General features: G+C 28.8%; 14 protein-coding genes and 3 pseudogenes across 16 annotated transcripts; 5 read left to right on the forward strand and 12 right to left on the reverse strand.

The window, feature by feature from the left end:
* The first annotated feature begins 11,761 nt into the window (after positions 1 to 11,761).
* Positions 11,762 to 13,709, forward strand: LOC124929702 (annotated as a pseudogene).
* A 335-nt stretch (positions 13,710 to 14,044) lies between these two features.
* LOC124932415 (chorismate mutase 1, chloroplastic-like) lies at positions 14,045 to 15,920 on the reverse strand. Of its 2 annotated transcripts, none has more exons than XM_047473040.1 (5): positions 15,753 to 15,920; positions 14,784 to 14,975; positions 14,571 to 14,680; positions 14,394 to 14,490; positions 14,045 to 14,308 (listed from the first exon to the last, which is right to left on the reverse strand). In XM_047473040.1, exons 2-5 carry the CDS (start codon positions 14,938 to 14,940, stop codon positions 14,265 to 14,267), a joined length of 408 nt encoding a protein of 135 aa, XP_047328996.1. In that variant the 5' UTR covers positions 14,941 to 14,975; positions 15,753 to 15,920; the 3' UTR covers positions 14,045 to 14,264. The 2 variants fall into 2 exon arrangements, with proteins under 2 accessions (XP_047328996.1, XP_047328995.1); XM_047473039.1 differs by lacking the exon at positions 15,753 to 15,920 and adding an exon at positions 15,082 to 15,181.
* Positions 15,921 to 17,984: 2,064 nt separating this feature from the next.
* Positions 17,985 to 19,474, reverse strand: LOC124932696 (annotated as a pseudogene).
* A 2,232-nt stretch (positions 19,475 to 21,706) lies between these two features.
* Positions 21,707 to 27,033, reverse strand: LOC124931535 (cytochrome P450 CYP72A219-like). The gene is made up of 5 exons (XM_047472021.1): positions 26,787 to 27,033; positions 23,089 to 23,306; positions 22,636 to 22,874; positions 22,197 to 22,569; positions 21,707 to 22,135 (listed from the first exon to the last, which is right to left on the reverse strand). Exons 1-5 carry the CDS (start codon positions 27,025 to 27,027, stop codon positions 21,707 to 21,709), a joined length of 1,500 nt encoding a protein of 499 aa, XP_047327977.1. The 5' UTR covers positions 27,028 to 27,033.
* Positions 27,034 to 34,682: 7,649 nt separating this feature from the next.
* Positions 34,683 to 43,706, reverse strand: LOC124931100 (cytochrome P450 CYP72A219-like). Its single transcript, XM_047471490.1, has 4 exons — positions 43,644 to 43,706; positions 35,682 to 35,920; positions 35,212 to 35,608; positions 34,683 to 35,133 (listed from the first exon to the last, which is right to left on the reverse strand). Exons 1-4 carry the CDS (start codon positions 43,656 to 43,658, stop codon positions 34,705 to 34,707), a joined length of 1,080 nt encoding a protein of 359 aa, XP_047327446.1. The 5' UTR covers positions 43,659 to 43,706; the 3' UTR covers positions 34,683 to 34,704.
* Positions 43,707 to 44,715: 1,009 nt separating this feature from the next.
* On the reverse strand, positions 44,716 to 47,789 carry LOC124929703 (phenolic glucoside malonyltransferase 2-like). The gene is made up of 4 exons (XM_047470100.1): positions 47,690 to 47,789; positions 47,262 to 47,464; positions 46,702 to 47,220; positions 44,716 to 44,862 (listed from the first exon to the last, which is right to left on the reverse strand). Exons 1-4 carry the CDS (start codon positions 47,787 to 47,789, stop codon positions 44,716 to 44,718), a joined length of 969 nt encoding a protein of 322 aa, XP_047326056.1.
* Positions 47,790 to 49,232: 1,443 nt separating this feature from the next.
* Positions 49,233 to 69,870, reverse strand: LOC124932874 (cytochrome P450 CYP72A219-like). The gene is made up of 6 exons (XM_047473585.1): positions 69,585 to 69,870; positions 69,176 to 69,393; positions 68,858 to 69,096; positions 68,370 to 68,748; positions 67,837 to 68,288; positions 49,233 to 49,269 (listed from the first exon to the last, which is right to left on the reverse strand). Exons 1-5 carry the CDS (start codon positions 69,859 to 69,861, stop codon positions 67,860 to 67,862), a joined length of 1,542 nt encoding a protein of 513 aa, XP_047329541.1. The 5' UTR covers positions 69,862 to 69,870; the 3' UTR covers positions 49,233 to 49,269; positions 67,837 to 67,859.
* Positions 54,394 to 56,885, reverse strand: LOC124929704 (cytochrome P450 CYP72A219-like). Its single transcript, XM_047470101.1, has 5 exons — positions 56,618 to 56,885; positions 55,706 to 55,923; positions 55,397 to 55,635; positions 54,909 to 55,317; positions 54,394 to 54,822 (listed from the first exon to the last, which is right to left on the reverse strand). Exons 1-5 carry the CDS (start codon positions 56,883 to 56,885, stop codon positions 54,394 to 54,396), a joined length of 1,563 nt encoding a protein of 520 aa, XP_047326057.1.
* LOC124929705 lies at positions 62,659 to 65,095 on the reverse strand (annotated as a pseudogene).
* Positions 69,871 to 92,120: 22,250 nt separating the features above from the next.
* LOC124932873 (cytochrome P450 CYP72A219-like) lies at positions 92,121 to 94,228 on the reverse strand. Its single transcript, XM_047473584.1, has 5 exons — positions 93,924 to 94,228; positions 93,494 to 93,711; positions 93,177 to 93,415; positions 92,692 to 93,079; positions 92,121 to 92,609 (listed from the first exon to the last, which is right to left on the reverse strand). The coding sequence occupies exons 1-5, from the start codon at positions 94,198 to 94,200 to the stop codon at positions 92,181 to 92,183; spliced, it is 1,551 nt and encodes a 516-aa protein (XP_047329540.1). The 5' UTR covers positions 94,201 to 94,228; the 3' UTR covers positions 92,121 to 92,180.
* A 5,070-nt stretch (positions 94,229 to 99,298) lies between these two features.
* LOC124931603 (cytochrome P450 CYP72A219-like) lies at positions 99,299 to 101,177 on the reverse strand. The gene is made up of 4 exons (XM_047472114.1): positions 100,889 to 101,177; positions 100,330 to 100,792; positions 99,873 to 100,254; positions 99,299 to 99,800 (listed from the first exon to the last, which is right to left on the reverse strand). Exons 1-4 carry the CDS (start codon positions 101,160 to 101,162, stop codon positions 99,372 to 99,374), a joined length of 1,548 nt encoding a protein of 515 aa, XP_047328070.1. The 5' UTR covers positions 101,163 to 101,177; the 3' UTR covers positions 99,299 to 99,371.
* A 2,506-nt stretch (positions 101,178 to 103,683) lies between these two features.
* On the reverse strand, positions 103,684 to 104,575 carry LOC124932088. Of its 2 annotated transcripts, none has more exons than XM_047472693.1 (2): positions 104,282 to 104,575; positions 103,684 to 104,153 (listed from the first exon to the last, which is right to left on the reverse strand). In XM_047472693.1, exons 1-2 carry the CDS (start codon positions 104,369 to 104,371, stop codon positions 103,884 to 103,886), a joined length of 360 nt encoding a protein of 119 aa, XP_047328649.1. In that variant the 5' UTR covers positions 104,372 to 104,575; the 3' UTR covers positions 103,684 to 103,883. The 2 variants fall into 2 exon arrangements, with proteins under 2 accessions (XP_047328649.1, XP_047328650.1); XM_047472694.1 differs by having other exon boundaries at positions 103,684 to 104,163.
* A 2,972-nt stretch (positions 104,576 to 107,547) lies between these two features.
* On the forward strand, positions 107,548 to 110,432 carry LOC124931493. Its single transcript, XM_047471971.1, has 2 exons — positions 107,548 to 107,790; positions 110,042 to 110,432. Exons 1-2 carry the CDS (start codon positions 107,641 to 107,643, stop codon positions 110,117 to 110,119), a joined length of 228 nt encoding a protein of 75 aa, XP_047327927.1. The 5' UTR covers positions 107,548 to 107,640; the 3' UTR covers positions 110,120 to 110,432.
* A 3,477-nt stretch (positions 110,433 to 113,909) lies between these two features.
* LOC124932436 (GDT1-like protein 3) lies at positions 113,910 to 117,847 on the forward strand. The gene is made up of 9 exons (XM_047473063.1): positions 113,910 to 114,264; positions 114,340 to 114,411; positions 114,535 to 114,675; positions 114,815 to 114,913; positions 115,076 to 115,148; positions 115,702 to 115,790; positions 116,286 to 116,369; positions 116,685 to 116,744; positions 117,447 to 117,847. The coding sequence occupies exons 1-9, from the start codon at positions 114,184 to 114,186 to the stop codon at positions 117,633 to 117,635; spliced, it is 888 nt and encodes a 295-aa protein (XP_047329019.1). The 5' UTR covers positions 113,910 to 114,183; the 3' UTR covers positions 117,636 to 117,847.
* A 384-nt stretch (positions 117,848 to 118,231) lies between these two features.
* On the forward strand, positions 118,232 to 119,727 carry LOC124932151 (tyrosine-protein phosphatase DSP5-like). Its single transcript, XM_047472760.1, has 5 exons — positions 118,232 to 118,547; positions 118,623 to 118,716; positions 118,801 to 118,852; positions 119,020 to 119,063; positions 119,154 to 119,727. Exons 1-5 carry the CDS (start codon positions 118,399 to 118,401, stop codon positions 119,415 to 119,417), a joined length of 603 nt encoding a protein of 200 aa, XP_047328716.1. The 5' UTR covers positions 118,232 to 118,398; the 3' UTR covers positions 119,418 to 119,727.
* Positions 119,728 to 119,982: 255 nt separating this feature from the next.
* Positions 119,983 to 123,467, reverse strand: LOC124930830 (isopentenyl-diphosphate Delta-isomerase I-like). Its single transcript, XM_047471189.1, has 6 exons — positions 123,223 to 123,467; positions 122,228 to 122,283; positions 121,919 to 122,010; positions 120,773 to 120,875; positions 120,555 to 120,692; positions 119,983 to 120,460 (listed from the first exon to the last, which is right to left on the reverse strand). Exons 1-6 carry the CDS (start codon positions 123,450 to 123,452, stop codon positions 120,207 to 120,209), a joined length of 873 nt encoding a protein of 290 aa, XP_047327145.1. The 5' UTR covers positions 123,453 to 123,467; the 3' UTR covers positions 119,983 to 120,206.
* A 13,171-nt stretch (positions 123,468 to 136,638) lies between these two features.
* LOC124929463 (eIF5-mimic protein 1) lies at positions 136,639 to 142,355 on the forward strand. Its single transcript, XM_047469827.1, has 8 exons — positions 136,639 to 136,727; positions 137,160 to 137,183; positions 138,037 to 138,142; positions 138,221 to 138,289; positions 139,194 to 139,687; positions 139,832 to 140,093; positions 140,882 to 141,090; positions 141,962 to 142,355. Exons 1-8 carry the CDS (start codon positions 136,723 to 136,725, stop codon positions 142,026 to 142,028), a joined length of 1,236 nt encoding a protein of 411 aa, XP_047325783.1. The 5' UTR covers positions 136,639 to 136,722; the 3' UTR covers positions 142,029 to 142,355.
* The last annotated feature ends 1,824 nt before the right edge of the window (positions 142,356 to 144,179 follow it).

Below are 144,179 nucleotides of genomic sequence, written 5' to 3' on the forward strand. Positions count from 1 at the left end.
AAACTAATTGTATGGAGTTTAAAAAAATGTTATCTAAAGATTAAAATGCACAGAAAGTTTTGAAGAAATATATAGAATATATGAAAAAATCTAATAGATCAATTTTGAAACGGAATGTGGCCAAAAATTAGAAAAATATATTGTAAGGAAATTACAACAAAGTTTAAGAGAAAATCTAGTTGATAAATTTTAAAACGACTGGCTGAAAATTAGAAAACAGTACAGAAGGTGATAATCTGAAAATTAGCACGGTTCGGCAAGGAGTTTAGGAGAAAATCTAGTCTATAAATTTTAAAATGATACAAGGCCTAAAAATTCGAAAAATGTTCAGCAAGGAGTTAATGAGAAAATCTAATTGATAAATTTAAAAGCAACACTTGGTCAAAAGATTAAAATAAATACGGTAAGGAATTTATGAAAAAATATAATAGACATATTTAAGAAAGAAACGTTACCAAAGATTAAAAGATTTAAGTGTTATGTTTCACACATAATTATTTAGTATTATTAGTAGAACTTTACAGATTTCTGTATGTAATATGATTCGCCTAGTTGGAAAACCACAAAGCTAAATGAGTCTTATTGCCATTGTATCTAGTATTAGTATTATTAGTAGTGGATTTTTCTTTGATGATAATGCTCTTAAATATTTAGTTTTTCATGATATACTATATATATATATAAGAAAATGAATTGATTTAGATTCCGGCTTTGAGCTATAATTGATATGAAAAATGATTTTATAATTTAAATAAATTATAAGAAAATGAAATATTAACAATGAGATATTATATAATAAATTTGTTTTATTAGTATTCATGAAATAGTATTTTTGTGATTGATGATATTAAAAATTTAATATATGTGTGTGTTTAAACATTAAATAATTATATATTTTAATATATTAAATTTAATTAATCAGTTAAAACCATTAATCAATTTATTTTAATGATATAATTAAATTTAATATATTAAAATAATAATATAAATTAATGATGTAAAAATTATTGATAAAATCTTATTTCAAAATAGGTGTCAAGATGGAAAGTTATTAAACTTTAAAGATAATATTATAATAAGTTATAATTATAAACTATAATTCACTAATGATATCATTTTTAATACGCGGGTGGTTAGAAAAAAGTATTATCTATTATATTAGTTAATTATAATATATCAAAATACAATATATATTTTTGAATTTTTAAAATATCTACTAAAATTATTAATCTCATATATATAGATCCATAGAAAAAAGATAAAATCTCTTCAAATAATAATATATAGACCATTAGAAAGTGACTTATACAAATAAGATCTGCAAACATGTTTGATTTCAATATCCAAAATCTCATCTTCTTTCCTTTCTTCAAAATTGCCTGGATTCATGTTCATTAATTAGGCTAGGATATATAAGATCTCGCAACAAATTTACCTAATCCAGATAGCGTTTTCAAGAACAAGATTTATATTTCATAAAGTTGTTCCATAATGTAGATCTAGATAATACACTCTTGATAGGTTCACATTTAGATTGTTTTTGCATTGAAAAAGTTCCATTCTTTCTAGAGCTTCATTTGAATCCATTGAAGCTCACGAAAATTATCATTACTTTTTTTTTTCTCACAAACACTTCAAACTAAGTCGTTTAAATAAAAATGGAACATGTGACCTATAAGGCTATAATATCTTAGATATACTCTTTACACTTAACTCCCTTGGAAAATTAATGTTCATTTTTTTAAAATTTAAGAAAGTAAAAAATGATAATTATACCACTCAAATTAAAGTGTGATTGAGAAAAAGCTAAACCTAATTCATAATACAACATAAATTAAATCTATTCATAGTACTTATACTTTTTGACATGTTTAATGAAGTAATCTACTTTACAATATTATTTTTTGACATGTTTAATGAAGTAATCTACTTTACAATATTATTTCTCAAAACATTTTAACTTAACGCGTTTAAATTAGAATTGAATATGTGATTCATGGTCTCTTAATTAGTATCGACAACTATGACTATCGACACTTAAACTATTTTACCGAATTAAATGTTCAATTTTTTTAAATTTAAAAAAGTAAAATTGTTAACTATATATACCATTCAAATTAAAGCGTAAATGATTCAAACATAAACTCGATTCATATTTATTCCACTAATTGAAGGCTTTTGATATATTTAATAGAAAGTAATTTATTTTATAGCATTCTCTATATTTTTTTCACTGTAATAAAGATGATGTAAAATATATATGATAAAAATAATATTAAGAAGAAGTTTAATAGAAATTTGATTAATATTTTACCGTGTTAAACTAATTTTTTAATATTTTGTTTTAGTAAAGAAAAAGAAAAGTGAATATATAATTTAAATAAAATTAATATTATTTATTAAATTTTCAATTTTTTATTTTTTAAATTAAGAAGATAGTACGATTTTTCACCTCTAGTTACTTTACTTGAACTTAAATTGCTTAAGTAAAAATTAAACTTGTAACGTATGGTTTCTTAATATTGGGTGACAATCCAATTACTCTAGTAATTAAATATTGACTATACAACTCAAATTCAAAATGCTAAACCAATTCATATACACCATAAACTAATTTATCTAACTCATTTAAGCTTTTTATATGTTTAATAAAAGTAATCTATCTTAGAGCATTCTCTCTATTGGGTTCCATTTGATAAAAAAAAATTACTAAAAAAATCTTTAGTATAAGTTTAACAGAAAATTGATCGACTAAATTTTTACTGCATTAAACTTTTTTTCAATATTTTATTTAGTATAGAAAGAGTTAATATATTTAAACTAGTTCATTTATAATTTAAATGAGATTAATCTTTATTAATGTTCAATTTTTTTTATTTTTTTATTTAAAATGTTACGAAGATCTTGAATCACTCATATTTCAATTTAAGAAGTTTAATTATGCTCTTTTATATATAGATTTTTTGCAATTTGAATTATATGTTTAATTTTTCTAAATTAAAAAAAATAGAAAATATATTATATATAACTCAAAGATAAATGATTGGAGTAGTGAAATTTGTGAGAGAATTTAATTAGTAAAAATAAAATAATTTTACTTTCTTCTCTGTTCACATATTTTTTTTTTAACCACATCATTTCCTTGTTCTCAAATTCTCTTACTATCACTCAATCTAACTCAAATTAAAGTGTAGGTAAACCCAGTTTATATACATCGGACCCCATTTACGCTTTTGATATTTTTAATAGATCTAGTAATCTTTGCATCATTGGTTCCATGTGATAAAAAAAAATGGAACTAAATTTATCATTTTAATATTTCGTTTAAAAAAAAGAAAGAAGAGAAAAGGGTCCATTTATAATTTATACGAGATTAATCTTTATTAAATGTTCAACTTTTTTATTTTATTTTTCAAATAACATAACAATTAACTGTTATATGAACTAGTTAACTTGAATTTAAGGTAATTAAGTGAAAATAAAATGTAGTGACCTATGATCCCTTATATATCAATTTTTAGTATTTAAAATCTCTTGTATATTAAATGGTCAATTTTTTTTTTAATTCAAAAAACTGAAAAATATTGACTATAAACTCAAATTAAAGTGTAGAGTGAGCAAAATAGCTAAACTGAATTCATATACTATCTAAATTAAATTTGTTAGACCCTTGTACCTTTTAAATATTTAATAAGTGTTTATTCATGTAATACATTTTCAAGCATATTAATTATGGATTTGACTACTTTAATACCTTCTTTATTTTGATATGTTTAATATGTGATTAACAAATTTAATACATTTGGATATATTTAATACATTTTTATGAATTAACCCATTTTGCCCACATTGAGAGCAAATTAACACATTTTTTATTACACATAAAAATAAATTATAAATAAAATATTGAAATAATTAATAAGTTAGAAGTATAAATTTAAAAAACATTATTTTATTTATAATCACATTATTATAAGTTTATTTTATTTTCACATTTTTGGATTTTATTATAATTTAATTAATGCTATTAATATTTATTTTAATTTAATATGATTAATATTATTTTATAAATTATAAAATAATTTAAGTAGGTTAAAATTAATATTTAAAATTATACAATTTTATTTAAAAAAACTATATTTTAACAAATTTGAAAATGTACAAATTTATTTGAGTAATTCAAATAATTGAACCCGACTCGAAATCAATTCAACCTGAAATACCTTAACATAGTCTAATTTGAATATGGTTGGATTTGAGATCTGAATAAACCCTTATTATGGTAATCCCTATTCAAGAGTGTAAAAAATGATTCATAAAGACTAGATTGACTATAAGTGAAAAGTTGGTTTTCTCATCTTGAATATAAAAAAGTATCCAAATGTCTAATTTGAATCATGGTTGTATTGAGATCCCAATAAACCTTATTTTTATCCCTATTCAAAAGTGTAAAACAAAGGGTTCATAAAGACTAGATTGACTGTAAGTGAATCTATCTTTTATATTTATTTCAAATTACGTCACTTATCTATGTTTTTGTTATGATTATCTTGTCATAAAAAATGGTTCACATCTTTAAAATGTTGGTATATTTTAAATAATTTTTTAATTATGATTTAATCTCTTGAAAAAAACAGTATCACATTTCACAATATCATATTCATTTCAATTAAAGTGCATTCACTAATATTCAAACATCAACATCTCAAATTCAAACCTTATCTTATTATGAGTAAGTAAACATTAATAGCTATTTCTCACATAATTTCTATAATATTTGTGTAATTCTACTTTTAAAAGTAAAATTTATGTAATATTAATGCTATTGAATTCGATAGTCAATAATGAAATATTGGTAGCCCCATTGTTGTACTATATAAATCAACACATTGCATACTACATTTTACATCTATCACTCTCTTGTCCAACTATGTCTAGAAGCTCAGCTAATGTGTCTCAGTCCATGGAAAGAGCAAAGAGTCCAGCACTTAAAACATGTAAGATTTGCAATAAGACGTTTATAAGTGATTTTGAGGCCATTTTGCATTTCCAATCTGCGCATATCATGTCTTTATCGAACGAGCGAGGGAAGAGAACTTGGCCATACACCCATCGTCGTCCTCTGCTGTCACCCGTGTCCACGATTGCTAAGCGAAGTCATTCCCAAAGTCTTCAAACATTTCCTCAATTAGAAGTTGGATTTAAGATGAATGCATATACATTTCCAAAAACATATAATTTCATGAATAACTTGGATCAACCTATAACAAATGTTATCCAGATAAATGACAGTGACGATGAAGAGAAGAATAATTCGTCGAATATGGAAGAACTCGATTTAACTTTGAAGCTATAAGATATATCAAAAACAAAAATAATCATTTGTGTGTTTCCCCTTATATTATATTATAGTGTGAATTGTTTTTCTTATCTTATAAAACAAATTATATTATAATATTGGATGTGTGTGCTTATCAATTTTATGTGTAATTTTCTTTTCTGATCATAAAATACAGTATATTTCTATTAATAAACTAGTTTTATTTCTTGGATGGATCATTATTTACTTTTTAAATAGAAAATTATTTAATTACATCAAACACTTTTACACATCTATACTAGAATTTTTCATAAACTACTTTAGAGAATACCAAATCTATATAGAGAAACAAAGTACAATACCAAATCTATATTAAAAGTGCATCATTCTAAACAAAGTACAATACCAAATCTATTTAGAGAATATAGATTCAAGCACATATCTTTACGTTAAACATTTAGCAATGAAACAGATAGCCTGTTTACAGAATACAGATTCAAACACATGTATTTGCATTAAATGCAATATCAATTAAACAAATTCTAATAGATCAAAATTTTCATTCAAAGCAGAATGGTGATTTCAGAACTATGCTATACATTCATGTTTCTTTCTTCACTTTCTAAGCGTTGATAAGCTAGCCCTCATATAGAATCTGCTTATATTATAACCGATTCGTTCAATAACCTCCACATTCATGTCTTACCAGAAGCTTAATTAATTAGACATTCAACAACCAACAGAAGCAAACCAAAGCAAAAACAGAGAAAAGAAAGCGTCTAATTTGTTCGATCTCTTATATCTAGTCTAGGACTACTTCTTCGTCAGCCTCTTGATCCTCGTGTCGAACAATTTGTCCAACAAATTTAAAAGTCAGATGTTTCCAAAAGGGAAATTATGTGGGACGTTGTGATAAAAGGCGAGAGAAGAGAAAGGGCACCTCTGTTAATTGGTTAATTTACATATTTTAGGTATGGCCATTTGCGCCTGTTTAATTAACTCTTTTGGGGTTTGGGCATCTGCGCCTGAGTCCTGTTTTTCATATTCTTAACTTGCAACACACAAACAATATTAATTAATTAAAAGATAGAAATTCATTTAAAGTTAATTTAATTTATTTGGTTTATTTATAATATTTATTATTATAAAAATGACTCCAAATTTTAATTATAAATAGAGGATAAAATATGGATGTCTACATGCTCATATCCATAACAAAAAAAATATTGGTCAAATAAAATTGCGTTTTGGAGTATAATACAATAATACACACCCCACCAAGGTAGTCCAATGATAAAAGTCGACTTAAGAGACCAAAAGATCACGAATATCCTTGAATGCTATACAAGAAAACCGAAAATTTATTTTGAGAGTTTTAAGAGAACTACTCGTGGTTGTTTTAAGGATGTGAAACTGTGTGTCAATATGTGAAATAGTCAAATAAGTTTCTTCAGAATAACGAGATCTAAGAACTCAAGAATTTTTTTGGGTGTCCTTCCTTAGTTGAAGGCGATAGTTTTCAGCTGATATTCTCGCCTGACCTAATGTCGCTAGGTTTGGGCCTACTAGGAGCCCTTTTGATTTTCTTTTTTTTTTATAACGGTCAATTAGACTCTAAGAATAATTAATTTTCAGAGTCGTTATCGTGTTATTCAGTATCCGGGAAATATATATATATATATATATATAAATAATTAATTAAATTATATTTTATAAGGAAAAAAATCTTTTTAGACTATAATTATTTTAAAGTAATAGTAAAATAAATTATTGATAATTTTGGTAGGTTTTATTTATGAATAATATAAAATGATTAGATTCAAAATGGCCTAGATCGAGGAGGCCCAAACTTAGCAACTTTAGGTCAGGCCGGGGCCAAACCGAGCAGGCCCAAACCTAGCAACCCTAGGTCAGGCCGGATTACCTGTTGAGATCTATCGTCTGCAATGACTCTTATGAGTATAAAAGAAGGCCAAGAGAGACGTAGAAATGACACCAAAAATATAAGTGCTCGAGTTCATAAACTCTCATATTTTTAGGGAGACTTCTTTCACACCTTAGCATACATTCTTGTACTCTTAAAACAAATCCTATCAGCTCTCCTAAAATTCCCGAAATAATTTTCTTGGATATCCTTGGATGTTAAACAAGAAGATTGGAAAATTATTTTGGGAGTTTTAGAAGATCTACTAGTGTTTTTTTTAATGGTGCATGACTGTGTGTCAATATGTGAAATAAGTCTCTTTAGAATAACAAGGTTCTAGGAACTCGAGAATTTTTTTTGGGTGTCCTTTCTTCGTCGCCATTGAAGGCGATAGTTCTCAGCCGATAATCTCGCATGACCTAATGTCGATAGGTTTGGGCCTATTCAGAGTTCTTTTGACTTTCTTTTTTTATAGCGGTCAATTAGACTTTAAGAATAATTAATTAATTTTCGGAGTTGTTGTCGTGTTAATTAGTATCCGGAATATATATATATATATATATATGTATATATATATATATATATATATGTAAAATAAATTATTGTTAATTTTGGTATGATTTATTTATGAATAATATAAAATAAAATGATGATTAGATAAATCTGTTATTTATTTTATTATTATTGGTTAAAAAAACAAAATCCAGATATGAATAATAATTTGATAATCAAGGTAATATATATATATATATATATATATATATATATATATATATATATATATATATATAAAATAAAAGGTCAAATGGGCCTAGACCGAGTAGGCCCAAACTTAGCAAAATCTAGGTCAGGTCGGGACCAGACCGAGAAGCCCCAAACAAAGCAATCCTAGGTCAGACCGGTAATGGATTACCGTTGAAATCTATCATCTTCAATGACTCTTATGAGTATAAAAGAATGCCAAGAGACGAAGAAATGACAGCAAAAAAAATAATTGCTTGAGTTCATAAAACTCTTGTTCTTTTAAAGAGACTTCTTCTGAACCTTAACATACATTCTCATACTCCTAAAACAAATCCTATCAGCTCTCTTAAAATTCTTGAAATAATTTTCTTGGATATCCTTAGATGCTAAACAAGAAGACCGGAAAATTATTTTAGGAGTTTTAGAAGAGCTACTAGTGTTTGTTTTAAGGGTATGAAGACTATTTGTCAATATGTGAAAAAGTCTCTTTAGAATAACGAGGTTCTAGGAACTCGAGAACTTTATTTGGGTATCCTTTCTTCGTCGCCATTGAAGGCAACAGTTCTCGGCCGATAATCTCGTCTGACCTAATGTCAATAGGTTTGAGCCTCTTTTGACTTTCTTTTTTTATAACGGTCAATTAGACTTTAAGAATGTTAATTAGTATCTACACGGGAAATATATATATATTAAAATCTATATATATATATATATATATATATAAATAGCTAATTAAATTATATTATATTTTATAAGAAAAAAAAAAACTTTTTAGACTATAATTATTTTTGAAGTAATAGTAAAATAAATTATTGATAAATTTGGTAGTTTTATTTATGAATAATATAAAATAAAATGATGATTAGATTTTATAAATCTATTATTTATTTTATTATTATTATTAGTTAAAAAAATAAAATTCAAGATATGAATTATAATTTAATAATCAAGGTAATATATATATATATATATATATATATATATATATATATATATATATATATATATATCCATTTTCTATCAATAATTATTAATAGTATAAACAAAAAAGTCAAAAGGGCCTAGACCGTGTAGGCCCAAACTCAATCACACCCTAGGTCAGGCCGAGACCAAACCGAGTAGGCTCAAACTTAGAAACCCTAGGTCAAGCCGGATTACCCGTTGAAATCTATCGTCTTCAATAACTCTTATGAGTATAAAAGAAGGCCAAGAGCGACAAATAAATGACACCAAAAAAATAATTGCTGAGTCTTCTAGGGAGACTTCTTCCACACCTTAGCATATATTCTCATACTCTTAAAAAAATTCTATCCGCTCTCCTAAAATTTTAGAAATAATTTTCTTGAATATCCTTCGATGCTAAACAAGAAGACCCAAAAAATAATTTGGGAGTTTTAGGAGAGCTACTAGTGTTTGTTTTAAGGGTGTGAGACTGTGTCAATATGTGAAAAAGTCTCTTTAGAATAACGAGGTTCTAGGAACTCGAGATTTTTTTTGGGTGTCCTTTCTTCGTTGCCATTGAAAGTGAGAGCCGATAATCTCGCATAACCTAATGTCGATAGGTTTAGGCCTACTTGGAGCTCTTTTGACTTTTTTTATAGTAGTCAATTAGACTTTAGGAATAATTAATTTTCTAGTCGGGTTGTCGTGTTAATTAGTATTCGGGAAATATATATATATATATATATTAAAATCAATATCTATATATAACTAATTAAATTAAATTATATTATATTTTATAATGAAAAAAATCTTTTTAAACTATAATTATTTTGAAGTAATAGTAAAATAAATTATTGGTAATTTTGGTAGGTTTTATTTAAGAATAATATAAAATAAAATGATGATAGATTTTATAAATCTGTTATTTATTTTATTATTAATAGTTAAAAAAATAAAATTCAATATATGAATAATAATTTAATAATGAAGGTAGTAAATATATATATATATATATATTTTTATTAATATTATTTGCAGTATAAAAAAGTCAAAAGGGCCTAGACCGAGCAGGCCTAAACTTAGCAACCCTAAGTCGGGCCTAGGTCAGGCTCAGATCAGATTGAGTAGGCCCAAACTTAGCAACCCTGGGTCAGGCCGGATTACCCTTTGAGATCTATCGTTTTCAATGACTCTTATAAGTATAAAAGAAGGCCAAGAGCGACAAGAAATGACAAAAAAAAATAATTGCTCGAGTTCATAAAACTCTCATTCTGGAGACTTCTTCCACACCTTAGCATACATTCTTATATTTCTAAAATAAATCATATCAGTTCTCTTAAAATTCTCAAAATAATTTTCTTAGATATCCTTGGATGCTAAACAAGAAGATTAAAAAAAATATTTTGAGAGTTTTAAGATAGCTATTAGAGTTTGTTTTAAGGATGAGACTATGTGTCCATATGTAAAAGAAGTCTCTTTTGAATAACAAGGTTCCATGAACTCTAACAAATGTTTAGGTATCCTTTCTTGGAGGCAATTGAAGGCAATAGCTCTTAGCTGATAATCACCTAATGTCTTTAGGTTTGGACATATTCCGAGTCAATAAAAATAAAAATCTGAAATATATATATATATATATATACTTATTTATTTATTATCTTAATTATTAAATTATTATTAAATAATTTAATAATAATAATATAATAAATAATAAATTTATAAAATTTAATTCATTTTATTTTATATTATTCTTAAATAAATCCTAACAAAATAATTTACTATTGCTTTAAAATAATTACAGTCTAAAAAAATAAAATATAATTTAATTAAATATATAAATATATTTTGGCAACTATTATTATAAAAATCACCTCAGAAAATTAATTATTCTTACAGTTTTACGTGAATTTAAAATTATTTATTTAACCATTTGTGCCATATACTCAGATATGCATTTTAAACGATAGACTTGGGATTTATATAAGGTGGGGATAAAACAAATTTAAACTATAATTAAATTAACTTATTTATTTTACAAATATATGTGTAAGAATATATGAATACACAAATTATTTATTTTATAATTAAATATATTTTTTTTTTATCTAAAATAAATGTTTATATATTTTATTTACATTATATAATATATTTTATTTATATTAACACATAAAAGAGTAATAAAGATTTTATATATTTTTTATTTTACCAACATATTTAAAATTTGTTTATAATTTATACATATTAAAATCACATTGTTTATATTTTTATATATATTTGTTTTAAAAAGTAATTTTTTATTATATTTTTTTAGATTACATATATTGTAGTCACCCAAATTAATTTTAATAAATTAAAATGTGTAAATTTTGAAACAATACTCAATTTTATAAAATAGATTCAAAACATCTCTTAATATTATTTTGTTTAAAAATGTGACAAATTAATTAGAAAAACAAAAATGATACTTTAAAATAAGATAACATGCATTTTGTTCATTTAAAAAAAAAATCTTAAATGACTAAAAATTTGATAGTTGGACCCTCGTATAACATAATTCAAAGTTCGAGCTCTATTTGATAAAAAACGACATAAATACGAGTTTCAAATATAATTTTTTATTTTATTTTATTTTTATATGTAACACTTATTTTATTAAATTTATAAGGATAAAATAATTTTTTTATAATTTTGTAAAGTAGTTTGTTTACTTGTTTTTTTTTAAAATAAGTTTTCATTTTCATGAACACTATAAATAAATTATTATAAATATGTATTATCAAATTTATATTATTTTTTTTTTTCAATCTTGATTTGCATAAAATTTCGAAACTATGATTCTGGTTGAACTAGAGAAACCGGATTCCCAGTCTTCATAGAATTTTATATACATAACCGTAACCTATATAAAATATATTTCAATTAATTTAATAAAATGTTCGACCTCTTTGAAATATAAAAATGATAACAAATTTTAATTTGATTATTATTATTTTCTAGAAAATCATATATAATCAATCAATGATTTATAATCTTTATGGCTCAAACTAAATCATCCTGTTTCTTTCGGGAAATTTGATAATATAACCCTAAAAAGAAGCTAATTTTGATATTTAACCTTCGTAATAAACTTTTTGATTTTTAACCCTTTTTTTAAATTTTTTCCAATTTTACCCTTAATAACTTTTTTACATATTTTTTTTTCTTTTTTTTTTCTTCCTTTTCTTTTCCTTCCTTTCCCTCCCATTTCCTTTCTTTCTTCCCGTTTTCCTCTTCCCCTGAAGCCGCGGCGACCGTTGGCTTTCCCCGAGCATCCCGACCATTCTTCCGGTCCCTTTCTTCCTGCCGAGCATCCCGACGATCGCCAAGCCACAGACGGACGATCTCCAAGCACCAGCCGGACGTTCTTTGTTTCTCGTTCTCGTTCGAATCATTCAGAGACCTATACTTGTGTCTGCTACTGGCTGGGCAAATGCAGCAACCATAGATGTCATCTATGATTTACTACACATAAAGGGTCGCAATGACATTCCTGTTGGTCTAGGAGATGTACTTCCAATGAACCAATCTGACTCTATTTTCTCGGCTGTTGGTGATTGCAAGTACACTCAAGCTATCCCTAATGGTAATGGTGGATTCCTCGACTCAGACACCCTTTATGGATTAGCTCGTGATTTACCACGAAGCCCACGAAGGTAAACTGTCCTTGTAAATTGCATTTAAAGATTGTTTGGGTAAAAAAACGACAAAAGCATTTAACCTTTATTATTTTTCTTTTGGTTTCAGGTTTACTTCTGAGAACTCAGTAAAATATGGAGCTCCTCGGGATACTGATCATCCTGAACTTATATAAAAAATCTTGACGGTTCTGGATGTGATGCAGGAGGTCTTTATAAATGGTGGACACATAAGAAGTGGTGATCATAAAAATACAGAAAATGGCAATATCTTTACAATTCCCGCAAACAAATTTGCAGAATTCAACATGTTTCTTGATCCCATGGCTGCGAAAACAGTTTTCGAATCTGATCTTAACATCACACTTATCCCATTGAGTGTCCAGCGTAAGCTCAGTGAATTCCCCGTGATTCTAGAAAGGCTTCGTATCAACAAGAAGACGCCCGAAGCTTTTTTAGCTAAACGATTACTGTCTCGTCTATACAAGCTGCAACAAAAGAAACACAGATATCAACATGTGGTAAGTTGACATCCATTCATTGGTTGGTTACACTAGTTTGTATACAATAAATAATTGGCATTTGTTTATGTTATTCTGCAGGGCATGTTTTAAGGTGAAATATTAGGTGCAGTAGTAATGGCTGGCGACCGTCTCAAATTTATAGAGAAGTCTGTTGTAGTAATGGCAATGGGATTAGAATCTGAAGATGGGCAGACAATTATTACTGATGCTAATATGGGAAAAATGGTTAGAATTTTGGAAAATGTGGATTCAATTGCATGCTATGATCATTTTGTGGCTCGGCTAGCCGACAGACAACAATCGGCAGTTGTTGGAAGTCTTGAGGAACAGAAACAAACATGGAGCAAACCACCCAAGTGAACCTACAATCGGTTAGACAAAGTTGTGAACCTACAATTGGTTAGACAAAGTTTCAGCTTAGCAAATTTGTTGGAATTTTGTATGCTTATTTTAGTTTGTTATTCAGTGGATTATTATATTCTGTCTCATGAAATTAGTTTGTATTAATTATGATACTAAATCTAAGTTTCATTTTTAGCTAATTATTAACAAGTAACTTGAATCTTAAACTTAGTTAACATATATAATTAATAGATGGATCTGGAAATGAATACAAACAGCAGAGCAGTTAGTGTTATCCAGTTCATACTTGTTTCATTAGGCGTCCTCTTCCTTATTACACTTTCATTTTCTTTTCTCAAAAGATCAATAATAATATAAATAAGGAAATCATATTGAAATCTGAAATAAACATACAAATATAATTAATTAATATAAGATTAAGACATCATTCATTGGTCGGCAATAGATAAGACTTTGTTTTGTTCTAAAACAGGGGAGGCCAAACATTAGGGCATTGATTTATAATACATAAGTAGTAAGTAATCTAATAACATATTATTATTATTATTATTATTATTATTATTATTACATGTCAATCAAGTCTTCTTAACAAATACTCAACTTGAACTTCCTTTGTCAATGGCATGATCCAATCTCCATACAAATCCCCAACCAAGTTTGGTTTTATTCTGTAATTCGGATCTGAACCTGAAACCAGTTCATCTCCCTGATTAATCACCACTTCTTGACCATGAGTTTTCGATTTTATCTCCACCATTCTCTTCACTGCTTCTTCAACCATTGGATATGTAAGTAAATCCATCAGCCATTTTCGGTCCTACAACAAAGACAATATCAAAAGTTCATTAATTGACCTCTATTGTAACAACTAACAGGAACTTTATGTAAGTGCTCCCACACACTTAGTTGTGCTTTTATTGCACTTGTATAGTCCTCGGGCGAAGCTCGAAACTTAGCCTCTGCTACAAATTTCCCATAGTGAATTCTCTTCGAAAGGGCCTGGAAGAAGAATTGACACGAATTCGTCAAATTGATCAATGGGGATACCATATCTATATCTATATCTTTATAGACTATACCTGAAGACAAATTGTGTCACATACTGCTGTTGATCCACAATTACCATCATCTCCTTCCTTAACCAATCTGGGAAGAAGGTTTTTAAAGTACATATATATCCCATACTTTCCTGTTAATATTGATCAGGCGACCAATTAGATGAAGAACCTGACAAAGAACCAGCATAAGATCAACTAGATGAATGATGAACACTAAATATTGAACTAGTTTACCTGTGGATACTTTAAAGGTGGATACACGAGCATGAAGCTTCTCAGTTTCTTTGACCATAAACTCAACCAAAGACCCGCTAAACCCATCAACTGGAAAAGCATTAGGATCATTCAATAATCCTAATGGATGAGTCACATTAGAGTTAAGGACAACCATTTGTGAAACATGCGCACTGTAAAGCTTTGAGTTCCCTTAAAGAAAACAAGAATTACAATAAAATTAGCTATAATCTCCACAGTGGCTTCACCAAAAACTGAAGAAGAATCATGTTCAATCCAAATATGGGCTGTTCTCTACCATCGGTTGCATGCAAATGACATATAGAGTAATAAATGACTGAAAAAACAGCTTTGTGCATGATCCTCCGGCCAGGTGAAACCATTTTAGTTTTTAATATTCCTATACTCTTCTAGCTAGATTAGCAAACACAAGAGGATTGTGAGAAATGATAATACACAAGAAGCTATCTTAACTTGTAAGAACTTCACAACAGAAATTCAATTCTTCTATTGGAAAATTCCACGCCCCCGCCCCACGCCCACGCCCACGCCCACGCCCACGCCCCACGCCCCACGCCCACGCCCACGCCCACGCCCACGCCCACGCCCACGCCCACGCCCACGCCCACGCCCACGCCCACGCCCACGCCCACGCCCACGCCCAACGCCCAACGCCCAACGCCCAACGCCCAACGCCCAACGCCCAACGCCCAACGCCCAACGCCCAACGCCCAACGCCCAACGCCCAACGCCCAACGCCCAACCCCAAGCCCCACGCCCCACGCCCCACGCCCCAGCCCCAGCCCCAGCCCAAACCCCACGCCCAAACCCCACGCCCAAACCCTAAACTAACTAAGCATTTCCGAAATGAAGCAATCCCTAAACTAAACTTCAGTAATCTAGGCATATTGCAGTAATCATTAATCCCTAAACTAAACTAAATGATTAGAACGAGAAAGGAGAACTAACCTCAGGTCTCTGAATGATTCGAACGAGAAACGAAGAACGTCCGGCTGGTGCTTGGAGATCGTGCTTGGAGATCGTCCGGCTGTGGCTTGACGATCGTCGGGATGCTCGGCAGGAAGAAAGGACCGGAAGAATGGTCGGGATGCTCGGGGAAAGCCAACGGTCGCCGCGGCTTCAGGGGAAGAGGAAAACGGGAAGAAAGAAAGGAAATGGGGGAAAGGAAGGAAAAGAAAAGGAAAAGAGGAAAAAAAAAAATATGTAAAAAGGTTATTAAGGGTAAAATTGGAAAAAATTTAAAAAAAGGGTTAAAAATCAAAAAGTTTATTATGGAGGTTAAATATCAAAATTAGCTTCTTTTTAGGGTTATATTATCAAATTTCCCTTTAAAAAAAGGCCTTTACAAAAATGTCTGTCCCTCTTTATTTTTTATTACTTTAAAAAACAAAGAATTTAAAATCATATTCCATAATTTTTTTTATATATTTGAGTTAAATTATTAAATATATATTTTTATTTAAATTTTATAATAAAGTAAAATATTTTTATTGATGAATTATTATAAGCAAAGATTCTTTTGGATGATCACGACCCATATTTCACACAGTATCATGAATCATATTTGTGGAAAAGAAAGGATTGGAGAAAAGAATTTGAAAGAAGAAATAAGGGGATTCTAATCTGATTATATGAAATAATAATAAAAAATAATTCTCTTTATCTTTTTTTTTTTATCATTTCTCTACCAATGAGATGATGTCTGCACACAAAAGTGAAGTATTACTTCCTTTTCTCTTTGTAATGTGACGCTTTCTTAATAAATATATGCACTATCTATACTGATAGCATCGAGCTATCCCAATTTTTTTCCTTATCATTTCTTTTTGTGAATTTTGAGAAGACCATTATTAGTCTTCCAAACTTTATCTTCATATTTTTAAAAAATCATTTATATTAAATTTTATTTCATTTTAACGTCATTCAATTACTTAATTGTTTTCTATAAAATTTAAATAAAAAATATGTAATAATTAAACTAATTAAAAACATAAAAACTTATCTTTCTATTAAACATATAAAAAAAATAAAAATAAAATCCCAATTAACCCAAATCAAACAATATCTTTCAACATAAATTTTGGTCGTTCATCCTTAACAACTCACTAATATTCATCATGTCATCACGTGATATTCATCACGTCATCACGTGCGTCAGTCCTACATTGCTTCCCCCATCAAATTATATATATATATATATATATATATATATATATATATAATTTATTTTTCATGATCAAACTCAAATCTCATGGATATATGCTTTTGTATTTTTTTTAAAATAATTTATGGAAATTAAATAATAATAGTGTTTTTTTAACTTACTATTTATTGTTAATTTTATACAAAATTTCAGATTAATTTTAAAATATATTATTTATTCTAAATATATTTGATAGAGAAATGAAAGAAAAAAGAATTTGGATAAGAAAAAGAAAAGAAGAAGAATGATATATAGTGACACAATTTGAAGGCTGAAAAAAATCTCTTTTTTTTTTCTCTCTTTTCCACATCTTTATTTTCTCTATCATTTTCCCAACCTCAATTTATGTACTCTCTATTTTCTATAATAAATTTTATAAACTTACTAAGGTATTCCATTGATAATAATAAACTTAAAAAATAAAAGATTACGAGTAGTTTGATTGGTCAAGGCTGTGATGTTATGCTTGTTCACCTAATTAAAAAAAGTTATACAAAATTTCAGATTACTTTGCACATATGCCGTGCTATCTATTTAACTAGTAGCTAATCGCTATTATTTATCGACGCTTCATGTTATCGTCGGCAACTTATTGGCGGCGCAGTAAAGTGCCAGTAAACACTTATTGCGACAGTAAAATCTATACTTGTTATTCTATTATATTTCAGCCCATATTCTTTATAGCCTCTTATAAGCTGGTCACAACTTAAAATCTAAGCATTTATATGATTATCTCATTAAATTTTAGTAATTTATTAAGCAAATAAAGCTGTTTCATTTTAATTATTTTGTCATACTTTATTTACATCTCATTTCTCATATTGATATTACTCCCCATTTATTTAGTCATTAATAGAATCTTCAGTTCATATCATATAGCTTTTTAATTACATATAAGATACTCTCCCAATAAAGCTAGAAGAAAAGAGGGATAGCGATAAAGATGACATACATATATATATATATATAATGCTGGTCTATAATTGACGCATAATCAAGGGAGCACCGAATTGAGGCTGAGTAGTGGCTACGGGACAAGGAGCATGGGCATAAGTTGGGGAAAGCTCAAATGAGAATCGTTGAAGAATCATGGTCACCACCATCTTAGCCTCTACTAAAGTGAAATTCTGGCCGATACAAACCCTTGGCCCACAACTAAAAGGGAAATAGGAGACGGGACATTTTGTTGCATTCGATATTCCATTTGCAAATCTCTCTGGCTTGAATTCTTTTGCGTCGTCCCCCCACATCTCTTTATCATGGTGAAATAACACTATGGGCAATGATATTGTTGTCCCAGCTTGCAAATGAAGCGATTCTCCTAGTTTCATGTCTTTCGCAGTGATTCTAGTGAGTTCGGCCACAGGTGGATAGAGTCTTAGCACCTCGTTTATTATCATTGTAACCTGAAAAGTGTAGAATTTAACATTTTGACAGCATGACTCCTTCAGCTAAGTGTCTAAATTAAACTTACAATCTTAAGGCGATTAAGTCCATCAAAATTGGGTTTTCCTTCCTTTCCAAATTCATTACAGACTTCTTCTCTAGCTCGATGTTGCCATTCTTGGTGTTGAGCCAAAAGAACCATTGTCCAGAGAAGTAAAGTTGCAGTAGTCTCTTGTCCAGCAAAGTAGAAGAGTTTGCATTCTTGGATGACCTCATTCATTGTCATCCCCATTAACTTCCCATCTTGTTTTTCATTGAAATTGGATTCTAATAATATGGTTAACAAGTCTTGATTGTTTTTTCCCCATTTTTTAAGGCATGCACTCTTTTATTGATTACATTAATGAGTAGATGTTCCAATTGTTTAGCTATCTTCTTCATTCTCATGTTTCTCTTTGTTGGAAGAAACCTAAATCGAGATAGTATTTAGTAACAACAAATTAATATCCATATGTGCTTCAATATATAATATAGTTATTATTAAGTTACCTCCATCCCGGGATGTATAGTTCGTTTAAAAGTGGAATGACGATATTAGCTTGTAGCGTTAGAAGCTGAAATATCTTCCTTCCTTCTTCATAGGAGCTACCAAATGCAGCTCGCGAAATCACATCGGCTGTCAATTTGTATAAATATGGCCAAACATCCACTTCTTTGGACACTTTCAATTCCTTTTCCCATGCACTTATCATCTCAAGGCAACTCACATGAAATGCTGGAACCATAAGCTACACAAAGAAAAACAGAGACAGGCAACATGTAAAGGATTTAGACAGGTGCGTTTATATAAAGGAAATTAATTTGTCACCTTTATTCTCTCCATACGAAAAACCGGGTTGATAATTTTTCTATGCTTGATCCATTGATCGTGTTCATGGTTTGAAAGTCCATCGATCAACAGTTTTATGAAGGGGTTGGTCTTCGGCTTGATATAGTTAAAATTCTTTGACAACACCTCCTTCATTAGATCCGGCTCTGTAATGTGTACTCTTGGTATGTTTCCAAACCACATGAATGTTTTCTTTCCTATATTTTGTTATACAAATTAATTAAACACACAAATATGTATTAGTTGCATCTCCTTTTCTAAGGAAAAGAAAGGAAGAATGAAGGAAGGATCGAAACATATACACACATACCATAAGTGTTGATGATTTTGTGAGTGAAGGGGACGAGACGAGGAACAATGTCGTCTGAGATTGAAATAGGGTTGGTCCGGTTCTGTTTGGTTATGGCGTTGCAATCTTTGAGGTCTCCAAACAAGACCCTATAAGGATTCCCCTTAAAGCCTTGGGTTCTAAGATGGTTCTCCATTCTCTTGGGCTTGAACCAAATCCATTCAAGAATTCTCCATCCCCACCATGTAACCACTGCCACTACCAGAATATAGCTTACTATATTGGTCATGATCAACTCATACATATTTCTGTTTTGTTTTGGTTTAAGATGAGGCCAACTACTTCTTGATGCTTTTATAAAATCACTCAAGGGTAAAATGGGAATTTAAGAGAAAGGTTATTTTACTTTCAATTACACAATTAGAGTTTGACACTTTAGAACAACTTATATAATGAGACCAACCTTACCCACAAAGAATCAAACTAATGTTGAATCTTTTATAGAAATAATTTTATAAGTTTTTTCAAATTTGAACCACCGCTACCGATCTAGTTCCCAAAATTTGTTGAAAATTACTTCGACTCGAGGTTGTCTTTCTCCTAAGAGAATCTCATACCAACATTTAATCTTAAAACTATTTAAACATGTAATGAAATGAAAAACAAAAACAATTGACCAAAAAAAATTATAGTTATTATCCTCTTGTATGTATAGTTTATAATATTTGAAAAATCTTTTTCAATAACTTGAGATTAGAATAAGACATCACAACCTCTATATTATTAATTCAAAATTTTACAAATATATATAACAATAATTAGTTATACTTTTTCTATATTTATGCAAAAAAGTATCAATATCATCTATACAAGCATGCACACAAATATCAAATATCATCCATAATCGAAAACTGGCTTTCACAATACAAAGTTGATGCATGCCCAATGCCTACCACTTTTTCTTATTTTAGGTAGTGTTTTATTAATTTAATTTACTATCTATATCATGCTATTATAGAAAACTGACTTTGAATACAAAATTGATGCATGCCCACTTGACCAGTGCACCATTGATCTTTCTTATTTTGGATGTTTTTTTTCTTATTATATTTTATTGACTATTTATGTCATGCTATTATTTTTATTTAAATAGCAATATTCATATATATTATTTTTTAAGTGAAAATAAAAGTCATATTATAAAATAAAGTATCAATAATTTGTTTGTATAATGAAGAAAGAATATATCAAAGAAAAAATAATTAAAAATCATTTTTGTATGTGCATGCTATGGGTGTTTTTTTAATTTATTATTTGTTTGGATGATATTTTTTTTTTGAGATATATATGACTGATATTGAAATAATTCTTCATTGTTAACACCTAAACATGTTTATTGTTAAATGACGCAATTTAAAGACTAGTTTAACTCCCTAGCTCAAACTCAAGTGACCATTTCCATAAATGTTAGATGATACTATTAAAATTATTTTCAAATGGATTGAAATGTACCTTTTTATTTCTTATGTTATTGTTGAAGTTTCATTAGATTTGATTGTCCATAATTATATATTTGCATTTATAATTTTTTTATGTACTAATGTTAATATTTTGTAAATTAAAAAAATATATAAAGTGTAGTATTTTCCAAATTCTGAAATTTACAAGTGTCGCTAATTAACGTCGCAAAATCTCTTGTCAAATAAACGTCGGAATGTTTTTTTGCTCATTCCAGACACACTTATATCCGCCGCTAAAACATATTTCCGACACATTCTTTAACTTTCATTTTTTGCGCCGGTAAATGTGAAATATTTTGTAGGGACTGTTTCACATCTCCAAAATTGGTCAACAAGGACTTGCCTCCTTCGACACATTTCTTGAATTTAATCATCCATATATCTTTCTAATATATATATGGCCCCGAATCATAATAGAACATTAAAATCACGATAACTGCAGACATTGAAATCACGATAACTGCAGACATTGGATTACATAAAAGTAGCGGTCTTAACAAAATTGGAATGAAAAGGATAATTATAATATCCAGGTTGCTCTATACTTGATGCATAATCAAGTGATCAGGTAAACATTAGGGGAAATTAAATTTAAAAAGGATAACAATAACTGGTCTATAGTCGATGCAGAATGAATGGAGCACCAAACTGAGGCTTAATAGTGACGATGCGATAAGGAGCATGGGCATAAGAAGGAGAAAGCTCAAATGAAAATCGTTGAAGAATCATCGCCACTGCCATCTTAGCCTCTAGTAAAGCAAAATTCTGCCCGATGCAAACCCTCGGACCCCAACCAAAAGGGAAATAGGAGACATGACCTTTTGTTGCATTGGATATTCCTTCTGCAAATCTCTCTGGCTTGAATTCTTTAGCATCTTCCCCCCATATCTCTTTATCATGGTGTAACAATAGAATGGGCAATGATAATGACGTCCCAGCTTGCAAATGAAGTGATTCTCCTAGTTTCATGTCTTCCTCAATGATTCTAGTCATCTCAATAATAGGTGGATACAGCCTTAGAACCTCGTTTAGTATCATTGTTACCTGATCAACATGAAAAGGTAATTAATATACTTATTAGTGTATTATAAATGATTAAACTTACGATCTTAAGGCGGTTGATTCCATCAAAATTGGGATCGCCATCATTTCCAAATACTCGAAGGACTTCTTCTCTAGCTCGGTGTTGCCATTCTTGATGTTGAGCCAAAAGAACCATTGTCCAAAGAAGTAAAACCGCAGTAGTCTCTTGGCCAGCAAAGTAGAAGAGTTTGCATTCTTCGATCACCTCTTTAATGGTCATACCCTTTATCTCCCCTTGTTTGAAATTGGATTCTAATAATATGCTTAACAAGTCTTCATTGTTTGTTTCACCATTTTTCAAGCCTTCAACTCTCTTATTGATCATATTAGTTAGTAGATGTTCTAGTTCTTTCACTATCTTCTTCATTCTCATATTTCTCTTTGTCGGAAGAAACCTACATATATATATATATCGACAATGGTAAAACAAAACTAGTCACTTAAAGTAACAACAAATATACCTCGATCCTGGGATGTATAGCGTGCTTAGAGCTTGAGTGACGAGTCCAGTTTGTAGCGTTAGAAGCTGAAATATCTTCCTTCCTTCTTTATAGGAGCTACCAAATGCAGTTCTTGAAATCACGTCTGCTGACAAATTCTGTAAATATGGCCAAACATCCACCTCTTTCGACTCTTTCAATGCCTTTTCCCATGAATTTATCATCTCAACGCAACTCACGTGGAATGCTGGAAGCATAAGCTAGGGAGATCGAGAAAAGGAGATCACAACTTTAACATATATACATGCTTATTTTTAATTCAAATAGTAAGTTACAAAAGAGAGTTTTGGAGCTGATATTTAACATCTCTAAGGTAAGGTGTTGGCTAATATTTTGTATCCATTGAGCCTATAGTATAGGACATTTATATGTATGAATTTTTTTAAACTAAGGAATAGAGAAGAAATGTGTAACCTTTATCTTCTCCATACGAAAAGCAGGGTTGACGATTTTCCTATGCTTAGCCCATTGATCATGTTCATAGATACCAAGTCCACCGACCAACATTCTTCCAAATGGGTTGCTCTTCGGCTTTAGATAGACGAAATTCTTCGACATCACCTCCTTCACCAGTTTTGGCTCCATAATGTGTACTCTTGGCATATATCCGAACCACATGAATGTTTTCTTTCCTATATTTTGTTGTACAAATGTAACAAACACCCATATAATAATATACTTAAAAATACTAAATTATGTACTATATTTATAATATAATTTCATTTTTTTTTGAAAATTGAGACGTTTTTACATTGCAACCCGACCCAAGGTATATACCGTGGGCTAATATCCATCAATACTACGAAGAAATGAGCACAACAATATCAGGTCATTACAAAATAAAGAAACATAAACTAATCAAAACATGTCATAAGTGCTGAAACGAATATTAATCTTAATATTTTTAGTGGTAAGGTATGTTTTTCAGTTCTTACCCACTCCGTGTTTCTCTTTTCTATTTGGATTTATAATATAAATTATATAATTATATATGAACAACTTATAATAAATAACATTTATAAATGACCCTCAATCAAACTTGTGGAGTAAATTAATTAAATATTGAATGCCTGATAAAACTGAAACTGAAATTTTCATATTGAAAAAATATTAATACGTTTAGTTTTTCTTTTAATAGATAAAAAACAACTTCATTATTAAGAAATACCAATAATTAATTCATAAGATATAGTTTAAATTGGATTTTTTAAACTTAAAATTAAATGTATCTAGTTTAGTTCACACTTTAAATGTTTTAAATGAAAGTGAGTCATAGACAACAATGAAAACAAGGATATATATAAATAACAAAATAAAACTACCTCATACCCATGTTAGAAAATAACATGGAAATAAAAGCAAAAAAAGAAACTAATTAAATTAAATAATTTAAAGTGAATTATTATTTGGTAAATCTTCATAACAATTATAATGATATTTGAAAATTGGTAAGTGAAAAGTGAGTAAATTTTTGACATTTAATATGTAAAATATTATTGAATTAAATAAAATTTTATCATGTGAAAATGGAACAAATTTTGGACATATATATAATATAAAAGGTGTAATCTATGGAGTACGTAAATAAAACTTTATGAACTGAAAAGTGAATTAAAAACAAAAGATAAATTAAGAAGTGTATTAAAAGAAGATTGTTTGACTAAATTTTGAATCATAATACATATATTTTTTAAATGACAATATTTTACCAAATAATTTATTTATTCTAGGAAGAAGTATACTAAAAGGTCACATTGAGTCATAGTTTGCATGCATCCCTTTGTTATTATTTTTTTTAGTTAATTTGAGAATGAGTTGTGAAAGTTGAATTTATTTAGAGTTTGATTATAAAATTCTTTGAGATTTTGATTTATTTAATGATATGACAGTCTATAAATAATAAATAAATAAAATAGGAAAGCAATGAAGGAAGGCATGCAATGAAGCAATGAAGGAAACCATAGGTGTTGATAGTTTTCTGAATCAAGGGGAGGAGACGATGAATATTGATGTTGTCCGAGGGGTTGGTTTGGTTTTGTTTGGTCATGGTCGCGGAATCTTTGAAGTTTCCAAACAATATTCTATAAGGATTCCCTTTTATGCCTTGGCTTTCCAGATCATGCTTCTCCATCCTCCTCGGTTTGAGTCACATCCATTCCAGAGTTCTCCATTCCCACTACCCCGCCACCGCTAGCACCACAGCCATCGCCAATACGTACGTAGCTCCCTTTGTCGGTTAACTCATACATGGTTTTGTGATGGAGAAAGAAAAGAAACAAAGGATGAAGTTCAAAAGAGAAAGAAGGATGAAGAAGTTCTCAAGAGATTTGTAGAAGTTCCTAATTGTAAAATTTCATTTTGCCCACTAAATTTTTATTAAATGATCATTTTGTTTCCTCGCCTTGTTTTAGGATCACTTTTATTCACATACTTGTAAATTAAAGTGGGCTCAAAGACTTAATTACACTATCATCATTTAACTATTAGTTAATTTTGTAATTAACTTATTAAATTATATCAATGCAACTTATGCATCTCTTTGATATCAATTTTTTTCTTTCTAATGTGCATGTCTACAGTTTAAAGAAGTTGGTCAATTATAAGTAATGAAATGAATCAATTTGAACATTTTTAAAAGTTTAAGAAGCAAATGAGTTTTTGATACAAAATGAAGGATCAAAATGAATTTCCATATATTTTAAGGTGCCCTAAATAGTATACATATATATAATATATTTATTTTAATGCTAATTGATTGTCAATAGTTGACCATTATATATTATCTTAGTACCTTTTAAAAAAAAAATGTATTGTCTTATAATTAATAGCTAATATATATATATATATATTATTTTCTTTTGGTCAAACAAGGAGTGAAGATTGTATATTAATTTTCATTAATGATTTCTAGAATTTTCTAATAATTTAAAAAAATAATACAAAATTATTTCATTACTCAAGCAAGGCCTGCCAACAAGTTCTTGGACTAAGACATTCCATTCCTAAAAATTAAGAACTTAATTTTGTTTAGTTATTAATTCAAACCTTCACTAAAAATAAATTTTTTTATTAATTTTTTAAACTAGATTTAAGAAAGAAAAACAAATTCACATTTTTTCAACTGCGTAGACTGGAGCAGTACAAAAATTGAGACCGAATTTGCAAGCAATAAACATAGATTTTTTTTTTAAATTTTATGAAAGTTGAATCGATATCTCACTTCTTATATATTGTGTGATGGAGTAACTATTTATTAAAATTATATATATTTATAAGTATCGGGATTAAAATATTCTACAAACTATATTGTGATAAAAGTGCATTGCTTTTTGTCACAATGTTGTAGACTCAAACTTTTGTGGACTTGACCATTTTAAAGACAAAAAGTTACATGATGAGATTAAAATAAAATTCACTTTTGTTTCAAGCGAGGGCACTCCAGCAATAAATTGTTTTTACAAGTTATTGTTGAAGTTTCATTAGATATGACTGTCCATAATTATACATTTGTATCTTAAAATATAAATATATAGCTAATTTAATGTATTTATAATTATTTTTAGTACTCTTGTTAGTATATATATATATTGTTAATTATTATGTAGATGTTTATATATATATATAGTTTATCTAAAAATTATTGAACCGACCCAAGTATAACAAATAAGGTGACATGAGAAAACTCAAAACCTATCTACACGTAAATCGATAATAAGATAATCTATTTTATAGGGGAGAGTAAATATATATTGAAAAAAAAACATTTGAAAATTTAATCTATCAAGGTGAGAGAGGCGTGATAAGATTAAAAATGAATAGTTTGAACATCGATTATAAAACTTATAAGTTTCTTCGGTGCGCGCCATATGACGTTATATATATATATGAAGACTAATTAGTTGTCAAACACATGTGAGGATGAATACTAATTAATTAAAAAATGAAAATGGTATCATTCTTTGACTATATATAATATTTACCTAGAGTTTGATTATAAAATTATTGAAGCCATTTTAGTTTGAGATTTTGATTTAAGTTTCTAAATAAAATAGGAAAGCAAATGAAGGAAATTAATTAGGCATGCATTGATCTAACAAGAGATATATACAAACCATAGGTGTTGATGGTTTTCTGAATGAAGGGGAGGAGACGAGGAATGATGTCGTCTGAGATAGCGATAGGGTTGGTTTGGTTTTGTTTGGTCATGGCCGCGGAATCTTTGAAGTCTCCAAAAAATATTCTATAAGGATTCCCTTTTATGCCTTGGCTTCTCAGATGTTTCTCCATCCTTTTCGGCTTGAGCCACATCCATTCCAGAGTTCTCCATCCCCACCACCCCGCCACCGCTACCATCACTGTCACCGCCAACGCCAATACAACATAGATCCCTTTGTCGGTTAACTCATACATGATTTTGTGATGGAGAAAGAAACAAGGGATATATAGTTCGAAAGAGAAAGGGGAAGAAGGATGAGGAAGTTCTACAGAGATTTGTAGAAGTTCCTTATTGCTAAACTTCATTTTGCCCACTAAATTTTATATTAAATGATCATTTTGTCTAGTTAACTTGTTGTAAGATCGCTTTGATTCACATACTTGTAAAAATGGCTCAAAAGACTTAATTACACTATGTTAAATTATTAAATTATATCTATGCAATTTATGCAGCTCCTTAATATCAATTTTTTATTTTTTATTTTCTAATGTGCATGTCAAAATTTAAGAAGTTGGTCAATTATAAGTAAGAATGACAATGTGACGGATTGGAAGGGGAATGCAATAATCATTTATGCTCTATTCTACTTTGGGAATTTTTTTTACTACCATTATTGACTCGTTCGATGTTAAGAAATTCTTACGGAACCGTCATATTATATTATTTAAAAAAAAGAAAAATAAATTTTTTGATAAAAAATTTTAAACAAATAATATTATATATTAAAAATTTATATTATTATAAAGATTTTTTTTTATAAAATATGAAGAATAAATAAATATATTAGTGATGTATATATTATTGTGTTTATAGGTGTTCGAGATAAAATCGCGGTAAGATCGGGACATATAACACATATACTATTCCGGTAAACTACCGATCAAATCGAAGAAAAACGGGACAATTTGAATCGATAATTCTCGTCCCAAATTATTATTAATGAAATGAATCAATTAGAGGCTTTTTAAAAGTTTAAGAAGCAAAAAGAGATTTTGATGCATATTGAAGGATCCAAATGAATTTCCATAACATTTAAAGAACATTTAAGGTGCCCTAAATAATATATATAACTAGGAAAATTTTTGTGTGCGTTATGTATACGAATAAAAATATAACTAAAAGAAATTTAATAATAAAAATAATAATATGTATTCAATGTTTAAATTCTTAATAAATCACAAATAAAAATAGAACGCTCTCATTCAACATTTTATTTACTTCAGTAAAACAACTTATCTTCTCACATATCTCATCACATATTTTTTCTGAATGAACCCCTCATTTCGTGACCTTACACATTCACTTTGGTCAATCAAATATTTGATTCATATTTTTTAATATTTATTATTGTGACCTCACACTTTGGTCAATAATATATTTAATTCATATTTTTTTAACCACTTTCAATTGATATACCAGCCTATTATCCCTCGACAAACCACATCCCAAGTACACTTGGTTAAAGAGTTATACTTGTTTTGTTATGTTGCAAGTTCGAAACACACATATAATATTTTAAATTTTATTTTTAATCGTTTTAAGTATATATGGGCGGATCAACCCACAATCCGACCCAAGTATTCATTTACTCTTACATATATATCTAAATTAACCACAGTTCTCGACCCGGCAATCCGGACATTTTAAAAATTACGCATCATTATATATATATATATATATAAATTAGTTAGTTAAAAAGTTGAACTTACATTGTTAAAATGTTCCGGGTTCATCAAATTTTGTGTTGAATTTAAAATATAAAGTGTTATTAGCCTAGTTGGTTAAAATGTTATATACTTGTTGTTTAGGTTGTAAGTTCAAAACACTCGTATAGCATTTTAAATTTTATTTTTAACCGTTTTAAGTATATATGGACGGGTCAACCCACAATCCGACCCAAGTATTCATTTACTCTCACATATATATCCAAATCAACCACAATTCTCAACTCGACAATTTAAACACTTTAAAAATTAAGCATTATTATATAGATTTTTTAATGCTCATGTTAATACTAATTGATTCAAAATAACCATTATGTACATATTTTATATTTTATCTTAGTACCTTCTTAGAAAAAGTATTGTCTTATATAATTATCATTAGCTGTTGTATATTATTTTCATTAAAGATATCTAGAATTTTCTAATAGAATATTTAAAAAACTTATATAAAATCATCTTTTTAAGTGAGGAATTAGTTAGAATAAACCACAAATTAGGAAGATTTAATATTTGGTTTGAATTAAATATCCGAACGAAGTCGAATTCAATTCGAAAAAAATTCAAATTCAAATAAGATTTTTGAGTTAGAGTTTCAAATCGAAAACTAAACTAAAAATCAAATTCATTTTTTAATACTTATTTTAATTATATATTATATAATTTTTTATATATTAATAAAATAATATATTGCAGAATTGAAACAATCGATATGTGAGTCCAATGGGATAGAGTGAAACATCTAAATTATGGTGGCAAAAGAACGATCATGATGTGATGAGCTATGTACGTTTTTTTAATAATTTGAACTTTGATGAATAAAATTTTAAATATAACAATTATGATGTAATAACTTAATGTATTTATTTGGTATTAATGTATTTATTTGGTATGTTTGATTCTTTTAGTTGGTTAGATAAATTAATTGGAAGAAAAAAAATTGAATTCGAATTTTGGTATGTATTTGAAATTCGAATTCAAATTTGACTTAACAATAAAAAGGTAAAAAAAATCGAATTCGGTTTGAATTCAAACCGAAAATAAAATTCGAATCTGTTCAATTTTCAAATTAACTTACAAAAAAAAAGTCGAATTTCATCTCAATTTTCGAATTGAATTTTAAACCAATTCAAATTAAATAAGATTTCGATTTGATTATTGAGTTAGGTTTCAACTCGAAAACCAAACTGAAAATCGAATTCATCTTTTAATATTTATTTTTATTATATATAATTATATATATATAAAAAAAAAATAATCTATTGCAGAATTGAAAAATCGATATTTGAGTCAATTGTTTCAATGGATGTTTATTGAAATATGTTGATGTTGTTTTTTAATTATTTGAATTTTGATATTGGATAAGATTTTAAATATGATAAATATGACATAATAATTTATGTAATTTTTTTATGTTATATTTTTGTAGTTGTTGAAAAATTTGAATTTGGTTAGAATAAATACCGATAATCAAATTCGAATCGATTCAATTTTCGAATTAGCTTAAAAAAAATAAAGCTTCGAATTTTGATTTGAATTCAAATTCAAAATTGACTTGACAATAAAAGTAAAAAAATTGAATTCGGTTTGAATTTAACCGAAAATAAAATTCGAATTGATTCGAATTTCAAATTAACTTTCAAAAATAAAAATTAGAATTTCATCTTGATTTTGAACGAATTTTAAACAAATTCAAATTCAAATAAGGTATTGCATTTAATTTTTGAATTGAGTTTTAACTCGAAAACCAAACTGAAAATCGAATTCATTTTTTATTATTTATTTTTATTACATATAATTATATAATATATAATAAAATAATCTATTACAGAATTGAAAAATCGATATTTGAGTCAACTGTGGTCGATAATATTGAAGTATCAAAATTCTTGTGGCGAAAAAATGTTGATATTGTTCTTTAATGATTTGACTTTGATGGATAAGATTTTAAATACGATAATTATGATGTAATAATTTATGTAATTTGTTTTTTTTATGTTATATTTTTGTAGTCGTTGAAAAAATTGAATTCGAATTCAAATTGATTTGTAATAAAAAAAAATGAATTCGGTTCGAATACAAACCTATAATCAAATTCGAATCGGTTCGATTTTTGAATTAGCTTAAAAATATAAAGATTCGAAGAACCCGAACCAAGGAACTCAAATAATCCGAAAATCGAACCAATCGATGATCACCCTTACTCCACGGTCTTGATTTTTACGTTAATTTAAGACGTTTTAAGAAGAATCGAAGTCATAATCTTTATACTCTTAAAAAATAAATTGGCTAGTTGAACTACCTAGAGGGTATTCTTGTTAATATTTTGTAAATTAAAAAATATATAAATTGTAATATTCTAACAATTCAAAACGTCTCTAGCCCTAAACTAAGTGTGACTACTAACTGTCCTAGACTTTAAGAATCCGGTCAAAATATATATATATATTTGATGCAAAAACCATGTTAAGTAAGCGTCGGAACAAGTATTTCTTCTCGGCGCAATTTGAAACGACGCTAAAACATTTTCCCGACACATTTTCAGCAAGGCTTTATTTTGCACCGGTAAATGTAATATTTGTCACATCTCAGCCAGCAGACAATAAACGAGGATGAACTGCTTCAACTAAGACTTGCCTCCAGATCTTTCATAAAATTCATGAATTCCATCGTTCCTATATTTTTTTAATATATTAAGGCCCCGAATCAATCACTATCTTCCGCTGTCCTTACATGATTCTTATCATTTCTGTAATATAAATGGATCATTTTAAAATAAAAAAAAAACACTATTTCCCACTAAACCATGCCTTGATTTATATATTTAGGGGAAATTAAAAAGAATAATATATAACGGTGTATACTTAACCATGCATAAGCAAGTGCATGTAAGAAGAGGTGGACATATACAAACAAACCATAGGTGTTGATGGTTTTTTGAACGAAGGGGAGGAGACGGGAATGATGTCGTCTAAGATAGAGATAGGGTTGGTTCTACTCTGTTTGATCATGACTAGGGGTGTTCAACTGATCGGTTAACCAGTTAAACAGTTCTGTTAAATCCGCGGTTTATACCTTTTATTTTACAAACCGGTTAACCGACCAATATTGGTATCGGTTTTACCGGTTTTGTTATTCTGGTTTCAGTCGGTTCTGGTCAGTTAACCGGTATATCCGTTAACTGATAATTCAATTTTTAAAATTAATTATAACTGATAATTCAATTTTTAAAATTAATTATTAAATTAATCTTTTTTTCAAAATCTTTGATTACGCGTACTTTTATTCTATTTTCCATTTTTTTAATTTATGTTATAATATATTATATTATTGTAATAATATAATATATTTTAAAAGTTTTTATTTTCAAACTACTATTTATATAAATTATTTTTTTTTAAAAAAATAATTTTTAAAATTTAAAAATAACTAATATATATTATTAAATATTATTTACATTATGTCTAATATTTACCAAAATAACTAATATAAATATATATGATTAAATTATTACAGATTTACTGGTTAAACCGCTAAAAAATAGTTTAATCGATAAACGAACCATTTAACCGGTAAAAAACCGGTTAACTCGAACCTTTAGAATCGGTTAACCAATAAACCGGTAAGATATTGATATTGATATTGATTCAGTTGACTTATCGATTCTGTTTTTTTTCCACATCCCTAATCATGGTATCCTGCATCATCATGGAATCTTTGAGGTCTCCAAATAGGATCCTATAAAAATATCCCTTTTAAGCCTTGTTTTTTCAGATGCTTCTCCGGATACATTCCAGAATTCTTCATCCCCACCATGTCGTCGCCACCGCAGCCACAACCACCAATATGTAGCTCTCTTTCTCAGTCAGATCATACATTATTATTATTTAGTGAGAAAAAAATAAGAAGGGATGAAGAAGTTCTCAATAGATTTATAGGAGATCCAAGATCCTAATTGCAAACTTTATCATGTTAAAAGTTAAAATCCTGATTTTGTCAATATATAATTGAGCATTATTTAATACATTATTCTGAAAAAAAATTGAATATTGTAAAGAGAAAATGTATGTTTATTATTATGATAGATAATACCTATTTATATAATAATTGTAGGAGCAGATTTTTTTTTAAAATCAAGATAAATCACAAATATTCCTAAATAAATCTAATTTATATGGTTTCCATATATATGCAATATATTTTTTAAAGGTTATATTTTTTAAAATAACAATGGGGTGTGTTGGATAACCGTGGAAAATTGAAATTGAAATTGAAATTGGAAATTCAATTCCATTTCCTAAATGTGGTAAAGCATTTAAGATTAAGAATTAGAATTTCAATAGAATTCAAACTTGTGTTTTATAATTCTCAATTCTACCTTTTTAGTTTGAAATTATAATTCTATTTTTTTTTTATATTTTTTAAACAAAAATATAATATTTTTTAAACAAAAATATAATATTTTTTTTCTTTACAACACGATTAACATGTTAAACCGATAACTTTTTTTAATTTAAAAAGTTAAAACATCGAACCGATATTTATTTTAAAAAAATATAGTAATTTAACATTTCGAACTAATATTTGTTTTTTAATTTAGGAGGTTAAATGTCGAAGTGATATTTGTTTTTAATTTAGAAAGTTAAGATGACGAATCGATATTTTGTTTTAATTTAGTAAATTAACATGCCCGACCAATATTTTTTTCTTCATTAAAATCGATTTCTAAACAAAAACTCTTAATACTTGAACTATTCTAATTGGTTGTGTGAAACAAATATTTTGATAATATAGATAATATATTAAATTGGTTTATTATATTTTCTAAACACAAAGAATTGTAATAGAATTATAATTCTATATTTTTTTCAAACATAAAAATTGAACAATTGAACTGTAATTTAATGTCAATTATTTGTGGAATTGAAATTTGAATTATGATATCAACTCCAATTCTACTTATCTAAACATAGTCTTATCAATTCCACTCATTCAATCATACCTTTATGCACATATTTATACACATAGATATGGAGATACTCAAAACTAAAATCAACATTTTAATAATATAGATAATATATATTAAAATTATTTTTATTTTATTTTTATAAATTATAGTTATATAGTTTTTAAACATAAAAATTAAATAGGAATTCAATAGAATTTTTTTTTGAAATTTCAATTTCATTTTCAGTGAGACACTAAAATAAGTTAAAATTACCTATCGAATAAATAAAATATATTTTTGAATTTGTAAATATAAATTCACCTTGTTTATGTAAAATCATATAAATTTGTAAAAATTGAAATAATTTATAATATCGTAAATTTATAATCGTAAAAGTGTTTAATACTTTATCTAGGATATTTTAGAATTGTAAAATTTTAACTGTACGAGGGAGTACAACTTTTTTTAGTTTTTTTCATCTTCACTTATCCATTTTTCTAATAAACAAGATAAAGTAATACAAAAAAAAACGCACTCTAAATCCCAAAACATATATACTTTTCAATGTTACCGTATATTGAAGTAACCATTAAGTTGTGGATAAGAGATGAAGGGAATATGGAAAATTATTAGTGTCAATAACACCTCTCTTTACCTAAGAAAATTATAAAGTAGGTTCATCAAATTATTAGAATCTTCATTTTGGATAATAGGGTAAAAGGGTAATAATGTCAAGTGGGAAAAATGTATTAACCTAAACAAATAGGTGGACTAGGCCTAATGATTTAAACATAAGTGGGCTTTTAATTTTACTTATGAAATTCTTCCTATGTTGTACCACAAATTTAGACCCCGAATTCAACATGTTATGTTCATTTTTTGTATGACTTGTTTTTATCTAAGGGTGAAGATTCAAATTATTAATAATGAGAACATGAGTTATTGAGATTTATCACTTAATTAGGAGTCTCCATTTTCATGTATAATTGAATGTCTTCATTTCCAACAACAATGGGCTATAAAATAACATGAAAATCTTTATCCCATTTAACAATATTTTAAAATTACTGAGTACTAACAATGTTCAAAGAAAACAATATTTTAGTAGGGGGGAATATTACAATAAAGATGCCATATATGTTTGTCTATATTTGATGCATAATTAAGTGAGCACCAAACTGAGGCTGAATAGTGACAATGGGATAAGGAGCATGAGCATAAGTTGGAGAAAGCTCAAATGAGAAGCGTCGAAGAATCATCACCACTGCCATCTTAGCCTCTAGTAAAGCGAAATTCTGCCCGATGCAAACCCTCGGTCCCCAACCAAAAGGGAAATAGCATGCAAGACCTTTTGTTGCTTTGGATATTCCTTCCGCAAATCTATCCGGCTTGAATTCTTTTACATCATCCCCCCATATCTCTTTATCATGGTGAAATAATACTATGGGCAATGATATCGCTGTCCCAGCTTGTAAGTGAATTGATTCTCCTAGTTTCATGTCTTCCTCAATGACTCTAGTGAGTTCAACCACAGGTGGATATAGCCTAAGCACCTCGTTTAGTATCATAGTCACCTGAAAAAGTTATTAACATGCATGTTCACAACACTCTTATAAGTTAAGTGTATAATATAATTATATAATTAAACTTACTATCTTAAGGCGGTTAAGTCCATCAAAATTGGGATTCCCATCCTTTCCAAATACTTGAATGACTTCTTCTCTAGCTCGCTGTTGCCATTCTTGATGTTGAGCCAAAAGAACCATTGTCCAAAGAAGTAAAACCGCGGTGGTCTCTTGGCCAGCAAAGTAGAAGAGTTTGCATTCTTCGACCACCTCTTTAATGGTCATCCCCATCAACTGCCCTTGTTTTCCCTTGCTCTCTTCAACCACCTTGAAATTGGATTCTAGTAATATGCTCAATAAGTCATCATTGTTTGTTTCTCCATTTCTTAAGGCCTCTACTCTCTTATTCACTACATTAGTGAGTAGATATTCCAACTCTTTAGCTATATTCTTCATTCTCAAATTCTTCTTTGTGGGAACAAACCTACATTAATTGATCGAGATTAATGGTAACTCCTATATAATTAGTTAATAATAATAAGATTATATATATATACCTCCATCCCGGAATGTATATTTTGCTTAGAGCTTGAATAACGAGTTCAGCTTGATCCGTGAGAAGTTGAAAAATCTTCCTTCCTTCTTCATACGAGCTACCGAATGCAGTTCTTGAAATAACATCGGCTGACAAATTATGTAAATATGGCCAAACATCAACCTCTTTTGACTCTTTCAATGCATTTTCCCACGATCTTATCATCTCAAGGCAACTCACATGGAATGCTGGAAGCATAAGCTAAATCAGATTGAGAAAAAAGAAAAAGCAACATTAACAAGTTAATTACACACATAAAAGAATATATTCTTTCAATTATTATAAGTCTTATATATGAAATTACCTTTATTCTTTCCATATGAAAAGCGGGGTTGATAATTTTTCTATGCTTGATCCATTGATCACGTTCAAGGATAGCAAGTCCAGCAATTAAAAGTCTTGATAACGGGTTGAACTTCGGCTTGAGATAGTTGAAATTCTTCGACATCACCTCCTTAGCGAGCTCTGGCTTCCTAATGTGTACAAGTGGTATGTATCCGAACCACATGAATGTTTTCTTTCCTATATTTTGTTGGTTGTACAAATTAATAAGCACATATATAAAAATGGTGACTTGAACTTGTTCTATAAAATTTATTAAATGGACAAATTGTAAGATTTTGATATAGATAAGATATTAATACTGTTAGTTTCTTCTTTTAAAATGAAAATAAATCATTTCATAAATAATACACCAAAACTTTTATTAGATTTTAGATTAATTATCCAAAAAATTAATCAAATGGGTTTATTGAAACAATAAACTAACGATGATAACAGTAGCTTTCATGCATTCTTTTGGCATATAGCTAGCAATCTCTAACAGACTGTTTGATGAAAACAATGTTTTCCCTTGAAGTAAAACACATATATTTATTTTGATTGGATCTATATTTTAAAATCTTTTTGTGTTCAATACCAACATGCTTTTTTATATGTTAAAAACCTTTGATGTATTGATGTTTTTTTCTTCTTCTAATTATTCAACTTATACCTCCTCACATGTGGTATAAATTTGTGATTAGTCTCCTAGTTATGATAATCTGCTTATATTTTGTTGTTGTTATTGTTTCGAATGTCTGATAACACCCAAACTATTTATAGATCTTTACCATTTAAACTTTAAATTTAGAGGAGTGATAGGGGAGGAAATTTGAGGGAGAGAATGATGTGTCACTACGTCACTGGTTGAAAAAATGATAAAATGTGAGGATAGAGAGAAATTTTGTTATTTTTTTGGCTAATTAAATTGCGCCACATCATTCCCTCCTTCATTCCCTCTCTCAAATTCCCTCCCCCAATCATTTCTCTTAAACTTATTATAAACTAATGGTTGAATCTTGATATATTGTTAATTCTAAAAGGAAATGAAGAATGAAAGAAGGCATGAATGCATCTAATTAAAAGGAGATGGACATATACATTATACATACCATAGGTGTTGATGGTTTTGTGAATAAAGGGGACTAGACGAGGAATGATGTCGTCTGAGATAGAGATCGGGTTGGTTCGGTTAAGTTTGTTTGTGGCCGAGAAATCTTTGAGGTCTCCAAACAGAACCCTATAAGGATTTCCCTTAAAGCCCTGGGCTCTAAGATGGTTCTCCATTCTCTTGGGCTTGAGCCAAATCCATTCAAGAATTCTCCATCCCCACCATGCAACCACTGCCACTACCAGAATATAGCTTACTATATTGGTTATGATCAACTCATACATCTTTCTATTTTGTTTTGGTTTAAGATGAGGCCAACTACAATTCTTGATGCTTTTATTAAACCACTCAAGGGTAAAATGGGAATTTAAGGGAAATTTTTTATTTTTCAATTAAACAAGATGCTTGGCACTAAAAAACAACCTAATGAAACAATCCTTAATTACCCAGGAAGCATCATGATATTTAAATATTATTTGCTTTAAATGTGATTATGTGACATGTAGGAGTTGAACAAGTAATCCTTAGCTTAAGAAACATATTCTCTAAAAAAACATTCATTTTATAGAATAAGATATATAACTAGTCACCAAATTTTCTATTTTGATTGATAAATTAAATGCTGGAAAGAAAATAAGATTAGTTAATAACCCAAAAAAACTTATGATATGGAATGAGCTGTAATTAATAGAAATTGGTATCCTTAAATTTCTATGTAGTCTTTCAGCTTATTTTATTAATTGATTGAGTCCATGTGGGACATATATATTCTCTTGCTCTTTTCATTTTTCTTGTTTTAGTTTTTATCTTGTACTTCAACTTATTTGATTTAAGATAATATCGATTATTTTCTTAACTTATCACACAAGTATAACCAGATGATTTAGAAGTAGGAACAAATTTATATAAAAAAAACTTTAAAATTGTTTAGCTACAAAATAATTATCATCTAGAGTACATTATTAATATTTTTTATTATTATAACTTATTATTTAATTTAACACCTTAATTTCAAATAATTCAATTATAATAATTTACAAATTAATTATATATTCATAAAAATAAAATATGGTGCTTAAATTTAAAAAAATAATAATATGATAATATATAATTGGTTAATTATACCTGGAAACTATTTTTTAAATCAATGTTTCATCACCAATAAACAATATTAAAATTTTGAATTATTTAAAATATTTTTTTCTGAATTTAATTTGTTTTAGGAATTATATAAAATATTGTCTATTTCGACCATAATTTCAAAATTCTTTATTATCAATAGTTAAATTTAATAATTATTTTTTAAAAATGAAAAATATATTAGCTAGGTATATATTCAATTATTATGCAACAAATTACAATAGGAGGTTAAAATAATGTTATTGTACTAGATTATTTCAAGAATAATTTCAAGTTAAATAATAAATTTTAAATCATTCATCTATCTATTTTATTTTATGTAAAAACAAATAGCTATCTTACATCAATTTATACCAGCACTAACCTTAAAAAAGAAGAAGAGAGAAATCATATTGTTTATAAGACATAACCCATTTAATTCAATTATTGCCTAAATTTGAACTAAGTCTAAACATCTGTCTTATTATTGTGTCTCTTTCATTATATAGTAGGTGAGAAAGCCAAAATCTAATTATTAATATAAAGATTGAATCTTTCAAACAATAAGAAAGATGAAAGAATAAAACTCCAAGATAAGTCATGAGAAGATATGAGATGCTACTTGAATAAGGATAAATTTTGATTTTGTCTTTCTCACCTATTATATTGAAAGAAACACAGAAAAAATATATTTCTTTAGACTTGTTCAAATTTAGGCTATAAATGTCACACTATATGTTATGCCCAATCTCACATTTTTCTGTTAAATAGGGTCAAGGTGCATTACTTGAATGTTCACCCCTTATGTATTCACTTATAAGTTATACTTAGAAATAAACCTGTTATTATTATTAGGGGTTGAGATATAAAAATGCTGTGTCAATTATTTCGTGGGACAATATATAAAAGGAACCATGTAGAAGAGGCTTATAATTTATACTTAAGAATTATTCCTAAAACAACAAGTAAAAGGGAATCATGTAAGGGACCGTCAGAAAATTAGGATAAGTATAATCCTAATTTAATTTCCTCTTTAGTCACTAATTAAACCCACTTGCTTATTATATAATTTAAACACTTGGCAGCTTAATAACATTCCACCCTAACCCATTGCATGATCTCTACTTGCTCCAGCTGCATGCCTTTCACTTAGTATAGCAGCCATTAGCTTACCCTACCCCCATTACTATGATTCATTTGGAAATTCAGTTCTCTCTCTTTATAAGTAATACTTAGGAGTTTTGAAGAAAAGCAAGAGCAAACCCTAGCAAATACCATCTTCTTTATCCAGTTTCAAATTAAGGCAAGCATTTTCTCAAACTCACTCTTAAATCCACACATAGCTATATATGTATCTCAAGTATTTTCTGTATAATTTTCATATATGTTTGAAATACATGTTTTTATAGCATAATATGGTTTTATTGACGAACATGGTTTATAAACAATATGTTTTTCTCAAGTATGACAAGGGTTATCATGTTTTCCAGAAATGATAAGATTTCCATGGTTGTTAAATATACACTTTTATAAAATAGAAACCCTTATGATTTATGCATACATGGGGCATATTATTGATGAATGAGTATTGACGGAAATGAGAGGAGGCTGACTGCCATGAGCTCTAGTCAGCTGATTCCAAATTACTTGCTGATTATTTATGGGACTAGCATGAGCTCTAGTTACTGCTGCCAAATTAAAAGATAGTCCAAACAGGTTAAGGACTTTTAGGGATGGACTCATAATTGTGCCTAGCCAAATATGGCTCAAACGGACTCCTTGCCTTCAAGATCAGCTCTGAATGGTGTAGGATCAAATATGGCTCAAGATGTTACTGTACATGCCCCATGAAATCATATTTTCCAAACATGCCAATGGTGTTTATAAACTGATCATCTCTTTTTAAATGATGAACATTTTATGCATATGTCTTCCTTTTAAAAGCAAAGCATTCCAACAGGTTTTAAAATACTTAATTGCTTGCGGAGTCATTAGACTCACTATGCTTGTGTGGTGTAGGTACTCAGCCCCAGCTTTTATACATTTGAAGGGATGAGGCTTGGAGAGGAGCAAGCTGATGGAGAGAGTGTGGGAGGAGGGACCGATGCTGCTAGATTTACTTGTCTTTTTTATAAACACTTAGCTTATATTTTGGGTCTTCACCTGCTGTTTAATGGTGCATGTATATATAATCATGATAGTTATGATGGAGTATAGGTTATTTTGTTGTAGCTGTATGTAGAAACATGTATATAGTAAGTATCTGTTTGAACATGACAAGTTGTATATGGCTTCTGCTAGGGATTTCAATGTTAAATAGATATATATGTTTGAACCGTGGTTATATTATATCAGTAGGGATGTTTCAATATATCTCATTAACAAGCACACACGAATCTATCTTTTCAGCCTATAAAATAGTTATTGTCTTGCCATCACAAGTCTAGTGTATCGAAATCCAAATTTTACTCTATCCAATATATATTCAGGCAATTGTTAATTTATCTTACCATCATCTAAATGATGAAAACAATTACTAAATTTATCAATCATGTTAGAAAATTGAAATAATAGTGAATTGTGGGAGTGTACCTAAATTTGTAATAAGTCGCGTGTTTTCAGTTAATAATATGAAGATTATGTCTTTCAATTGTTTATTGATAGCCCTTAAGTGTTCATTAAGTGAACACTTTTTTTTTTATAATATTTTTAGTATGATTAAATATATATAATTACTAAATAATATTTGTATCCAAAGTTTGAATTAATTTCAACAAATTTGTAATAATCTCGTTTATATGAACTTATGATTAAAGATATTTCGTTATATTAAGGTCATCAAGGCGCAACGCAACCATTAAGAGACAATATATTAATATAATCACACGAAATAGAAAAAAAATATGAGGGTGGAATGTGGATTAACTTGTAATATAATTTTTAATTTGTCTAATTTTAATTAATTTGTATTTCTCTTTTATAGAGAAATCTGAATAAATTTAAATTTTAAAAACTAAAAAAAAGCAAACATGTTTGAAAAATAAAATAAATACATGTATTAACAAGGTTTGAACCATGGACTACTAAATATATTGAAATAACATTTAATTAACTAAGCTAATTTTTTAAAATTATAATACAATTATACAATTATATTTATTCAATACAATTTAAAATATACAAATGAAATAATAAATTTATTTTATTCCGTCACTACTGATTTTATATATCAAACTAGTATTCATTTTTATTGTTCATTTATTATTATTTATTTTTTCATATTTGAACTTTATAAAATAGTACATCAAGTTGCTAATTGCTTAATACTTAAAACCCAGTGGGTATAAAACACGAAATACAAATCAAGTTGTGACATTATTTGAGTAAAATAATGATTACAAGAAAATTGCAAATACTAAGTCATAAACACAACACGCAAGAAAAATAAAATCAAAACATACCCTAAGAACTAAAAAAATCAATGTTAATATTGACTCATTAATTCTACTAAGATGAACGACATCATGCAAAAATCTAGAATTTACTTGGTGTTTTAAAAAATAAACAATTATCTTTAAGATTGAGTTTGATCATTGTAATTGAAACTAGAAGGAGATAATTAAATTGCATTGTTTTTCAAAGTATAAAATCATTTTATTATTTATGATGAATTAATAAAAAGAACCTCAATAAAAACATTTAAATACATGTTTATAACTTAATCAGTCCTAAGTTTTAAGCATCTAAATATTCAAAATCAATTTAAGTATCTATTTAAGTTTAATATTTGAAATTTATATAAAATAAATTAATCTTTATATAATAATTAGTTTATATATTATTAAATTTAATGTATTTTATAATTTTAAGATTAAACAATTTAAAACCAAATTATTGAAATTTTCGTCGCTAAATACTAAAACCTTTTAAATGGTATAAACGTCGCTAAAATACTAAAACCAGAAAGTATTATTGTCGAGACTTTACTATTCGTCATTAGTCATTGGTTCATAGTCTCTACTTGATTAAAGAAATAAAAACAAAAATAAAATGTTGGACTGCTATATCTCACGCATAATGAGTTGTACACCAAATTGAGGTTGAATGGTGAGGACATAATATGGGGCATGGATATAATTAGGAGAAAGCTCGAACGCAAACCGTTGAAGGATCATAGCTATGGCCATCTTTGCCTCTAGCATGGAGAAATTCTGTCCAACGCAAACTCTCGGCCCGCAACTAAACGGGAAATACGAGACTTGACCTTTTGTAGCCTTCAATATCCCTTCCGCGAATCGCTCAGGCTTGAATTCTTTTGCGTCGTCTCCCCAAATCTCTTTGTCTTGATGGACAAATATTATGGGCAAATTTATAGATGTCCCAGCTTGCAAATGAAGTGATTCTCCTAGTTTCACATCTTCCTTAATGAACCTACTGAGTTCAGCAATTGGAGGGAAAAGCCTTAACACCTCGTACAGTATCATTGTTACCTTAAGAATACATGTGAAGAATCATCAACAAGCGAGCATGTTAGCATGTACAAGGGAGGGAAGAGTTTAAGGTTAAATTTACTTACAATCTTAAGGCGGTTGAGCCCATCAAAATCGGGTTTGTTATCCTTCCCAAATACCTGTAAAACTTCTTCTCTAGCTCGTTGTTGCCATTCTTGATGTTGAGATAATAGATACATTGTCCAAAGAAGTAAAGTCGAGGTGGTTTCCTGACCGGCGAAATAGAAGAGCTTGCATTCTTCTACTACTTCTTTAATAGTCATTCCCATATTAATCTTCTTCCCATGTTTACTAACAGCTTGGTGTTGATTAGCCTCTCTGTTGTTGCATTCTAGTAATATGTTCAACAAATCTTTATTGTTAGCTTCTCCAGCTTCCAAATCCTTCATTCTTCTCTTGATTAGATCAATGAGTAAATCATCTAATTCCTTATATATACTCTTCATTCTCATGTTTCTCTTTGTGGGTAGAAACCTACATTAATTGATCATAACAGAGCATGTTTATAATTTACAAGTTTACTTACCTTAAAAAGAGAAGTTATATATATATACCTCGATCCTGGAATGTATATCGATCTTAGAGCTTGAGTAAGGAGGTCAGCTTGTATTCGGAGAAGTTGAAATATCTTCCTTCCTTGTTCATGGGAGTTCCCGAAAGCTGTTCGAGAAATGGCATCAGCAGACAAGGATTGGAAATATGGCCATATGTCCAACTCTTTTGAGTCCTTCATTGCCTTTTCCCATGCACTTATCATGTCACCACAACTCACTTGAAATGCTGGAATCATAAGCTACAGAGATTTCGATTCGAGTCTTCAAAACTATAACTTTTATCAAAAAAATAAAAATTATTATGTTACCTTTAACTTCTCCATATGAAAAGCAGGGCTGACAATTTTTCTGTGTTTGGCCCATTGATCAAGATCATAGGTACCAACTCCATTAACCAAAAGTTTCGAGAGAGGATTGCTTCGGTCCTTGAGATAGTTGAAATTCTTTGACAACACCTCCTTTATTAGATCTGGTTTCATTATGTATACTCTTGGTGTGTTTGCAAACCATATAAATGTGTTCTTACCTATCATTTTCAAATAATTAAGTTTTGTAAATGGTTCGTGTTTGAAGACTTCAAACTCGAAATTATGACTATAAAACAGAGTTATTGTGCTCTATCCTGAGTTATGGTCTTTTACTCCAAATTTTTATTTGGTCCCAATTGTTATTTAAAGTTAGAATTTGGGTTGTTTTCACTAAATTTGTTCAAACTATCAAATTTTTAGTTATTTAAAGTTTTTTTTCTTTTCTAAACGAACAAAATGTCAGTCACCTTATTTTCACTTATATTTTCATTTTTCTAATTAACTTGTCACATTAAATACAATAATATTTAGTGACATTTTATACGTATTTTTTTAAAATTAAATATTATTTTAGAGATTTACACATTCTATTTTGTCGAACTTGGTATGAGTGACTACAAAATATGTAATGTGATAAAATATTTGAGAAAAATAGAAGAAAGATAGGTTTGATATTTTTTTTTCAAAAAAATCATAACGACGTATTTGTGTTTTCAAATGAATATTTTTTTCGACAAATAAACGTTCAAAATTGTCAAATACAATTTAAATACCTTGAAATGTGTGAGAATAATTTGAAATATCAAAGAAAAAAATTGGTATTATGTTTTTATAAATGTGGTTAATGTAAGAAGAAGGACATTGATTAGTTTGTGAGAAATTTGAGTCAAATATATCACCATTCAAAATTAGAGTCTTATTTTTATCGAAAACATAATACATACCATAGGTTTGGACATTCTGGTGAAGAAATGGAAAGATGCGTTTAAGAATGTCGTCTGAAAAGGTAATGGGAGCGGAACGTGCCTGCTTGATTGCAGCAGAGTAATCTTTGAGATCGCCATACATAATTCTATATGGATTTCCCCTGAATCCTTGACTTGCCAGATGCTTCTCCATCCTCTTGGGTTTCAACCAAATCCATTCTAGAAACTTCCATCCATACCATACCGCCAACGCTACCGCGACCATGTATGAAGCATCCATCTTTCAGAGAGATCTAGATCAGATAGATGTGGTTTTAGACATGTTCACACCATGCATTTATATATATAGACTCAATGGCAAAATGGGAATTAATTTACATGGATATAGATCATCTTAATTTCTTTTTATTTTTAAAATAGTTGACTTTACACTAATTAGGCCTTGTTTGATACTAAATAAATCTTATTTGATGTCAAAGTTTATTATTTAGATAAGATGATCTATATATATTTAGGATTTACTATTTTAAAATAATATTAGCTTATTTTAGTATCTTGATTTAGGATTTAATTACAAAATTTAATGATAAATTGAATAGTGGATTTTTTTTTTAAATCACAAATAAGCTACATCAAACAAGCTCTTAAATAAATTGAATAAATATATGTTAAATAATTGATAAAGATAAATATTATATATTAAATCTTTTGTCAATCAATTAATGGTAGATATATATATATTAAATAAATATAAACTTTATATCTTTAACTTCTACTTTAATATTATTATATATTTTTTTTGTTAGTATTTATATATACATATTATAAATATATAATAAAGTAATAATTATATTATATTTTATAATAATTATTTTTACCGTTTAATTTATATAAAATATAAATTTATTCAATCTATATAAAAAATAAATATACATAAAATATATTAGATAGTTACTTTTTACAAGTATACCAATTTATTAATTTTAAAAAACATATATAATAAATTAATAATTAATATCATAATGTTAACATCTTACATAAAAAAAAATTAATTAATAACATAATGAATGGTTTTAAAAACATATATATTGAAAAATAATATAATGATTTTTGACAATTCAAATGTGTTTGAATAGGTGATCTTGGATAAAGGTTGGGTAGAAGTGTGAAAAATATTGATATTTTAGGTATTTCGAAAATGTTGAATTTTAAGATATATCGAAAAAAGGTAAGATATGGTATCAATACCAAAATTATTGGTACGGTAAAGATATGAGATTTTTAAAATTTTGGTATATCGAGATATACCGAAATACCGAAATAGTATTTATAAATTAAAATAATATATATATAATACTTATAAGGAAATAATTAAATAAATTTGATATTAATTTAATTATAAAAATATAATTTTTGAATAATATCAAAATATAATTATATTAAAATATTATTTAATATATGCAATCTTTACCTTACCTAATTTATTTTTAAAATTTAATATGTTTTTAGGTATAAATGTATAATATCGATATCGTACCGAAATTAAGGTAAGGTAAATGTATAAAACTTTTGTATACCGAAATCAGGGTAAGGTAAAGATATAAATTTTTTATATACCAATTTTTTTAATAAGGTATAAAATATAGATAAAACATTAAGGTATAAAATATGGATAAAACATTAAGATATATTGTACCGACCCAACCTTAATCTTGAGTTAAAAATTATAAAAAGAAACCTACCAAAAACTAGTATCATCTCTAAGTTATAGGGAAAGTATGTTAAGCTGTGAAATTTGATGAAATGGCCCTACTAATAGCCTTAATTCCAAAAAAGGCCCGCGCATGATAATATTTGCAAAATGAGCCTTTATTCCCTACGAAAAGTTTGTAATACCTCTTGCGCGCCTGTTTTACCGCTCAATTATGAGAAATGCCATTCACGCATTTTCATCTAAAAAGTGTGAGTTGATTAACGCGTTTTAGATGAAAATGCGGGAATGATATATTTCTCGCATTTGATATTTCTCGCATTTGGTATTTCTCGCATTTGATATATTTCTCGCATTTGTTGTATTTCTCGCATTTTGTATATTTCTCACAAATGCATATTAGAAATCTCGATCCCACCACCGTTAGAATCTCCTCCGACATCCTGAAAATGAAAGATTCCAAGCTAAAGATCGCCCATGTTAACATGAAATTGCCTATCACCATATCTGGCAGAGAGATAATTTCCAATTTCATAAGTGTTTTATAACTCTCTCCTTCATATTTCAAGTAATGTGCTAAATAAGCTTCGTTCAAATCATTCAAATTCGTATTTATAACATTCCGATCGTAGAACGGGGTCAGATCTGCCGGTAACGTCGTCGTGTCTCCGCCGGATCTGCAAAACCAAGCCCATGATTTCATGAACAATGTCGTGGTTTTGCCGTCGATCACAGCGTGATTTGAGGTGTAACCTATGCCGAAACCGTTGTTCGGAAATAGGGTGATCTGTAGGGACATCACGGCAGCCCATTCGGGAGATACAAACAAGGTGGGAGGAAGGAGAAAATGTTGTCTACTTGGCAGAGGTTCTCCTTGATTGAGATGCGTTGGAAATTGACGACGGTGGTGGCTTCGGCAATGGTGACGGAGACTGCTTCGCTAGGGAAAAAGTGAATAGTTGGGATTTTTTTCATTTTGACCCAAGTAACGTTTCCGGCGAAGTGCGGATATGGGTTTAGGGCGGCAGAGAGAGATTGTTTGAGTCGAGGAAGGACAGTCTGAGAGAAGCAGTGGAGTGAATATGGGTATTGGAAGAAGAAAAGGCGACGACTTGGAGGATTTCTAAGCCATAAGAGATCAAAAAATGTAAGAGGAAGAGAATCTTTATGAATTGAATTTAGATCTCATGGTGGTATCTTACAAATCTCAAATTGGGTACGTTCATCCATTGACGCTTGAACAGAGAAATATAGAAAAAGGGAGGCTTATTAAGATCAAAAATCCCAAATGCGAGAAATACCAAATGCGAGAAATACACCAAATGCGAAAAATACCAAATTCGAGAAATATCAAATGCGAGAAATATATCATTCATGCATTTTCATCTAAAACGCGTTAATCAACTCACGATTTTTAGATGAAAATGCGTAAATGATATTTCTCGTAATTGAGCGGTAAAACAGGTGCGCGAAGGGTATTACAGACTTTTCGCAGGAAAAAAGGCCCATTTTATAAACATTATCAGGCGTGGACCTTTTTTGGAATTAAGATTATTAGTAGGGCCCTTTCATCAAATTTCCCCTTAAGCTCGGATATAAAAATATTAATAATAAAAATAATCAGACTATCTCAGGGGATTATTAGAATAACTCTATATTTTAAATATTTTTTAATGTATTAAATTAGTATAACATTTTACAAACATGAATTTCACTTTTATTTAAAACTCATTTTTCATTGTTTTATAATAAATTAGTTCTTGACGTATAAAAAATTAATTAGTTAAAAAATAATATAAAATAAAAACAAATGATGATATATTGAATTGTATGAACAATTTATAAATTTAAAATTCTTAACCGATAAGATCCAATAATAATGCAATTTGTTTGAGTTTTCTAAATGATGATGTTGAAATAGAGCATGTCGAACGAACAAACAAAATGTGTCGGAATTTTTTTACCAAATATTTTGAGCGACATTTAAATTATTCTTAGCCGATAATTATAACAATGTCAAATGATAATTGATTATTTAAATATATGATTGAAATAGTGAGAAAATAGTACAAATCATGTAAACGAGTCTCCATATGAAATATTAAATTAAATAACTTATTATTAAAAATATGAAAAATAATTTCAAATCCGATAATATTGTCTTCTTTGTTGCTAAGACGGGGGCGGACACGAACTCCAGAAAAAATCACCAAATACTATGAGTGATAATTTCTGATTCGACACGAAAATACAATCCGAATCGAACATGAAAAAAATAGGTTTGCGTCATTTATTTTTTGGATTTGGGTTACTAACAGGTGGACCCGTCTAACCTAATTAATTAATAAACATGTCAAAATTAGGCAACTTAAAATAACTCAAACTAGACACGTCAACCCGTTTACATTTTTATTTTTATTTTGTGTTTTTTCTTTCTTTTTACTCACAAATTTGATGCATTCACTATGTTTCAAGTTGACGCATTTCTCTTTTCTTCTCCAACTTCAAGCCGTCCTCTTAAAAATTAGAATTTTCAAAATTGGCCTGTTGTCTTGTTATTTCTTTCCCTCACTAATTATTAGATCTTGTAGCATTGTTACACACGTAACCATATTTTCGAGACCATTTAATCACTCTCAGTTACCCTCGTCGATAATTATTCATTTCTTACTAGTGTTGTAGCTGTTGGCATCATTGTGCAAAGTAATATTTATTTTTTTCCTTGACATGTAAGTGAATTTGTAATTTAGCTTTATTGTTATTTTATATTGATGTTATTTTAATCTGAATTAGAGATATAATATTTTGCTTAAATTGGGTTAGGATCGAGTTGAAATTGAAGGTCAAGCTCAATTTGATCGGTTTCAGATCAAGTAAAAGAAAATATTTATCAACTAATATTTGATTATTCAGATTCAAACAATCAAAAATTTAAAATATTACAAATTAGTGTGAAAGTTTAAAATGATATATAATTAAAACAAGTTATGTGAAAAAAAGAAGACAAGTTCAGTAACTAATACTCTAGTTAGGGGATTAGGTTTAGGCTTGAGATAGTTGCAATTCTTTGATAAAACCTCCCTTGCAAGCTCTGGCTCCAAAATGCGTACTCCTGGGCTACTTTTGATATGAGATATATAAATCTAGATAGAGTATAACTATAGGAAATTATAATGGTTGTTTGGTGAGTTTAATTATATTTATATTAAATTAAGTATACTTGATACTTTTGAAAAGGTATATTATAATACATATTCTAACCTGGTTCAAGAATGTATAAAATTTAATATTCTTCTTTTATCCTTCCATTTTATAAAATTATTTAAATTTATTTTTTTGTATTATATTTAAAATATAATAACAATAAATTATAACTAAATATTAGTTTATATTTAACTATATTTAATTTTCTAATTTAAATAATAATAATAATTAAAAATTTATACCATTATAATTTCAATATTATTTTATAAAATTATTATTATTAATATTTTATTTTATACAAACAATTAATATTTTTTAAATATACAAATATTTATAATAATACATAATTTTAAATATAATTATTAAATATTAATTAATATATATAAGTTTTATTTATATAACTATATAAGTTAAATTATAAATATATATATATATAATAATGTAAAAATATATTTATATGATAATTAAATATTATTTTTATTAATTTCAAAATAATTAATAATTAAAACTATCTTTCAAATAAATATTAAAATAATAATTAAAAATAATTTATATAATTTTATTATTAATATATAATATTTAAAAACAATTATATAAAAATGACTAAATTCTTATTAAAAAATTATTTGATTAAAACTATTATTAATTATATTTTATTTTAAATAATTTTATTTAATAAATAAACTAATTTTTTTATTATTATTTTAATTATAATAGAATATATATATATATATATATAATTATAATTTAATTATAATTATGAGAGACAAAATGATAAGAAGAAAAATGAACATTAGATAGTGAACTTCACGAGAATGAGATTCATTCATTCAAATTTAAAGAGGAAGAGATGATTAATGAATATTCGATAATTAAATCAAAATGATGAAATCAAACTCATGAATCAAACACCTCAATTTATTATTTTTCTCATTTCTCATTATAAGAAACTATTATTGAAGTCAAAACTATTTTTTCATATAAAAAATATTATTTATCCTTTTGGGTTAAATATAAAATGTAATAAATAATCAAAAAGATTAATTTATTTATAATTATTTATTCAGTATAAGAAAATTATGTACTCGTCAAATATAGTTGTAGACAAATAATCAAAAATAATTATTTATTTTTATTTAAATATATGGCAAATAAAATTCACAAATAACATTGGACTCTTTTTATTAATAAGTTAAAACTAATTTTTTTAATATAAAAGTTATTATTTATCATTTTGTGTTAAATATAAAAAATAGATAAATAATCAAAAAAAAGATTAATTTATTATTAACTATTTTTTCAATATAAAAAATATTATTTATCCGTCAAATATAAATTGTTGACAAATAATCAAAAATAGTAATTTATTTTTATTTAAATATAATGAATTGAAATAGTTAATTAATCCGTTGTCCCATTTTTTTCGTGCGCACAATTGGCACGATCGGCACGATCGGTACAATCGGCACGAACGACATAGTATTAACTCTAATAACTAGGTCGTTCATTCATCTGCAAAGCTTAGCTGGAAGGTTAGAGTTTCTAGTGTACCTTATTGATCTTTTTGTTATTGTGTTTTTCTATTCATCAAAATAGGAATAAATAAAAGCAATAAAAATAAGGAAGTCAGAGAATTGTGATGGAAGGAGTAAGGGATGTAGCTGAAAAAGAAATCGCTAGAATTGCTGAAGAAATTATCCATGAAAAGTAGGAATGCAACAAAAATAAAGAACTAATTACTGATATAAATTCTGAAGAAAGTGCAGTAGAAAAATATGTGGAAAATGAAGGAATATGGAAGGTTGGGTATAATGAAAGAGAAAACCTCATTGGACTTAAAAATCAAATCACAAAGCTACTGATGCATGCAAAGAAATGAGAGATTGTTCTCAACAAAGAGAAAATATAGCAAATAACCGTCCAATTGAATATACATTATCTTCAAGATTGGAATCTACTGAAGAAGGAAGAATACGAAAAGATAGTAAACTGATTAGTGTAAACAATGAAGGAGCTAATGAAGTCCCCCAAATCAAATAGCTATACTATCAGGAGAAATTCCAAGTATAAGGTAATGAATCTGGAAAAAGAATGCAGAAAAGAAAGCAAAAGATCATGCATAAAAGGTCAAATCTACTTGGGTGAGTTTAAAACAAAAGTTGAGATTCTCAACTCTCCTTTTGAATTTAAATTTCCCACTGAAGTGGAGGAAAAATACGTCAAAAATGGGAAAATGTATTTGTTGAGAACTACCGTGTATCTTTCCTAGACACTAAGGAATCACTAATGAAACAATGAGAGCAGAAAGGACTGAAGAAGGTTTATACAAACATCTATGATCTCTATTTTCTACAATTCATAAAGGGAACGAACTTGAATGATATTCTGAAAATTGTGCATACTTATATTGAATCCAACTGTATGAAGTTTGAGAGATGGTCTGAAGAATTGAGTCTTCTAAGAAAGTCAAATATGGTTCAAACTTAGGAACATCCCAACACAGATGTATAATGCAGAAACTCTAAGTTACTTTGTTAGTCTATTGGGGAAACTATTATATATGGACCCAATTACACAGGGAGGAGAGCACCTTACTTTTGCTAGAATAAGCAATAAAGTGCATCCTCAAAATACACTGCCAAAGAACATGACAATTATTGATATGAAGGAAAAACTCACAGTAATGAAAATCTCATATGAATGGAGGCCAAACATGTGTGCTTTCTGTAATACTTTCCAACATGTTAGTACTAAATGTGCAAAAGCAATTGGGGAAGAACATGAAATCATGAAAGCCCAGGAAGCAAAACAACAGGAAAATGAAACGAAAAAAATCAAGAATGGAAGAGCATATTGTGAAAGTAAATGATAGTGATAAAAAATACAAAAATGAGAAAAATGCAGAAGAGGAAAGTAAGAAAGATTCGAGGGAAAATGAAAGTAGTGAAGGAAAGAAAATAAATGGAATCAAGGTGAAGAGGAAAAGAAAATTTTCTATAATGCGAAGGATCGGAATGGAAATGAAAGATGAATCTCGAGTTGTTGTTGAGGAAACTCAAGAGGAAAATACCCAAAATTTCAAAGTTGAAGTAGAGAATTCTAAAGCCGATAAAAAAAATTTCAAAACCAATGTGGAGTCTGAGCCTAAAGTTGAAGCCGAAGATAATGAAAACAAGAACACATAAATTCAAGTTGAAGATAACAAAGATAAAAGTCCTGAAATTCTCAGAAACAATTCTTTCTATCAAATCAAAACGAGCTCGTACAAAGAGAGAATTCAAAATGAGAAACAACAATACTCATCATCATTTTCAATACAACCTCCTTTCATCGTCAGAGTAACGAGAAAAGGAAGAGGAATGGGAAGAATGTCTCTCAATGAAAACGGATGGCATGAGAAAATGCTATGCTGGGATAGTTAAGTTTGAATATAGTTTTTTCTGTTTGTAATCTCTGTTTTTTTTTTAGAATATATGAATGTTACCAATTAGTTTTTTTTAGGATCTTTTGATTGTCATCCTTAATCATAGTTAGGGTTTTCTAGCTTTGATTTCTAACCCTCCCACTTTTGGGATTTTAATGAAATGGTTCTAACCGTTTTTCCAAAAAAAAATATATCGCAAATTAAGTTTTAAATATATTGTTATATATATATAATATAATTTTTAAAAAAATGGTTCATATATATATATAATATATTTATATAAATTATCATTTAGCTTGTACATTTACACGAGTAATGATATAAAAATGAGAAAAAAATTACGGTAAAAATGTGATAACATTTTTAATTTACTCTCACATATATATATATATATCCAAATTAACCACAGCACTCAACCCGACAATTCAGACATTTTAAAAAAAATTAAACATCAAAACTTTAAAACGTCTCGTGTTCATCAAATTTGGTGTAAAAATTAAAATATAAAATGTCGTTAGCCTAGTTAGTTAAAAAGTTGTACTTGTTTTGTTAGATTGCAAATTCAAAATATACATATAACATTTTTATTTAATTTTTAACCGTTTTAAGTTTAAGAGTGAGTTAACCCATAATCCGACTCAAGTATCCATTACTCTCACATATATCCAAATTAACTACAACTCTTTACCCGACAATCCGAACATTTTAAAAATTAAGCATTATTATATATAGATTATAAAAATAATGAATACAAATAGAATTATATATATATATATATATAATATATTAAAAAAATTCTATAAAACACTTATATATTATGTTAATATAATTAAATTAATTTTTTATTTTTAAAATTGATTAATTCTTGGTTAATGTTTTATTTTTTTTAATCAAATAAAGAAATAAAAGAAGGAATAAAAGCAATTATATAAATAATGTAGAATTATTAATATATAAATATTTATTGAAGAACACTTATTATTTTAATATATTTATATTAAATTTTTATTCTTAATATTTATTAATTTTTAAATTCTTAATATTGATTATATACTTCATTTATTAGCCATAAACAAAAATGAAATAAGGAAAATAAGGATTCTTATTCATATTCTTGACCAACGGTTTGACCTGTATAACCGTATTCATTTACTCTTATACCAAAAATCAAATTAATTACTTTGACCGAACAATTTAGATTTAAACATTATTATATATATATATATATATATATATATATATATATATATATATATATATATATATTTCCGTTCAGAAATACTCAAACTTTTAAAATGTATAAACGTCGCTAAAATACTAAAACTTTTAAAATGTATAAACGTCGCTAAAATACTCAAACTTTTAAAATGTATAAACGTCGCTAAAATACTAAAACCAGTATTATTGTCAAGACGTTATTATTTGTCATTGGTCCATAGTCTCTTCTTATTAGAGAAATAAAAACAAAAATAAAATGTTGGTCTACTATATCTCATGCATAATGAGTTGTACACCAAATTGAGGTTGAATGGTGAGGACATAATATGGGGCATGGATATAATTAGGAGACAGCTCGAATGCGAATCGTTGAAGGATCATAGCTATAGTCATCTTTGCCTCTAGCATCGAGAAATTCTGTCCAACGCAAACTCTCGGCCCGCAACTAAACGGGAAATACGAGACTTGACCTTTTGTAGCCTTCAATATTCCTTCCGCGAATCGCTCTGGCTTGAATTCTTTTGCGTCGTCTCCCCAAATCTCTTTGTCTTGATGGACAAATATGATGGGTAAATTTATTGATGTCCCAGCTTGCAAATGAAGTGATTCTCCTAGTTTCACATCTTCCTTAATGAACCTATTGAGTTCAGCCGCCGGAGGAAAAATCCTTAGCACCTCGTACAATATCATTGTTACCTTAGAAATACATGAGAATAATCAGCAACAAACTGGCATGTTAGCATGTACAAGGGATGGGAGAGTTTAAGGTTAAATTTACTTACAATCTTAAGGCGGTTGAGCCCATCGAAATCTGGTTTGTTATTCTTCCCAAATACCTGTAAAACTTCTTCTCTTGCTCGATGTTGCCATTCTTGATGTTGAGATAATAGGTACATTGTCCAAAGGAGTAAAGACGAGGTGGTTTCCTGACCGGCGAAATAGAAGAGCTTGCATTCTTCTACTACGTCTTTAATAGTCATTCCCATATTAATCTTCTTCCCATGTTTACTAACAGCTTGGTGTTGATTAGCCTCTCTGTTGTTGCATTCTAGTAATATGTTCAACAAATCTTCTTTGTTAGCTTCTCCAGCTTCCAAATCCTTCATTCTTCTCTTGATTAGATCAATTAGTAAATCATCTAATTCTTTATATATACTCTTCATTCTCATGTTTCTCTTTGTGGGTAGAAACCTACATTAATTGATCATAACAGAGCATGTTTATAATTTTACAAGTTTATTTACCTTAAAAAGAGAGGTTATATATATACCTCGATCCTGGAATGTATATCGATCTTAGAGCTTGAGTAAGGAGGTCAGCTTGTATTTGGAGAAGTTTAAATATCTTCCTTCCTTGTTCGTAGGAGTTCCCGAAAGCTGTTCGAGAAATGGCATCAGCAGTCAAGGATTGGAAGTATGGCCATATGTCCAACTCTTTTGAGGTCTTCATTGCCTTTTGCCATGCAGTTATCATGTCACCACAACTCACTTGAAATGCTGGAAGCATAAGCTACATAGATTTCGATTCGAGTCTTTACAACCAGAACATTTACCAAAAAAATAAAAAATTATTATGTTACCTTTAACTTCTCCATATGAAAAGCAGGGTTGACAATTTTTCTGTGTTTGGTCCATTGATCAAGATCATAGGTAGCAACTCCAGTAACCAAAAGTTTGGTGAGAGGATTCGTTTGGGCCTTGAGATAGTTGAAATTCTTTGACAGCACCTCCTTTATTAGATCTGGTTCCATTATGTATACTCTTGGTATGTTTGCAATCCATATAAATGTGTTCTTACCTAGCATTTTCAAATAATTAAGTTTTGTAAATGGTTCATGTTTGTAGACTCAAAATTATGACTATAATAATGACATGAGTTATTGTGTTCTACTCCAAACTTTTATTTGGACCAATTTATTATTTGAGGTTGAATTTGGATTTTTTTGGCCAAATTGGCTCAAACTATAAATATTTTAGTCTCATCTTATTTTTACTTAAATTTTCGTTTTTATAATTAATTTGTCACGTTTTTAAATGTAATATATTTAAGAACATTTTATATGTATTTTTTTAAAATTAAATATTATTTTCGAGATTTACACCTTCTAATTTGTCTAACTTGATATGAGTGAATACATAATATGTAATATGAGGAAATATTTAAGAAAAATTGAAGAGAGATATATAGGTTTGGTATTTATTTATCTTTTAAACTTCTAATGATATAATTTTGTGTATATTCTATTAATTTGGACCTATTTATATTTTAAATTAAATATTTTTTTGAGATATATGCATTCAAAATTGTCGAATATAATTTGAATACCTTGAAAATGTGTAATATATGAAAATAATTTAAAAAATCTTGCTATTATGTTTTTATAAATGTGGTTAAAGTAAGAAGATGGCATTGATTTATTGTGAGAAATTGAAGTCAAATATATCATCGTTCAAAATCCGAGCCTTAGTTTTATCAAAAACATAGTAAGTACCATAGGTTTGGACGTTCTGGTGAAGAAATGGAAAGATGCGTTTAAGAATGTCGTCTGAAAAGGTAATGGGAGCGGAACGTGCCTGCTTGATTGCAGCAGAGTAATCTTTGAGATCGCCATACATAATTCTATATGGATTTCCCCTGAATCCTTGACTTGCTAGATGCTTCTCCATCCTCTTGGGTTTCAACCAAATCCATTCTAGAAACTTCCATCCATACCATACCGCCATCGCCAACGCTACCGCGACCATGTACGAAGCATCCATCTTTCAGAGAGATCTAGATTAGATAGATGTGGTTTTAGACAGGTTCACACCATGCATGCATTTATATATGTAGACTCAATGGCAAAAAGGGAATTAATTTACATGGATATAGATAATCTTAATTTATTTCTATTTTTAAAATAGTTGAGTTTACAATAATTAGGCCTTGTTTGATACTAAATAAATCTTATTTGATGTCAAAGTTTAATATTTAGATAAGATGATCTATATATATTGGAGATTTACTATTTTAAAATAATATTAGCTTATTTTAGTATCTTGCTACATCAAACAAGCTCTTAAATATATGGAATAGATATATTTACATAATTGATAATATAAATATTATATATTAAATCTTCTGTTAATCAATTAATGGTATATGTATATATTAAATAAATATAAACTTTATACCATTAACTTCTATTTTTAATATTATTATATATTTTTTATTAGTATTTATATATACATATTATAAATATATAATCAAATAATAAATATTTACATTTTATAATAATTATTTTTACCTTTTAATTTATATAAAATATTAATTTATTCAATCTATATAAAAATTAAATATACATAAAATATATTAATTAGCTACTTTTTAAAAGTATAACAATTTATTAATTTAAAAAAACATATATAATAAACTAATAATTAATATCATAATGATAACATCTTACATTATAAAAAACAAAAACAAAAATTAATAACATAATGAATGGTTTTAAAAACATATAAATTGAAAAATAATATAATGATTTTTGACAATTCAAATGTGTTTGAATAGGTGATCTTGAGTTCAAAATGGTAAAAAGAAACCTACCAAACTAGTTATAGGGAAAGTATGTAATATTAAGCTCGGATATAGGGAAATTTGATCAAAACTTTTTTACAATATATTTTGAACACAGTTGAAATTATTCTTAGTCCATAGTAATTGGTAAACAATACCAAATAATAATTGATCATCTACATACTACATGACTGAAATAGTGAAAAAATAATACAAATCATGTAATTGAGTCTCCATACCAAAGATTAAATTAAATAACTCATTATTGAAAATATGAAAAACAATTTCAGATCCGATAAGTTTGTCTTCTTTGTTGTTAAGATAAGGACGGGGATGGACACGAATTAGAGAAAAAAATCACCAACACTATGAGTGATAATTTCTAACCCGACACAAAAATACGACCCGAACCGAACACGAAAAAAATAGGTTTGCTTCATTTATTTTTTAGAGTTGGGTTAAAATGAGATTGACACGTCTAACCTAAGAGTGTAAACGAGTCAAGCTGCTCGTGAGTAGGTCGGTCAAAGGTTGACCCGAGCTAGGTAAAATCCGTTTGACCGAGCTCGAGATGAGTTCGAGTAGCTCGAACTTTATATTTGTTGTCGAGTAGCTCGTTATATATATATAAATATATATATATATATATATATATATTATTATGATGTTTTCTAAGATTCGTTGTAGAGTCTGTTGGGAGAAGTTAATCATTCTTTTCGAAGATTTACGAGTTCGATAACTTATTAAGTATTTTTTTTTTCATGCAATGTTTTGTCGTTTTCCTTAAAGGATTTTTTTCATTTTTAATATACACAACAAAATTATAATATAATATATAACAAATCAAACCTTAATTTCTCTCCTCCTTCCATTTTTAAATAGTTAGCTCATCTCTCTCTTCTCATTCCATCATGTTTTCTCCTCCTTCCATTCCCAGTCAAACTCATTTATCTTCTTCTTCTATTCCCAACCAAACGGCCTAATCCTTCTCTCTTCTTCTTTCATTTTCAAACTGTAAAACTCCTCTCTCTTTCTTCTCTTTTCTCCATTTTCAGATTTTATTTCCATCAAAAGATATTATAGAGGTGTATATTTTTTTAGATTCTACTATTAACGGGTAGTTTTTTCATAGTCTTACTTTTAATCTTGTAAAATTTGAAAATTATAATATGATCAGTGTATCATATTAACAAACTTTTAATATTTGTGATAAATATCTTTTAAATATTTAATTTCGTTTGTAATTTCTAATAAAATATTTATAATGGATGATTATCTTTAAATTATATGATTGTATTTATATTTTTTATTCTTAAATAATGTTGTGATTATATATGGGTAGTTTGTGATATATATATATATATATATATATATATATATATATATATATATATATATATATTATATAAAAGGCCGAATCCGAAAATATTTATTGCTGAAAAAATTATTGGTATTATACTATTATTTCTTATTCTTAAATAATGTTGTGATTATATTATATATATATATATATATATATATATATTATATAAAAGGGCTAATTCAGGAATTATTTGTTGCTGAAAAAATTATTAGTATTATAAAATTGTGGTAAATACATGTTATCAGGTGAATAGACTCGAGATTGCAATTATAAAATATTAATGCATATTAATCGGCTTTTGAAGAATAAATAATATATCAAATTATTTATTTAAATACCGAACCAAATTAATATAACTATTTTAACTTGTTTATTAATATTAATTTATATTTTTTATTTTTTTTGAAATAGTTTAAAATTCAGAAATATAAAAAACTATTTAACCCTTATATTTATATAAATTATTATTTTAATTTTTATATTTTACTCTTTTAAGTAATTTATATTATTAATTATATTGAAATTAATAAAAAAAAATAATATATAATTATTATATAAATGTAATTTTAAAATCAATAATACTATTATATGATTTAAATTAGGATCATCGCCACTGCCATCTTTGCCTCTAACAAGGCGAAATTCTGGCCTATGCAAACTCTGGGTCCCGAACTAAACGGGAAATAAGAGTGTTGACCCTTTATCATCACCTCGGAAATCCCTTCTGCAAATCTCTTTCTTTGAATTTCTTAGCATCATTTCCCCAAATCTTCTCATGGCCGGTGAAGTAGTATTAGATCTGTATAGAATATAATAAATATAATTTAATATAGTATTATATTATATTATATTACACTAACAACCTCCATCCAGGAATATATATTGAGCTTAGACTAACAACCTCCACTTGTTAGACATCCACTTCTTTCTGCCAGGCCAGACCCGGTAACAAAATTTGAATTTGCATTAATCCTTGCAATTCTCGGGCCAGGCCGGCCCTAATACCATCACAAGTCTAGTGTAAATATTCAATCGAAATCCAAATTTTATTCTATCCAATATGTATTCAGGCAATTGTTAATTTATCTTACCATCATCTAAATGATGAAATCTGCATTCACTAAATTTATCAATCATGTTAGAAAATTGAATTAAATCTTGGGAGCGTACCTAAATTTGTAATGATTACGTTTGTTTTCTATTAATAATAAGAAGATTATGTCTTAAGTGAACATTTTTTTTTTATTTTTTTAATATGATTAAATTTACATAATACCGATGTTATTATTTATATTTAAATTATTCATTTAATTAAAAAATCGTTTAAACAATTAGATTAAAAATTAATAAAGAATAACAATTAATAATTAATTGACTAGAAGGTTTTCAAGAAAAATAAAAGTTTTCACACAAATCCAAAAATTTTCCAAATCTAATATCTAGACCTCTCATTATAATACATAAAATATTTTAATTTACTATTCAGCTTATAAACAAAATAGTAATATTACAAATATATCTCATACTTATAATTGATTCCTAATTAATTATTTGAAAAAAATTATGTTTTAATAGATTATTTTAAATGAATTTATCATATATAATTACTAAATAATATTTGAATCTAAATGTTGAATTAAATTTAAGAAATGTATTTTTTTTTAGAAAATGGTTAAAATTATTTCATTAAAATTTTAAAAGTAGAAGGGTCAAGAATCAAAACTAGACAAATTTTAGCTATGATTAAATGATGACAATTAAACGACCCTAAAGAATCTGATTAGTAGCAATCAAACATACCAGAAATATAGATTACAAACAAATATTACAAATTGTATCAAATCCTAATTATCTCAATTAACATTTTTATTTTCATACCAACCTGATGTTTTGTCTTCCTTTTATCTTATCTTTCATCTTTCAATTCCAAGAAATATTGTTATTATTTCTAAAGGACATTTGTAATAATATCGTTAATATGAACTTATAATTAAAGATATTTCGATAAATTAAGGTGGGCATAATGCAACTAAACCATCAATAGAAAATATATTAATATAAAAAAACAAAATACTAGTGTGAAATGTGCCCTAACATGTAACATAATCTTAATTTGTCTAATTTTAAATATTTTTCATTTCACTTTTCTAAATAAATTTAAATTTTGAAAAACTAAAAAAAAATTAAACATGTTTGAAAAAAAGTGTATTAATAAGGTTTGAACCATGAACTAGTAAATTAATCTATTGAAAAAAAATTTAATTAGTTAAACTATTTTTTTTTTTTGTTAATTATAATACAATCCTATTATATTTATTCATAAAATTTATTTTTTTCGTCAATGCTGATTTTATATATATCAAACTAGTTTTCATTTTTATTGTCCATTTTTTTATTATTTTTTTATATTTTAAATTTATAAAATAGTACATCAAGTTTCTAATTGATTAATACTTAAGGTAAAAAACACGAATTACAAAAGAGTGTCGATAATAAAATTAGCTTCAAAGAAGCGTGGCTAATATAATATGATGTGTAGCGACAATAAAATTAATTATTACCAACGCTACTTAAGCACCTAACAAATTTACTGACACGATTCAGTTGATATTTTGATAAAAAAATTTAGAGTTAAGGTAGATATGAAAAAAAAAATTGATTAGACTTAATACCGATAAAATTTTGGATAAAATAAATTAATAAATGTAAGTTTTATCATTTTTGTAATAATTAAATAAACAAACAGTAATTTATTGAATTTTTAAAAAAATTAAGTGATAATGTCACATTTTTACAGTAAAAAAAATTTGTGGGGTGGCTTCCAGCACACCCTAACTCCTACATATATTTGTCCCGGATTTTGAGCTATATAATTAAAATGTTAACGTTAAATGATTATATCTCGACGGACTAGCTAAGTCATGGTCTCACATATGAAATAATACAAATTAAGTTATGACAAATCGTAACAAAAAAAAAATTACAAAGAAAAATGCAAATACTAAGTCATAAAAACAACAAGCAAGATAAAACATAAATCAATAATAAAATTGACTCATTTAAGACTGAGATGAACAACATGCAGTAATAAAAAAGTTTGTTTATTGGTGTTATGAAATATGAACAATTATCTAAGATCGAGTTTGAGAAATGAAAATCAAACTAGAATGAAATATTTAAGTTTCATTGTTTTTCAAATTAGTATATAATTATTTTATTATTTATGATAAATTAAAAAAAAAACCAATAAAATCATTTAAATACAAGTTAATAACTTAATTAGTCCTAAGTTTTATGCATCTAAATATTCAAAATCAATTAAAGTATCTATTTGAGTTCAATATTTGAAATTTATATAAAATAAATTATTCTTTATATAATAACTAGTTTATTTATTATTAAATTTAATGTATTTTATAATTTTAAGATAAAACAATTTAAAACTAAATTATTGAAATTTCCGTCGATAAATGCTAAAACCTCTTAAAATAGTATAAACGTCGCTAAAATACTAAAACCAGAAAGTATTATTGTCAAGACGTTATTATTCGTCATTGTCCATAGTCTCGTCTTGATTAGAGAAATAAAAACAAAAATAAAATGTTGGTCTACTATATCTCACGCATAATGAGTTGTACACCAAATTGAGGTTGAATGCTGAGGATATAATATGGGGCATGGATATAATTAGGAGAAAGCTCAAATGTGAATCGTTGAAGGATCATAGATATAGCCATCTTTGCCTCTAGCATCGTGAAATTCTGTCCAACGCAAACTCTCGGCCCCCAACTAAACGGGAAATACGAGATTTGACCTTTTGTAGCCTTCAATATCCCTTCCGCGAATCGCTCAGGCTTGAATTCTTTTGCGTCGTCTCCCCAAATCTCTTTGTCTTGATGGACAAATATTATGGGCAAATTTATAGCTGTCCCAGCTTGCAAATGAAGTGATTCTCCTAGTTTCACATCTTCCTTAATGAACCTATTGAGCTCAGCCGCAGGAGGAAAAAGCCTTAGCACCTCATACAAAATCATTGTTACCTTAAAAGTACATGAGAAGAATCATTAACAAACTGGCATGTTAGCATGGACAAAGGAGGAGAGAGTTTAAGGTAAAAATCACTTACAATCTTAAGGCGGATGATCCCATCGAAATCCAGCTTGTTATCCTTCCCAAATACCTTTAAAACTTCTTCTCTTGCTCGTTGTTGCCATTCTTGATGTTGAGATAATAGGTACATTGTCCAAAGAAGTAAAGCCGAGCTGGTTTCATGACCGGCTAAATAAAAGAGCTTGCATTCTTCTACTACTTCCTTAATAGTCATTCCCATATTAATCTTCTTCCCATGTTTACTAACAGCTTGGTGTTGATTAGCCTCTCTGTTGTTGCATTCTAGTAATATGCTCAACAAATCTTCATTGTTAGCTTCTCCAGCTTCCAAATCTTTCATTCTTCTCTTGATTAGATCAATGAGTAAATCATCTAATTCCTTATATATACTCTTCATTCTCATGTTTCTCTTTGTGGGTAGAAACCTACATTAATTGATCATAACAGAGCATGTTTATAATTTACAAGTTTACTTACCTTAAAAAGAGAAGTTATATATATATATATATACCTCGATCCTGGAATGTTATCGATCTTAGAGCTTGAGTAAGGAGGTCAGCTTGTATTTGGAGAAGTTGAAATATCGTCCTTCCTTGTTCGTAGGAGTTCCCAAAAGCTGTACGAGAAATGGCATCAGCAGACAAGGATTGGAAATATGGCCATATGTCCAACTCTTTTGAGTCCTTCATTGCCTTTTCTCATGCACTTATCATGTCACCACAACTCACTTGAAATGCTGGAATCATAAGCTACAAAGATTTCGATTCGAGTCTTCAAAACTAGAACTTTTATCAAAAAAATAAAAAATAAATAAAAAATTATTATGTTACCTTTAACTTCTCCATATGAAAAGCAGGGTTGACAATTTTTCTGTGTTTGGTCCATTGATCATGATCATAGGTAGCCACTCCAGTAACCAAAAGTTTGGGCCTTGAGATAGTTGAAATTCTTTGACAACACCTACTTTATTAGTTCTGGTTCCATTATGTATACTCTTGGTATGTTTGCAAACCATATAAATGTGTTCTTACCTATCATTTTCAAATAATTAAGTTTCGCAAATGGTTCGTGTTTGAAGACTCGAAATTATGATTATAAAGACAGAGTTATTGTATTATGTCACTAAGTTATGGTCTTTACTTCAATTTTTTATTTGGACCCAATTGTTATTTGAGGCTCGAATTTGGGTCGTTTTCACCAAATTGGCTCAATCTAAAAATGTTAAAATGTCAGTTCATCTTATTTTATTTTTTTTCTAATTAATTTGTCACATTTTTAATTGAAGTGATATTTGGAGACATTTTATACGTATTTTTTTAAATTAAATATTGTTTTCAATAGTTACAGGAAATATTTGAGAAAAATTGAAGAGATATGTTTAATATTTATTTTTCAAAAAAATTATAATGACGTATTTGTGTTTTTAGTTATATATATATATATATATATATATATATTTAGATATATATGCGTTTAAAATTGTGAAACAGAATGCTTTAAAAATGTGTAATATGTGAGAATAATTTGAAAAATAAAAAAAAAATTATATTATGTTTTTATAAATGTGGCTAAAGAAATAAATGGGCATTGATTTGTTTGAGAGAATTTGAAGTCAAATATAACATCGTTCAAAATTAGAGCCTTATTTTTATCGAAAACATAATACATACCATAGACTTGGACGTTCTGATGAAGAAATGGAAAGATGCGTTTAAGAATGTCGTCTGAAAAGGAAATGGGAGTGGAACGCGCCTGTATGATTGCAGCAGAGTAATCTTTGAGATTGCCATACATAATTCTATATGGATTTCCCTTGAATCCTTGACTTGTCAGATGCTTCTCCATCCTCTTGGGTTTCAACCAAATCCATTCTAGAAACTTCCATCCATACCATACCGCCATCGCCAACGTTACCGCGACCATGTACAAAGCATCCATCTTTCAGAGAAATCAAAATAGATAATTAGATGTGGTTTTAGACTGGTTCCCATGCCTTTTATATATACATGCATTTTTTAAATTTTAGTATATAATATTATTAATTAGAAAAATGATTGGGAGAGGGAATTTGAAGAAGGGAACGGGAAAGAATGATGTGGCTCAATTTGATTAGCCAAAAAAATAACAAAATTTCTCCTTCTTCTCTCTCCTTCACATTTTATGTGATGTAATGATACATCATTCCCCTCCTCATTCCCCTCAAATTCCCTCCCTTATCATTCTTCTATTAATTATATATTATAAAATATCTGATTTAATCTATACTATAGACCTTATTGTTGTTGAAGAGGATTTGAAAGACATATAAATGGATTAGGGACTTTAGGATAAGAGAAATTGAATGGATAAGCCAAATTTTTCCATAAGTCAGTTTTCAATATTAGAATGAAGAAAAAAAAAGTGTAATTAGATTTATTTTCAATATTAGAATGAAGAAAAAAAAAGTGTAACTAGATTTATGTACTTATACAATTAGTTTATCTATCTTTTATGTACTAATAAAAGATTATTTAAACATTGTACTATAAAAAAGGGCTCATTTAACATTTTTAGTAATCATAATTAATTTTTATTTTTAAATTTATATATTTATTTATTAAATATTAATATATTTTTTCTCTCTTTTTTCTATTAATTAAATTAAAATAATTGGTGATAAATGCTCGTATATAAAATAAAATTAAAATAATAAATAATAAATACTTATATAAAAATAATAAAAAAAAAATATATAAAAAAATAAAAATAAAGAGTTTATTTATTAATAAAAAAGAAAGAGAGAAAAAATATATTAATATTTAATTAATAAATATATAAATTAAAAAATAAAAATTAATTATAGTTTACTAAATGGATTAAATGAAACAATTTTTTATTTTTATTAGTACATACAGTTTAACGTCTGAGTGGAGCTTTTTTTCCTTAAAATTCTTTAAAAGAATATTGATATTATAATATTAATATATTATTTATTTCTTACTCTATATTATATATAATATAATAAAAAAAATTATATTATATATATATATATAATATATTAATATTTTTTTTCTCTCTACATTATATATATAATATAAAAATATATTAATTTTTTTCACTTTTTATTATTGTATAATATTTTTATATTGTAACTATTTTATATTTCAAATCTTTTTTATTTTTAATTTTTTAATTTTTTTTATCATAAATTCAACTTTTCTATAGAAATTAAAAATCATTTTCAAGTTTAAAAAAATCAGAAAAAAAATTAATGCTGTATTTTAATACCTTATAATTATATTTATTTTAATGGTTGGGGCCACAACATTTTAATTTATATTGAGCCCCTATCCGGTATGTTGTATGGACTTAATTGAAAAAAATGAATTAATTATCTGAATACAAATAATTTGTAAAAATGAAATTTGGGAATGAAAATGATCGTGTGTGACACTGGATGGAAAAAAAAAATAAAAGGATGAGAGATAGAATTTTTATGTTTTCAAAGAATCCGATTGTGCCACCACTTAATTCCTTCTTAAATTCCCTTTAACAAATTTCTATCCATCAATCATATCTCTAATATTTATTTCTTCTTTATTTTTTAAATAGTTACTTCAAACTATTTTTAAATTTTGATACTAAATAAATCTTATTTGATGTCAAAGTTTATTATTTAGATAAGATGATCTATATATATTTAGGATTTATTATTGTAAAATAATATTAGCTTATTTTAGTGATTTTTTTTTAAATCACAAATAAACTCTTAAATATATTGATTTTTTTTAAGAAATAATCTTAAAGAGCTAAGTTAAATATATAGAACTTGAATTATAGAGATAAATATATGTTAAATAATTTATCAAGATAAATATTATATATTAAATCATTTGTCAATCAATTAATGATATATATATATATATATATATTAAATAAATATAAACTTTATATCTTTAACTTATTTTTTATTATTTGTATATTTATAAGTGGATATACAAGATTATTAATATGGTTAAATTTTTACTTTTTCTTAAAAAATTCTTTTATTTCAGTTTTTAGATATTTGAATTAATTTTCATTAACTTTTATTGAAACTTGAATTTTGAATCAAATTAATTTATATAATTCTTAATTTATATTTTCCTTAAATTGAAGAGGTTATAACTGTGAACTTCTTCCTATCTTCCTAAATTACAAATATATATATTATTTTTATAAAATTTTATATTTATATTATAGCTATCATAATTTAATTTACTTCTATACTTTTTAATTAGTATTTATATATTGTGATTTAAAAATATATATGTGCATAAAAATATTTGTATATAAATTTGTGTTCCAATCAAATAAATTTTTTTATTATATAATGTTTAAACAATTATCAATATTACAAATTATCCTTCTTTTGAGATAAAAAAATCCAACTTTTGAGTATGTTGGACTAGCATCCTATGATATAGGATGACTTGATGCGATGTTTAGTGTTTAAATCTTGTTAATATATATTTTTATTTCATTTGAATGATAGGTGTATAAGTCTAGATCACAATTATAATAATAATAAAATATGTGATCAAACACACATGTTAAGAAGTTAACTCGGTTAATTTTATTAATAATTCTGTCAAGCAAATAAATAAAAGACAAATTTGGTATTATTCTCATATATTGTGATATAATTAAAAACAAGTTATGTGAAAAAAGAAAGACAAGTTTTCTATAGTTTATGCATAATCAAGGGTGCACCAAACTGAGGTTTAGTGGTGATGATGGGGTGAGGGGCATGAGCATAAGAAGGAGAAAGCTCGAACGAGAAACTTTGAAGGATCATCGCCACGGCCATCTTTGCCTCTAACAAAGCGAAATTCTGGCCTATGCAAACTCTGGGTCCCGAACTAAACGGGAAATAAGAGTGTTGACCCTTTGTCGCCTTGGAAATCCCTTGAACAAATCTCTCTGGTTTGAATTCCTTAGCATCATCGCCCCAAATCTTCTTATCATGGTGAAGTAGTATTATGGGCAAAGTTACCATAGTCCCAGCTTTCAAGTTAAGTGATTCTCCTAGTTTAATGTCTTCATTAATGATTCTGTCTAGTTGAACCACTGGCGGGTAAAGTCTTAACACTTCATTAAGTATCATTGTCACCTGAAAAAACAATTAATAAAATGTATGAGAAAATCCAATTACATGTATTGAATGAATTAGTCAACTATTTTTACTACTTACAATCTTAAGATGAACAAGTCCATCGATATTCGGTTTTCCATCCTTTCCAAATACTTGAAAAACTTCATCTCTTGCTCGTTGTTGCCATTCTTGATGATGAGCCAATAGAACCATTGTCCAAACAAGTAAAACCGCTGTAGTTTCTTGACCAGCAAAGTAGAAAAGCTTGCATTCATCAACAATCTCTTTAATGGTCATCCCCTTTCCATATTTTCCCTCATCCCTAAAGTTGGATTCTAGTAATATCCCTAGTAAGTCTTCATTAGTAGCTTCTCCAGCTTTTAATGCCTGAATTCTCTTATTGGCAAGATCGGTGAGTAACTTGTTCAATTGTTTCTCAATATTCTTCAATCTCCTGTTTCTACTTGTGGGCAAAAACCTATATATATATATATATATATATATATATATATACAAATCAATAATTCACTAGTTAAAAGTGATCAAACTTGTATATATATACTTAGCTAGGTAGGGCTAATAACTACCTCCATCCCGGAATATATATTGAGGATAGAACTTGAATGGTGAGTTCAACTTGGAGCTTGAGAAGCTGAAAAATCTTCCTCCCTTGTTGATAAGAGCTACTGAAAGCAGTTCTAGAAATGGCATCAGCTGATAGGGTTTGTATATGTGGCCAGACATCCACTTCTTTCGAATCCTCCATTGCCTTTTCCCATCCACTTATCATCTCAACGCAACTCACGTGAAATGCTGGAAGCATAAGCTAAACACAACAGAAACAGAGTGTGACAAAAACATAATCGGGATTCGAAGGCAATGGAGATGATTGACTGACTGACTACCTTTAACTTCTCCATGTGGAAAGCAGGGTTGATAATTTTTCTATGTTTAACCCATTTATCAAGTTCGTAGGTAACAAGTCCAGTAACCAATATTCTAACTAAAGGATTAGTTTGGGGCTTGAGATAGTTGAAATTCTTTGATAAAACCTCCCTCGCAAGTTCCGGCTCCAAAATGTGTACTCTTGGTATATGTCCGAACCACATGAATGACTTCCTCCCTAGTATGAGATGAAAACATGCATGGATCTAATTAATTAATTTAGACGATGAAATCTGTTATAAGTATGTTAATTTATTCAAAGACCTCCCCTGTTCTGTTCCAAATTATTATATTTATTTGCTCTATCTGTACTTCCACAACATAAACGGCTATTTATTCTTCATTATCTAGAAAGAAAGGAAGAAATACCATAGGTGTTGATGGTTTTGTGAAGGAAGGGGACAACACGTGGAACTATGTCGTCGGAGAGGGAGATGGGGGTAGAACGGGCAAGTTTGGAAAGGGCAGAAAAGTCTTTTAAATCACCAAACAGGACCTTATATGGATTTCCACGGTAACCTTGGCTTCTAAGATGGTTCTCGACCCTTCTGGGTTTGAGCCAAATCCATTCCAGAATTCCCCATCCCCACCACGCTGCCACCGCCGCCACCAGTAAGTAGCTTACTTTCTCCGTCAATTCATACATTTTTTACAGTGAGAGAGAGAGTGTGTTTAAATTTCTTTGGAAAAAAGCTATGTCAGGACGAGTATATAAACTAGACTTCAAGGATAGATTGGGGATTTAAACAAAATAATATTATAATGTTTACTTTTAACAGTGTTATGAAATTTAGGTAATTTTAACTCAAAAGTTCATTAAAAAAATATTATAATTGTTTTAACTCATTAAAAAAATATTATAATTGTCTGTCAAAAAAAAATTATAATATTTATTTTTACATCCATTTTTTTACTTTATTTTTATATATATTATATATATATTTATTAACTTTATAAATTTAACTTAAACAAATTAAACATCACTAAATATACGTAAATTATATTGCGCGATCAAAAAAAATTACATCAGAACAAACACTATTCATGTGTAATGTAACTAGTTGGTAAGATGTGTCGATAAGCGTGATAAATTTTGTTTTTTAGTTAATTTGTATCAGATGTATTGATATGCGTAATAAATTTTAGTGTATTATAATTATTTCGTGTTAGATTTTTAGTGTATTATAATTATTTCGTGTTAGATGTGTTATAATTGTGATAAATTTTATAATATGTAATCATTTCGTATCAGATGTGTTGATAATTGTAATAAATTTTATAATGTGTAGTTATTTTCGTGTTAGATGATTTTGACTATAAATAGATATATGGGGTAAAATATAGTCATTATATCCCACTGTTTTAATTCTATCGAATGTACATAGGTCTTGTTTGATGAATGAATTATTAGGATAAAACTTAGTTTTTATCCCAAAATTCAATCATCACACCATCTATCTAATCAATTTATTTATATCTTAAAATACCAAAATTATTCCTTAATTTTTTAATATAAATTAATTATTAAATAAAAATTTAGAGAGACAAAAGATAATTTGATCAAAAATAAATAAAATTATTTTTTTTCTACTTTTAATCAAACAAGATTTTTTTTTTTTAAAAAAAAACAAACAAAACCCTCCAAAACCACTTCCTCAAAAATGCTCATATACTTTCAACTTTGGTTAAAAATGTTTTATTCGATCAATATCCTACAACCACAATGAAGATATCCTATTGTGTCGGGTTTATATAAAAAAAATTGAAGATTCAATTACTATAATGTACCAATTAAGTGACCGATTATAGTCTTGTGTAGAAGAAGTTTTCATAAAAAGATGGAGCAATGGGAGATTCGTACTAAGAGATATATGCACGCATGACTTGATACCATCTAAAAAGTAGCAATGAAACTTCGTATAAAAGCACATGAACATATGCATCAAAGCGATCAAAGCGATGCTTTAAATGAAAATATTGTGAGTATTAAGACATTATTTAATTTTTTAAGATTATTATTCAAACACACTATAATTAATTATTTAAACCTCACCCATGCTCGAAACTAAAGTGTTGTTCACGAAATATTCTAAATTCAAAGCAATTAAAGTTTAATCACGCGTGGAAATGTGTGGAAATTTTACGTACAAATATGCGTTGTTTGAATAGAGAAACTTTATATTATTAGCATTTTAGGTTGTTTTTGCCGGACAACCGTTGTAGCTGAAAAGTAGTAGGGTTAGAGATGATATTATCACAAACAATCCAATAGAGTTGTTGGTCAGTTTGAATCAAATTTTTTTTAAAGAAAAAAATATATTTAGAAATAACTAGACACATTAACTAATAAAAAATTTATTAAAATGTACTTACTAAAAAAATACTAGTTCATCTAACTTATATTAGTAACAGTTAATTTTATTTTTTTAATTTATATATTTATTAATTAAATATTTATATTTTCTTCTCTCCTTATTTGTATAAATTAAATAATTAATTTCATTAATTTTATCTTTTTTTTTATTACGATCTTCTTCCTATATCCGTTTCTATTTCATCTTTGTACAATATCAGTTTTTATTTCTCTTTTTTTTTATTTCATCTCCTTCCTACATTAATTTTATTTTCTTTTGATATACAACAACATTAAGTCGACTAGTAATGGCTTTCAAATATAAGACTAATAACAAATGCATGACTTCATCTTTCTGTTAATATGACTCTTATAAATCCAATATAACTCTTAAGATCAAACATAAATAAATATAAGTGAAACTCTAAAATCAATATTTTTCTTACACTTAACTAATTTTAGATAATGGTGATGATCAAATTTTTTTAATAGTTAACTAATTTTGTAGTGGTGATGATCAATTTTTTTTTTTTGCAATTAGCTAATTTCATATAGTGGTGATATAAATAAGTTTAGCATTTTGTTATAAATAATGTTTCTAGTTTTGAGTTTTTTCATAAATATGTTGGGCCTTAGATTTGTTATCATTTATACAAAAGATCAATTATATAAAAGAATTCAAATGAAGTAGATCAAATTTTGCTAAATGAAATTTTGTTCTAATTTTTAATATTTCAATATAAACACATACCAAAGACATAAATATTAGTAGAACTCTAAACCAAATTATTTTTAACAGAGACTATTTCTATTTGTATAAAGAAAATAAAATTAATATAGGAAAAAGATGAAATGGAACAAAGAGAAATAGAAAGGTAAATTAAAGAAAATAAAATTAGTATAGGAAGAAGGTGAAATGGAACAAATTAAATAGAAATTAAGAAGAAGAAAAAAAATAGAAATTGATATATGAAGAAGACGAAATAATAAATTAGATAAAATTAGAGAGATTAATTAATTAATTATAAAAAAATGAGAAATAATACATATATTTAATTAATAAATATATAAATAAAATATATTTTTATTATCGAAAACTAAATTGAGTCTATATTTTTTTATAATAGATACGTTTAAATAAAATTTTATTAATTAATACATCTAATTGAGTAATTGAGCTAGTTGTACAAATAAATACGTCTAAATGAACTTAATTATTTTTTAATAAATATATGTATAATTGATAAAAAAAAATTAGTTTCAAATATATATTTTTTAAATGATCCATGCAAAATGATATAAATGAGAGTAGTTTAAACTCGACGACAAGAAGATTGCAAAATTCAAAAAAAAAATTAAAATAAAGCATAATACGAAAAGGTTCACCAATGGTCAAAGAATAAATAACAAAAAAAACAAATTTAATGAACACAGAAGTCTTCAAGAATGAGTTCTCGACCGCCTTAATCGGTTTACCTAATGAAACATCCTTATTTGTTATAATAATAAAATTATGTATTAAATGCATTGGTCGACCACGATCACAAAACTTTATACAATTTCTTTCAAGCCAGATGATTCATCATGAGATAAACAGGATATGGGCCCAACAACTTAAACCAATCGAGCTCACTTTCTCTATCCACATTTCCAAACAGCTAACAATAGATTTCGACATAACCCACTAAATATCAGTCATGTTTTATAATAAGCTCTAAATCGCAATCAGCCAATCACTATATTACAGTGTAAGATCAAGTGATGAGCTGACTCGGCCTCTCTGTGACACATTCTACAACGGTTAGCCACAATACATTATTTTTTTCATTCATCTATCATCCGTCAAAATCCCTCCATGCATTACACTTCATCCAAAGAACGAGATTTTTTATGGAAACTTAGAGTCCCACAACTTCTCCTATATTAGATCGTAAAGATCATTCTCTGCAATTAAAGAGTAGCAATGACTAACCTTAAAATTATCAATATCTTGTCAACGTAAAACACCACACAAAGAAATATTCAACTCTTACGCCCCATTAAGTTCAACACTTTATCATGTCAAGAAAACTCTTTAGTATTTAGTCTTCTTATGTACATGATTCTCATTGCAAAACTATTAAAGCTCATGTATAACATGTCCTTAATTGTAGTATCTCTACATATAGAGATCGAGGCAAGAACCGAGAACGATGAGGAAAGACTTTTGACATTACATCATACGTTATCCCAAAAAGTGATCGAAGATCCATCACCAACCGAAAATAAGCATTGTCCATAAAAAGACATCCACATTATCGAGATGTTACTCAAAATATCGCACCCCAATGCCTGATTAATAGGTGCATTAGTCAGCCCAATTTTGATGTACTTACCTATGATTATAATAGCCCATAGGAGGTAGGCTCTTAGATAAATTTATAAATATATTTTCTTTTAAATTTAGTTAGATTTATTTTAATTTAAAGTGTTATTAGTGAGGATAAAAAATGATTCACTAAGGTAATTCAAGTGATAAGAATAGTTCTTAAAAGATCAAACGTTAAAATCGTTTAAGCATAATAATAACATGAGAGGAGAGTAAATAAAAAATAAAAAAACATCAAATACAAAAATAAGAATAAAATAACAATGAAAAAAGATTTAAAAACTAAATTAGAATGTCAGGTAAAAAGTGTTTTATTAGTTTCTTACATCAAACAATATAAATATTAACCTAGTTGGTTAAAGAGTTATACTTATTTTGTTAGGTTGCGAGTTCGAAACATATCTATAGTATTTTTAATTTTATTTTTAACCGTTTTAAGTTTATGTGCAGATCAACCTAGAATCCGACCCAAATATCCATTTACTCTCACATATATATCCAAATTAACCACAACTCTCGACCCGGCAATTCGGATACTTTTAAAATTAGGAATCATTATATATATATATATTGTTACAATATCTCGCGTTCATCAAATTTGGTGTTGAATTAAGAATATAAAGTTTTATTAGTCTAGTTGGTTAAAGAGTTGTACTTGTTTTGTTAGGTTGCGAGTTCGAAACATACTTATAGCATTTTTTATTTTATTTTGAACCGTTTTAAGTTTATTGGCGGGTCAACCCAGAATCCGACCCAAGTATCAATTTACTCTCACATATTTATCCAAATTAACCACAACTCTCGACCCGGCAATCTGGATACTTTAAAAATTAAGCATCATTATATATATATATATTAGTTAGTTTAAAAGTTGAACTTATATTGTTATAACGTCTCGCGTTCATCAAATTTGATGTTGAATTAAAAATATAAAGTGTTATTAACCTACTAGGTTAAAAAGTTGTACTTGTTTTGTTAGGTTGCGATTTCAAAGCATATTTATAACATTTTTATTTTATTTTTAACCGTTTTAAGTTTATGGGCGGGTCAACTCAGAATCCGACCCAAGTATCCATTTACTCTCACATATATATTCAAATTAACCACATCTCTTGACCCGACAATCCGGACACTTTCAAAATTAAGCAACATTATATATATATATATATATATATATATATATATATATATATATATATATATATATATATATATATATATATATATTAGTTAGTTAAAATGATGAACTTATATTGTTACAACGTCCCGCGTTTATCAAATTTGGTGTTAAATTAAAAAAAATGTTATTAGCCTAGTTGGTTAAAGAGTTGTACTTGTTTTGTCAGGTTGCGAGTTCGAAACATAGCATTTTTTATTTTATTTTTAACCGTTTTAAGTTTATGGGCGGGTCAACCCAGAATTCAATCAAAGTATTCATTTACTCTCACATATATATCCAAATTAACCACAGCTCTCGACCCGGCAATCCGAACACTTACAAAATTAAGTATCAATATATATATATATATATATTAGTTAGTTAAAAAGTTGAACTTATATTGTTATAAGTCCCGCATTAATCAAATTTGGTGTTGAAATAAAAATATAAATTGTTATTAGCCTAGTTGATTAAAAAGTTGTACTTGTTTTGTTAGGTTGCGAGTTCAAAACATACATATAGCATTTTTTATTTTATTTTTAATTGTTTTAAGTTTATGGGCGGGTCAACCCAAAATCCGACCCAATTATCCATTTACTCTCATATATATATATATATCCAAATTAACCATAACTCTCAACCCAGTAAAATTCTGACACTTTCAAAATTAAGCATCATTATATATATATATATATATATATATATATATATATATATATATATATATATATATATATATATATATATATATATATATATATATATATATATATATATATATTATTGTTACAACGTCCCGCGTTATCAAATTTGGTGTTGAATTAACAATATAAAGTTTTATTAGCCTAGTTGGTTAAAAAGTTGTATTTGTTTTGTTAGGTTGCGAGTTCGAAACATACTTATAGCATTTTTTATTTTATTTTTAACCGTTTTAAGTTTATTGGCGGGTCAACCCAGAATCCGACCCAAGTATCAATTTACTCTCACATATATATCCAAATTAACCACAACTCTCGACCCGACAATACTAATACTTTCAAAATTAAGCATCATTATATATATGTAATATTGTTACAACATCCCGCGTTGATCAAATTTGGTGTTAAATTAAAAATATAAACTGTTGTTAGCCTAGTTGGTTAAAGAATTGTACTTGTTTTGTTAGGTTACGAGTTCGAAACATACCTATAGTATTTTTTATTTTATTTTTAACCGTTTTAAGTTTATGGGCAGGTCAATCCAGAATCCGACCCAAATATTCATTTACTCTCACATATATATCCAAATTAATCACAGTTCTCGACCCGGTAATCCGTACATTTTCAAAATTAAGCATCATTATATATACATAAATATTTTATTATTAAAAGTATGAAAAAATAACTATAAAACATAATCACCAACACAATCAGAAATGATGAACTATATAAAAGTAATCGAGAAAGGTAAAAAATTCCAGTCTATTCAATCTCACTACAATTAGATAAAAAAAATAGAAAAATGTATGTAGAGGAGGTTAGTTCTTGAATATGATCCAATTTTAAAAAAAAATAGCAATATATTTATTGTAAAAAAGTAAAAATGCAAAATAAATAAACAAAATTAAGAAATAATGAGATTATGGATCCTCATTAAATGGTAGTGATAATTTTTTGTATCATCTCTTTTATTTATTGTTGCAAATTTTAATTTTTTTAAAATGTATAAAATGCAAATATGTGGTATAAACTACTTGAATGTAATTTGAGATTAAACTATTTAAAAATGGAGATTTAAAAAAATGGATTGTTCATAGAAAAAACGTTATATTTATTCTAGTTATTTTTTATTTACATAGATCATATATTTTATTATCTTTAAAGCTTACTAAAATCAAGAAAGAGATTTTGAATAAAGTACAAACGAAAATATTAACACTAACACCAAAATGACAAAATATATAAGGGTATATCAAAACTATCACATAAATTTTTTAACATACTTTAGTGAAAAGAAACGTTTAAGATATATTTAAAAATACTAACTTTTTATATTTAAATATTAATATAATATTAGACTTAATTAATTATTTATTTTGAAAGATGTGTATGTATATTAAAAATTATAAAAATCATTTAATCATAAAAATAAAACATGATATATGAAAATCAAATTGTTACTCAATAGACATAATTAATTTTAAATATATACTTAAAAATATAAAAATAATTTTTGGTTTAAATAAAACACTCTAATCATTTATATCATTTATATGTTGTTTCAAATCTAATTTAAGATCATATCATTTAAAACTATATAAGTTCGGTCAAAACTATCAAATAAATTTTGAAAAAACTAATCTTTAGAGATATAATTAGACTTCAGCCCAGATCTTCTGCTACCGATTGCCGTGTTCCCCTATGGCGGACCAATCAGATTGCAGCATTATTATTTTAATAATAAATTAATCTGGGTAGGAGGGAGGGAGAATCCGGAATCCGGGTTTCATCTCGGGTTCACACCAGACGCCGTTAACGGCAGCGCCTATTAACGGCATCAATTAATATAATAATCATATGATACCCAGATAAGATATCTTCGCTCAGGGCACCGTGTCAGAGGGAAGGGTGAGATGCGATGGGAGCGAAGATTTCCACGCCCGTTGCCCTGACCCTCATGTAAACCCCCCATACCTACCCATGAGAAGACCATTTGGTTTTCATAAAAATACACTTACACGTCTATGTGAAGACCAATTTTACATGGATTTTATATTTCCGTTTATTAAATATTAATTTAATGTACTACATTTCACATACATCGATCTAATATTCGCTTCAATTAATTCATTCATATTTTTTATATTTTTTTAATTTTTTTGCTGGTAGACGCTCAGGAGCGAAGACATATTCGCTGAAATTAATTTTAATAAAAACCTCATGTAAACCCCCCAACCCACCCATGAGAAGACCGTTTGTCTGCCATGTGAATACACTTACCCGTGTATGTAAAGACCAAAATTACATGGATTTTATATTTCTGTTTATTAAATATTAATTTAATTTATTAAAAATGACATGAAGCAACCAAACAAATCTTCGCTTCAAGTACTATACTAATTAATTTTTTTTGTTTATATCCGTTTATTAAATATTAATTCAATTACTTTAAAATGACATGCATGAAACGAACAAATATTCGCTTTAATTATTTAACTCTCATTTTTTTATTTTTTTTACGAGGAGACGATTGAAAGCGAATATTTCTTCGTTTCATATATTTTTAGCCTGACGTTCATGTAAAACCCCCTTCCCTCCCATGAGAGGACCGCTTCAATTAATTGATTTCCATATAGAATACCCATTCGCCCATATTCAATGGAATGAATAGACGCTTTGTGAGAGAATATTTGTTCGCCTAGACCATGTTCCATGTAAAATGGATTGAATAGTCGCTTCTCGAGAGAACACTTATTCGCCCCTGGTCCATGTGTCATGTGAAATGGAATGAATAGTCGCTTTTCGAAAGAAGACATGTTCGCCCAGGTTACATGAATATATATACCCCTAATATGATTATTTTATAATCATTTCCGCCCGATTCATCTCTCTCTCTTCCTGCCTCCTTTCACGGCGATTCGCAACCGGCTCCCCGTCGACCAAACCAGAAGCAACATCTTCACGTCTCCACAATGGTACGTATTCCTGAATAGTAACTTTTCATATTTAGGATTATGGAACTACTAAACTAGATTATGTTATGTGATATCGTTGTCTCGTTAATCTTTAGGAAACCCTACTCTCAAAATGTCACCTTCAATGAAAATCCATCGTATTTAGGAAAACTTACCTAGTGTTAGGTTTTGGGATATTATTTCCATGAAATCCTAGTAAATACTAACAAAGACCGTTTTTTTCATCCACGTGCAGGCAACCGCCACAGCATCCGTCTAAAACTTTGGCAAAGACTGGATTTTATGCCCAAATCAATTAACAAGTGAAGAGATAGTACTATTTTTGACATATCTCCCTTTTTTTCCTTATTGTTTAAGTTTTCATCCTGTGTATCTGAAATATTTATGATTGTTCTTAAACAGCACTTGATGCAACAATATGCTAACACATGTGGTGCCACAGTGACAATGAGGTGGCGAGACGATGTGACCCACGTCATAGCATCCACCGATGCTAATGGTGGATGCGGTCGCACTATCAAAGTATTGAAGGCAATATTGAACGGGAGTTGGGTCCTTAACATTGATTGTGAGACTCTGTTATTCTTAACCCTTTACTCTTAAGTCAATATTCATTTTCACATATATGAAACTAAAAATACCAATTGCTTTTGTACAGGGATAAAATCATCAATCAGATTTAACTGTTACGTGGACGAGGAACCATACGAAGTGCAGCGAGATAATCATGGGACTGTGGGCGGTCCAAGAGCTGGCAGAATGCGGTATTTGAACAATGTAAGATTTGTCTTATTCCTACTCCTCCTCCATATGATATTCAATTCTCCATGATTACTAAAAATGTTTTGTATTTTCTTTCAGCTGCTGAAACTGTTCGACAGTTACACCTTTATATTTGCAGGGGAATTCATCCCGGCTTATAAACTGGATCTTATGGGGTTTGTAATTGCTGGAGGAGGTAGAACTAAAGAAATGGAGAATCCATTTGTTGAGCCCGAGGATGAAAAAACTATAGTTGTATACGACAAGTCTCGGCACGATGTTGATGAACTTGTTTGGGTATTTGAGGTAGTGAATCCTTTGACGACATATTTGGATGTATTTGGTGTTCCTCACACAAGCTTGCTAGAATCCATTGTTGCTTGTGATTTGCAGCCTTTGTTTACATAGACATTTGTTGGTTGAATTTGTTACTGAATATTTTAATATTTTGCATTCTTGAATTTGTTAATGTTATATTTGATTTCAGATTTATCTTTTTTGTTCTTCGAATTGTGTTTTTTTAAAACATCAGCATTATATTAAACTAAATCTTGAAACATGAAGAAATAATGTATAACTTGAAGTATAAATTTTTATTCATTTATTAATACATAGCAATCTATGTAACTTAATCGCCCCTAATGTGATAAATAATTAATATGTTTTAAAACAATTGTCAAAATAATATTTCTAAAACAATTGTCAAAATAATAATGTGAAGCAATCTTCGCTTACTGATTGATTGATTGATTTATTAATATTAATTCATAATAATTTTAGTCATTTATTTATTAAAATGAAATATTTTTTTTATCAAGTCACCTCACCGCCACCTAACACCTGCCACCTTTTCATTAAATTCTGCATGGCAGCAAGCCATGCGGCTAAGCTAGACAAAGTTTGTACTGTTTTCTCTCTCACCTGTACGACCATTTCTTCGTCGGAGTGATACTCCATTGTCTACCATCGACCTCTCCTTCGCCGGAGACTTCATTATAATATCAATCTATCTTCCTAAATTAAAATGGTATGTTTTTGAATGTCATCTATACCTTCTTTACTTTTCGTCCCAACCTTTTTTATGTTTTTTGAATACTCGACATGAAATGTTCTGTTCTGGTTGATTATCAGGAAGGAACACATATGAGCAAGAATGATATGAACGAGAATGATATTAATGATTTAAGGTATATTGTTTAACTTCTCTAATTTTTTTCGTGCATATGTAAGCGAAGATCTCTTCACTAAGAGCATTTTTTATAATATCTTATAACGCGAAACTCTTTTCGCCTAATATTACAATGTTATTAATGTTGAAGTGAAGCGCTCTTCGCTTATATTGTCTTCATTTTACAATAATCTACAAGTTTTGGTTAGTTGAAGCTTTATTTTCCACGTGTTCCAATTGAACAGCGAATCTGCTAGTTGTCGTCGTCAATTGAATTTCAATGGAAACGGCCAACCTTTGGAGGACATCGAAGCCAACTTAATTCCACATTTAGGTAGGGAATTTGAGAGTGAAGAAGAAGGCTACGTATTCTACTTAGCATACGCTAAACTAATAGGATTTGGTATAAGGCGCAGTTCAAAACATGTAGACAACGATGGTAAAATACTGGATAGAGTTTTTTGTTGTAGTGCACAGGGCGAACGGGGAAAAGACAAATGTGATGTCTATGTGAGACGTAGCCGTTTTTTGACGAGGTTCGATTGTGAAGCAAAATTGAGGATAAAGTGGGCAGACAATGGAAAGTTCCAAGTGGTAAATTTTATTAGTGATCATAATCATCCTCTTGCAAGTCCAAAGAAAACTCACCTGTATAGATGCCATAGGAATATTTCTGCAGTTGCAGGCTTACATATCGAGATGGCCACTAACGTGGGAATTCCTCCTAAGTCATCACATGCTCTAATGTCTAAATAAATCGGTAGAAGGGAGAATCTAGGTTTTCTTCCTAAGGATTACAAAAATTACCTGCGAACGAAAAGAACCAGAGAGTGTAATTTTGGGGAAACAGGGGGTGTATTAGAGTATTTGCAGAAAAAACAATCCAATGATCCTGGTTTTTATAATGCTTTTCAACTTGATGCGGACGATTTGATAACGAATATTTTTTGGTGTGATTCCAACATGCGGTCCGATTATTCATACTTCGGAGACGTTGTTAGTTTTGACACCACCTACAAGAAGAATAAGGAAGGTCGTCCAGTTGCGCTTTTTATAGGTGTCAATCATCACAAACAATCAATTATTTTTGGTGCAGCTCTATTATACGATGAAACTGCGATGACTTTTGAATGGTTGTTTGAGACTTTCACCAAAGCTATGCGTGGAAAAAAACCAAAAACCATTCTTACAGATCAAGACGCGGCCATGGATAAGGCCTTGTCGTCTACATGGCCCGAAACAAATCATCGTCTCTGTATTTGGCACATATTTCAAAATGCAGCCATACATCTTAGCTCCGTGTTCCATAATTTCAGAGAATTTTCTAAGGATTTTTCTTCGTGTATATATGATTTTGAAGAAGAGATAGAGTTTGTTGAAGCTTGGAATCAAATGTTGACAAACTACGGGCTTGAAAACAACGACTAGTTGAAACGCATTTTTAGCATTAGGCGAAAGTGGGCATTAGTCTATGGACGACAAATATTTTGTGCTGATATGACGACAACACAGAGAAGTGAGAGTATGAACAGTTTGTTGAAAAGGTACTGCTCCTACAAACACAAGTTTTTAGAATTTTTCAAACACTTTGAAAGACTAATCGATGAAAGAAGATATGATGTGTTGAAGGCTGATTTCAAATCAATTACCAGCCAACCAAGTCTTAACTATCCAGTTTTGATCTTAAAGGATGCCTGCAAAGTTTACACCCTAGAGGTCTTTAAGTGCTTTGAACAACAATGGTTTATGTCGCATGATTGTGGTGTAGAAATGTTAGAGGATGTCGACACACACAGAAAATATAAGATAACACCCCACACTAGGAGATGCTCTCATACAGTTACAGTTCATAAGAATGATGATAAGAATATCGAGTGTAGCTGCTGTAAATTTGAATTTGGAGGGATTTTGTGTGCTCACATCCTAAAGATTTTCACAACGATTGACGTGTTGAAGATTCCTCCGGCGTTGATATTGAAGAGGTGGACAAGAACAGCCAAAGATGGACTATTTGGAACTTATCCAATCGTGGACAGTAGTAATGTTGATCCGAGTGAGCTTCATAACATAAGATACAGAGATTTGTGTGGCTTGTCCATGCAGTTATTTACCAAGGCAGCCGAAAGAGATGACACTTACAAGCATGTCAAAGAAATTATGCTTAGCCAGCGTACGTTTGTGGATAAAAAATTACAGGAGAGTATAAATATGCAAACTCCACCAACCGGTGTATCATGTTCTGCCGAGGGTGCCCATTTTCAAGCGAAATGAATGAAAACTAAGAAGGCAACAAAGTCTGGTAAGAGAAGGAAAGGTGGACTAGAGAAGAACTCAAGAAAAAGAAAATCAACAAGAATAACTAGCGAATCACAGATTCCGGTATGAATTTGCTGACTTAACTTCTTTACTAATAATTGGGTTATTATTATTCATTTATTAACATACTTTTAAATAATTTGATATACCTTTCCAGTCATCAAATGCAATGCCAACGACCACTCCCCAGTTCTCAACTCCTCAACAATGGGACGAAAGTTTTAGCATGGACGCCAATACTTCGTTCATTGTTCTTTTGTCATCTCAACTATCGAATTCCAGTTTCATGTGAAATCTGATATGTATTGTATGTATATTGGATTTGAAACCAAGAAGAATGTAATGCATGTCATGTTTTATGTAATACCAAATGAATGACAACAATAATTAATACCTAAAAATATGTATTGCTTAAATCAATCGAATATGTATAAATATTTTATCCTCAATGTACTCAAAGCTTCTTTGGCCTTCAAAAGAACAAGAGAAATTATAAGAACATTTAAAATTGTTAAATGTCATAGAATAACATATGGTATAACACTTACATTATTTTCGTTGATGTCAATAGCCCAACACTTCATCGCTCCTCTATATGTTTCCATATGTCTCATTAAATATACACCACAGTCTGTCTTGTTTGTTTGGTCTTGCCAAGGCAACTTTGGGGCCGTTATCCTGTATTTCTTAACCTTTTCCGCAAATCTTTGTATGCCTTACATTTCCAAGAAAGTCGAAAAACTATCGACTTGTTTCCTCAAATGGACATACTTGTCCAAAATTTTCATTTTATGAGGATGACCGGAGTTGTCTAGTACATTGATTTGGGAGTCTCTAATATTCACACATACAAGAAAGAAATGTCCGGAAATGACGACAGGTAGGAATATCTGCAAAAAGAACATAAACATTTATTATTTTATGGCATTCTCGTTACTTGGAATTGAGGGATATGTACATACCAGGTCAGCGAAGATGAGGTATTCTTTTGTGACATGGTAGTTTCTCATGTCTTCTTCAAGGGATTGACAAAATAAGGTGCAATCATACTGCAGACTAACCTGCAAAATAAGTGTGGAGACTCAAAGTCATGAACATTGAAGGATGCATAGCACAAAACAAGAGAAGCACTTACATGTGAAATTGATGAAAACAAATTATCCGTGATTCATGCCTTGGCAACCTACGGCATTTGAAGTGCACAATTATGGACCAAACGTCCACCACTTCGCTCGCAATTTCTTGACCCATTTTCATTGTTTGAAATAGACGACGGGTGATATTACCCGGTGCACCTTCGTACAGAACGTCACTGCAAAATACATTCATTTAGAAGACCATAACTAACTAATTTCATATTTCAAATTTCTAAAAGCATGCGAAGTAACTTAAAATGGAGGCAGGTCTTCATCAAACACAAAATCGGCTAATCTCTGTTCCTTGTTGGTTATTTTGTGGTCCAACATATCCGCAACCTCTTTCATGTAAGGGGATCGAAGGTGCACAGGAATTTTCGTGATCTTCCTCTTAGGATATTCTCTAATGTTGATGCGCTCCCCCCCCCCATCATCTTCATCTTCATCTTCAGAAGATTCAACGGCCTTGCCTCAACCTGTTCATTGCCTTCACCCTGATCATTTGGTGCAACAGACTGAGCTTTGGGTTCCACAACATGTTCATTCCCTTCACCCTGATCATTTGGTTCAACATGCTGAGCTTTGGGTTCCTCAACCTGTTCTTTCCCTTCACCCTGATCATCGTCTTCAACAGTGGGTGTCTGCACTTTGTGTACCTCATCTGGTTCCTTCCCTTCACCCTGATGATCAGTTGGTTCAACACTGGGTGAGTCATCTTTGTTGGGCAGAACTGCATCCTCAGGTTCGTCCTGTTGAGAAGGGGGTGACTTGGCTTGAATGTGCTGAAATGCAGTCTCTACATCTTCCTGTTCAACAAGGAGTGATTCATCTTCAATGTCCTGACCTATATCCTCAAGATCTTTCGGTTGAACAGGGAGTGACTGAGCTTCATTGTGCAGAACGGCATCATCGAGATCATTCGGTTCAACGTGATCTGAGCGATTTTCTTGATTTTGCATAATTGCATCCTCAAAATCATTCAGTTCAACCCGTGCTGGTGGATTGTCTGCATTGTCCTCCACTACATTCTCACAGGGGTATTCAACCGGGGGACTATTGATTTTCAAGCCCACACACTATAAAGTGTCCCCAAGTGCCTCACTTGGAGGATCTTCCACACCTACACGAACCTCACCATCATTCACCATCTTCAAATGTTTCATGAACCCTTCAGACTCTCTTAGGTTCAGGAAACCGGCCTCAAAAAAAGGTTTCGGATCGATGTTGCGTTTCTCCAACTCCCTTGATAGGTAATTAAGCTGTTGGGCTGTATCTTTAAAAGTTTGCAGGATTTTGGATGTCAACATTTGTACATTATCAAAAACAGATTTCATTAATCTTGAAAACAGTATAATATAGACAAATGTGAGTCAATTTCTTGTTTCCACATACCTCATTATCGTCTTCTTTTACCTCAACCGAGTCAATTGGATTCTCGGGTTGTTTAGCTGCTAGGCGCGCCCTTACCCGGCCCAGCCCAAAACCATCGGCACGAAATTCTAAGTTGGTGAACTCTAACACTGTGACGTCATCCCAACAAGAGATTATTGGAAATTTTCTTTCGTAGGGGAGACGTTCACCTTTCACAAAAACACCATCTAGGTAGCAAATCTGGAGTAAAGGAATGGGAAACATGTTAGAAAATATTTGATATCTATAAATCATATACAAGAGAGGCAACATTACTTACCAATAAAAGGGTTATAGGTCCAACAAAATATGGATTTTTATCTTTACTTGCTTTTTCTTTCCAACTTCTTACACTGTCAACCAATCGTTGTAGTGTGAAGTGGCACTAGTTCAGTTCCTTTATGTTATCAACATCCATTAAGGATTTGAGAATTTTGAACCTGAAATGAATAAAATACATGTGTCAGTATTCACAAATACAATTAGATATATAATAGGTTTGAATACATGTTTACCTGGCTCGTGAATTTTGAACTGGACATAAAAAACTTGAGACAACAAAGACAACAAAGTCGATTTTGAAATCGTTGTCTGCACTTGTGTTACTTAATATATTGGGGATCATAGAAAGTGTTTTAGGAGCTTTTGAGTCTTCTCCGGTCCATCTGGTCTTCCAATCCCTCAAGAAATTAAAAAAATCAGGGTCCTTAGTCTTGTCCCCCCCCAACGGACTCAACTACGTTCATTGCCCCTCTAGGGAGGTTCATCACGAGCTGTACGAGATCTTCATCGATAAGGATCTCCTCACCGTTGGCCAATACCAGAGAACTCTTATCCGGGTCAAAAGATTGGATTATGTGTCTGGAAAAATGCGTCGGGCACTTGGAGACACCATTGTAAGAAGAGAACCAAACCCGATTTGCTTCACGGCTTCCCTCTGTTCTACGCTCAATTTAGAAATCAGTTGAGCGAGGCCATGAGGTGATGATCTTGTTAGAAATGTCAGTTTACGTTTCTTCATGGTTTTGGTTTTTTGGGGAGATGGTGGTAACTCTTCATCGAATGGTGTAGTACACGGAGAAATATTAGTGGTTTCTGGGGGTGGTTCTGGTAACTCTTCATCAACTGTTGGAGTGGAGGTAAGAATAACATTGGGTTTTTTTTAGGGGGAAAAGGTGGTGGTAAAATCTCATCAAAATGTGTAGTACTTGCAGCAATATCAGTAGCTTCGACAGCAACTGTGGAAACTGATTCAGCAGTCGATGACGACTTCGTATTCGTCTTCGTATTTCTCTTCCTCTTCCTTTCATATGTAACCAAGTTATTAAACCTCGAAGTCATTATTTTTGGTGGGATAGCATAAATCAGTATTCAACTAAATAAATGGAATAAACGTGTGTAAAATTAGTATAAAATATATAAACACAATAAGATTAACCTACCTCTCTAGTTTATTGCGGGGATTGACGTTGGATGCAGGATTGGGGGCAGTTTCGTTTTCGTTTATGCTCCTACAGACTTGCAAGACGACCTCTCGGGAGTCGATGGTATTCACTTCCATGTTGTTGCCTTGGTTCTCTGACATCTTCAGAAGAAATCCTTGTAGAATAAAAGAAATCTCTAGGGTTTCGACGTTGAGTGTTTGGATTATCGTCGGGAGATAGAGAGAGAAGAATATGAACAGTTGCTTATGAAAATGAAAATGATGGAGAGTGGAATTGTAGCGGGAAATTGAAATTATATCAACAAATAATTGAAGCGAATAAATATTCGTTATATATCGTAACTTCGTAAAAAAATTCATAAAATAAATTGAAAATAAAAACTATTATTCGAAGCGAAGATTTATTCGCGGGATGTAAATTGTCACAGCCCAATCTTCTTGACCCAGGAAGAGGAGGCTTAAGGAGAATGTCACGACCCAATCCTCCTGGCCCAAGAAGAGGAGGAGGCTTGAGCCCTCTTAAGCCCAATCCAAGGAAGATTCTAGACTGGAAGGAAGCTGGAAGGAAGGTCCTTGATTAACGCACCTAATTGAGAGTTAAAAGGAATTCCTTGATTAGTGCATCACTAATTGACATATAAAAGGAATGTCCTTAATAAGAAATGTCCTTGATTGATAATTATAAGGAATCCCTAAATTAGTGCACAATCAATGTAACAGCTAGAATTAGTCCTATAAATACCTGTGAAGTATTACATTGTAAATCACCAAGTATTCGAGTAATATACTACTATTCTTTGTAAGAGTTACTCTCTCTCTAGAATTCTTGTGTCAATTCTATTAAACGTCGAGTGTTGCGTCGAGTAAGGCTGACTAGTTACTCGTTCTTGAGAAGATCGTAACTAGTACCGCACGGATCGTCAGTGAAAAGACTGAGCCCGTGACAATTGGTATCAGAGCTGAAATGACGAGGAGATCGGAAGAAACTTCAAAGGTCGTGGACGAAGTAAAGAATCTTCCCCACGAGACCAGAGAAGATGGTAGGAACTCTCGCAAAGTTCAGGGGGGAGGAACTAAAGCTACCAAAGAAAGAGAAAGATCAAGAGATGCTATCGTTGACATTATCGCCAGGTTGGAGAAGGTAGAACTCACCGTGGCGTACGGACAAGATAATGACGGGGACCTAGAGGAACGCATTGCCGAGCTTGAGAAGGAGAGAGACGAGCTCCGAGGAGGAATGCAAGGTGCCCTGAATGAAAGCTTGTCCAAGTGTCAAGAGCAAGCTCAGATCGTGGAGCAGACCCTCCTTGGTGAAATCAGGACCTTGACTGAGAAACTCGAGGTAATGATTTCTAAGTTACAAACTACCGAAGAGGATGTAGCGTTACTCAAGAAGGCGGTTGCGCAAGAGTGCAGACGCGCGCCTGTAGGAGTCCCAAATCCGATAAGGATAGACATTCCAAGGCCTAAAGCGTATTTAGGCGAGAGGAATGCAAAAGAGATCGACAACTTCCTATGGAGTCTGGATTAGTATTTCAAAGCACTCGGCCTAGTAGAAGAGGCGAGAAAGATAGATACTACCACAACATACCTGGAAGACACTGCGATGCTATGGTGGAGGCGAAGGAGTAGCGACATTGAAAAAGGTATGTGTTCTATCAATACCTGGGGTGAATTCAAGGAGGAACTCAAGAGACAGTTCTATCCTGAAAACGCTATTCGAGAAAGGGCCAAGTTGCGGCGGCTCTCACAAAGAGGGAGTATCAAGGAGTATGTCAAGGAGTTCATCGCTACTCTCCTTGAGATCCCTAACTACTCAGACGACGAAGCCTTGTTTGCCTTCACTGACGGTCTACAAATGTGGGCAAAGTTGGAATTGGAACGACGTAGTGTCCAAGATCTAAGCTCCGCAATTGCCGTGGCTGAATCTCTTGTCGAGATGAGGAGGCAAGAGAAACCAAAGTCGACCTATGAGAGGAATGACAATGGGGAAAATGGTGGAGACCATCTACATAACAATGAAGACCCAGTTAAGTTTATCAAATCCAATGGTAAAGGAGATCGGGACGAGAAACATGGAGAGAAACCCCGGATAAAGTGTTTCTTTTGTGAAGGGCCGCACAAAGCGAGAGAGTGCCCAATGAAGAACAAACTATCAGCATTGATGGAGGAGCAAGAACGCCTTCACGATGAAGCTCGATTGGGGTCGTTAAACTTACTTAGTGCCGTTACAGCAAAGTTTGATAAGTCAAAGTCCGCGAAGAAAGGACGACTATTTGTGGAAACTAAAGTAAGAAACCACATGGTTAAAGCTTTGTTGGATACAGGAGCCAACAACAATTTTCTAGAGGTAAAGGAGGCGAGAAGACTGGGGATTAAGTACACTAAAGAGAAAGGGTGGCTTAAAGTAGTCAACTCGACACCAAGTGCGACTTATGGAGTTGCTCGTAATGTAAAGATCAACTTGGGGGAGTGGACCGGCCTTCTGGATTTCTCCATTATCGACATGGATGACTACAAAATGGTTCTCGGCATAGAGTTCATAGACAAGGTAAATGTCATCCTACTCCCTTCTGCCAATATGATGTACATTCTAGAGCAAGGTAATACTCGCACAATACCTCTAACAAGAGAGGGCAGGAGAGAAACTAGGCATCTATCTGCCATGCAACTCTCAAAAGGTGCGGAGGACACCTACCCATCATCTTTTGTCATTGTGAAAGAAGATGAGAAGACTGTATCTAAAGAGAAGATACATCCAGAAGTTACAATTGTCCTAGAGAAAGGTCACGATGTAATGTCCGCTGGAGTATCAGAGAAATTCCACCATAAGAGAGAGGTGGAGAATAGAGAAGAGTTAGTCAAATGTACTAAACCATCGGCGACGGTTCTTTATCGCATTAAACCTCCCAAATTGGAGGAATTGAAGAGGCAACCAGAGGAGTTTTCCATTCAAGAAAGAGAAGTGCGAAATAGCCAAGACCGCCAAAAGAATGAAGAAATGGGAGGAAAAGAAGAGAAGACACTTGGAGTTCGGAGGAAACCGAGTGATAGTAAAACTTCTCCTCCATCAAGAGAGACAATTTTCCAAAATTCATAAGGGGCTTGTGAGGCAATACGAAGGCCCTTTCTTAGAGAAGAAACGGGTTAGAAAGCCAGCACGTCGCTCAAAACTTTTATCTCATGTGGAGACATCATCCAGGCCTACAAGGAGGAAGCGACGAGGACGTCGCCAGATTGAGTGGGGGAGAATGTCACAGCCCAATCTTCTTGGCCCAGGAAGAGGAGGCTTAAGGAGAATGTCACGACCCAATCCTCCTGGCCCAAGAAGAGGAGGAGGCTTGAGCCCTCTTAAGCCCAACCCAAGGAAGATTCTAGACTGGAAGGAAGCTGGAAGGAAGGTCCTTGATTAGCGCACCTAATTGAGAGTTAAAAGGAATTCCTTGATTAGTGCATCACTAATTGACATATAAAAAGAATGTCCTTAATAAGGAATGTCCTTGATTGATAATTATAAGGAATCCCTAAATTAGTGCACAATCAATGTAACAGCTAGAATTAGTCCTATAAATACTTGTGAAGTATTACATTGTAAATCACCAAGTATTCGAGTAATATACTACTATTCTTTGTAAGAGTTACTCTCTCTCTAGAATTCTTGTGTCAATTCTATTAAACGCCGAGTGTTGTGTCGAGTAAGGCTGACTAGTTACTCGTTCTTGAGAAGATCGTAACTAGTACCGCACGGATCGTCAGTGAAAAGACTGAGCCCGTGACAAAATGCACGGGTAATTGAATTTACATGACAGGCAAGTGGTCTTCTCATGGGAGGGGAGGGGATTTTACATGAACGTCAGGCTAAAAATAATTGAAACGAAGAAATCTTCGCTTTCAATCGTCTCCTCGAAAAAAAAAGGTAGAGGAGTGAAGTAATTAAAGCGAATATTTGGTCGTTTCATGCATGTCATTTTAAATTAATTGAATTAACATTTATTAATAAACGGAAATATAAAATTAATTAAAAAAAATAGTGAAGTGATTGAAGCGAAGATTTGTTCGGTTGCTGCATGTCATCTTTAATTAATTGAATTAATATTTAATAAATGGAAATATAAAATTCATGTAATTTTGGTCTTTACATACATGGGTAAGTGTCTTTCCATGGTAGGCAGGCGGTCTTCTCATGGGGGGTTTACATGAGGTTTTTATTAAAATTAATTTAAGCAAATATATCTTCGCTCCTGAGGGTCTCCAGACCAAAAAAAATAAATAAAAAAAATTAGAGCCAAATAATTGAGGCGAAGATTTGTTCGGTTTCTGCATGTGATTTTTAATAAATTAAATTAATATTTAATAAACGGAAATATAAAATACATGTCATTTTGATCTTTACATAGACGGGTAAGTGTATTTTCATGAAAGGCAAGCGGTCTTCTCATGGCTGGGTATGGGGGGTTTACATGAGGGTCAGGGCAACGGGACGTGGAGATCTTCGCTCCCATCGCATCTCACCCTTCCCTCTGACACGGTGCCTTGAGCGAAGATATCTTATCGGGTTTATATGAATATTATATAATTTCCTGGCGTTAACAGGCGCTGCCGTTAACGGCGTCTTGTGTGAACCCGAGATGAAACCCGGATTCCGGATTCTCCCTCCCTCCGTCTCCTACCCAGATTGATTTATTATTAAAATAATAATGCTGCAATCTAATTGGTCCGTCACAGGGAACACGGCAATCGGTAGCAGAAGATCTAGACTGAATTAGACTTGATGTACATCATCATATTCACTTAAAAAATATGATATTCATCCTTAATAATTACTATCATGAATTACTATTCTTAATAATTGAACTATCATTTTTTTTTATTCATTGTAACTTAATAAACAGAGTAATAACAGCATTTTGTTGTTGGTTTGGTTTTTAACCAAAATTTTGGAAAAATAGTGAAAATATGATCATGAAATCGGTGTCAACATTTAATTAAATATATATATTTACCCTAATAATTTAACTTACACTAAATTCCTTTTGTTAGAAAAAAATTGTTTATCAATTAATATTTGATTATTCAGATTCAAGTAGTCAAAAAATCAAAATATTGCAAATTCAAGTGAAAGTTTACAATGATGATATAATTAAAACAAGTTATGTGAAAAAAGAAGACAAGTTTTCTATAGTTTATGCATAATCAAGGGTGCACCAAACTGAGGTTGAGTGGTGATGATAGGGTAAGGGGCATGAGCATAAGAAGGAGAAAGCTCAAACGAGAAACTTCGAAGGATCATCGCCACGGCCATCTTTGCCTCTAACAAAGCAAAATTCTGGCCTATGCAAACTCTGGGTCCGGAACTAAACGGGAAATAAGAGTGTTGACCCTTTGTCGCCTTGGAAATCCCTTCTGCAAATCTCTCTGGTTTGAATTCTTTAGCATCATCGCCCCAAATCTTCTTATCATGGTGAAGTAGTATTATGGGCAAAGTTACCATAGTCCCAGCTTTCAAATTAAGTGATTCTCCTAGTTTAATGTCTTCATTAATGATTCTGCTTAGTTGAAGCACTGGCGGGTAAAGTCTTAACACTTCATTAAGTATCATTGTCACCTGAAAAACCAATTAATAAAATGTATGAGAAAATCCAATTATATGGTATTGAATGAATTAGTCAACTATTTTTACTACTTACAATCTTAAGATGAACAAGTCCATCGAAATTCGGTTTTCCATCCTTTCCAAATACTTGAAAAACTTCATCTCTTGCTCGTTGTTGCCATTCTTGATGATGAGCCAATAGAACCATTGTCCAAACAAGTAAAACCGCGGTAGTCTCTTGACCAGCAAAGTAGAAAAGCTTGCATTCAGCAACAATCTCTTTAATGGTCATCCCCACCACCCCTTTCCCATATTTTCCCTCATCCCTGAAGTTGGATTCTAGTAATATCCCTAGTAAGTCTTCATTAGTAGCTTCTCCAGCTTTTAATGCCTGGATTCTCTTATTGATAAGATCGGTGAGTAACTTGTTCAATTGTTTCTCGATATTCTTCATTCTCCTGTTTCTACTTGTGGGCAAAAACCTATATATATACAAATCAATAATTCACTAGTTAAAAGTGATCAAACTTGTATATATATATATATATACTTAGCTAGGTAGGGCTAATAACTACGTACCTCCATCCCGGAATATATATTGAGGTTAGAACTTGAGCGGCGAGTTCAGCTAGGAGCTTGAGAAGCTGAAAAATCTTCCTCCCTTGTTGATAAGAGCTACCGAAAGCAGTTCTAGAAATGACATCAGCTGATAGGGTTTGTATATGTGGCCAGACATCCACTTCTTTCGAATCCTCCATTGCCTTTTCCCATCCACTTATCATCTCAACGCAGCTCACGTGAAATGCTGGAAGCATAAGCTAAACACAACAGAAACAGAGTGTGAAAAAAAACACGCATCTAATGTATTAAGATGATGGACATTATTGACTGACTACCTTTAACTTCTCCATGTGGAAAGCAGGGTTGATAATTTTTCTATGTTTAACCCATTGATCAAGATCGTAGGTAACAAGTCCAGTAACCAATAGTCTACTTAAAGGATTAGTTTTGGGCTTGAGATAGTTGAAATTCTTTGATAAAACCTCCCTCGCAAGTTCTGGCTCCAAAATGTGTACTCTTGGTATATGTCCGTACCACATGAATGTCTTCCTCCCTAGTATGAGATGAAAACATGGATCTAATTTAGCAGACGATGAAATTTGTTATAAGTACCTCTCCTGTTCTGTTCCAAATTATTATATTTATTTGCTCTATTTGTACTTCCACAACATAAATTATTATTCTTTTTCATTATCTATAAAAAAAAAAAAAAAAAAAAAAAAAAAAAAAAAAAAATTGGGAGTGATGAAAGAAAGAAATAAATACCATAGGCGTTGATGGTTTTGTGAAGGAAGGAGACAACACGTGGAACGATGTCGTCGGAGAGAGAGATAGGGGTAGAACGGGCAAGTTTGGAAAGGGCAGAAAAGTCTTTTAAATCACCAAACAGGACCTTATATGGATTTCCACGGTAACCTTGGCTTCTAAGATGTTTCTCGATCCTTCTGGGTTTGAGCCAAATCCATTCAAGAATTCCCCATCCCCACCACGCCGCCACCGCCGCCACCAGTAAGTAGCTTACTATCTCCGTCAATTCGTACATCTTTTAGAGTGAGAGAAAGAGTGTTTGTATTTCTTTGGAAAAAGCTATGTCCGGCGAATATATATATTAACTATACTTCAAGGATAGAATGGGGATTTAAAATAAAAATAATATATATATATATTGTATTTACTTTTAAAAGTGGAATGGGATTTAACACCACAAACAATCCAATCCAATTTGATTCCTTCCTTTCCAAAAGCATCTAGGCCACATTATCTTTCTCTCTACTTTATAATTCTCTTACATTTGTTCAATCTTTTCAAGATAAAATAGTCTTAAAATTTTAAAATTTAGTTTCTTTTTAGTTTTTATTAAATAAAGATTTTTAATAAAAATTTAAGTAAAACCCTAAAACTCACTCTTCAAACAAGCCCTTAATTGTGGACGGTTGCTGTCTTGCTGAGGATTATACTAGATCATCTACTAAAATACACAAAAAAACAAAAATTGAGATTAGAAAATATATTTTTTTTATTTGATAAAACTCTAATGGGTTAATTTTTATTTTTTTTAGAAATCAATCAAAGCTCTTATTTGATAGTTTTTCTTTCTTTAAATGGTAAATACAGTTTAAATGATAGGTCTCATAATAATAACTAATCATAATATATATATTTTATCAATAATTTATATAATATATATATATATATTTTTTTTTAATATAAATAATTTTTTTATTAATATAAAAATTAACTAATTGATAATAATATTAAATACAAAATATATATACATCCATAAAATAATAAAATTATTTTAACAATCTCAAGAGATCTAACGGTTAGAGTGTTCACACTTCATGTTTAAGATTATGGTTCGAATCCCAAAACATGCAAATTTAAATTTTCAAATATGCATTCTTGACTATATATAATATATGGTGGCGTAACTTTTAAACAAAGGATACGAGACATCTGAATGTGTGACGTCGGAATTAGTGGTTGATTTGACGAGTATTTGAAAGTGTAAGGTCACGAGATGGAGATCGGGTGGTGGATGATTTGTTAAGTGTGAGGTCGGAATTAGTGGTTGGTTTGACGAGCATTTGAAAGTGTGAGGTCACGAGATGGAGGTTGGGTGGTGGGTGGTGGGTGGTTTGGCGAGTGTGAGGTTAGTGGTTGGTTTGACGAGTATTTGAAAATATGAGGTCATGAGATGGAGGTAGGGTGGTGGTTAGTGATTGGTTTGACGTTGGATAAGAGGTTTGTGATCAATTGGGATTGATTGTTGATTTGTTGAAGTGGAAAAAAGGTCGACTTAGATTGGTAAGTGATTTGTCGAGGGATAAAGAGACATATAAAAAAGTGTGAGTCACAAGATTAGGGTCAGTGAGTGGTTTGCCGAGGGAATAAAGAGATATATGAAAAAGTGTGAGTCACAATATGAAGGTCAATTGGAGGGTTAGTGGTTGAGTTTGACGAGATAAGAGATGTGTCATCAATTAAGGTCGACTAAAATTATGGGTGGTTTGCTGAAGGGATAAAAAATGCATATGAAAAAGTTTGAGTCATAAGATGATGATCAATTGATAGGTTAAATGGGGTGTTGAAAGGATAAAATATATGTTAACATTAAGTTTAAGATTAAACTTAATTTTTACCAACTAAAATCAAAGTTAAATTAATTAGATTTGAATAATAAATATATATATTTTTGAATGAAATAGAACTAACATACACCCCATAGTCATGATCATCGCTTAAATTCAAAACGCTTCTAGATGGATTTGAACCCGTGACATTTTGATCTTTTAAGTCGATTCTTACCACTGAACTACCTTTATGAGTTAATATTTTGCATATATTATTGTCCAGGTAAAAGTAATTGAATTCATATTAGTTTACTATATAATCAATAATATTAATTACAGCATTAGCATTAAGATATATAGTTAAGAGTGATCCAAATGTGGGGTTGTTATATTAGATTTTTACGTTGACAAATATAAATATATATATTCCAAGTTGTTCCTACCATTTAAGGAATTTTGTTTAGGTTTAGAATTAAGAATTTTAAGAGATTTTTGTTAAATTATATTTTAAGTTTCTTATCAATATTATATTATCAAATAATAACCTGAATATTTCTCTTACATTCATTAAATATAATTTGTGAATAATCACTTAATTATTAAAATAATATCATATCAAACAAGACCTTCGAATACGGATTTAAAATATATATATATTAATGTTTGGTTAGAGAAGATGGGAAATGAAAAAATAATTTTTAAATTTGTTATCTTGATTATAATATAAGTAGGGACCATTGGATTCAATTAATAATTATTGCAAAAATAATACGTCATGGCTGAGCGAAACTACTACAATAGATAAGGCAAAACCAGGATTTTCTTCTGAAGAAATCCGTCAATTATAGACATTTTCATTGTATCAGCAATAAAAATAGTATGGGTCAAATGAACCGCCATTACGTGCTTTTGTAATATTCGGATACGTGTCTCCTTCCTTGCCGCTTACGATTTGAAGTAAGCAAACTACTTTGTTTACATTCTAGAAGTTACTCATATTTAATAATTAATTATGAAATTGAAATTTAGGGCACACTTAGTACTTGCGTTACACTACAAATAAAAATAAAACAAATTGAGGGATTTGATTACGGACCATATTTATTTGATTATTGGATACTAAGAAAATTCTTTTTAAAATAAAAAAAAAAATCTCATCTTAGTTTTCATTCATTTTTTCTCAAATAATTATAATTATAATTATATTATATATATTCTTTTATAATAAAATAATAATAAAAAATTTAATTTATTAAAATAAATTATTTAAATAATATTAAAGAATTGTTTTAAATCTAATATAATTAATAAAATAAAACTTTAATAACAATTAAAATAATTAATAATATATAATCATTTTATATAATTAATTTAAAATATTATAAATTAATAATAAAATTAGAATAAATTAATTAAAATATAAAATATAAAAACTTAAAATTTTAATAAAATTAAAATTTTAATTTCAATTTTAATTCCACTCTCTCACCTATCCAAATATCCAAACATGTCTTTCTCATTTCATATTTCTAATTTTATATGAAGTAGGAGGATTAGTACAAAACTAAAATTACGAGGTCGATTCTAACGTAAAACACGTTGAATTATGTGTCTGGGATGGAATTCTATTTTAAAATAAAAAAAATAAAAACAATATATATTTCTCACAGAAACGACGTTACCTTTATTTAAATTGTTAAAAATGATATAAACAATATATCTATCTAAAAGCAATTTTATTTTAAATACTCAAATTAGTTAATACTAAGAGAACAAAAAACAAACAGCAATCAACCATGTTTTAGACTAATCTTCAAAGGAAGAAAATTTAGTTATTTTTTAGAAATGAAAAGTTGATAGTTTTTGAATAATAGCACTTAACCTAATTTAAATAGTTTTTTTTATTATTTCCTTGAAAAAAAGACCAGCATTATTTCCCAATCAGTTACTAATCTAAAAAAATAATGTTGTTATGCCGGCCAACCAAACACAAATTGACTTTTGAAAACGGCTATGGTTGTTTAATTGGGTCGGAGTAATTTCTAGATGAATTTCTGGTATAAACAAGTGTAATTAAAACTGATTTTTAATTTATTAGTTTGTTTGATATTACTCTAATTATAATTTACTGTAATTCCTTATAATTTACTATTTTATTTTTCATACACCAAATATACATTTTATTGTAGTCCTCAAATATAAGTTTATTTCTCAATTTGTGTAAACAAGTGTATTGTTTAAGTGATTAATTTATTTTTATTTATTTATTATCAATTTAAACCAAAAGGCATTTTTTATCTAAAATAATTTTTGAATCACAGTGAGATATTTTAATTGAGAAAAATACTCTACATATATCTTATTAATTTTAAATAATTAATAATTTAATTAGTTATATTATTTAAATAATTAATTAAAATATAGAAAATATTATTTATTTTTTATAATTAATTTTCTTTATTATATATTTATACATATCAATATATTTTACTCAAATAATTAACTTTTTAATTTATTTACACAAATAACATTATTTAAAACTTACCAAGAGAGAAGGGCCTAGAGCTGGCCCAGTTACCCCAACTACCATGTTTAAAAAGTCGAATTTTGGTGTTGTTTGATCTTGAATTATTTGAAAATTTATTTGTAAATAGTCTCATTTGATTCATTTTCTAAGAGGTTCGATTTCTTTCTCATTTTTTATTCTTGGAGAAAAAAATGTATAAATAGAATAGGTTATAAATCACCGTGGGTATTTAAAATAACCATTTATTTGAGACTAAAAGTATTATGGTATTTTAATTTATAATTTAAAATAAATTACTAAATATGACAAATTTAAGTTAGTATCACTCAACCCGACCTAAATTGTCTCATATTTTTACTTTCCATCTTCTCCCATTTTAATTCTTCTATGTTATGGAGCAGCTACACTCCTAGTAGGGATGGGGCGGTTCAGGATGGGAAATACATTTATCATCTCTGTCCCGTTTTTATTTTGGGAATATTTTTAATATCACTCCTGCTCCGTTCGGTTTTGAGAAATTCTCGCGGAACACCGTTTATAAAAATTAAAAATATATATATAATAAATAAAATTACATAAACGGATTTTTTAATATAATATATATTGTAATATATTGAAATTTTATATTGTTATGAATAAATAAACTTTCAACTCTTATAAAATATAATTAATAAATAAATATATGGGTGATTTTATATATTTAATTGTGTTTATAGTGTTCAGGGTGAGATTGGGACGGGACGGGAGACACAAATATCATCCCCTTTCTATTCCGTTCAGTTTCGAGAAAAACTACCCCAAACAGATCAATTCAGTACGGTTATCGCGTGACGATTTTTCAAATTGTCATCCTTTTAACTCCTAGTTCACTGTAAGAGAAGATAAAAAAACAATATATGATTTGCAATATATATATATATATATATATATATATATATATATATATAATCAATTATTCAAACATTCCAAGAAGTTAATTAGTTAAGACATCGTACATGTTGGTCTCTATATTTGATATACAAAAAACCTTGTTAATACTTATTATCCCTGTATATCAACATTCCAAGAAAGATAAAAAAGTATTAATAAGGAGGACATTATGCATGTTGGTGTCTATATTTGATGCATAATTAAAGGAGCACCAAACTGAGGTTGAAGGATGATGGTAGGCCATGGGGCATGAGTATACAAAGGAGAAAGTTCAAATGAGAAGTGTTGTAGGATCATTGCCACAGCCATTTTCGCTTCTAACAAAGCAAAGTTTTGCCCAATGCAAACTCTCGGTCCCCAACTAAATGGTAAGTAGGAGAACTGACCTTTTGTCGCCTTGGATATCCCTTCCGCAAATCTCTCTGGCTTGAATTCTTTGGCATCATCTCCCCAAACCTCTTTGTCATGGTGAAGTAATATTATGGGCAAAGCTATTAATGTCCCAGCTTGCAAATGAAGTGATTCTCCTAGTTTCATGTCTTCATTAATAGTTCTACTGAATTGCACTACAGGCGGGTACAGCCTTAGAACCTCGTTTAGTATCATTGTCACCTAAAAATGCAATATAGATATATATCAAAGATTTTAAATGCAACCATATGTTTTATATAGAAAAATACTTACAATCTTAAGGCGATTAAGCCCATCAAAATTAGGTTTGTTATCTTTTCCAAATACTTGAAAGACTTCTTCTCTGGCTCGGTGTTGCCATTCTTGATGGTGAGCCAATAGAACCATTGTCCAAACAAGTAAAGCCGCGGTAGTCTCTTGACCAGCAAAGTAGAAAACTTTGCATTCGTCCACCACTTCTTTAATAGTCATCCCCATCATCTTTCCACATTTATCCTCCCTGAAGTTCGATTCTAGCAATATATTTAGCAAGTCTTCATTGTTAGATTCACCAGCTTTCAATGCATTTACTCTCTTATTGATCAGATTTATAAGTAAATTGTCTATTTGTTTTGCTATCTTCTTCATTCTCATGTTTCTCTTCGTGGGTATAAACCTGTAACATATGATATAAATGAGATTCTTTTTTCAAGTCTATTGACATAATAACAAGATATATATATATAGTTACCTCCATCCTGGGATGTATAGTGTGCTTACAGCTTTAGTAACGAGCTCAGCTTGTATTTTAAGAAGCTGAAATATCTTCCTTCCTTCTTCATAAGAACTACCAAAAGCAGTTCGAGAAATGACATCCGCTGTTAGAGTTTGTAAATATGGCCAAACATCGACTTCTTTTGTCGATTCATTTGTTGTTGCCTTTTGCAATTCGTTTATCATCTCAAGGCAACTAACATGGAATGCTGGAAGCATAAGCTTTAACTTGTCCATATGAAAAGCAGGATTGATGATTTTTCTATGTTTAGCCCATTGATCAAGATCATATCTAAGAAGTCCTGTAAGTAAGAGTTTAACTAGAGGATTTATTTTGGTCTTAACATATTTGAAATTCTTTGATAACACTTCCTTCACAAGCTCTGTATCTGTAAGGTGCACTCTTGGCATGTGTCCAAACCACATTATTGATTTCTTTCCTGTATTTATTTAATTAATTAATTAATTTAGAGTTAAAATTTTATAAAATAATAAAAATGAAAGTTGTGAATTGAAGAAAAGACATGTAGAGATACCAAAGGTGTTGATGGATTTGTGAAGAAAGGGAGCGGCGCGTGGAAGGATGTCGTCTGAAAAAGAGATAGGGGTAGAACGGGCATGTTTATTTAGGGCTGAGAAGTCTTTAAGATCTCCAAACAGAACCTTATATGGATTTCCCACGTAGCCTTGGCATTTCAGATGCTTCTCCATCCTCTTCGGCTTCAACCAAACAATTCTCCATCCCCACCACGCCGCCGCCGCCGCTATCACCGCCGCCGCCGCCAATACATAGCTCCATATCTCATACATCTTTAGAGATATATATAGAGAGAGAGAGTTTTATCGAATAGATCTAACCCACCTTTTATTTATCAAATCAATTAACACAGTACAGTTTTCAAATAAATATATATATATATTCACATTCACCCACAATTTTATACTATATACATTTTTAAACGTACCTAGAATATTATTTGATAACACAAGTTCAGATCTGGATTCACCAATTTTTTATTATTAAGTATAATGCGCTCAATTATACCAAAACTTTCAGATTTAGCATAATTCATCTAAACTACTTCTCTAATAAAAAAGACAATAAATAAATTATTTTTAAATATCTATAATATTTCTGAGAAAAAAAAATTATGTATAACACAAATAATATTGTCAAGAGTTAATAAAATTTGGTCACATGCTTTATCTCAACCTTCCATGCTTTATGTCAAGAGTTAATAAAGTCACTACCATAAAAAAAATTATAAAATAATATTTTTAATCTATTTTTCTTGTTCGTCTCAAATAAAATAAAATTATTTTTACTTTTTATTTTTGTCTATTATTAAAGGTGATTATAATTGTAACTGTGATAATAATAAAATACTAATTTTTAAAAAACTCATAATTCTACTGTCTACAATTTTTTAAATTTTATGTAAGGATTTAATAATTAAACATTTAAAAAAAAACTTTTGCAGGCCTCTTTTTGATCTTGCTCCACACCTTAATGTTTCGATGCCATTAATTTCAGTTATTTTAAAAAATCTAACAACTCCATGGTTTTAATTTAAATTACTATTTTATATTATACTAACGATTTTTACTTAAAATCTAGAATTACTTTATAGTTATCTAAGTTTTTATTACAAATAAATAACGATTTTTTATTTCAAGAAGTTAGCTCGATCACTCTCTCCCCACTTATATTTTTCCTAATAATTGCATATAAAATAAAATAAGACAAAATTTATCATAATTTGTATAAACATACTAGAGAGGAATTCTTGTCCGAATTAAAATAAATCATTCGAAATGAAATACAAAAGTTGGTACTTGGGACGAAGGCAAACAACCTCAAGTTGTAAAATGGAGGATGAAGCACAAAAAAAATGTTATATAAACAAAAAAAAATTTAGTAGATTACAGAATTTTTAAGCAAATTGTTTTAGTTTTACTTTACTTTATTTTTTATATCAAGGACATGACTAGAAATCTACGAGCAATAAAAATGTATTTTGTTCCTTAAATGACTAATATGATCATATATCTATCATTGAATTTCAAAATATCAATAAAATGATCACCAGTGAATTATCGACAATTAAGTCCACACCACCCTGAGTTGTGATCCAAAAATTCAGCTCAATTTGGGAGTTTATATAGGTTTAAGTAAAAAAAATATATTAAATTTATTTTAAAAATATATTATTAAAATATTAATTTAAATAAAATATTATTCTGAAATATACTTATATATTAATAAATTTAATAATATTTGTATACACTCTAACTTCAACTTCAGGTTTTTCGCAAAACAAAAATGCTGAATGTAAAAGACAACAAAGTTAATATAGATTGATTTGGGAGATGCTTATTAAATGTATAATTATTTATTTTAAAACATTATCTTATTTAAATTAATATTCAATTTTTTTTTTTTAAATTCAGATCCAACTCTTGATCTTTCAAAACAAGGCAATACAAAGCCCATGGATATCTCCCATGGCTACACTATGTTACTTATATATATATATTTGCATATTACCTTAAGGTCCATGGAGAAATGATAACCTTAATTACATATTCTATTAACTTGTAGTCCAATTAATGGGAAAATGATAGGATGTATTGTCCATGTCCATGACAGATAGTTGTTCCTACTTGGACATTGTATTATTTAATATAGTTAGGTCAAATAAATGCTAGGATGTGGATAACTACGGATTGTTAGATTCTCTTTAATAACAACTTAAATCAAACAAAACCTAACCAAAATTTTCCTAAATATACAACCAAATTTATTAGCCAATAAGCTAAATCTATCCACCAATGAAAAAAAATTATATATATTAAAAGGGACAGGAAACAGTAATATTAATGTCACTTATTATTATTGCCAACCACCACCAACCCTAAAAAGATTTGGCTGAGATGCTTTTGAGACATTCATTACCCTCCATTCATATCACACCTCTCCTTCCTAAACTAACATTGATTTTGAACATTGTCTAAGTAATTCACAAACTTTCATTTTATGAAAGTTTGTGTTATTATCATAAAATATCCAACATTGTAATAAAATATAAATTGAATTATTAAATTTATCATTTAAAATTCCCATTTTAAGATTTGGGGCATTACTATTCTAAATGTTTATGTGAGTGTATGTATCTATTTGACCTTTTTGTGAGTTTGGTGGTTCAATTTTACCAATTAGAAGTATTGGTCATATCAAATTAAGGTATTCATTGTTGTTAAAAAAAATGGAAATAGTGTTTAGGGTTGGGGGTAGATAAACAAAGACAAAATTGATGTAACTCCAAATGGGGACAAGGGGAAAAAAATAAGTTAAAAAAACAGGTGATATTTTAATTTATTATAAGATAATAAAATTAACTTTATGAAATCTTAAATTAATACTCACATTTAAGCTCTAATCCTGATATTAAAATAAAAAATTAAAAATTAAAAATGAAACCATTTAGATTTAGAGGACATAAATTATTATTAATGAGAGACTACTAAATACTAAAGATGGCAACCAAAGCAATTGCAGGCCTTGGGAGTGAAAGAGCAGAATCCAAAGGGCCTGTTTGGAAGATTGCAATTAATGGCATAACAGCAAGGAGAAAGCAAGCAATACCCTTTAGCACCGCAGCAAGTACAAGCAGAACATATCTGAAAACTTCCCAATCTTCTTCTATTCTCGTTCGTTGTCTTCATCATCATCATCCTCACCGCCATCTCCCCTTTATTCGGCATCATTGGCGTTGTTATTTCCGGCGCCATCGATTCGTCCTGTTCAGATCTATCACCCATTAGAACAAATGATAATAATTAAAACCCTAGTAAAAAAAAGAGAATCTGGGTACTGGGTAGACAGGACAGTGAGTGAGTGAGTGAGTGAATCTAGGGAGCGAACTCACATGGGGGAATCGGAGGTCGCTTGCGCTTAAGAAGGACGCAAACAGTAGGGAAAGAAAAGCTATGAAGATGAAGAAGCTTCGTGACCACATCTTCAATGGAGATTTCTTATTTGCAGGAGGATAAATTATTGCAGAGGAATTGAGTTAGTTTTAGGGTGCAAGGAGAGAGACCAAAGGGGGAAGAAGAAGAAAGAAAGAAAGTGTGAACAAATGGGAAAACTGAGAAAAAAGGTCTCTTTGTTTTTTTTTTTTGGTAGGTGTTTGATTTTATTGTAAATTGTAATGTAGCTTTAGAAAAAAACAGTATAGGGGTATATATATATAGTGACGAAAATAAATTATTATTATTTTTTAATGTTTTCATTTATAATAAAATAATGATATAATAAAGTACAATCACACAAATATCATATGAAAAATATAAGAAAAAAAAATAAAAACAAAAACACATAAACCTAATCAAGTCTCTCAATTCTCTATCTTGTTGTTAACTCTACAAACGCATTATTGTCTGTCTTGGCATATGTATTGCATTTTTAACAATTGAATGAGACTCAATTTACTTTTATACAAAATTTACTTTTATACAAAATTTACTTTTAAGAATTTAGACCCATTTAGTGTATTTTGATTGTGAGATTTTTGTACTAAACTATGAATGAATTCACTTAAAATTATCATATTAAATTTTAGAAAAATTATAAAGAACGAAAAAAATCTTGATAAAAACCTGTAGTGAATGATCTGTCACCTTCTAATTGAATTGAAATTCTGAAAAAAATAATTCTCATATTAAATTTTCAATCCACCTTAGAGGGTAACACATTATTTTTACACATTTTTGTCAAAAAAAAAAATTGTCAATCCCTCTCATTACTCTAAATTTTAATATAATTAAACATTTAGTAATTGAACTTATTACTATTAATCCACATAAAATAATATAATAATAACTGGTTCTCAATAAAATGACTTGTATATAATGTTATCAAGCTTATACTAAAACAAGAACATGCCTATTAATTAGGCGGGTCCAAGAAATAGAATGACCCCATGTCCTAATGAAAATGCAGAAGTAGCACATGGCTTTAGGATAATTTATTTTTGTAAGGTAGGAATTTACCATTAATACTAAAATCGTTCCTATTCAAATTTGCTTATATATATGCTCACCATTAATACTATTAAGTCGAGGCACCCTTTGAGAAGTTCTCTTTAGATATTCTTTCAATTGAGATATTTCTTAGAAATTCGGGTAAAAACAATAAATAAAGAGATTGATTTAAATGAGTCGATAATAAAAGCATGTCCTATAGAAAAATAATGTAATAGTTTCGAGAATTTGTATTAATGTCAACAATAATTTGACTTTAGGTGTGAGTTTTTGTATTATTATGTGACTTTGAGCTTGTTTGAGGAAGGGGTTATTTGGATAAATCCTGGGTTTTGTCCAAATAACCCTTGTATGATGGAATTGATAAAAAAACCAGGTTTTTTAAAATTTATACCAATTTTACCCTTTATATATATATATATATAATATTTTGTAAATGACATAATTTAATTTATATGAAATTAAATAAAATTTTAAAATATAATAAAATAAATATTAAAAAACTTTAAATATTTTAATATTATTATTAATAAAAAAACTCTATTTATTTATATATTATAATTAATAATACTTTTTTTAAATAAAATAATTTTATTTATATTAAATTAAATTTTGAAATATAATAAAATAAATATTAAAAAACTATACATATATTAATATTAACTTTTATTAATAAAAAATAAAATTTTAATATATATATATATATTATAATTAATAATACTTTTTTTAAATGAAATAATTTAATTTCTATTAAATTAAATTTTAAAATATAATAAAATAAATATTAAAAACTATACATATATTAGTATTAACTTTTATTAATATAAAAATAAAATTTTAAATAAATATTAATTTTATAAATTATTACTATTAAAATTTAAATATTATATGAGATAATATAATATGTTATAGTTTTATTTATATTATAAATTTATTTTAATTATTATAATTAATTAAAAAAAATTAAATAAAATAGTTTCAGTAGTCTATAATTATAATTTAAATGTCATTTAATTTTATTGTTTTTATTTTCTTAAATTATATTATAATATTTTGATTTTATTAAATTAAAAAATATTAACTTAAATTAATTAATATATTTATTTAGAATGAGTTTATATATATAAAAATAGAATAAATTTCTTTATAAATATTTAATTTATATGAGATATATTTATAAATTAATTAATATATATGTTATTCAAATATATTAACTTTATTTTTTAGTATAATTATTTATTTATTTGAATTATTTAAATTTTAATAGGGTATGTTATAATTGAATTTATATTGTGATTTTATTTTTATTTGAGATAATTAATAAAATTATTTAAAATGAAATAATTTTATAATTTAATTTATATTAAAATAATTAAAATATAAATAAATATTATATATATTAAAATAATTTTTTATTAATATAAAAATAAATATTGAAGTAGAGGGTAATTTGGGTATTTTAATTAATAAAAGGATTGATTTGATTGATGATGGGATGGTTGGGTTTTGGGATAAAACCTGGGTTTTATCCCAAAAACCCAAAGATCAAACGAGGCCTTTGTTATTGGTAATTAAATAAGTCTTGCCTGCAAGATTTGTACAGACGATTCCTTTGTTTTACATTATAATTTTTAATAAATTTCAATTCATTTAAAGAAGATGTAAATAACGACAAAACAAAATTAAAATTGATGAAATAATAAACAATTATCCCTGAAAAGTTAATGGAACTACTCATTTTGAGTTTATTAAAGAAAATGTATAACCTAAGATTTAGTTAATTGATTTAAAATACATAATATTATAAAACATATATCTTAATTATACATATATTCAACAATTTAATAGCTTTTATTTTTCTCAACTCAATTTAATTTTGCTAAAATTTAATTAAAACAATGTCATTATGAAGTTGGGCTAACATTTTAAATTAAAAAAAAAACATAAATTGATTTTCTTAATTTTAGTTATTAGGGTTCCAAATTCAAATCCATATGAAAAATATGACTTATAAAATAAAAATAATTAATATTCAGTAATTAACTTATAGAATTATTAATCTCATGACCCTCAATAATCTAATCCCATTTGAAAAAAAAAATAAAAATAAAAAATCTATCTCATCGGGCATAAGGCGATCAGTGTTCTAAAAAAAAAAAAAAAGATCAGTATTCGTTCTTCACAGTTCACACACACACACCCACCGGAGATTCTGCCTTGGAAGTGGAAGCGGATAATATCCAATATGTCAAAACGAGTGGGCGGTGGACGGGATCGAAAGGACTCGCTCTTAACTCGGATCGTAACGTCGGTTTTCTCCTTCGTCCGATTCTCCGAGTTCGAGATCCTCTTCGTCCTCTTCCTTTTTGTTGCTTTCTTGATCTTCAAAGATCTGGTATCAATCCTCCTTCTGGCTTCTTCCCTTTTTGTTTTCTGCATAATTCTCACTTTCCTGCACCCCTTAGTTAGAGATGAACATGTGCGACTCGAACTTTGGTTGTTACAAAGAATTTGATTGTTAGGAGGATTATGATTTAATTGTTTGTCTCTCCAAGTTGTAGTTTGGCTAATTTTCAAGCTGGAGTTGATTGAGTCTTTGACCTAGTTTCAGATTACTGTAGTATGAAATTGAGGTTTATTCTTGATGAGAATATTAGGCACAAGGAATTATAAGTCAGCATCTACAAGTTCTGAAATGGAACTGTGAATTACAATTGGAGAAAGTAACATATTCATGACAAGTGAAATATCAAACAGAAACACATTGGGATGATGTTTAATTAGTTAATGTGGTGAATCAAGTACTCTTAACTTGTATTGTGTGTATGACACGATCTTGAACTGATGAAACCCGTGGGGCTTGTGTTGTGTTGTGTTGTGTGGAATCCAGTTTCTAGTATTCATCACCCCTATAGAGAGGGGTGAGTGACTACCTAGAGGTGTTTCTTCCTAGAATTCACTCCAAACAAGGTCAATGGCTATAACATAGTAAACCTCGTATTCTTTGTTTACTTAGAACTATATGAACTAAACCTTGGTTTGCTTAGTGTGTCTCATGCTGATCTATTGATACCATCATCTTAAGTTGATGTATGGGTTTCCTATATTTATTTTTTGGCGTCTTCTGCTACCGGCTTTGTTTATGCAAATGATCACCTGAGAAGCTCGACTTTGAGTACAGTTTCCGAACCTCATCTTTGCTGCACTTGTGAGTCTAGGGCATTACACAAGTAGCTACTGAATGTCTTATTCTTTTGGATTTAATCCTTCAATTGAAAGTATGAACTAGTATAGCACTGAGCCACTGATTAGGTAGTACCATTTTGTCTCAGTCTTGAGTGCATATCCATGTTCAATGTGCTTCAATGCAAAATTCTAGGCCTTGTTTGATGAAGGGTTATTTCTCATCATCATTCAAATCATCAACCAAAATATCAAATTATCCTTAATTTTTTTTATAACATTTTAAATATTAAATACAAAGATATTTAAGTCATTTAACCCAAATATTCCACTTTTTCATCAATCATTTTTTTTCTTCCAAAAAGTCGGATCATCTAAGAAAAAAAAACCTACATCAAACAAGCTCTATGTCTCCTGATTTGCTTCTTGACCTCATTCATGGTTTATTTTTGCTAATGTAATCTTCAAAGCATTTCCATATCCTGGTGCACCCAATTTAATGTATTTCACACAATTTATTAGAATTGTGTCCTTATCTATTTATCCTATTTGTTACATGAACTCCTTTTCCTTCCATTTTATTTTCTCTTCAGTCATTATTTCAAGCACATCAAAGACACAAATTTGTTGGTTTCAAAATTAAAAGAAATATTCAAAGTGAGTTCTGCGTCCCTTTTTTGAGTTATTCATAATGCCCTTTGATGTAAAAGAACAGAAGAAAAGAAAAATATTAAAGGCCAGCACAACAGTAACATCTCAAACCAGTAGATGGTGAAACAGTTCTTCCTTTATTGAAGCCTTTACCGATGCCTATTTCTCTCTATTTTGGCTAGGATGCTGCTAGTTTTGGGAATACACAAACTTACAATGATGTATAGGGAAGCATACTGGCCAATTGCTAGAGTCCAATACCCAGAAATTGAAATTTGTAGTATATTCTTATTAGATAATCTGAAGATTAATAGTTGCACTAACTTTACTAAAATATTCCTACTAATCAGTAATTTGTGATCATGTAACAACTTTCTATCTGAATTTAGTGAACTCTACTTACTATAACCATAGATTCTCCATGACAACTGATTATGCGTTTCAGCCTCTAAATCCACTTTATAACTCTTCTAACATAAAACAATTATCATTCTATATTTGCTTGGCTATCATTTATATCACAATCATTGTTAACTGATAAAGCATGTTGAATTAAGATGAGTAAATAATAAAAAAAAAATAGAGTGTATTTTGATATGAATGATATGATTGATGAATTGTTATGAGATACCGGGTTATTTGGAAATAATCCCCAAACCCCACATCAAAAACAAGGTCATAATCTCAGTTTGTGGTTTATAACTGTCAACAACAGTCTTCTTCTTGTGTTCTATGTACGACCTTCATTCTTATACATGAGAAATTTACCATTTCATTTTAAGGTTATTGATAATTAAACACAATATCTGCAGACTGCAAGACCAGAATACAACCAGATCTTTGTGAAGAAGCACGGTGACGGCGGCGGCCCTGACTGGTGGTCCAATTAGTCAAGATGCACACAATCTTTAATCTGAAACTGAGGAGAACACGGAAGACATCTCCTCGCATTGGCTTTTAGTGGGAACAAGATAGTAAATTTTAACTTCCAGTCTCTTTGTTTTTCCCTTTTATATACTTTGTATTGATGTATGTGATAGTTTTACATGAAAAATCTGCAAAATCTATCAGAGAGCTAGTTTCCAAACTGAAGGCAGTTTAGCATGGATGTAACTTTGGGATGATGTAATCTGCTTATATTTTGCATGTGTATTCTAGACAATTACATTTTGTTTCTTCAATGGGTATATTTTCCTGCAATCACATCCCATAATCCATTATTCCTTCAATGGGTGTTATATTTTTATTCAAATACTTACACCATATCCATTATTCAAAGAACAATTATTATAGAGCACAATAATTCTCATCTTATTATTCTACAATATTACTAAGCAGCTAGCTTAGAGCTGTGTACATGTAGAGGCAAAGAATGGGCCACTGATTTGTAGTACTCTTCAAGTTCAAATATTTGCATCTTTTTCAATATTGACAACTCATCTATCACCAAACAGGCTATTTCATTTGCATTATTACAACTTTTTCCTTATTTGTAAGTTATTTAACAATTGTTTTTATTAGTAATTTTTATGTTATTTTGATATGACAACCACTATAAATTTAAAAGTGTTCGGTTACAAATTAGTATAGATGATGTTGATATATTTGAGATGAGTAATCAAAGAGAACGATAATTTAGTGTCACGAATGGTGTTAGGATTAATGTTTGGACTTGAAAATGTAATTTGTCTCTCTTATTCGATTTAAGCCACAGAGAGAAATGATCAAACTCACCATACTTATTGTGTTTGTGTTGATATTCAACAGAGAATTGTGGTGAAGATGCAAAAGAATTAAAGCCAAAGAGATTTGTTGAAGGGATATCCAATGCAACAAAACATAGAGCCTCATTTTTACCGTTTGGTATAGGTAGGGGTGAGCAAATGGATAAAACCAATCCGTTTTGTCCGATCCGTATTAAATCCAAACTAAAATTATCCAATCCGTAATCCAAACCATTTTACTAATTAATACGGATCGGATACGGATTGGATTGAAAATGGTTTGGATAATCCAAACTAAAAAAATATTTAGATATATCAACTTGAAATTAGTCAACATTTTTTTTTTTTTTTTTTTTTTAAGTTTCGAATTTTTTATTATTATTAAATTTGAATCTGAAAAAAAATATAAAAATAAATATTGTTGTTAAAATAATGATAAGTAAAATATATATTATATTGAGATGAAATTTAGTATAAAAAAATAAATTGAAAAATATGTTTTTATTTAGATAGTTTGGATAATTTGGATAATCCTAATCCAATCCGATTTAATTCAATCCGAACTCAATCCGATCCGATCTCAATCCAATCCAAAATATCCAATCCGAATTATTATTTAAGATTCGGATTGGATTGGATTGCGGATTAATCCACCCAATGCTCACCACTAGGTATAGGGCCGTGAATTTGTATTGATCTGAATTTTTCAATGTTTGAGATAAAGATGGGATAATAATGTTTATTCAACATAACTTGAATAAAATATAGACTAGCATATTATTTAATATTGTCTTTTTATTTTTTTATCTTTTATCTATGTTGGAATGGTATAATATTCACATAAATATATATATATATATATATATATATATATATATATATATATATATCATTTATTTTAAAATAATTTCTTACAAATTTTAACATACTCATTTAGTAGGTTATAATTATTGTGATATCTTAGACCAAGCGGTCACAGGTTCGATTTCATCTTAAAGTGTTTTGAATGAAAATATAAGGTTATGACGGTAGAGTATCATTCTAGTTCTCCTTATTTTAAAAAATAAATTATTGTGGCATCTTCTCTCTCATATATTTTAGTGTAAAAAAGGTAATAGCGACGGTTTTCTTTATGTCGCTATTAGGAGAATGAGAAAGTAATTTAAATAAATATCTAGATTCAGTTACCGTCTGTTCGTCTCTATTCAGCGACAGTAGTTTGAGAAATAGCGACACTTAAGAAATCCAAAAAGAATTCATACCAAACCAAGAGAGTAAAAGTAGGGAGATTATAAAGTTCAAAAGTGTCACAAAAATATTATACATAATCACAACTTATGTTTCAATAATATTTAATAATATTTATGTAATATTCAATTTCTAGTTATAAATTAAATACAAATAAAACTAAGTGTTAATCATTCTATTTGATAATATATATAAACTTATTTAATGAAATTTATAAATTATGTATTTAAGCTTAAAAAAATTCAACTCACTAAATTAATTTAAAATTTTAAATAGCAATAATCATAGTTAAGAAATAAAAGATTACGAGTTTGATTCACTTTATAATTTCTTAAGTTGAAATAAAAGTTATCACTATAGATCTATATTATCTTTAAAATTATAATAACACAAATATTTTGTTTTTGAAAAATATCCATATATATTAAAAATGAAAAAAAATCATTTAAACACATCAACAAAGAATGACATGAAAATTAAAAAATAAAAATAAGAAAAAAAACGGTAATCAATAAGTTATCGAGCTCGTAAATTTTCGAAAAAACAATTAATTTTTCGACAGACTCTACTACCTTTTCTAAATGAACCTCAGAAAACGTTATAATAATAGTATTATGAATGATACGCATCGGACGACTACGATTATTGAAAGTTTGACGATTTCTCTCTAACTAGATAGTCCACCAAAAAGTAATTGGAATGATAACCCAAATATGTAGGTCTGTCATATCAACCGCATCAATCCAAACTTTCCAACAACTATTCAAAGATTAGGGCATCACCCAATGAATCCTAGTAGTACTCCACAAAAAACTTCAAATATTAGTCACATCTCGACAATGCAAAATTAAGTGAGTTGCCGATACAACCTTTTTTGTAACACAAACGATTAGCCATAATATAACATTTTTTCATGTATTATCCATTAGAATCCACCATGAATAACGCTTCATCCAAAGAACGGGATCTTGGATGAAATTTTTGACTTCCAAAGTTTTTCCAACAAAAATTAAAAAAATATTTATTTTATCGAACAACTTGTAATAATGCCCCACATGAAAATTATTCATATATTAAGACGGTGACACTTGTTTGCGTCCTACCAAAAGTAAAATTTCTATTATGGAACAAAGTCTTTGTAATGTTTAATCTTCTTTTATGTATAATTCGGCTAGCAAACCACAAATTGATGATCAAATATGTCCTTAACTATAATATTTCTATTTATAACAATGAAAACAAGCTCAGAATACGTCGTAGCTAGACTTTTGACCATTCATCAAATATAGTTTCAAAATCTAATCTAATTTAGACACAATTTTGCAATTATATCCTATTAAGAAAAAATCAATAAATTTACGTAAATAAAAGATAATTTTGATATGGAATGTGTAATTGACTTAAATATATACATTGGAACACTATATAATTTTAGTTATCTTCAAAATGATAATTTTTAGCTTGCGCATTGAGCCCAATGAGACACCACTACCTCACGCTATAAGAACAATTCTATCATTTCCTTAATTTGGTATATCTAGATCTAGGTCAAACTAAGTTTAGATTACACTCTATTTTCAAATAAACTCTCATCAAGAAAGGGTCATATTTACAAGTTCGAGTCTTTTGTTGAACATTTTAATATAAAGAGCCGATTTGTGTATCTTTCTCAAACTGTGGGGGATAACTTGGATCTTTATCCTAATCTAAGGCCTGAATCTGAATCTTCTTCTGATCTTCTATCTCTCTCTCTCCGCGTTGGTGCAATAAGAAATTGGATCTTCACCGAAAAAGTTCACACTTTGATTGTTTCACAAATATTAATAACCCAGAACGGATCCATCTTCGTTTTCCCCATTGGCACTCATCTTCCTCTTTATATTTCTTTATTGTTTTGGGTACTGCGGACAACAATTTGACTCTGTTTTCTTCTCTTCTACTTTGAATTTGCTGCCAAGAGGAGGAAGGAAGAATTCGTAGCCATGGGTTTGGGATCAAACCCTTGGAAGAAGGCTGCTCTCATCCTCCTGATCTCTTTGGCCGCGCTTTCTGTGTCGGCTCAGGTACATCATACATATCCATCTCTTTTCATCTATTCATCGGTCAGGGAAACTGAGTATATATCATTTCGATTTTAGGATTCTGTTCTGAGCAATGAAAATGAAGAATCAAATGGATCCATCGTCGGCCATCTGGGTCGCCGTAGCAAGGTTAATTGAATACCACTACTTTGCATTTTTCTTTCTTTGTTGAGAAGTTCTGCAAACTGAGCTAGTAATTGACAATTGTGTGTTATTGAATTATAGTTTCTGTGAAATCATTCTTGTTGACAGATGGTTCTGAGAAAAATTGGAAGGGATGAGGTGAACATTGATGATCCTGATTCAGTTGGTGTAGATCTTGGCCTAGAGGCTTCTGGTCTAGGATTTGTTGATGCGTTCTTTTCGAGTTTGGTGATCATAATTCTAAATGAGGTTTGCATTTTATTCAAAATTCTCAAACTTTGTGCATCTTTATGTGGGTAGTGCAGTCTAAGAGGAAAACACAAAACAGATGTTGATGCATAACTTATACTTGTGTACGTCTTATAACTGTAAGTTTTTCTTTTTCCAGCTTGGAGACGAGACTTTTATAATAGCAGCCCTAATGGCTATGCGTCACCCAAAATCCATTGTTTTGTCGGGTGCTCTCAGTGCTTTGGTTGTAATGACAGTAAGTTAAGCCATTTCTACCTTTTTTTTCATTTTTCAAATTGACTTGATCACTATAGCTCAAGCTCCATTGTTCTTTCAATGTTATTTCTATAAGGGATAACATATCTTTATCACCATAATAATGCAACCTTTTGTTTTCTTTTTCCCCTTTGTGAACTAGGTGCTTTCCACTGGCCTTGGAAGGATTGTGCCAAATTTGATATCACGGAAGCATACAAATAGAGCTGCCACAAGTTAGTGTTGTTGAATTTCATGTTCATCTAAGTTGGATTCTTTTATGTTTTTATGGTCTAGCAAACTCGTTGATTCAATTATCCTTTTTTTTCTAGCAAAGTATTACAGAAATGAGAAAACCCAAAGATTGCTACTGCATGTGACTATATTCCTTTGAGGAGAAAAGTATTACACATAATATAAGTTCTTTAACTGAGAGTTTTGTAACTGGATTAAGGACTTAATTTGAAAGAGACATGGTTATATTGTTTTGTTAACAAAATTAAGCTAATTAGTGAATTCATTTAATTAGAGCCAAAATAAGTGTAGGAATTCAGTTTCACTTAATACTCAGAAAAAACTGTGCTTTGTAATGTGATTTGACTGCCACCATTCAGAAACTTTTGGGTCTTTTGTTTGTCATCTTACAATCAAAACTAGAATTTGTCTAGTTTTGATTATTGACCTCTCCCACTTTTGGACTTTTTAATGAAATGGTGTTAAACCGTTTTCCCAAAAAAAAATATATTTATTCTTTCATTAAGTGGGTCTGAAATGCTATTTCACATGCAGTTCTCTATGCCTTCTTTGGACTGAGGTTGCTTTACATTGCATGGAGGTCATCAGATTCCAAATCAGCGCAAAAGAAAGAAATGGAGGAGGTAAGTTCTCGTACTTAAAAAGTAAACACGCAGTATCAATGTAAATGATATATGATATATGACTGAGTTAGAAAGATAATGCAATTAGACTTGGGAGCAAAATAGTGACAATATTAAACAACTTAACTATCAAGCCACGTTGAATTGGTATCTTCTTACATTGTGATATCTTTCAATTGGCTTATTTATCATAAGAAGTTTGGAAGCTGATAAGTGGCCATGGTGGATGATGTGGAACAAAAAGAAAAAACAAGACTATTCTAGGATCGAAATGATGTTTTTTTTTAAATGTTAAAGTTTGTATTGTTATAGTTGTCATCGAGACGACTTCCAATAATACAAACAATATTCAAGTGCTCAACACGTGACATAAATGTTACAACACAACCATCAAGACACGATGAATTGTTTATTTTCTTTTTTTTCCTCTTCTACACTCAGGTTAATCAAATGGCATTTTCATAATTGTTGATATTTCCCTCATAACTCACACAGGTGGAAGAAAAACTTGAAACGGGACAAGGAAAAACCACAATCCGCAGGATACTTTCTAGATTTTGTACACCTATATTTTTGGAGGTATATCTTAGGGACTTCTTGGAGATTATTCTAATTACTCAGATTTTGATTTATTATTATTATCTTCAAGATTAAGTTTAATAATCATGGTCACTATTATTGTAAGTCAGCAAATAGGCCTCAATCTCTACATTTTCTACATAAATTATATATGTTACTATATTTTTATACAAATTGTGGGATTGGGGGCTTATTTTAGGCTAACAATTAAAGATATTACAACATAACTAGATAAGTAATCCAATGCTGACAATTTTCTGTATGCCTTGAACAATGGCTAATGTTTTCATTATCTGTCTTTGTACATCTCTGCAGTCATTTATCTTGACTTTTCTAGCCGAATGGGGTGATCGCAGTCAGATTGCAACAATTGCTGTAAGATTCCATCTTCCCATTCTATCATATGCTTCTCTCTGTTGCATTATAAGCTTTCAATAAGTAGTCAAAATTACATGCATGTTTTTTTGGCCTTCTGGATGTGTCGCCTAAATTTATCTTAAGAAACTGACTTGCATTTTAATAGGACGAAAAGTCAAATAGCCTTTCCATTGAAATTTGATTTTCCCAAATATCCCCCATTGTACTTGCAAGAGATGTTTAAATAGTCCCTTTCACCCCTCCCCCACGGGTAGCTAAGATGGCAAGAGTCTTGGGCTTAAGCCTGATTCTCATTTAAAGCACCTGCATTGGTTGTGCATGCCTGCCCCTCCCCCTCTTGGATTAATCGAGTGCAAGATGACCTGACAATCTGACACCCGTCATAAAATAGAAAGAAAAAAAAGTCCTTTAGAATTACCAAAATTCCATGGAAATTTTACCTTCCCTCGACCCCCTATCCCTAAGAAGGGGGGAATATTAGTATACTAGATGTCTTACAATTATTCAAATGGAGGTAGCCATATGAGCTATTCTTGTAAGTTTGACACTTGAGCCAACCAAAAGCTAGAGTAAGATTTTGCAGTTATTTCCTGAATTGATATTCTGAGTATTATTTGCATTCATTCTTGTGTTTATTGTAATCAAACGGTGTGAATGTTATTGAATATTGTCTCATTTGTGAGGGTTTGAATCGAACAGCTTGCCACACACAAACATGCAGTTGGGGTTGCAATCGGAGCTATTTTAGGTCACACCGCTTGTACATCTCTGGCAGTAGCCGGAGGCGCAGTCCTTGCAGCCAGGATCTCCCAGAGAACCGTTGCAGCTTTTGGAGGAATGCTTTTCCTAGTCTTCTCCTTGTACTCCCACTTCTATCCTCCTCTATAATCTTCTTCTTGGCTGGCGAAAGAAGAACAAAAAGTATACTTCTAATTACTATTTTTGTAATTTTTTTAGCTTTCAAAGCTTGGGTAGAACAAGTATTCCTTGTTGTAGTATAAAATTCTCCCATATTAAAGACTTGATGTTTGGAGGAATTCTTGACTTAAAAAATGTAATTGTTCCTCCTTGAAAGGTTTATGGCACTTATTTTTTCCTTCATATTATTATTGACCAAATCTGATAAAAACCCAACAACAGAATTGAGAGTTTCCTGATTTTTCCACCTTTCTTGGCCTTGAAAGTTGGCTCCGATTTATTTGATTCTCCAAAAAATATTTGAAAGTTTCTTCCTCCTTTTTCTCCTTTTGGAGCCGTTGAAGACGGCGGCAAACGGTGTTTTAAAAAAAATATTTTTTTTTTACATTATTAATTGACTAAATTCAACATAGAAAATGGAAAATACTAACAGAAATAAGTCGAATTCGAATAATAGTTTAAAGGGTAACGTGTGTATTTTACCGATTTACCCCTTTCAAAACCTAACAGATTTCATACTTTTTGTCGCTTAATCCGTTTCCGGGCGTCTGAAATCTGAATATATATATATACATGAATATTATTATTATAGGTGGAATCGAATTGTATTTTCGCACCGGATTTCAATTATGAACAACAATCATTATCTCTAATAGCATACATCTGCAAAACCCTTTCTCCCCTTTTCTCTACTTGTTTAATTTCTGATTTCAAGGATTCGGTTCGATCGACAATGGCTGATTTGATAGTGGAGAGAGGGAAAAGGGAAGAATTAGTCCCGCCGATCAATTTCTCGATGGTTGAAGAGGGGATTTACAGATCTGGGTTCCCACAAGAATCCAATTTTGGGTTTCTCAAGAATCTTAATCTGAAATCCATTGTGTAAGTTTCCGCTTTAATCATGATTCTTGAGATTGAAGTTTAAGTTTTTCTTATTGGGATTTGTTTTTTTTGCAGATATTTATGTCCTGAACCTTACCCTAAACAGAATTTGGAATTCTTGCAATCAAATGGTGTTAGGCTCTTCCAATTTGGGATCGATGGGACTAAGGTATCTTATCTCTCTCTCTTGATCTCTTCTTCAGTTTTACTTGCGATCAGTTCTGATGTTCTTCATTCTTGTTTAAATTTGTAGGAGGAGAATATTCCAGGAAAAATCATCACAGAGGCTCTAAAAGTCTTGATTGGTAATAAATTCAAACTCTGAATCCTTCAAGAATTGATTTTGTCCTTATACTTTTACTCAATATACAACTATTCCCATCTCCTATGCTTCAACAGATTATTGTCATATTTGAAACCAGTTATTTTCTCAATTTTTTGTTTCTAATGATTTTGTGAACCCTTGTTGCAGACGTGAGAAATCATCCGGTTTTGGTTCATTGTAAACGCGGAAAGGTGTGTAGAGATTGGTCGATATTTTAGAAACAGTTCGATTTCATAAAAGACTATTTTATTGAAATGTTCTCTTTTCTTCGGGTTTTGCAGCATAGGACTGGTTGTCTGATTGGATGTATAAGGAAGCTTCAAAACTGGCGTCTTTCATCTGTCTTTGAGGAATACCAGGATTTTGCCGGGGCTAAATCGAGGGCAACAGACCTGAATTTTCTGAAGAACTACGATATGACACACTTAACTCAATGTCTTTACAGCATTATTTATCGGTATCAAGGATTAGGTTCGAAGAAAAGGAGGTTACTCAACGATCGAGATGAATCTGTGCAGATTACTCCGAGAGTAACTACCATTTAGCCGAGGATTAATTTGTTTTTCTATAGTATCTTTTAGTTTTTTTCATCTGTGTCATGACATTATTTTTTTTAGATGAATTTTAGTAGTTTTTTTCTTTACCGTTTATTTGATTTTATATTTATAATGACTATATAGATGGCTAATAGCCTGTCATTAACATTTTTTGAAAGAAGATTAGTTGATGAAAGTGAAGGAAAAACCATCATTAAGGCTGTCTTCATTCTCTTGTATATTTTGTTGTTGAATGAAGTTTAGGTCAAATAAAACCATTCCAAATTCGAGCTTCTAATCATTTGAGCCAAAATATGATATTTCTTGGTTATTTTAAATTATAAAACTTCTATAAGAGACCTATCTTCTCAAACATTAACATCAATAAAGCATGTATGATTGAGAAAATAAAAGATATTGGAAGGGAATATGACATAACCAACTTAGAAGCACATCGGAAAAAGAGGTTGAGGTTGTATCATGTTCATATTGAGAACCTAGATCATGCATCTTACGGAAAGTGTGGTATAAATAAAAAAAATTATGAATGGAAATAGAACATAAGACCATGAAGTAGTAGAGTCAAACATAAAATGTCATTATGAGCAAAGCCCAAAATACCAAGCTTCTCCATTTAGTTCAAACCCAAAGCAACCAATTGAAAACCCATCTAATATTTGACAACACCAAAATCCAGCTTTTTGTTATGACACAGGGAAACTTTTATTAGTTTTCTTTTACCTGGTGCCTGCTAATTTTATTACTGACATAGGAAGTAACTGCCTAGGGGCCTTTTCTCTAAGTCAGTTTGTGGATGGAATCCATATCAGCAGCATCACTGAGTGTACCTTTCTCAACATGCTCCCACCACTTGAACAGAAAATTGTCTACCACTAATCTGAACCAAGGTGATAGCTTCAAACCATCTTCTCCAGCGTCTGCTTTCCTTAACAGTTCCTTCAACTGCTCCCTGTTCACGTATTTTATCTCCGCCACCTCATCAGGATTTGGGTGAAGTCCCACATCCCGTACAATGAAGAGCAAGTAGTCAACTGTAACAAAGTAAAACCGCCATAACTTGAAGGAAATGGAAATGGAAATCAAGGTAATATTCAAAATTAACATAAGGAATAAGATTGTTATTACGTTCATGCTCTCCCCACTTTCCATCAGAAGGGGCCTTGTATAGCATGCGACCCAATGGCATAAACTGATCAACAGGCACATCTTCGGCTGGAATGCCAAGTTCATCCAAAAGCTTCCTCTGGGCAGCATTTCTTACACCTTTTCATTATTGAACATAATAATCAACATTAAGTATATGGTTTTCTTTTATAAATAAAAATTTATGCATAGTCAAATACCTAGTGTCTTCTCCTCAACAAGCTCAGATTCTCTGAATAGTGGATGGCTGCAGCAGGTGTTCGTCCAAACAAGGGGAAATGTTACTTTTGTGGCAGATCGTTGCTGTTTAGAAGATAAAAAAGTATAATGTATTTAACCTTGAAAATCCAAAAAGCAATAATGATGCGATCAATTTCCAACAACTGAAAAATAAATGAAGGCTGAACTCTATGATTTAAAAATTGTGGGCATCACTAAAAAGAACAAAGTAAACCAGAGCAAGATAGGTACGATAACTATGTAAAACTCCTACATAACAAAGTTAAGCAAATTATGCATGTCATTTTGTTAAATAGTTATTTTGGTGTCAATTGGCACAATAACAAAATGTCATGTTTGGTTAAGAACTTGTGATTACACTTTAACATTGGTTGCTCTTATTGAAATTCAGCCCAAAGAGACTGAAGTTTCTTTACCTTTTGGCTTTCAGAAATAAATTAAGCTGGGATAGACTTAAATTCCCTCTTTATGTATGGAATTTTCAGTTAATATTGTGCTATTACTACTTTATTATTGTATTTTTTGCTTGGTATTCAGTTGTACCCCCGAAAGAAAAAGAGGGAGTGTGTGATAAGAAAATAGAAGGTAACACCCACATTGAATTCTGGAAACTGAACTGTGAAGAAAAACCTTTCAAGGGAACGCCGACATTCATTTGAACCCATCTTATCGGTGGAACCAGGATCTTTCATCATGTAACATTGGTCAGTATTAAGGGGAGAATGGAAGGCTTCTTGATCATAGAAGAAAAGGTGTTTCTACGTTATGTTTAGAAAGGAAAAAGTCATATTCTTGTGATTTCCTCCCAGTGAATTATTATTTTCTATACTACATTTTGAGGTATATTAATAAAATACAAGTCAATCATTATTGTGTCATATGTCTTTACTAGCATAGAAAAATAAAACCATATACGAAATAAATATTTTAACTCAGAAAATCATTTCCAGCTACACAATTTGCAGAGCATGATTTACATGATCCATGAGACAAACTAGTTCTCCTAGTTGAACCATCAAGTCCCTAACCATCTAAATCTTTGCAAAGAAGCCCAATTCTATCAACCAAACTGATTCTTCTTGGGGACATGAAGGACTTATACATACCTGAAGGAGTAATTCATATTTTGAGTTGAATAAAAATACACTGAAGGCTCTGTGCAGCATTTTTCCAGTTTCAATCTTTTCCATCAGATGACCTGCAGATTAGAGAAGTATATGAAAATTTATGCAAATGAAACAAGAAACTGACATCCATGGCAAGCTGTCAGTTAGTTGACTTATCATTGTATTTAGTTATGTGCCTCGGTCAAACCCATATTCCTTTGGATAAAAAATATACATGAATGAAGAACTACCAGTTTACTCTTAGCTAGTAGCTTATTCAGAGTTTTATATTAAGGAAGTCCCACTCACAGTTGTATTTGGTGTCATGACCAACAACATTATCATTCTCATCCACCAATATACATCTGAAAGGATAGCAAATGAACCATTTTTAGTGCACCCAATGAACGAGTTACATACTTTGCAAGATATAATGGAAAATATAAAAGGGGCCCCAAAGGGTGAAATCCTTATTTGAACTGCAACAGATGATAGCAGCAGGAACTGGGTTTTACCAGTATAGAGTAACTTATTTAAATTCAATATCAGTCTGCATATGTTAGTGTTGTAATATTAACAAACTGATAATAGAAGAAGTACCCAGAGAATGGCTTGTATTCTTGTGTATTTATGGATGATTCAACTAATACAAGACAGTATTAATTTATAGGCAATGCAAAATTAAGCTAAAGCTAATTAATAATAGAGCAATATTTCTAGACAGACTTAAATCAGCATTGTTTACAATGCCAGCAACCTCCAACCATTCATCAGAGTAAATGTCATGAAAATGACAATGTGCCCAAATAGGTCTAAGTTCCATAGTTAGGGGTCCCAGCGAAGTGTGAATTGACTAGTATTTTCGTGTATACAGCCAGTGGATCCCCAAATAGACAGATAAAAATATTGATGTGCCCCCCCCCCCCCCCCCCAAGATAAGATGTGTCTAGATCTATGCTTAATGTTTGGATTGCTGCACATATGTATTTTCACTTCATTGAATTAGAGCTTTACAGATCCATCCCTATTCCTAATAATAGTACTTTAAATCCAAAACCCATGAAGAAGCGCATGTAGTCAGTCTAGCTAACAAAAGATCACTCAAAATGATTTCAAGATACTATATATATATATATATGATGAGTAGTTTAATTAATTAGTTCACCAACTTTGATCTGAAACATAGTCTCATCTTAACTTGCAAAATCAGAGCTTGAGACAGTTCAATTATATCTTTCAAGGAGTTAAATTTGGAAATCATTAAATGAATGAGAAAGGGTATAAAGAAGGAAAAGATGACTAACTCGTCTTCAAACATGAGACGCCTCTGAACGGCGTCCATGTCTGCTGCGTCGGTCATTGAAATTATGTCGGTGGAGGTGCGGTGGTAGGAGAGACGAAGAGAGTGTCTGAAAGGTGGAGAGAAGGAGAGAGAGAGAGATTTGCGAGAAGAATAAATCTTAGAAGAGACTAACAATGTTTTCAGGGAAGAGGAGAGTTTAAATGCGATGCTGCTGTGAATGGAACTTGACATTTTCAAGGTTCATCAAATGTTCAGACAACAACATCTGTTTGATTGTTTTAAAGTAATAAGGATTCTCTCTCTCTCCTCTCTCTCTCTCACACGAAAACATTAAACAAATTAAACAGTACATGTTATTACCGAGGCTGACTTAATTTAATAAATGAAAATGAAGAATAAAATATTTTAATTCAACTTTTTGTTTAGAACATCAAAATGACTTTCACACACTAAAGGCTTATTTGAGGAGTGATTTTTGGGTTTTATTTTAGTTTTATTCTAAAAATTATTGGATAAAAAATCAGAAAAAAATTGATTTTTAAAATTAAAAGATTAATTTGTCCTTTAATTTTAGAGGATATAGTGTAGGGGAGAGAATGATAATTTTGAGAGAATGATAATTTAGAGAGAGGATAAAATTAGAATATAATTTTGATATTTATATAATAAAATTATTTGATTTAATGATTAATAAGATGTTTAAATTTTGTCATATTTCATATAAGCGCTCATTCTCTTTGGGTTTTTTTAAAAACTCAATCCAAATCAATTTTCAAATCAATCACATCACTCATTTCATTAACCAAAATACCAAAATATCCTCTATTTTAAATTATTATTTATTATTTTATTTATATATATCAATACCCTTTAAGTCTTTTTACCAAAAATAATCATCATTTCCTCAAAATCATCATCAATCATTATTTTTTTTCTCCCTCTAAGTTTTTTAAAAAACCTCAATCCGAACAAGGCCTAAGAAAACAAAACATTGTCACATTAAATTTTCAAAATAATGGCCTAGTTTGATCAGGTGTTTATAAGCTGTGTATGGGCATATGCGTAATAAGTTGCTACAATGCTTAATAAGCTCAGGCAAAAAATTATAACCAAACACACTTTTATGTTTAAACTCAATTTTTTCTCTACCTCCTTCCCCGGAGGAGTTTAAGATTATAAATGTTTTTCTCTCTCATTATTTTTAAATATTTTTTTATTCATTCTCTCTCATCTATTTCATTTTTTTTATTATTTTATTCATTCTCTCTCATCTTTTAAATCTTTTTTTAATCATTTTATTTATTCTTTCTCATTTATTTCATATATTTATAATATTTTATATATTTATATAAAATTATTATAATAAAAAAATATACATTTAAATATATTTTTATTTTTTATTTATTATTTATAACATAGGTATCTTAATATATAAAATAATTAAACAAAATATAAAATATAAATATAATATAATATAATTTTTTTATTTATAATTATATTTTCAGAAATCAAACTAGCCTTAATAAGAAGAGGTTGAGAGAGGAGAAAAATATATATAATAATAATAAATTATTTTCTTTATTCATATTATTTATTTTAAAATATATTATTTTTTAATTTAAGTCATTTATTAATATTTAAAATTATATATTAATAAAATTTTATAAAAATTAATATATGAATATAATTTATTTTTAAATATATACTATTTTTTAATTTAAATCATTTATTAATATTTAAAATTAAATTAATAAATATATATATATATAACATTATATATATAATATTAATTATTAAATAATATTATAAATATAAAAAATAAATAAACTGGGTGTATAAACTGAATCAAACATACCCAAATTTACTGAAATCATATAAAATGTACCTAAGAATAAGGTAAGGTGAATAAGCTAAATCAAACTAGCCCAATAAATATATATATATATATATATATATATATATATATATATATATATATAAAAGAAATGTGGTATTGTCACCTTAAAATATGACTTGTATATTAATTTTTTTTAATTTTAAATTAGATATATCATTATAAAATTATTTAATAATTTTTTCTTTAAATTTTTATTATTAAAACAAATTATTTAGTAATTTTTCTTTATTTAATTTTTTATTATTAAATTATTTTAAATAATATTTTAAAATTATTAATATATTAATATATTTTAAAAGTTATATATGTGTTACAATATATAAATGTATTATTATTATTATTATATATATATATATAACTTTTTATAATTTTAAAAGAAGATGGTCTTAATATATATTACTTTTTATTTATTCCACCAATTATTATATTAAAATAAATATAACTCAAACTATCAAATAATATTTAAATAAAAATAAAATATTAAGAGATAAAGTTAACATAATATTCAGTAATGTTGTAAATGATATTATTACTATTGTTATCGGTGGAGTACAATTAATAACAATATACTTAATTTCAAAGTGTCTAGATGGTCGAATCGAGAGTTGTGATTAATTTAAATATATATGTGAGAATAAATGAATATTTAGGTCGGATTATGGATTGACCCGCCTATTAACTTAAAAATGGTTAAAAATTAAAAATATTATAGGTAATGCTTCGAACTTTCAACCTAACAAAAACAGGTAAAACATTTTAACCAACTAAGCTAATAAGACTAATATATATATATATATATATATATATATATATATATATATATAATGATGCTTAATTTCAAATTGTCCAGATTGTTGAGTCAAAGAGTTATGGTTAATTTTGATATATATGTGAGAGTAAATAGATACTTGTATCGTATTTTGGGTTGACCCGCCTATAAACCTAAAACAATTAAAAATAATTTTAAAATGTTATATGTATCATGTTTCGAACTTGCAACATAACAAAATAAATATAACCCTTTAACCAACTAGGCTAATAAGACTTTATATTTTAAATTCAACACCAAATTTTATGAACGCAAATCATTCTTAACAATATAAGTTCAACTTTTTAACTAACTAATATCCGAATTATTGGATCGAGAATTGTTGTTAATTTTGATATATATATGAGAGTGAATGGATATTTAGGTCGGATAATGTTGTACTTAAGGAGACTAGTTACTATTTTATAACAAATATGAGGTATAAATAATATAATGGTATAAATTTATACCAATAGTAAAAATATAACAAACAATATATTAAAACAATATTAATATATTTTATAATATACCAATAGTAATATATTTCTTTGTACCACCAACCAAACACTACCTAAAAATAAAAATGTTTAAACACAACGATAAAGCATTACATTAAAAAATATTACTCAAAAAGCTATCGAGTTCGTACTTCCTTTAAAAGAACGATTAATTTTGACTATTCTGGTTTTTCTATATATAACAAACAAGTTAATGATACGTCATAGCTAGACTTAAGATACTGCATTAAATGTCGTCCCAAAAACTAATCGAAAAATTATTCTTCACAATAAATTTAGTCTACTCACGAAATTTTTTACATTGAATAAATTCTCCTCCAAATATTACGTTCCGTTAGATAATTAGACATTTTGATGACTCAACCAAACCAATTATGACCATACTTAAATTTTATCATCGATGTAAAAAACTATTTACATTGAAATAAAATGGTGAGTTACTTATATATAAAGACTAATTAAGTATAGAATTGTTTAATTCTATATTTATTTTGTTTTTATTTCCTTTTATACTCATCAACAATAATATTTCATCAAAAAATAATTAAGAAAACGATTTATTTTACAATATCCAACAGAAAAGAAAATTTATAACAGCTGAAAATATTTGGTAACTGGAACATTAAAAAAATACACTAAAGATGCACTACAAATGTAAGAAAAATTTGAAAACAAAGGTCAACCTACATGGTTGGTATTGGGATCCATTTTAATGATTTTAGCCCATTTTAATAATATACTTGTACTACTATATATATAATATATTAGATCATGAATCACACAATTTTAATGAGTTTAGCCTAGGTTAATAATATACTAGTGCAACTATATTAGATCACCACACAATTTTATATCTCTTTAATTCTTGGTAGCTTATAATAAATAAATAAATTCTCACCAACCCATGGTGCATTATATTCGGATGACGATGTCTGGAATGTTTTTAAAGAACTTGAGGCTCCATAAATTATATATCTGTTTTCATATTCTTCTTTTTTTAGTGTTTGGTTTGTTTTTACTCTAAATTTATATTCTTTTAGCATACCAAGAAAGTGTTTTTTCATTAAATAAACCTTATTTCTTAATAATTGTTTTATTTTTCTCACCTTTTGTTTTTACATAATATATTTAAAATAAAATTAATTTAGTGGTTGTATGAATTAGATTTTTTGCTTTTTTTCAAATTAAATTTGTTTCTTAGTTTTATTTTTTTAAATATTTAATTTTTTATTTGAGTGGGGAGGCAGAGGTTTTGTTTGATGAGTGGATTCTTTGAGATTATTTGAATTAAACTATATTTAAATTTAATAAATAAATTATTTATAAAATAAATTATAATATTTTAATTAATGATATGATAATGAGAATCATATCTAATATGGATCACCGCTTCATCCAATAGGTTTTATTTAATATATATATTATTTTTTCTTAAGAATAAAAATTTAATTGGGTTGGCAAAAATAAAAAGACAAGGAGCACGTGATGCACGTTTCTTGCAAGTGTCCCACCAGATCCCAATTATTCCATTAAAGTTTTTGGAGCTTTAAATTTCAAATTATTACGACTATTTTTTTAAAAAATATATATTTGGAAATACCTTTATATATTTTCTTTAAACATATATTTGTATTTAGTTATTTTTTAATTTGATTCATTTTGAGTTTTTATCAGTTTTTTATAAATAAATTCACATTCTTATCATTTTAATCATCAAATTATAATTTTAAATACTAAAATATTATTATTATATTTGTATTAATTTTAAATATAAAAAATATTTTAATAATTAAATCATATAAAAATTTAAATAATTTATTTTTATCAAATAAGATTTATTAGAAAAAATCCCACTAAAAAACCAAGATTAAACAATATTTAAGAGCTCAAACTAAGTTTAAATTAAAATATTATTAAATTTGTTAATATAAAAATAATTAAAATATATTTAAAAATATTATTTTATTTAAATTAATATTGAATGAAATATTTAAAAATAAATTTATAACTTTTTATTTGATTAAAGATGTTTTAGGAAAAAATTAGTAACTTATCAATCATTATAACTCAAGTCATAAACCTTAAGCACAAGTATAAATCTAGAATTTAGAGTTAATGTGAGTTTGATTTTTTTTTTTTTTTTAAATAAAACTAGTAGATAAAAGTATATTTTATCATTTTTTTAATAATTAGACAAATAAATAGTGTATTATATTGATTTAAAAAAAAAACTATAGTGTGATGTCATATTTCTATTATAAAAAAAATTGTGGTGGACTTTAGCCCACCGGAATCCCTACATAGATTTGTCTCTGCGTAAGCTTAAGTTGAGACTTAGAAATGCAAATGAGTTGAGCCGCTCGTGAACTTCTCATGAGTCGTTCGATCAAAGTTCAATTCGAGTTCGGTCAAAATCGAATTCAATCTAAGCTCGAGTCAGCTCGTTTAAGATTCGAGCCGCGTTCGAGCTTAGGTAAGACTCGCTTGATGGCTCGTTGAGCTTTTTCGAGTCCAATCATATAATTTTTTTTATTATATTTTACTTTTTAATTAAAATTTAAAACATATCCATAAGACTATCTTTAAGTTTATTACTCACGGGTCTCCCCAAAATATACTTATAAATTAAAAATATATATTATATAATAATTATAAAAAAATAAATAGATTTGATAAGAATTTAATTACGAAAACATAATTTTTAAAAATTAAATCAAAATATAATTATACAGTAATATTATTTAATACTAGCATGTATCCCGTGCATTTGCACGAGTAATAATAATATAAAAAACCGTGAAAAAAATATTACGGTAAAATTTTTATGGGCGGGTCAACCCACAATCCGACCTAAGTATCCATTTACTCTCACATATATCCAAATTAATCATAGCTCTCGACCCGGCAATCCGGACACTTTAAAAATTAAGCATCATTATATATATATATATTAGTTAGTTAAAAAGTTGAACTTATATTGTTAAAATGTCACGCGTTTATCAAATTTTGGGTTGAATTTAAAATATAAAGTGTTATTAGTCTAGTCGGTTAAAAAGTTGTAATTGTTTTGTTAGGTTGCAAGTTCGAACCATACTTATAGCATTTTTAATTTTATTTTTAACCGTTTTAAATTTATGGGCGGGTCAACCCACAGTACGACCCCAAATATTCATTTACTCTCACATATATATCAAAATTAACCATAACTCTCGACCCGACAATTCGAATATTTTAAAAATTAAGCATCATTATATATATAGATTAGTTAGTTAAAAAGTTGAACTTATATTGTTAAAATGTCACGCGTTTATCAAAATTTGGTTTGAATTTAAAATATAAAATGTTATTAGCCTAGTTGGTTAAAAGGTTGTACTTGTTTTGTTAGGTTGCAAGTTTGAACCATACCTATAACATTTTTAATTTTATTTTTAACCGTTTTAAATTTATGGGCGGGTCAACCCACAATCCGACCCAAGTATTCATTTACTCTCACATATATATCCAAATTAACCACAACTCTCGACCCGGCAATCCGAACACTTTAAAAATTAAGCATCATTATATATATAGATATGCAATCTCAATGTATTTTATTTTATAAGATATAAAACTATTTTTATTTCGCTATAAATTATTTATCAAGATATACCAAAATAATATTTATAAATTAAAAAATATATATTTTATAATATTTATAAAAAATAAATAAATTTGATATTAATTTAATTATAAAAATATAAATTTTAAAAATTAAATCAAAATATATTATATTATAATATTATTTAATATGTGCAATCACAAAATATTATATTTTATGAAATATAAAACTATTTTTATTTCATGTTTTATTTTTCAAAATAAACTTAATATAGTTTAATATGTTTTCAAGTTTATTTCAAATACAATACACAACTTGAAAGTAATCTTTTTGAGAAGACTCTCGACTTTCATTTGTATCTCACTTTACACTCTATACTTTGGTGATTGATGAATGGTGATTTATGTTTTTTTTAATATAAGAAATTAGTATATAAATATATTTAAATTCGAGTCTTTCGAGCCGAACTCGAGCTTTTGGTTATATGATTGAACCGAGTTCAAGCTTAATATTGAAAGCTCGATCGAACTCGAGCCGAGTCAATAAAAAACGAGACGAGCGGAATTCGAATCAGGGCTAGTTTAAGCTCGTCTCGACTCGTTTACACCCCTACGTTGAGTGATACAACAATGTGGCTAAAAAAAATCATTTTGTCAAAAATAAAAAGTGAATTATGTTTATTTAACATATTAAAATATTATTTTTTCTATTTATCGTTTAATCTATTTCAATCATATTTTCTCTATAAAATAAAAATAAAATTACTTTCATCTTCTATTTTGATCAATTTTCAAAGGGATTGTAATAGTTATCCTACCAAAATAATAGTTTTCAAATAATCTTTACATATTTTAGGATATAAATTATACTTCATTCAAATATTAAGTTATACTATTACATTCAGTGGCACTCATTTTTATTTCATCTTATTACCCTTTCTTTATAATATTTTAATTATAATCTTCACTTATTTAATTAATTAACACAAATTATGAAAATACCATTAACTATTTTCATATCTTCAAATTTATTTTTATTATATAAATATTATATTTGTATTCCTTTATTCTATTTATTTTAATTAAATATAATATAATTCTATCCAGTTAATATATTTTCAATATTAATATATCATATTCATAATAAAAGTAGTAATATTATTATTACTACTTACTATTATTATCATATTATAATAATATATATATATTTATATATTATTATTAAAATGAACTAAAGAAATAATATTTTTAAAATATTAGTATTATCTATGTATTTTATATACAATTAATTAATAATATTTAAACCAACTAAAATAAATATGGATAATATATATATATATATATATATATATATATATATATATATATATATATATATATATATATATATATATATAAAAGTAAAAAAACCATTTATAGTAACCAAAAATAGTAACCGCTTGTTTAACCCTTGATATTAAGGGCTTAATACCAACAATTTAAAAAATAGTTGATATAAAGGGGTCAATATCAACCGCTCTTAAAACGGTTGATATTAACTCATCTATATTAAGGGAATTTTAAAACGGTTGATACTAACTCTTTCTTTATCAACAGTTTTAAAAACCGTTGATATTAACCACGTCTATATTAACCATTTCAAAAACTGTTGATATTGACCAAATCTATAATAACCACTTTAAAAACCGTTGATATAAAGGGGCCAATATCAACTGTTGTTGATATATAATTGGTCAATATCTGTTGATATATAATTGGTCAATATCAACTGTTTTAAAATTTGGTATATATTTATATAATTAGTTTAGGATTTATGATAACTTTAATTATAAATATTTGTAAATAATATTATTAATTTATTATATGAATATATATTTATATAATTAGTTTAAGATTTAGGGTATAAGATTAAGTTTTTTTATAAGAATATATATTTATATAATTAATTTAGAGTTTTGGATATATAATTTAGAATTTAAGATTTAGAGTATTATAAGATTTATTCTGATATATATTATTTTAATTTTTTTTTTCATATTTTATTACTGAAATTTTTGTATAAATTTTGTTATATTATATTTTATTATTGCATAAAATTTTTAAATAAATTTTATTCTTTTATTAAAAAAAATTATTCAATATTTTTATTAAAAGTTATTATGAGAATTTATTTGTAATTTTTGAATTATTTTTATTTATTTTATATGAGGAATAAAAGTGTGATAAGATAAATATATATATATATATATTTTTTTTTTGAAGGAATATTTTTTTTCTATAGTTTAGGAAAAGTAAAAATATAAATATTAATAAGATATAGTGTTTATGAAAAATATAAAATATTAATAAATTTTAAGATTTAATAAGAATAAAAAAATACTATTAAAAAGGAGAATTTAAAATTTAAGATTTAAAAAAAATAATAATAAATGGAGAGACTAGGGAGAAACTAAGAAAAATATATAATCATATATTTTTATTAAATTTAAAATATAATTAATAATTATTTATATAAATATATATGAATTTATTAATAATTAATTATATGAATTATATATATATATATATATATATATATATATATATATATATATGATATAATTATTAAATAATAATAATAAGTAAAAAAATTAAAATTTTATGACAATATATCTTAAATTTAAGAACATAAACATTATATAATTTCATATATTATGTAATTAAATAAATATATATATATAATTAAATTTGAAATATTCATATTTATTTAATAAAATATACATATAATATATTTTAAATTTAATTTTTTTATATAAATTAATTTAATTTGTTATTTAATAGAGTAAATATATATATATATATATATATATATATATAATATTACCATTTTAAAAATAGTTGATATTAAATACTTTTTAATATTTTTTAATTTAATAATTTATATTTATATATAATATTCAATAGTTAATAAATATATATATATATAATATTTAAGTAATTAAATTTGTTAAAATAATATATATATATAATTAAAATAAATAAAATATCATTAATATCGTGGGTTGTTATACAAAATATTTAATTAATTAATTAATTCTCTATGAACTCTTATAATTTCTACTCAACTTGATAACTTCTTCTCTCCTCAATCACCTCTCTTCCCACAATTTTTATTGTTATGAGCGATAACTTCTTTTCTCATTGCTTTCAAATTTTTGTCAATCGATTACTTATTCTCTCCTCAATTTCTCTCATCCCTTAACCTTTCTCTCATCCCTTAACCTATGCTCTTAAATCCCAAATCGACTCCTCAATCTCTCTCTCATCCCTCAACTTATGCTCTCAAATCCCACCGGACAACTCTCCTCCTTCAAATCAATGTTCTTTTAATTCCTTCTTTTCCCATATGCCTTATAGGTAAAATTATCATTGTATACATTGTATAATCAGGTTTTTGAGGTACACTGAGAAGTTGTTAAATTTAACATTAATTTTTAATTATTTATGTTGTAAATGTATTTTTATTTAGGTATAAATTTGGACAGAGTTAATTATGAAAAAGAGTAGGTTTATGCAAGTTAATTATGAAGAAGATGAAGTTTATGCGAGTTAATTATGAAGAAGAGGAGATTTATGCAAGTTAATTAGAAGATAGAAGATGAAGAAGAAAGAAGAATTAGAAGATAGAAGATGAAGAAGGAAGAAGAAATAGAAGATAGAAGATGAAGAAGGAACAAGAAATATAAGATAGAAGATGAAGATCGAATTATTATTTTTTATTTTTTTGTATTATGAATTTTTTTAATTTAAATGTAGTATTTGTATGTATTAGAATTAAGGGGATGCTTGGTACGATGGTTTTGTACTCAGGAATGAGAAAGAGAATAAAATGAAGTGTTTGGTTGATGAGTTTCATTGCAGAACATTGATTTGATTCCCGAATACTCAGGAATCATCAATTCCTCTCTAAATTAGGAATGAATCTCATTCCCTTGTAATGGATTTTCTCTCCAATGATGTCCACTCTCACGTTCTTTTATAATTAAAATAATAATTTATTTTAATTTATTTATTGAAATAAATTATTTCAATTATTTATATAATATTGAGAAATTATTTTAAATAATATAAAATTAATAAAATAAAATAATTATTTTAAAATAATTATAATAACTAATAATAAAAAAATTATTTTTATATAATCAATTTATATATTATATATCAATCATAAAATTATAATAAATTAATTAAAATATAAAAACTTAAAAATAAAATAATAATTTTATATAAAATAAATATTGAAAAAATATTAGAAAAGTTAGATATAAAATTTTTTAATAAAATTTTTTATTAAAAATATTATGCAATGTCATAGCATATATTATTAAATAAAATATTATATTTTATTTGATTAATTATTAATATATAATATTTTAAAAAATTTATCTTTATTAATAGATAATTTTTATTTATAAATAAAAATAAATTGAATCATTCAATTATTCTTTTTTATATGTATTTAAAATATATATATATATATATATAATTAATATAATAAAATATTAGATATTTATATTTTATTAAATTAGAACGTACTTCAATATTTTATATATTTTAAACGATTATAATATAAAAATAATAATATTTTGTATTTTTAATTAAATAAAATATAATAAAAAAATAAAAAAATTAATCTAATTCAATTACAAAATAATATTAATAATTTCTCTCTAATAAATCTAAACATTATCAATGAAATAGAAATATAGGAATGAAAATATCCAAACACTATCAATGATATTGAGAATGATTAATACTCATAACCAAACACTACACTTCTATCAATCATACTCATTCCACACATCTATCAATTCCATTCCTATTCCGATTCCCTTATTTGAACCAAGCGCCTCCTAAATTGTTTTAATGTAAATTTTGAAATTATATTTAAAAATTATCTTGCCATTTGAAATTTTATATAAAATAATTAAATTTATTTTAAAGTGATTTTTAATTAAATAATTGAAATATTTTGTTTTATAAATTTGGAATAAAAAATGTCAACAACCATTATAATTAAGAAATTATAACAATTTTTATAGTTTCTTAATAACAACAGACTTTGACTTTATATCCGTTAATATTGAGTAATGACAACATTTTTGTAAAACTGTTGATATTGCTTAATAACAATTGCATGTAAAACGGTTGCAATTGTTTAATAATAAAATTCTTTAGAGCAGTTGATATTGCTTATTAACAACCGCTCACAAAACGGTTGTTATTTAGTAATAACAACCGCCCCAAAATGGTTAATATTTCATGTTTGAGCAATGCCTACGGAGGCTCTAGTAACAGATGTCAACCGTTTTTTGAGCTGTTGTTATAACTCAATACTAACCATTTTTTGTTTAATATCATCGGTAAAAACCGTTGATATTGACCTTTTTTTTATTAGTATATATATATATATATAAAATAAAAATAAACTTATGTATAATTAATATTTCATTAATTATTTTTAAAAAAATACATAAAAAAATTATTATAAAAAATAACACTAAAAATAATAATAACAAAAATGAAGAAGTTAGTTTCATCACTTTAATTAAAAGGTAAAAATGCCATTTTACTTTTATACTACTCTTATACCTCTTATTAAATACAAAATTATAAAACCAATACAATTTATACTATTTCTCACCTATATAACTTATGTAACTTGTCACATTTACAAAACCTCCAAAATATATTCATGGTAAGGCTATCTTCCACACATTTGGCATTTTCTGTTTCTTACTTACTCTATCAATGGAATCAATTATTTATCTTATCACATTTATATATAATAATATTACACATGTCCTACTATATGGAATCAATTATCAAAAAGTCTCAAATCAACCATTCTATTTTATGATTTTTTTTTATGAATCCTCTTATTTACCTTTTTTGACAAATAAAAATGTATATATACTTTTATCAATCTAAATGCCAATTTAATCAACATAATAAAAATAATATATTTTTTCCTCTATTTTCAATCTAAATTATAATAACAAATTTGTAGCAAGTTTAGTCATGATTTTTTGTTATTGAAGAAAACATATTTTTGTATAAAATAATTTTATAGCGAACTATCAATATAATTAAAGTGAAAATATTACTAATTTAAAATTTCGATATTCATTAAAAACGCTTTAACTTAAATAAAAAAATGATAAAAACCATGCTAATATTCTATACAAAAATAAATTATGATCGCAAAAATAAGATATTTTACAATGAGATAGATGTATTTTTATAACTCTTGGTAATGAAATCGATAATTTAGCCATCTATTTATAAAGAAAAATGTAGTCATATCATGAGCAAAATAAAATAATCAAGATAAAATATTAAGGAAGATACTCTTAGGATAAATAAACAAAAAAATAAATTTGATGATCTACCTACCCATAAAATAAAATCTCGTCATTCCTTAAAATCTCAATCAAATCTCAAGCAATTGATTAATCAAGATATGGCGAATTACAAAGTTTTAGGACCATTGTCAAGTATTGCATAAAGATTAGGGACTTAAATGCTATTCTTCTTGGATAAATACGGGTTTGGGCCGTTTCAGCTTATCAGCGTTGGATTTACACAGCTGAGAGGAAAGAGAAGGTCGCAGATTCGCTTCGTCGCCGACGGTCGTTGTTTATGAGGTAATCATTTATATTAATCTTTCCCCTCAGCCCAGTTTTTCTTTCAGATCTGCTGGATTGATCGTCAAGGTTGGATCTATAATTCATTATTAAATTGATTCGATTGAATTTTGGCGGGTTCTTCCGTTTTCTGAGGATTCATTCGGTTCAATCATTCTAAGATGTTTCATTTCTTCTTTTCAAGGGTTTCCTGGTCGTAGTTCTCTTGATTTTATTTGATTGGTTTGCGAGATTTGATCTGATAATATATGGAAATTTTCTTTTGCTTTGAGTTGTTTCATATTTACTCACTATGCATATTTTCTATAGGGTTTTTCCATAAAATGAAAAGCAACTTTAAAAAAAAATAAAAAAATTCTTTTGAAACTATTGATATAGAAGATGATATATAATATGGTTCTGATTCTGATTTTGTTTTTGGTTTGTTTTCAGCTCGAAGGAGAGACCCACTCTTGGGTAAGTTATGCACTTTATGTCTATGTGTGCAGAACTACCTAGCTTTATATTGGATCTATACGCACTTTATGTTTTTTGGTGATGTTTTATGTTGTATTCCCTTCTGGTAAATCTGAAACGCAGACTTCCCTTGGTGATAAATTTCTCATGCAGATGCAAAATACACTCTTAAATTCGTATCTAACCATATATTATCTAGCATGCTCTGTTTTGTTTGATGTATTTTAATGAAAAATTACTGCGCCATTGTGCTACAATCAGTTCATTATGTAACTTTCATGTCATTAGGAACATCTTAGAAATGTTTAGTCTTTTCTGCAGTCTAAGCTAGAATTTAGTTACTGTTATTGGTTAAAAGGACCGGAGAATAAGAAGTCTCAACTCTTTTTTACATCGTGGAGAGGGAAGCAATTCTATGGATTGAAACGATATTGTTGATGTCTTATGTTGAAAATGAAACAATTCATTGTACTAATCCCTAGCCGCAGTTCTATATATTGGACAAATGAATAGGTAATTGCATGGAGTCTGGGTAAGCAGTTTAAATGCAAAGGAAATGAATTCAGATGGGTGAACATGGACCAATATTTAGATGAATTGATTCGTTGTGTATATGTTATATTATACACTATGATTAGTTATTTCTGTGCATGAAATTATTTGAAGTTCTTGCATTCAGGTCACTATTGTTGTACAATGTTTCATTTTTTGGGAAGGTGTTGTATAATATATGTAGACATTTGCAGTGATTAGTTTAGAGTTTGACTAGTTTATGAATCATGTACATTTTTTATTTGTCTTTTTACCTTCATTGATGAGACCATTATAATTTTATGTCTTTTCTAATCAACAGTGGTACGCGGATTAAGACCCGCAAACGGAATATTACTGCTCCTCTGGACCCTGCAGCATTTGCGGATGTAGTGGTCCAGATTTATCTAGATAATACTGGTGATCTGGTAAAATGTTGTACTTCATTCCAGGTCATGATACTTGTGATTCTATTAGCATTAAACATGCATATTTTTTGTATGCAGGAACTTGTTGCAAAGAGTATTGAATCTTCAGATCTTAACTTCTCAAGATACGGTGACACCTTCTTTGAGGCAAGTCCAGCCTTCCCTGTTTATATTTTTGGTGTCTAATATTTTAAGCCAAAGTTTTAAAGTATAAATATGTCACTGTTCTTTTATTTGCATTTTTGCGCATTGAGATCATTTGATAAGTGATCATTGGCAAGTTGGATATTCTGATAAAACTAGTTTGGGCATTATGTATCACTTAAGTTCTAACTTAGTATTGTGAAAGGTTCCCTTACATAGAACTAAGACCAAGTTACTGTGTAGGATGGGTTGCATGCTATGTTTGTTTATTCATCAGGTACATGATTGGCAATTCTTTTAAAGGGTGTGAGGAGAGTATGGCTGCTAATACATGTTTATTTTGCTTATGTTTTTTAGCTATCCATTTCTGAGTTAACCAATGTCCAATGGTTAGCAACCAGATTCAAATGTTCTCTTTCTGTAGTTTTGTTGGTGTATGAGTCATTTACCTTGTTTAATGCCGTTATTCACAAATCACTGAAGTTGGATTGCTGTACATCTGAGTTGTGCATGATGTTTACCAACTTGGGGAGTTTTGAGTTGTAAGAATAGTTTTTATATGCTCTATTTATTAGTGCTCAGTTTAAAAAGACTTTTTAACATTTATGTCTTTATTTTACCACAAACAAAAGCATGTTAAGATTCTCTTGTTTTTATTTCTTATATTGGGCCTATTTGTTATCCCATTTACTTAGATCGTGATGTGGAAAAATCAACATTTGTTATATTCATAGAAAACAAAAAGATCCAAAAAAGAGTCTTATACTAGATGAAAAAAAATTCACTTTCAATTTTAATTTTGGTGATCATGATTGTGACAAAATATCAGTTTCCAATTAGGATTATTAACCTGCTATTTATTTAGTTTTCTGTTTTATTGAGATATATGTCTATACTCCTGCTACAGGTCATCTTCACAGGTGGACGCACACAACCTGGAACAATTAAGCCTGATGAAGGGGAGCGCCACCCTTACTCTATACTAGATTGTGAGCCAAAACGTGAAGCCATATTACCATCTGTAATATACATTCAGAAGATCCTGAGAAGAAAGCCTTTTCTCATAAAGAATCTTGAAAATGTTATCCAAAGATTGTTACAGTCACTGGAACTTTTTGAGGAAGATGGACGACAGAAGCTGGCTATTTTCACAGCACTTGCATTTTCTCAGAAGTTGTCAGGTCTCCCTCCAGAGACTGTATTTCAGCCACTGCTCAAGGACAATCTTGTGGCCAAAGGACTAGTGCTCTTGTTTGTAACAGATTTCTTTAAGGAGTATCTTATTGATAACAGCCTTGATGATTTGATTTCAATTCTGAAACGCGGAAAAATGGAGGACAATCTTCTAGACTTTTTCCCTTCTTCTAAGCGGACTGCTGAAGCAATCTCTGAGCATTTCAGGTTAGTGATAATTGAAAATATTTTTTATTGTTGCTTCTATCGTTCTTGGCTATTTCTTGAATTTTCAGCTACTGGGAATTGTTTTTCCTTTCTTCTAGTTAAGGAGTGTAAACAGATACGAGTTATGAAATGTTTTTTTCTCAGCAAGGCAGGGCTTGTATCCTTGGTTGAATATAATGAGAAGAAATTATTTGAGGTAAAGCTTAAGGAAATGAAATCCACATTGACAACACAGATAGCAGAGGAAAGTGAGATATCTGATGTCATCGAGAATGTGAAACAACATGTTAAAGATGCTAAGTTACCTGATGTTGAAGTTGTGAGAATTCTATGGGATGTCATAATGGACGCTGTTCAATGGTCTGGGAAGAACCAGCAGCAGAATGCTAATTTAGCATTGCGCCAGGTATTGTAATTCACTGGCTTATCATTCCTCTATGTAATATAGTTTCACCATCTTCTGACTATGCTTGAACTTGTTTGCTTTGTATGTTTTTTCACATGCTCTCTTTTGGATTCGAATATACTTATTTCCTTACGTTTTTGTGTATTTGGATATGATCCCGGAGATTCACACAATAAAGTGTGAAATCTCCCTCCTTTGCGGGAAACTAATGAAAGTGATCTTGTTGTTGTCACCTATTCTGATAAAATATGAAATGGCATAACCTTTGGTTTATTTAGTTCCAACTAATTCTACATTAACCTTCCAGTGCAAGCATCCTGCTATGTGTTTGTTTACTAATTCAAGGACAAAATAAATCCATGTTGGATTTCAAGATGAACTCTTCTTACTATTTACAATTTGATTTGCTTAATTATAATTTTTTTAGGAATTAAAGGAGAACTAGCATGATATCCCCACAAACATATAATTTGATTTGCTTAATTATAATTAAAGTTAAATATAAAATATTTTTGGTAATGTCTTATATTAATTAATTAATTACAAACCTATTTTCAATGTTATCAAACAACCCCTTAACTAAATCACTCCACCTTGTCCTATCACTGTTTATAAACTTCTTGTGGGTGCAATCCAAATTCTATCCTTAGTGGCAACGAAACACTTCGATACTTAGAAGAAAGTCTATTGAATTTAAACATGTTTTTATCTTGTAATATCTTATTTAGCACTGTTTCCATATAATTTTATTGTGATGTCTTGAAATCTTTTGAACTTTTTTACTTAAGGTAAAAACATGGGCAAGTTTGTTGAATGTCTTCTGCACCACTGGAAAACTTGAGCTTGAGCTCATCTACAAAGTTCAGACCCAATGCTATGAGGATGCAAAGCTGATGAAGTTATTCCCTGATATTGTTAGATCTCTCTATGACCAAGATGTGCTTGCAGAAGATACTGTTCTTCATTGGTTCCAGAAAGGATCAAATTCTAAGGGCAGGTATGCATTTCAATTAAAAATGAGAAATACAAATTCCATTTGTCTTGATCAAATGTGATTAGTAGCTTGGATTTTATTTTCTTTATTGAATTTTGAAGTTTCAGGTGGTTAAGTAGGTATGCCCAAGAACATGTAATATATTGCCACAAAATTAAAATTTGTTACAATCTTTGGTTCAATTATTGGGTTGCCATAAAGGTGTGGATTTGAACTGCGATGAATATAACGAGGAGAATCAATCAATGATTTGAGCCTTGTTTGATGAATCCAAATAACCCTTTATCCTATTATCAATTAAATTATCAACCAAACTTTTAATATAGCCTTACTTTATAATATTAGATACAAAGGATATTTTGGCCTTGAACCAAAATAATCCACTTTTTCATCAAACTATTTTTTTTTTTTCAAATAATCAAATTATTTTGAAAAAAAACACCTACATCATACAAGCTTTTGGATAGCAAAAGTCTTGGTTCATTTGGCTAGTTGAGTCTTTTAGCTTAATCTTAGCAAAAGTCTATCCTCTCAGTTTTTCTTCTTCAAATCATCGAATTATTTAGAAAAAGAAACCTCCATCAAACAAGATCTTGGATAGTCTATTTGCTCATTTGACTGGTTGAGTCTTAGCATGATCTTTTTGTTTTGGGAAACTGTTGACAGAAACAAATGTGGCATCTGTGAGTTGGATAACTTAAAGCATCTTGCTATAACATAAACTTTAGGATATTCTCTGTTGGCCTTTGTATAGCACTGAGCGGAGTAATGCATTATAAACGTTATTATTTTGTTAGTTTTGTTTAAACTATTTAGGATGTGAACTTATTTTCCTTTTTTCTCTTTAATATACATTTTTTCTGAAATGATGCAGACAAACTTTTGTCAAGTCTCTTGAGCCCTTTGTGAAATGGCTAGAAGAGGCTGAAGAAGAGGACTGAATCTTGCTTGATACCAACGAAGCAGATTTTTGAATCATATGGACATTGCCTATCCATTTCAGCATTAGAACTCAGAGCAAATGGGGGATGTGACTTAAACCACATGTTTCTTCAAATGGATGTCTTTTGTTGGAGAAGCCTAATGCTTATGAATATTTTCCAAATAAACCGAAGATGATGCATCTGCTACTCTGATACTTTTATATTTTTTGTAAGAAAGTTTGAGTGAGGGAATTGAAATGGGTGTTGAATTTGAGTATAAGTGGATTGGATTTGTATTTTAGATGGCTTTTGGCTTTCTATCATATAAATTTGGTACCCTTTGTAGCTTGTTGTTTATCCCTTTCTGAATTGGTAAACATTGAAATTAAATTTAATTAAATTAAATGGTTGGAGGTTCAGACTTGTGACTATTAGAATTACTTTACTGCATATTTCTTTAGTTTGAGACTAGTTACTGGAAACAATAGCCTCATTTGAAAATATTTTTATTTTTTTTCATTTTTTTTTTTAGAATGTTGGGTAATGCTTCTCTATTTCGAAGTGTGACTAATTTCCTCAGGTAAAGACGAAGCTTACCTTTGCACATTTTGGTGGATAAATAAAAATGTTATCAGCTTTAGAAACTAAATAAAAATAATTAACTTAATCAGCAATAATGAAATTGTTTCTACCTTTCAATTTATCATCACATATACAAACATCATCAATATATAATAAACTGATTTTGAATTAAAACAACCATTGTCATCAAGTTAAAAAACAACCAAAAACTTAACAGGTTAAATAAAAAGTATGTTTTGAAATTGCTTCTAAAGTTTGAAGAAATAAACCAGTTTTGCATAACAAAACAAAAAATAGAAGTCTTAATGTTATAAATTGGACCATGCAATAGTTTCAAGGAGGGTGTTTTTTTATTTTCTGATTCTCCACTTCTCCTCAATTGCCCTTCACCGAGCTGTTTCTGCGAGTATTTCTGTTGGATAATGGAAGCTTACTCCGCCTTCTCTTTGGAGCAGCCGCCATAGGATAATAATCATCGTCATTATCTTCATCTTCTGTCGGCTTCATCATATTCTTACCTTTTCGCTTACACGAAGATCTCTTGTATTTCTTCCTAGGAGTATATTCTTCATCATCATCGTCTTCATCCTCATCCTCGTCTTCTATATCTTCATGAGTTTTCCTTGATATTGCCTTACTTGTAGAACTTTGAAATTTCTTAGGTGATTTTTGTGTGACATAATTCATACTTTTAGGAATTTCAACTTCCAAATTCCTACCAGTCCATATTGGCTCGGTCTCTATGATATTCAAGATAAGATTTGATAAAAATAAAATAACAAAAAATCAATCTAACAAGAATGTCCTCAAATTTTTATATCAAACAACCTACAAAATTTAAAATGTAAGGGAAACTCACCGTGGAGACGAGTTGCATTAGTCATATAGTACTTTATGTAGCGATCAAAGTCATTCTTCGTATAGAACGTTTGTTCCGTCTCCTCGTTATAATACACCTACAAAAGTCACCACAAAGAGAGTATTGCAAAAATCACCACAATATAAACAATAACAATATATGAGTCTAAATTCAAGAGAGAAATTATACACAATAAAATTAATGACTGCCCAAAACAAATACACAAGGGCAATATAAAAGAAAGATTGAATATTTTCACAATCTTACATGATAAGTAATTAAGTATATATTAATCCATTATAATAATTTAACGGCTAAGAGTTTTGTCTAAGAGATCAAACATTTCAAAGTTCGGTTTTCACTATAAAAAAACACATTAACCTCTTCTAATTTAATATATATATTAATTAATGATGGTACCTTAATAAGTGTTTTACCGACTCCCTCATCTTTCTCAATCCATCCTTGAGGAAGAATGACTGGTTCTGCTCCTTTTGGCATCCTCAAATTGTCTCCTTAATAAAAAAAAAAAATACAAACTGAGAATTAGCTTATAAGAGTGAATATCATATGGTTAGTAAATTTAAAATTAAAGACTGAATATATATGTGATTAGAATATTCTTAAAACTTATATAAAATTATTTAGGTAATATTAATAATGAAAAGACAGAAATGATATCTAAATATTGACATGTAACAAACCATTTGAGGAAAACAAGGTTACCT

Source organism: Impatiens glandulifera, chromosome 3 (genome assembly GCF_907164915.1).
Source record: "Impatiens glandulifera chromosome 3, dImpGla2.1, whole genome shotgun sequence".
NCBI lineage: Eukaryota > Viridiplantae > Streptophyta > Magnoliopsida > Ericales > Balsaminaceae > Impatiens > Impatiens glandulifera.

Bases quoted from the DNA above. Each gene is read 5' to 3' on its own strand.
- LOC124932436 (XM_047473063.1), top strand. From the start codon at position 114,184: ATGGGTTTGGGATCAAACCCTTGGAAGAAGGCTGCTCTCATCCTCCTG. The intron at 114,412-114,534 runs GTTAATTGAATA...TCTTGTTGACAG, and splicing joins ATCTGGGTCGCCGTAGCAAG to ATGGTTCTGAGAAAAATTGG. The intron at 115,791-116,285 runs GTAAGTTCTCGT...TAACTCACACAG, and splicing joins AAAAGAAAGAAATGGAGGAG to GTGGAAGAAAAACTTGAAAC.
- LOC124931100 (XM_047471490.1), bottom strand. The intron at 35,609-35,681 runs GTATATATATAT...CAATTAATGTAG, and splicing joins ATATACATTCCGGGATGGAG to GTTTGTTCCCACAAAGAAGA. The intron at 35,134-35,211 runs GTAAGTTTAATT...TAACTTTTTCAG, and splicing joins GACTTAACCGCCTTAAGATA to GTGACTATGATACTAAACGA.
- LOC124932151 (XM_047472760.1), top strand. From the start codon at position 118,399: ATGGCTGATTTGATAGTGGAGAGAGGGAAAAGGGAAGAATTAGTCCCG. The intron at 118,548-118,622 runs GTAAGTTTCCGC...TTTTTTTTGCAG, and splicing joins CTTAATCTGAAATCCATTGT to ATATTTATGTCCTGAACCTT. The intron at 119,064-119,153 runs GTGTGTAGAGAT...CGGGTTTTGCAG, and splicing joins TTCATTGTAAACGCGGAAAG to CATAGGACTGGTTGTCTGAT.
- LOC124930830 (XM_047471189.1), bottom strand. From the start codon at position 123,452: ATGTCAAGTTCCATTCACAGCAGCATCGCATTTAAACTCTCCTCTTCC. The intron at 122,284-123,222 runs GTTAGTCATCTT...CTATCCTTTCAG, and splicing joins CGTCTCATGTTTGAAGACGA to ATGTATATTGGTGGATGAGA. The intron at 120,876-121,918 runs GTATGTATAAGT...TCTTCTAAACAG, and splicing joins AATATGAATTACTCCTTCAG to CAACGATCTGCCACAAAAGT.
- LOC124929703 (XM_047470100.1), bottom strand. From the start codon at position 47,789: ATGGGCCTTTTTTCCTGCGAAAAGTCTGTAATACCCTTCGCGCACCTG. The intron at 47,465-47,689 runs GTGAGTTGATTA...TACCACCATGAG, and splicing joins CGCATTTTCATCTAAAAATC to ATCTAAATTCAATTCATAAA. The intron at 44,863-46,701 runs GTGGTGGGATCG...TATCTGATCTAG, and splicing joins TGTCGGAGGAGATTCTAACG to ATCTCTCTGAAAGATGGATG.
- LOC124932415 (XM_047473039.1), bottom strand. From the start codon at position 15,166: ATGGTTTCACCTGGCCGGAGGATCATGCACAAAGCTGTTTTTTCAGTC. The intron at 14,681-14,783 runs GTAAACTAGTTC...CAATATTAACAG, and splicing joins CACCTTTAAAGTATCCACAG to GAAAGTATGGGATATATATG. The intron at 14,491-14,570 runs GTATAGTCTATA...TTCTTCTTCCAG, and splicing joins GTGACACAATTTGTCTTCAG to GCCCTTTCGAAGAGAATTCA.
- LOC124932874 (XM_047473585.1), bottom strand. From the start codon at position 69,861: ATGTATGAATTGACGGAGAAAGTAAGCTACTTACTGGTGGCGGCGGTG. The intron at 69,097-69,175 runs GTAGTCAGTCAG...TGTTGTGTTTAG, and splicing joins TCCACATGGAGAAGTTAAAG to CTTATGCTTCCAGCATTTCA. The intron at 68,749-68,857 runs GTAGTTATTAGC...ATATATATATAG, and splicing joins ATATATATTCCGGGATGGAG to GTTTTTGCCCACAAGTAGAA.
- LOC124931493 (XM_047471971.1), top strand. From the start codon at position 107,641: ATGTCAAAACGAGTGGGCGGTGGACGGGATCGAAAGGACTCGCTCTTA. The intron at 107,791-110,041 runs GTATCAATCCTC...CAATATCTGCAG, and splicing joins TCTTGATCTTCAAAGATCTG to ACTGCAAGACCAGAATACAA.
- LOC124929704 (XM_047470101.1), bottom strand. From the start codon at position 56,885: ATGGATGCTTCGTACATGGTCGCGGTAGCGTTGGCGATGGCGGTATGG. The intron at 55,636-55,705 runs GTAACATAATAA...AAATCTATGTAG, and splicing joins TTCATATGGAGAAGTTAAAG to CTTATGCTTCCAGCATTTCA. The intron at 54,823-54,908 runs GTAAGTAAATTT...TGTATTTCTAAG, and splicing joins GGCTCAACCGCCTTAAGATT to GTAACAATGATATTGTACGA.
- LOC124932088 (XM_047472693.1), bottom strand. From the start codon at position 104,371: ATGTGGTCACGAAGCTTCTTCATCTTCATAGCTTTTCTTTCCCTACTG. The intron at 104,154-104,281 runs GTGAGTTCGCTC...AGATCTGAACAG, and splicing joins GCGACCTCCGATTCCCCCAT to GACGAATCGATGGCGCCGGA.
- LOC124932873 (XM_047473584.1), bottom strand. From the start codon at position 94,200: ATGTACGAATTGACGGAGATAGTAAGCTACTTACTGGTGGCGGCGGTG. The intron at 93,080-93,176 runs GTACGTAGTTAT...GTATATATATAG, and splicing joins ATATATATTCCGGGATGGAG to GTTTTTGCCCACAAGTAGAA. The intron at 92,610-92,691 runs GTAAGTAGTAAA...TTGGTTTTTCAG, and splicing joins GACTTGTTCATCTTAAGATT to GTGACAATGATACTTAATGA.
- LOC124931535 (XM_047472021.1), bottom strand. From the start codon at position 27,027: ATGGTAGCGGTGGCGGGGTGGTGGGGATGGAGAACTCTGGAATGGATG. The intron at 22,570-22,635 runs GTATATTTGTTG...ATATATATGTAG, and splicing joins CTATACATCCCAGGATCGAG to GTTTCTTCCGACAAAGAGAA. The intron at 22,136-22,196 runs GTAAGTTTAATC...CATGTTGATCAG, and splicing joins GAATCAACCGCCTTAAGATC to GTAACAATGATACTAAACGA.
- LOC124929463 (XM_047469827.1), top strand. The intron at 138,143-138,220 runs GTAAAATGTTGT...TTTTGTATGCAG, and splicing joins TAGATAATACTGGTGATCTG to GAACTTGTTGCAAAGAGTAT. The intron at 138,290-139,193 runs GCAAGTCCAGCC...CTCCTGCTACAG, and splicing joins ACGGTGACACCTTCTTTGAG to GTCATCTTCACAGGTGGACG.
- LOC124931603 (XM_047472114.1), bottom strand. From the start codon at position 101,162: ATGTATGAGATATGGAGCTATGTATTGGCGGCGGCGGCGGTGATAGCG. The intron at 100,793-100,888 runs GTATCTCTACAT...AAATAAATACAG, and splicing joins CAAATCCATCAACACCTTTG to GAAAGAAATCAATAATGTGG. The intron at 99,801-99,872 runs GTAAGTATTTTT...TTGCATTTTTAG, and splicing joins GGCTTAATCGCCTTAAGATT to GTGACAATGATACTAAACGA.